Source organism: Oncorhynchus gorbuscha, linkage group LG03, assembly GCF_021184085.1.
Source record: "Oncorhynchus gorbuscha isolate QuinsamMale2020 ecotype Even-year linkage group LG03, OgorEven_v1.0, whole genome shotgun sequence".
NCBI classification, from domain to species: Eukaryota; Metazoa; Chordata; class Actinopteri; order Salmoniformes; family Salmonidae; genus Oncorhynchus; species Oncorhynchus gorbuscha.
In genome coordinates this window covers 25,238,120-25,382,298 of record NC_060175.1, presented here as the reverse complement: position 1 = coordinate 25,382,298, position 144,179 = coordinate 25,238,120, and the positions used below count along the sequence as shown (strand labels likewise).

General features: G+C 42.5%; 4 protein-coding genes across 9 annotated transcripts; 1 reads left to right on the top strand and 3 right to left on the bottom strand.

The window, feature by feature from the left end:
• Positions 1-31,411: 31,411 nt before the first annotated feature.
• Positions 31,412-37,452, bottom strand: LOC124019149 (probable G-protein coupled receptor). The gene is made up of 4 exons (XM_046334532.1): positions 37,100-37,452; positions 34,115-34,478; positions 33,551-33,711; positions 31,412-33,266 (listed from the first exon to the last, which is right to left on the bottom strand). The coding sequence occupies exons 2-4, from the start codon at positions 34,354-34,356 to the stop codon at positions 32,356-32,358; spliced, it is 1,314 nt and encodes a 437-aa protein (XP_046190488.1). The 5' UTR covers positions 34,357-34,478; positions 37,100-37,452; the 3' UTR covers positions 31,412-32,355.
• A 437-nt stretch (positions 37,453-37,889) lies between these two features.
• Positions 37,890-43,133, bottom strand: LOC124019129. 3 transcript variants are annotated; one of them, XM_046334522.1, is made up of 6 exons: positions 42,844-43,133; positions 42,324-42,454; positions 41,892-42,048; positions 40,897-41,096; positions 40,272-40,500; positions 37,890-38,390 (listed from the first exon to the last, which is right to left on the bottom strand). In XM_046334522.1, the coding sequence occupies exons 2-6, from the start codon at positions 42,432-42,434 to the stop codon at positions 38,281-38,283; spliced, it is 807 nt and encodes a 268-aa protein (XP_046190478.1). In that variant the 5' UTR covers positions 42,435-42,454; positions 42,844-43,133; the 3' UTR covers positions 37,890-38,280. The 3 variants fall into 3 exon arrangements, with proteins under 3 accessions (XP_046190478.1, XP_046190465.1, XP_046190472.1); XM_046334509.1 differs by having other exon boundaries at positions 42,273-42,454; positions 42,844-43,129; XM_046334516.1 differs by having other exon boundaries at positions 40,272-40,497; positions 42,273-42,454; positions 42,844-43,129.
• Positions 43,134-43,354: 221 nt separating this feature from the next.
• On the top strand, positions 43,355-48,058 carry rrp9 (ribosomal RNA processing 9, U3 small nucleolar RNA binding protein). Its single transcript, XM_046334498.1, has 14 exons — positions 43,355-43,574; positions 43,681-43,766; positions 43,878-43,990; positions 44,124-44,191; positions 44,489-44,530; positions 44,753-44,879; positions 45,042-45,259; positions 45,345-45,445; positions 45,531-45,665; positions 45,804-45,866; positions 46,009-46,154; positions 46,796-46,875; positions 47,076-47,149; positions 47,674-48,058. Exons 1-14 carry the CDS (start codon positions 43,494-43,496, stop codon positions 47,786-47,788), a joined length of 1,449 nt encoding a protein of 482 aa, XP_046190454.1. The 5' UTR covers positions 43,355-43,493; the 3' UTR covers positions 47,789-48,058.
• A 10,592-nt stretch (positions 48,059-58,650) lies between these two features.
• LOC124029194 (metabotropic glutamate receptor 2-like) lies at positions 58,651-128,217 on the bottom strand. 4 transcript variants are annotated; one of them, XM_046340997.1, is made up of 12 exons: positions 127,529-128,217; positions 115,688-116,332; positions 76,313-76,582; positions 75,960-76,139; positions 75,358-75,748; positions 72,686-72,804; positions 72,256-72,420; positions 69,600-69,713; positions 69,040-69,471; positions 68,539-68,778; positions 59,858-60,071; positions 58,651-59,408 (listed from the first exon to the last, which is right to left on the bottom strand). In XM_046340997.1, exons 2-12 carry the CDS (start codon positions 116,201-116,203, stop codon positions 59,323-59,325), a joined length of 2,727 nt encoding a protein of 908 aa, XP_046196953.1. In that variant the 5' UTR covers positions 116,204-116,332; positions 127,529-128,217; the 3' UTR covers positions 58,651-59,322. The 4 variants fall into 4 exon arrangements, with proteins under 4 accessions (XP_046196953.1, XP_046196961.1, XP_046196956.1 ...); XM_046341005.1 differs by having other exon boundaries at positions 59,876-60,071; positions 127,529-128,216; XM_046341000.1 differs by having other exon boundaries at positions 128,087-128,193.
• Positions 128,218-144,179: the final 15,962 nt, after the last annotated feature.

The window sequence follows — 144,179 nt, the reverse complement described above, 5'->3', positions numbered from 1 at the left end:
TTTTACATCGAATCTGGCTCTCTTCACCTTGAATTCAGCGAGCGTTGTGTTCTTGTATTTTCCATCTCCATGCAGCTTAAGGAAGTGTTCTTAGTTTTGCTGGTCCTAGACTAGAATTACTCAACTTGGCATTGCAAATCATGCAGTTAGGACGCTGACTCCCATCACGTTCCGTTATACATGTGAATCCATATTGTACATATTCATCCGACCACTTTCTTTTTTTGCTCGACATAGTAAGTATGAAGGGATTCAAATATTAAGAAAGAAATCACAAGACATACCATCACGACAGTCACAAGTAGACTACTGGGCACACCAAATTCCCTGCAGCACAGATAGGCCAAGCGTTGTAGCGTGATCACCTGCAGCCAATAATGGCCAAGCAGGGCGTGTCATCACAAATCATATGAGTCGGATGTGTGTCTTGACCTCCACCGAACCCCTGAGACTGACTCACCGAACCCCTGGGGTTCGATCGAACCCAGGTTAAGAACCACTGATCTAGTGGAATATTATTCGCAAAATGAAGCGATGCAGAGGAAGAAGAGCTGGATACCTCGTCCAGACCCGCAGAAGGCAATTAGGAAAGCTGCCGTTACCGTCAATATTACTCGCCAAGTGCAATCATTGGACAATAAACTAGACCAGGTACGATCACGAATATCCTACCGACGGGACATCAAAAACTGTAATATCCTATGTTTCACAGAATCGTGGCTGAATGACGACATGGATATTCAGCTAGCGGGATACACACTGCACCGGCAGGATAGAACAGCACACTCCGGTATGACCTAAGGGTCGGGCTGTGCATATTTGTAAACAACAGCTGGTGCACGAAATCTAAGGAAGTCTCTAGATTTTGCTCGCCTGAAGTAGAGTATATTATGATAAATTGCAGGCCACTCTACTTGCCTCGAGAGTTCTCAGCTAAACTTTTCGTGGCTGTTTATTTACCATGACAGACAGATGCCGCACTAAGACTGCACTCAGCCAGCTGTATAAGGAAATAAGCAAACAGGAAACCACTCACCAGGAGGCGGCGCTCCTAGTGGTCAGAGACATTAATGCAGGGAAACTTAAATCAGTTCTACCAAATCTTTATCAATATGTTAACTTCTTAGAGATAGGGGGCGCTCTTTTAATTTTTGGATAAAAAACGTTCCCGTTTTAAACAAGATATTTTGTAAGGAAAAGATGCTCAACCATGCATGTAATTGACAGCTTTGGAAAGAAAAAACTCTGATGTTTCCAAAACTGCAAAGATATTATCTGTGAGTGCCCCAGAACTAATGCTACAGGCGAAACCAAGATGAAATTTCATACAGGAAATGGTCCAGATTGTGAATGCCCTGTGTTCCAATGTCTCCTTATATGGCTGTGAATACGCCAGGAATGAGCCTGCACTTTCTGTCGTTTCCCCAAGGTGTCTGCAGCATTGTGACGTATTTGTAGGCATATCATTGGAAGATTGACCATAAGAGACTACATTTACCAGGTGTCCGCCCGGTGTCCTCCGTCGAAATTATTGCGTAATCTCCAGGTTCATGCGCGTTCCATTTCCTTCAGAAGAGAAACCAAACTGCCACGAATGATTTATCATCGATAGATATGTGAAAAACACCTTGAGGATTGATTATAAACAATGTTTGCCATGTTTCTGTCGATATTATGGAGTTAATTTGGAAAAAAGTTTGCGTTGTAATGACTTAATTTTCGTTTTTTTTCTTACCCAAACGTGATAAACAAAACGGAGCGATTTGTCCTACACAAATAATATTTTTGGAAAAACTGAACATTTGCTATCTAACTGAGAGTCTCCTCATTGAAAACATCTGAAGTTCTTCAAAGTTAAATGATTTTATTTGAATGCTTTTCTTGTTTTTGTGAAAATGTTGCATGCTGAATTCTAAGGTTAAATGCTATGCTAGGCTATCAATACTCTTACACAAATGCTTGTTTAGCTATGGTTGAAAAGCATATTTTGAAAATCTGAGATGTCAGTGTTGTTAACAAAAGGCTAAGCTTGAGAGCAAATATATTTATTTAATTTCATTTGCGATTTTCATGAATATTTAACATTGCGTTATGGTAATGAGCTTGAGGCTATAAATAGGATCCCGGATACGGGATTGCTCGTCGCAACAGGTTAAATGTGCAACTAGAGGGAAAAAAAATCTAGACTCCTGTACTCCACAGACAGAAATGCATACAGAGCTCTCCCTCGCCCTCCATTTGGTAAATCCAACCACAACTCTATCCTCCTGATTCCTGCTTACAAGCAAAAATGAAAGCAGGAAGTACCAGTGGCTCGGTCTATAAAAAATGGTCAGATGAAGCAGATGCTAAACTACAGGACTGTTTTGTTATCACAGACTGGAACATGTTCCGGGATTCTTCCGATGGCATTGAAGAATACACCACATCAGTCACTGGCTTCATCAATAAGTGCATTGAGGACGTCGTCCCCACAGTGACTGTACGTACATACCTCAACCAGAAGCCATGGATTACAGGCAACATTCGCACTGAGCTAAAGAGTAGAGCTGCCGCTTTCAAGGTGCGGGACTCTAACCCGGAAGCTTACAAGAAATCCCACTATGCCTTGCGACGAACAATCAAACAGGCAAAACATCAATACAGGGCTAAGATTGAATCATACTACACCGGCTCCGACGCTCGTCGGATGTGGCAGGGCTTGCAAACTATTACAGACTACAAAGGGAAGCACAGCAGCGAGCTGCCCAGTGACACGAGCCACCAGACGAGCTAAATCACTTCTATGCTTGCTTCGAGGCAAGCAACACTGAGGCATGCATGAGAGCATCAGCTGTTCCAGACGACTGTGTGATTACACTCTCTGTAGCCGACGTGAGTAAGACCTTTAAACAGGTCAACATTCACAAGGCTGCGGGGCCAGATGGATTACCAGGACATGTGCTCCGGGCATGTGCTGACCAACTGGCAGGTGTCTTCACTGACATTTTCAACATGTCCCTCAATGAGTCTGTAATACCAACATGCTTCAAGCAGACCACCATAGTCCCTGTGCCCAAGTACACTAAGGCAACCTGCCTAAATGACTACAGACTCGTGGCACTCACGTCCGTAGCTATGAGGTGCTTTGAAAGGCTGGTAATGGCTTACATCAACACCATTATCCCAGAAACCCTAGACTCCAATTTGCATACCACCCAAACAGATCCACAGATGATGCAATCTCTATTGCACTCCACACTGCCCTTTCCCAGCTGGACAAAAGGAACTGCTATGCATTGACTACAGCTCAGCGTTCTACAGCATAGTGCCCTCAAAGCTCATCACTACGCTAAGGAAACTGGGATTAAACAGCTCCCTCTGCAACTGGATCCTGGAATTCCTGACGGGCCGCCCCCAGGTGGTGAGGGTAGGTAGCAACGCATCTGCCATGCTGATCCTCAACACTGGAGCTCCCCAGGGGTGTGTGCTCAGTCCCCTCCTGTACTCCCTGTTCACCCACGACTGCATGGCCAGGCACGACCCCAAAACCAGTTTGCTGGTGATACAACAGTGGTAGGCCTGATCACTGACAACAACGAGACAGCCTATAGGGAGGAGGTCAGAGACCTGGCCAGGTGGTGTCAGAATAACAACCTATCCCTCAACGTAACCAAGACTAAGGAGATGATTGTGGACTACAGGAAAAGGAGCACCGAGCACATCCCCATTCTCATCGACGGGGCTGTAGTGGAGCAGGTTGAGAGCTTCAAATTCCTTGGTGTCCACATCAACAAAAAACTAGAATGGTCCAAACACACCAAGACAGTCGTGAAGAGGGCATGACAAAGCTTATTCCCCCTCAGGAAACTAAAAAGATTTGGCATGGGTCCTGAGACCCTCAAAACAGCTGCAGCTGCAACATCGAGAGCATCCTGGTTGCATCACTGCCTGGTACGGTAATTGCCTGGCAAGGTACTTCAGAGGGTAGTGTGTACGGCCCAGTACATCACTGGGGCAAAGCTGCCTGTCATCCAGGACCTCTACACCAAGCGGTGTCAGAGGAAGACCCGGAAAATTGTCAAAGACCCCAGCCACCCCAGTCATAGACTGTTCTCTCTACTACCGCATAGCAAGCGGTACCGGAGTGCCAAGTTTAGGACGAAAAGGCTTCTCAACAGTTTTTATCCCAAGCCATAAGACTCCTGAACAGGTAACCAAATGGACTATTTGCATTGTGTGATCCCCCCAACCCATCTTTTTACGCTGCTGCTACTCTCTGTTTATCTTATATGCATAGTCACTTTAACTACACATTCATGTACATACTACCTCAATTGGCCTGACCAACCAGTGCTCCTGCACATTGGCAAACTGGGCTATCTGCAACGTGTCCCATCACCCGCCATCCCTCTTTTTACGCTACTGTTACTCTCTGCTAATCATATATGCATAGTCACTTTAACCATACCTACATGTACATACTACCTCAATAAGCCTGACTAACTGTATATAGCCTTGCTACTCTATTTTCAAATGTCTATTTACTGTTGTTTTATTTCTTTACTTACCTACACACACACACACACACATACTTTTTTTCTCTGCACTATTGGTTAGAGCCTGTAAGTAAGCATTTCACTGTAAGGTTATATTTGGCGCATGTGACAAATACACTTTGATTTGATTTGGTTCACTCCAGACTTGACTGCCCTTGACCAGCACAAAAACATTCTGTGGCGTACTGCACTAGCATCGAAAAGTCCCCGTGATATGCAACTTTTCAAGGAAGTCAGGAAACAATACACACAGTCAGTTAGGAAAGCAAAGGCTAGCTTTTTCAAACAGCAATTTTCATCCTGCAGCACTAATTCCAAAACGTTTTGGGACACTGTAAAGTCTATGGAGAATAAGAGTATCTCCTCCCTGCTGCCCACTGCACTGAGACTAGGAAACTCTGTCACCACTGATAAATCCACGATAATTGAACATTTCAATAAGCATTTCTCTACGGCTGGCCATGCTTTCCACCTGGCTACTCCAACCTCAGCCAACAGCTCTGCACCCCCCGCAGCAACTGGCCCAAGCTCCCCCCCTTCCCCTTCAACCAAATCCAGACAGCTGATTTGCTGGTAGAGCTGCAAAATCTGGATCCCTACAAATGATCTGGACCCTCTCTTCCTAAAATTATCCGCCACCATTGTTGCAACCCCTATTACTAGTCTGTTCAACCTTTCCTTCGTATCGTCTGAGATTCCTAAAGATTGGAAAGCAGCCCCGGTCATCCCCCTCTTGAAAGGGGGAGACACTCTAGACCCAAACTGTTACAGACCTATATTCATCCTGCCCTGCCTTTCTAAAGTCTTTGGAAGCCAAGTTACAGTTTTTCTCAGTCGCTTTGGTGCATTTCTTAGATCAAAAGTGCAATTCTTGATACTACTTGTACAAATTCCAAATATATATATATTATATATGCCATTTAGCAGACGCTTTTATCCAAAGCGACTTACAGTCATGTGTGCATACATTCTACGTATGGGTGGTCCCGGGAATGACAAATAATTTAGTCACTTGTGCACATCATTAAAGCAATTTCGTATTCCTTTTGAGCAAATTGCAATTGATAATGTACAAGTGTCAGCTTTTTTCCACATTATCAATTGCTCATGTCATGTTGATCAAAATGTAGTAGATGGTTCTCTGTTGAATAGTCTTACCCCTCAAAACATCTAGGCATTAGTTCCTTGCATAAGCCATGACATGCAAAATTTTTGAACTATTTGTCATAAATTGTCAAGCATAGTTTTACACATTTCTATTAGACCTTTTGTACAAAAACGTGAATTGATGAATCGTGCAGGTGAAATTGACCCTCACTCATGAAGGAATGTAAAGTGTTAGTTCAACCAACAATCAACCAGTTGTCTAAATTTCTCAAAAGTGCATCTCATGAAGAATCAATTGGCAAGCATGCATAGACAGACCACAACACAGAGTTGCAATTTTCCAATATTGGATGGACCAGGAAATGAACAGGGTCAACAGCCAAGAGGAGGAGGAAAAAGAGGAGCAAGGATGCATGGTGGAAGGCAAAACAGAGGAAGAGGCAGGAGAGAACATAGGCTCCACCCGGCACAGCCAGAAGAGGACTGGCCATCCCTCATAGTCTGGTTCCTCTCTAGGTTTCTTCCTAGGTTTTGGCCTTTCTAGGGAGTTTTTCCTAGCCACCGTTCTTCTACAGCTGCATTGCTTGATGTTTGGGGTTTTAGGCTGGGTTTCTGTACAGCACTCTGAGATATCAGCTGATGTACGAAGGGCTATATTAATACATTTGATTTGATTTGATTTAGGTGCATATCTGATGACATAAGGGCCACTATTGTAGACGATGTTGTCAATCATGGCCTTACAATGGCTGAGGCGGGTCGAAGGGTGCTGTCGAATATTGGGAGATCAACCGTGTCCTCAATAGTTCAAACGTTTTGAAGAGAGAACAGGTATGTCCACCAATGTACAGTGCACTGTTACTGTATATAAGCAGTATACTGTATACGTCCTACAATGCTTCATATTACAGTAGTCCACTTGTATTTCACAGCATACAGAAATATACTCTATACAGATACATACTGCACCTTACATGCACCCACCTGTATGTTTTACAGTAAAATGTGTGTTCGCATAGTTTTTGTCTATTTTCCCCACATAGGACTGCAAGATTACCTCAAACCGGTGGCAGAGGACGCCTTTTCACATCTCAACAGGAGGAGGCTATTTGCACCATGGTCCGAGCAAACAATGCCATGAGACTCAGGGAAATACAAAGGACCATTATAGAAGACAACGATGTCTTTGAAAACATCCATACGGTTAGCATCTCAACCATCGACAGGGTGCTGCATAGAAACCAGATGAGTATGAAACAGCTGTACCGTGTACCATTCCAAAGGAATGAGGACAGAGTTAAGGAGCTACGGTACCAGTATGTACAGGTAAAACATATATCTATGTAACTACTTTACAGCAACATTTTATAGTGATACATAGTACAGTAAGCATAAACTGCACACATTTCCATTGCTGTGGAAGGAACATGCAATATATGTACATGTTATGTCATTCTTCCTTACCAAAACAAATTCAACTGTGTGTTCTGGGATATAGCGTATAATGGAGTTGGAATCAAGTTAACCCTCCCACATGCAGAAGACGGGGTCGGAATATCATCGGTCACAGAGCTACTGTGGATTTGCCAGGCCAACAGGGAGGAAATATCACCATGTGTGCTGCTATTTCGGAGCATGGTGTCCTAACCCATATCCCCCTTATAGGGCCAATACAACACCCAGCATCTACTCAACTTTTTAGAGACTCTCTACAGGGCTCTCATCCCTGATGATGAGAGGGGTCTGTTTAGAGAGGATTTGCCTAAGTATGTGGTCATTTGTGATAATGTGAGTTTCCATCGATCAAACATAAGGCAATGGTTTGTGACCCACCCGAGGATGCTCATAAAATTCCTCCCACCTTATTCACCATTCCTTAAGCAAATTGAGGAGTTATTTTCAGCATGGAGGTGGAAGGTGTACGATCGTCAGCCACACACATAGATGACCCTGCTGGCTGCAATGGATGCAGCATGTGAGGACAGACATCACAGTAGACGCCTGCAAAGGATGGATAAGGCATTCCAAAAGATTCTTTCCACGTTGCATTGGAAGGGAAAATATCCGGTGTGATGTGGATGAGAATATGTGGGCCGACAGACAGGAACGTCTGGATGTGTAGAGACAGCACAACAGTGTTGCGGGCAAAGTTGTGCCTTAGGGGTGGTTTCCGGTGTTTCTTTCTAATTTAGTTTTTTTTCCTTTGTGCCTCTTGGGTTGTCCAGTCTCTTTCAATCAATAACCCACATACAGTAATAAGTAAATAGCACTGTTAAAATTGATATATGCCATAGAAGTGCAGCCTTGTGCATTTTCAATACAGTAGCTGTCATCCAAACTGTAGCCTAAGTTTACATCAGGTAATACTGTCAAAGTACACAGTTACATTGACAACATGCCTAAACATTTTGACGACCTTGTTCGTGAACAATGACTCAATGACTTATCATTCTGATGACACTGACATGATCATTGGCATGAATATTTACTTTTGAGAGATGTACTAAGGATTTTTAGTGACTGACTAGCTTTAGAAACATATCTATTGTATATTGCAATTTGTACAAATTGTTCTGAGAAATGCACTTATTATTTTGCACATGTTAGGGATGATGTGAAAAATGCACCAAAGTGACTGAGAAAAACTGTAATAAACAGATCACTGACCATTTCGAATCCCACCATACCTTCTCCGCTATGCAATCTGGTTTCCGAGCAGATCACAGGTGCACCTCAGCCACGTGCAACGTCCTAAACGATATCGTAACTGCCATCGATAAAAGACAGTACTGTGCAGCCATCTTCATCAACCTGGCCAAGGCTTTCGACTCTGTCAATCACTGTATTCTTATCGGCAGACTCAACAGCCTTGGTTTCTCTGCCTTACTTTATTTGCACATACTGTAAACATATGTTTCTGTTGTGTTATTAACTGTACATTTTTTATCCCATGTGTAACTCTGTGTTGTTGTTTTTGTCGCACTGCTTTGCTGTATCTTGGCCAGGTCACAGTTGTAAATGAGATATTTTCTCAACTGGCCTACCTGGTTAAATAAAAAAATAAAAAATAATAATAACATGTCTGTTGGGTCGCGGAGGTTTGTGGAAACTGGCTGATTTCTGCACTGCTTCATCTCCACTCCTCCTTATCTCCTTCCCCCTTCAGTTTTCAGGCTGGAGAGGTGGAAGGGGGAGAGATGGGGGGACGGAAATGGTGCCAGAAAAAGGAGCCATTAATAATGTGTGAGTGGTTGCAGCACAGCCTCCACACAGCTCAGCCTCCAGACTTCACACAGCCCATTCCCCAGTCTCCACACATCCCGTTCCCCAGCCTCCACACAGCCCAGTCTCCCCAAAACCCAGCCTTGCCACATCCCAGCCTCTCCACAGCCCAGTCTCCCACCAACCCCTCCACAGCCCATTCGCCCCACAGCCCAGCTTCCCCACAGCTCAGCCTCCACACAGATCAGCCTCCACACAGCCCAAGCTCCCCACAGCCCAAGCTCCCCACAGCCCAGCCTCCCCACTGCCTAGCCTCCAGACAGCCCAGACTCCACACGCCCAGCCTCCACACGCCCAACCTCCACAGAGCCCAGACTCCACACGCCCAGCCTCCACACAGCCCAGACTCCACACGCCCAGCCTCCACACAGTCCAGCCCACGCTCCCCACAGCCCAGTCTCCCAGCCTCCTCACCGCCCAGCATCCACACAGTCCAGTCCATCCTCCCCACAGCCCATCCTCCCCACAGCCCAGCCTCCCCACAGCCCAGCCTCCCAGCACCCCCACAACCCAGCCTCCCAGACTCCCCACAGCCCAGCACATCCTCCCAACCTTCTCACAGCCCAGCCTACACAAAGCCCATCCAAGCCACCCAGCCTCCAGACAACCCACCCACCCTCCCAGACTAGACACAGACAGACAGACAGACAGACAGACAAACCAAACACACACACACAGACAGACAGACAGACAGACAGACAGACAGACAGACAGACAGACAGACAGACAGACAGACAGACAGACAGACAGACAGACAGACAGACAGACAGACAGACAGACAGACAGACAGACAGACAGACAGACAGACAGACAGACAGACAGACAGACAGACAGACAGACAGACAGACAGACAGACAGACAGACAGACAGAATGCTCAACATAAGACGATGCAGCAGGAAACCATCACAGCTGAGCGTCGCCCTCTCCTGGTCAAACAGAGAGTCAACAGCTTCCACCCAATGAGGAGCTCGACATGTGATGATTCGTGATTATGTAGTCTTTTCCTTTTTGAATACAAGGGAGGCTTATACAGCACTTTTTTCCTTTCAATGCATGTTTTTTTAATAAGCACTTAACATAACATTAATCGTAACATTATGATTTGCAATATTTATTTATTATGTATTGCTTATGGTGTGTTTACATGTTTTGAGGTTTGATCTCTGCCGTCTCTCTTCCCACCAAAAAGGCCCTAGATTTGGTTAAGGCCTGGATTAAAACTGTAGCTGGTTTTGTCTACACCTAGTGACCTGCTTTTTAAATTATATGAACAAAAAATATTCCATTTTACTTGGAATGGCAAGCCATACAAAATGAAAAGGCCTATATATATAACGAATATGAATTCGGAGGGCAGAAATTATTAAATATTAAAGCATTAGACCTCTCACTAAAGGCATCAATCATACAAAAGTTATACTGAAATCCAAACTGGTTCTCTAGTATACATGTAGGTAAACTCAAATATACTAATTGATTTTTTTTAAAGTATTTTTCGAGAATCAAAAAAAAAAGGTATAATTTCAGTGAATGATATCAGAAATAGGACTGGTGGACTTATGTCACACATGCAGCTAACACAGACATACGGAAATGTCTGCACTACCCAAAATTACAACCGACCAGCATTACCACAAACATGGAAGAGGCAAGTGGAAGGGGTAAAAGTAAGGAACTTGTATGTCGGCCCTGTATTAAAGAACAAATGGTTCAAGAAAAGCGCGATACATTAAAACATATAGCAATTTAATTTAAGGACCAAAAAACTGACGTCTGTGCCATATAAATTGCAGAGCTTTTCGATGTTCCCGTTCCATGGCACCTGGTTTAGGAATTCATACATAAAACAACGCCGGATTCAAAACTTGACATTTTTCAATTGAACTATACAAAATTCTTGCAACCAATAGAATGTCATATATATGGGGGATTCAATCTTCCCAGCTCTGCATATTCTGCTGTGAGGAGGCAGAGTCATTAGATAATTTATTTTGGTATTGTCCATATGTAGCTCGTTTTTGTTCACAGGTCCAGGAATGGTTGAAGAATTGCAATATTTGCCTATAACTAATGCTGCAGATATCAATACTGGGTGGTTTTAAAGCCATAGTCAATCAATCAATAATATAATTATTATTTTACCAAAAATATTTTTTAATTTACAATCTGTAGAAGCTAGGAGACTAGAAAGGTTCAGTACTTTTGTGAAGCATCACAGCACAGTTGAAAAATATATGGCAAATAGAAATCCAAAATGGATGGTGTTGAGAGATAAATGGGAGGGGTTGAATGGAGCTGAAGGGTGGGACCAATAACAAGATAACCAATGTAAAACATATGGGGTCTGTAAAATGTATACAGGTTCAGAAATGTTGTGAAATAGCACAGTTACAAATAGAACTGGATGGACATCAGATATAGATGAAGTAGTAAAAACAAACAAAATATAACTATTGTAAAATAGATTGTCTGTAAAATGGGTATAACATTTATAAACTGAAGGAAGAAGCCTAAGTGTTATTGTTTATTAGTTTACTCCAATTGGAGGAAGGATGGTGGGGTTTGCGGCGAATAAAAACGTATACTCTAAAAAAAAGTATGTATGTCTATATAGGTATGTGTATGTATATATGTGTATAAGTATGCATATGTGTATGTATATGGATATATATATTTACCCCCAAAATATATGGGGGATTGGAAATGATGCAGACAATTACATTGATGGAAGCAACAATCTTTCCGCAATATTAAGATAATCCACCCCTTAACTTAAAAAAAAACTAGGCAGAGCTAGGCAGAACTAGGCAGAGCTAGGCAGAGCTAGGCTGTCCCCAGCTGAACTTCTACACCAGTTTCACACGAAGAGTTGCCTGTATTACGGGTCTACTGGTCATTTCGTGTCCTCCTGTCCCCGGTAGGGGTGAGTACTCTGGTGTGCCACACAGAGAACTTTTCCTCTCCCTTTACTCGCACCCCTTTCCATGCCATCTTGCTGTAGGGGAACCAGTCAAAATCTCTCCGGGTACTCATCGACTGGGGCTGATGAGAGTTTTTTTGACACTACCCTGGCGTCCGAGGTGGGCATCCCCACTCAGCCACGCTCCATTCCTATGGACCCACAATCCCACTCCCATCAACCTACGAGTGTCAGGGAACCACAGCGAGGCAATCCAATGTATGCTAATAAGGCTCCTCAGGTTCCTGTGGTATTAGGATTCTCTTGGCTCCAGCGACACAATCCCCTCATAGACTGGACTGCTGGTGCCATCATGGGCTGGAGCCCGTTCTGCCACGCCCATTGTCTGAAGTCAGTGCAGCCTGCCCTGGGACATCTTCCTGTTGCCTTGGAAGTCGTCCCGGAACTCTCCGCCATTCCCCAGGAGTACCAGGACCTCCGGGAGGTTTTCAATAAGGTCTGGGCCACTTCACTTCCTCCGCACCGAACCTATGACTGCGGGATCGACCTTCTCCCAGGCACCACACCGCCCCGGGAATGACTCTACTCTCTGTCGGGTCCGGAGACCAAGGCTATGGAGACCTACATCGAGGACTCCCTAGCTGCAGGGTGTATCCGTCCTTCTTCCTCCACTGCCGGCGCAGGGTTCTTCTTTGTGCATCGTCAGAGCATCGACCAGCGGGGCCTCAATGAAATCACGGTGAAGAACCGCTACCCGCTACCACTCATCACGTTGGCCTTCGAACCGCTCCAGGGGGATACCGTTTTCTCCAAGTTGGACTTACTGATGGATCTCGACACCATCTGGTGTGGATACGGGAAGGGTATGATTTGAAAACTGCCTTCAACATGCCACTAAGAATAACTAGTCATGCCATTTGGCCTTACCAACGCCCCAGCTGTGTTCCAGGCCCTGATTAATGACTTTCTCCGTGACATGTTGAACCAGTTCATCTTCGTCTACCTCGACGACCTCCTCGTTTTCTCCCACTCAGCCCAAGACCACATGCTCCACGTCTGACAGTTCCTCCAGCGCCTTCTGCAGAACCAGCTTTTTGTGAAAGCGGAGAAATGCAAATTCCATTGGTCCACCATCCCCTTCCTTAGTTACATCATCACTGCAGGGAATGTACAGTTGGACCCTGGGAAAGTGAGAGCGGTGGTGGATTGGCCCAAGCCTACGTCCAGAATGCAGCTGCAACGTTTCCTGGGATTTTCCAACTTTTATCGCTGCCTTATCAGGTGTTTCAGCACCCTGGCTTCCCCCTTGTCTTCACTCACCTCTCCCAAGGTTCTGTTCATGTGGTCTCCAGTTGCTGACCTGGCGTTCCTGGGACCTCAAGCACCACGTCACCACTGCTCCCATATTGGTTCATCCTGGTCCGTCCCGTGGGTTCGTGGTGGAGGCTAATGCTTTGGATGTCACAGTGGGGACTGCCTGTCCCAGCATTCTGCCCTGGACCTCAAGTTACATCCCTGCACCGCCTTCTCCCATCGCCTCAACGCCACGGAGAGGAATTACGATGTGGGCAATCGGGAGCTTCTTGCGGTGAAGATGGCGTTGGAGGTGTGGAGACACTGGTAGGAGGGGGCGGAACATCCGTTCATTGTGTGGATGGATCACAAGAACCTGGAATATCTCTGCACCGCCAAGTGTCTCAATTGCAGGCAAGCTAGGTGGTCCCTGCTGTTCACCCAGTTTAACTTCTCACTCTCCGACAGACCGGGATCTCAGAATATCAAGCCGGATGTGCTTTCAAGCTGCTAATGCCCCGTGGCAACATCCTCAGACCCGGAGACCATCCTTCCCACCTCGTGCCTAGCTGCGGCACTCAGCTGGGGATTAGAGAAGCAGGTATGTGAGGCGCAGCCGAACCCCGGGGGAGCACAGATAAGCAGATGTTTGTTCCTGATGCTGTCCGCCCCTTGCACCTGGGGGCCCACTCCTCCATGCTTACCTGCCACCCGGGCTCCGATCGGACGCTGGCCTTTGTGCAGCAACTCTTTTGGTGGCCTATCATGGTTCTGGACGTCTCCGAGTTCATTGCCGCCTGCACGATCTGTGCGCAGAACAAGACTCCTCTGCAAGCTCCGGCTGGTCTCTTTCAACCACTGCCTGTCCCTCCCCGCCCCTGGTCTCACATATCACTGTACTTTGTCACGGGTCTCCCCCATCTGATGGCAACACTGACATCCTGACTGTAGTGGACCGGTTTTCCAAAGTCTCCCATTTCATTCGTCTCTTCAAGCTACCCTCTGCCAAAAAGACAGCCTAAGGTGGTCTGCTTGAAACATGTAGGTATTACAGACTCTGTCAGGGAGAGGTTGAAATTGTCAGTGCAGATACTTGCCAGTTGATCCACACATGCTCTGAGTACATGTCCTGGTAATCTGTCTAGCCCTGCAGCCTTGTGAATGTTGACCTGTTTAAAGGTTTTGCTCACATCGGCCATGGAGAGCGTGATCAAATGTTATGTTACACCCTCCATTTTCTGTATTGTTCAGTTGACGTTATGATTAAAAGAGTACAGTTAGCTCTGACACCTGTGGTCGTGTCTGTCCTTCAAACTTAACATCACTGTTTAGTCATTTGAACTATTATTTAATACGATACTAAAAAATATTACATGATACATCTTTCAAAACGGATCATTTTAAAGTTCTGAATAGAAGAAATGATAGATGTAACATTTTCCATACAGTGTTTAGGGGCATTGTGTGGCATGCATTGTGAAGCAGGAGCCTACTCTTACAGGCTTTGATTATTCTATTTTATATTACGAGGTTAGACATTAGCACATGGGGCGCACCGATTGGTGTTACCTAGTTAGTTCATCTGTATTACGCTGGTTGGTAATCTCATTAGACGGAAGATGTTTCACCTGTGCTGGCCCAGTACTCCAGTTGGTCTTGAGAAAAATTGAGGAACCAGGACCTTTTGTTGGTGGTCCCTATTTAAGTTCTGAAACAAAACCTTTTATCTGGTTTTTTCACTGTTTGGTTTTGCTCCATACTCTTTTTAGTCCGTATCCTAAAGCTGTTGGGGATTTTTCTTTTAGTTTGTCTTTTCAGAGTCAAACCTAGTGGGTGTCTTTAAGAACCCCTTACTAGTGGCTTGGACCAACTTTCAGTGGGCACCCACTTGGCTGTCTTGGTTGTCAGTGAATTTTTTTCTTAGTTCCCTTTGTTGTGAGCAACATTTTGAGAGTGTCTTGTGGAAACGTAACAACAGAGTAAAAAGGTATTGGTGTAGCCTGGTGTTCTGCCAGGGTTTTGGTCAATTCCAGTTTCATTTGAAATTCCAATAAAATACTTGAATTAACTCATTAATTTTTTTACATTTTATTCAAATGGGTACAATCTTTAAAATATGGAATTGCAATGGAATTGTAATTAGAATATTTGTACTGTATGAATTGGAATTTAATTGAAATTGTGTGTGCGTGTGTGTGTGTGTGTGTGTGTGTGTGTGTGTGTGTGTGTGTGTGTGTGTGTGTGTGTGTGTGTGTGTGTGTGTGTGTGTGTGTGTGTGTGTGTGTGTGTGTGTGTGTGTGTGTGTGTGTGTGTGTGTGTGTGTGTGTGTGTGTGTGTGTATATATATATATGTATATAGTACCACTCAAAAGTTTGGACACACCTACTCATTCAAGGGTGTTTCTTTATTTTTACAATGTTCTACATTGTACAATAATAGGGAAGACATCAAAACTATGAAATAACACATGGAATCATGTCGCAGCCCAAAAAGTATCAAACAAATTAAAATATATTTTATATTTTAGAATCTTCAAAGTCACCACCCTCTGCCTTGATGACAGCTTTGCACACTCTAGGCTTCATTAGGAATGCTTTTCCAACAGTCTTGAAGGAGTTCCCACATATGCTGAGCACTTATTGGCTGCTTTTCCTTCACTCTGCGGTCCAACTCATCCCAAACCATCTCAATTGGGTTGAGGTCGGATGATTGCGAAGGCCAGGTCATCTGATACAGCACTCCATCACTCTCATTGGTCAAATAGCCCTTACACAGCCTGGAGGTGTGTTTTGGGTCATTGTCCTGTTGAAAAACAAATGATACTCCCACTAAGCACAAACCAGATTGGATGGTGTATCGCTGCAGAATGCTGTGTAGCCATTCTGGCTAAGTGTGCCTTGAATTCTAAATAAATCACAGACAGTGTCACCAGCAAAGCACCCCCACATCATCATACCTCCTTCTCCGTGCTTTCCGGATTGACTGACCTTCATGTCTACCTCGACGAGGTAATGATGAATTGTTGTTTCTCGTTGCTTATTTGAGCTGTTCTTGCCATAATATGGACCTGGTATTTTATCAAATAGGGCGGTCTTCTGATTGGCTCAAACACATTAAGAAGGAAAGATATTCCACAAATTCCCCAGGCACACCTGATAATTGAACATGTGTTCCAGGTGACTACCTCATGAAGCTGGTTGACAGAATGCCAAGAGTATGCAAAGCTGTCATCAAGGCAAAGGGTGGCTACTTTGAAGAATCTCAAATCTAAAATATATTTAGATTTTTTAAAGACTTTTTGGTTACTACATGATTCTATATGTGTTATTTAATGGTTTTAATGTCTTCACTATTATTCTACAATGTGGAAAATAGTAAAAATCTTTAAATTAGTAGGTGTGTTCAAATTTTTGACTGGTACTATATGACGTGGAGAAAAAGTTAATTATAAATGATTTTGTATTAGTTAAGATCAAATTGTTATCCAGTAGGCTTTGATTACATTTCCAATATCCCCGTCCATGTGCACGTTTTTTAAGGTTAATTGGAGGCCAATTAGATGGTGGTCCGAATCGCATTCGGTCTCCTATCAATACTTTTTTTGCAAGAATGAATGAAAATGAGAATGAGACCAGGAAGTAGTCAAGACGGCTAGCTTGATTAAGCCTCCTCCATGTACGCTGTACAGTATATGCAAAAGTATGTGGACACACCTTCAAATTAGTGGATTTGGCTATTTCAGCCAATACCAGTTGCTGATAGGTGTATAAAATTGAGCACACCGCCATGCAATCTCCATAGACAAACATTGGCAGTAGAATGGCCCGCACTGAAGAGCTCAATGATTTTCAATGTGGCACTGTCATAGGATGCCACCTTTCCAACAAGTCAGTTCATCACATTTCTGCCCTGCTAGAGCTTCCCCGGTAAACTGTAAGTGCTGTTATTGTGATGTGAAACGTCTAGGAGCAGCAACGGTTCAGCTGCAAAGTCATATCCCACACAAACTCACAGAGTGGGAGTGCCGAGAGCTGAAGCACATAGTGAGTAAAAAATGGTCTGTCCTCGGTTGCAGCACTCACTACCAAGTTCCAAACTGCCTCTGGAAGCAACATCAGCACAAGAACTGTTCGTCGGGAATTTCATGAAATGGGTTTCCATGGCCGAGCAGCCACGCACAAGCCGAAGATCAACATGCGCAATGCCAAGCATCTGGCAGACTGGAGGACGGATCTGGGTTTGGCGGAGCCCAGAAGAACGCTACCATAGTGCTAACTGTAAAGTTTGGTGGATGAGGAATAATGGTCTGGGGCTGCTTTTCATGGTTCAGTCCCCTTTTTTCCAGTGATGGGAAATCTTAACGCTACAGCATACAATGACATTCTTGAAGATTCTGTGCGTCTAACTTTGTGGCAACAGTTTGGGAAAGGCCCTTTCCTGTTGCAGCATGACAATGCCCCCGTGCACAAAGAGAGATCCATACAGAAATGTTTCTCGAGATGAATGTGGAAGGACTTTACTGGCCTGCACAGAGCCCTGACCTCAATATCATCAAACACCTTTTGGATGAATTGGAATGCTGACTACAAGCCAGGACTAATCCCCCAACATCAGTGTCTGACCTCACTATTGTAAAGTGGCTATTCCACTTTGTAAGTCGCTCTGGATAAGAGCGTCTGCTAAATGACTTAAATGTAAATGTAATACTCTTGTGGCTGAATTGAAGCAAGTCCCTGCAGGAATGTTCCAACATCTAGCTGAAAGCCTTCCCAGAAGAGTAGAGGCTGTTATAGTAGCAATGGGGGGACCAACTCCATATTAATGCCCATCATTTCTGAATGAGATGTTTGAGGAGCAGGTGTCCACATACAAGCATGTACATGTGAAAATTGCACCAAAGTGATTGAAAAAAACTGCCTGTCCAGTTGATTTTCAGGCACTGGTATTCATTTGTTGTTTTAGTATGCCATCTTGTGACCAATTAGAAGCACTACAGGGCTTTGCTTTTTATTCTTGTTGAAGTTTGGAGTGGCCGGTATGACCCATTCCCCTAGCCTCGGTCAGCTTTTTGAAGTGTTCATTATTAACTAGAGGTGTTTTGTGTTTGTCTAGGTCCCATGCTCCTGTGCCTCTTGTGGGTGACAGACCTTCAGATTTTTTACCTTGTTCAGCGGCAGAGAGACAGATTTTTACCTTGTTCAGGGGCAGAACAACAGATTTTTAGAGCTTTGGGACGGTAACCAAAAGGATGCAGTTCGGTGATTCGATCTAGCAACCTTTCAGTTACTGTCCCAAAGGTCTAACCACTAGGCTACCTGCCGCCCCCCTGATTCAACTCTAATCAAAGCCTTAACCACAACCCCAACCCTAACCCTAGCTTCATGTCCACGTCCAGGTCACTGCACCAAATACCCTATATTTGATCTTTTAGTTATTCGTACACTTCTGACGACTCTTCCCACTGGGCACAAATGGGTTAAATCAACCCACTGGAATCTACGTGCAAAATAGATAGGATTTTTTTTTAAGTCATCAACTGTTGATTTGAGGCTGAAATGTGATTTGAAGACAAACTGGAACTAAAGCATGCATAGGTCATCACAGGTCAGTGGAGATCTTCACAAATGCTGTAATAATCTGTGCAGAATGTTGCACTTTTAATGTAATCTGAACTGCAATCCAGGTCATTTGGTTGTGCTGTTAGATTAAGCACAGTGATACCACATTATTCCGTTGCATAAATAAACAAAATATCAGACATTGTATTCCCATTTTAACTTTGCTGTGCTTTTAAATGGTTAAAAGCAAAGAGATATACATTTGGGTGACAACTAAACCAAAAATCTGACATTGTTTTTCCATTGGAATTTGGTTGTGCTTTTAGATGGTTGAAAACATAATGATAACACATTGGAAATTCAATAAACGGTTGGCTGTTTTTTTGAGTGGGTGAGTATATGCTCTAATCTCATTGATCAACGTCTCAACCAAATGTTGCCCAGTTATCCAAGTTGAAATGATGTGGTGTGCCCGGTGGGTTGTCACTTACTTGCCACTAGGACAATCTACGGTATTGTATCTGTGATGATTCAAAAGCAGGTTTATCTCTTGACTGTTTGATAATGGTAACACAGGTGTGAACACAACTCTAATGATCCTGACTCCCACTCTGTCCAGCCTGGTTCAACCCTATTCCTATTCTTAACCACAACCATAACCCTAACCGCGACCCCAACCCTAAACCTAAACCTATCCCTCATAACCTCGTGGAAAGATACATCTCTCAGGTGAAACAGGAAACCTCTACTGAGTACATCTGCCAGTTGAAGAGAGAATAATGTTCAGCCTAGAACAAAGTGTATGAGGAAGGAAGCTGTTCATCACTCCACTGTCACAGTGAGGATGAGGCAGCAGCAGGGTCTGGAGCAGAACACAGCCTTGGTCTGGTCATCAACAGTAGAAAACCGGCTGAAGGTTGAATGAATCGGAGAGGGGACTGTTGCCACATCGCTAGCACACCTTCACACCGGGTTCAAATACTATTTGAAATCTTTCAAATACTTTGTGTGTTTGTCTGTCCGTAGTGCCAGGAGGACGGGTTTTGCATTTGGACTATTAAATTGGTCCATTAAGCCAGGCAGGCCCAATCAAGCACAGTTTAAGTATTCAACATGATTTTAGATAGCATGTTAACCCTGTGCTCTTCTGGGGCAGCCATAATGTGGTTTATTACTCCATTTGTTCCCACTGGAGTGAGTAAGGTGGGTTTCGCAACATGCTTTTAGAGAAAATCCTTTCTGCTCCAAATCCAACCTTTGGACCCATTAACAAATCACTCACATGGCTATTAATAGGACAGTATCAACCTTTCACACCACCTAGCCAACCTGTTACTGTTATTCAAGACAAGGCAGCCGTAAAGTTTATTTTCAGCCTCTTTAGTTAAGACCAAGACCAGCACAGTAATATTCATCTGCACTAAAATGTGCCAAATTAATACAAAAATATTTAACCAAAATTATTTCTGCCTTGATTGACAATGCCATATATATAGGTACATGGTGGTAGGTCTATGTTGAGTTGCAGAGATCCACTGGGCACAGACATCAGTTCAACGTTTTGATTTGAATTTGGTTGAGTTGTCAACTAACGTGAATTCAACGCGAAATCGACACCAAATGTCACCATGTCATTGGATTTAAGTAAAAGAAATATTTTTAAAAAATTCCTTACGTTGATGACTTTTTGCAAATACAGTTTTCCACATTGATTCAACGTCATCACATTTAATTATGAAATTATGTGAAAACAACATTGACTCAACCTGTTTTTGTTCAATTTGGGGGGCGGGGGGGTGGGGGGGGGGTTCTGTATTGATGGCTGATAGGTAGTTTCCTGTGTGTCTACCTACCTGACCACGCTGGAGACGGTGGTATGCTAATGGTCTGAACACCTAGTCTGAGCACCCTGGCAGATGGCCTCGGCTTGTTTGAGTCCCTGGATGTGTGTGCGTTCACTACTCCAAATGGTATTGTCTGACAGAACCTTAGCTGCTCCATTTCTTCTCCCCTCGACCTCTGTCTCACCTGCCACACTCCTAATTGGGCTCATCCCTCTGATCCCTGGGTGGTGACTAGTCCTGACCTTGTCCTAGACCATCATCCCTCTGATCCCTGGGTGGTGAATAGTCCTGACCTTGTCCTAGACCATCATCCCTCTGATCCCTGGGTGGTGAATAGTCCTGACCTTGTCCTAGACCATCATCCCTCTGATCCCTGGGTGGTGAATAGTCCTGACCTTGTCCTAGACCATCATCCCTCTGATCCCTGGGTGGTGAATAGACCTGACCTTGTCCTAGACCATCATCCCTCTGATCCCTGGGTGGTGAATAGACCTGACCTTGTCCTAGACCATCATCCCTCTGATCCCTGGGTGGTGACTAGTCCTGACCTTGTCCTAGACCATCATCCCTCTGATCCCTGGGTGGTGAATAGTCCTGACCTGGGTCTGTTAAACTCATTGTTGAACTGTGAATGTATTGGTGGGAGCTCTATCTCTGATCGTCCTCACAACAGCTTAAAGTGGTATATGACCGAGTGACGTCATAGTGGTGACCCTCTCCTGTTAGTCCACCTGTCAGTCCAGCTGTTTCCATGGTTTCAGTACAGCAGGTCAGACACCCCACTCCAACGCTCAACTCTCTAATCCCATTTCATAATGTCATGATGTCCCACTGGATGACCAATGTTTGACACGGATGGCAAAGACCTGAGAATAAATGTATTAGTTGGGTCGGCTAAGTAGCAGGGATAGAACCAGTGTAATTAAATCATAAAGAATACTCCCTGGGACATGCTCATTAATCAAACCACGAGCTCCATCCCTCTTCCCTTGATTCTGCCCCTGCCCTGTTTTACTCATTATTTCACCCTAAGGCTCTGCTAAAGCCACAAAACTCAATATTATCATCACACCAAAGACAGACGGACAAAATATTGTTTGTTTGTTTGTTCTTGTTTGCTAAAGATATGGAGTAGCCTCACCCCGGCTTTAACAAGCACAACCAGAGAAATGGCCAAAAGCAAAGCTTCACTTCATTAACAACATCCTATGAATCTTCATATCTTAACGTAACATCTTAACATCTTCTTTGATTTACTCTGAATCTTCCCTTGAGAGAGGGATAGGGTCATTGATGTGATTGTGTGTCCTTGCTTTGAAAGGTAGTGTGGTTCAGAAGAGAAGAGAGGTTTCTGATTGTGTTATAGTAACTTGTATCACAGGTGACCTGGCTATGTGTTCATCAAGGCCAGAGAGTGTGTGTGTGTGTGTGTGTGTGTGTGTGTGTGTGTGTGTGTGTGTGTGTGTGTGTGTGTGTGTGTGTGTGTGTGTGTGTGTGTGTGTGTGTGTGTGTGTGTGTGTGTGTGTGTGTGTGTGTGTGTGTGTGTGTGTGTGTGTGTGTGTGTGTGTGTGTGTGTGTGTGTGTGTGTGTGTGTGTGTGTGTGTGTGTGTGTGTGTTCATCAAGGCCACAGTGGTGTGTGTGTGCACATCAAGGCCAGAGTGGTGTGTGTTCATCATGGCCAGAGTGGTGTGTGTGTGTTCATCAACGCCAGAGTGGTAAAAACCCTGGACAATATCTAATAGAACACATCGTTAGATCACCTACTTCACCGCCATTGAAACCATCTTCCATCATTTTTTATTGAATCAACTCTCCTCCAACGGCCAATTTGATCGGAGAGGATGGATGAGAAGACTATGATTCAGTTGACAGTGGTTGTTTTCGGAATATGATGAATCCATTGTGAGAGCTCCTTTTGGTAAAGTCAACCATTTCAAAATGACATATACTATACAGTATATACAAAGGTATGTGGACACATCTTGAAATTACTGGATTCGGCTATTTCAGCCACACCCTTTGATGACAGGTGTATAAAATTGAGCACACAGCCATGCAATCTCCATAAACAAACATTGGCAGTAGAATGGCTCATACTGAAGAGCTCAGTGACTTTCAATGTGACACAATCAGAGGATACCACCTTTCAAACAAGTCAGTTCATAAAATGTCTGCCCTGCTAGAGCTTCCCCGGTAAACTGTAAGTGCTGTTATTGTGAAGTGAAATGTCTAGGAGAAGCAATGGCTCAGCCTAGAAGTGGTAGGTCACACAAGCTCACAGAACAGGACTGACGAGTGCTGAAGTGTGTAGCGCTTAAAAATTGTCTGTCTTCGGTTGCAACACTCACTACCGAGTTCCAAATTACCTCTGGAAGCAATGTCAGGAAAGAACTGTTCTTCGGGAGCGTCATGAAATGGGTTTCCAAGGCTGAGTAGCCATGCACCAACCTAACATCACCATGCGCAATGCCAAGCGTCGACTAGAGTGGTGTAAAGCTCGCCGCCATTGGACTCTCGAGCAGGGGAAACACGTTCTCTGGAGTGATGAATTGCGCTTGACCATCTGGCAGTCAGACGGATGAATCTGGGTTTGGTGGATGCCAGGAGAACACTACCTGCCCCAATGCCTAGTGCTAACTGCAAAGTTTGGGGGAGGAGGAATAATGGTTTGGGGCGGTTTTGCATGGTTTGGGCTAGGCCCCTTAGTTCTTATGAAGGGAAATCTTAATGGTACAGCATACAATGACATTCTAGACGATTCAACGATCACCTTTGGGATGATTTGGAACTCTTCCTGCGAGCCAGGCCTAATTGCCCAACGTCAGTGCCCGACCTCACTAATGCCTTGTGGCTGAATTTAACAAGTCCCCACAGCAATGTTCCAAAATCTAGTGAAAAGCCTTTCTAGAAGAGTGGAGGCTGTTATAGCAAAAACTGGGCGACCAACTCCATATCAATGCCCATAATTTTGGAATGAGATGTTCGACGAGCAGGTGTCCACTTTTGGTAATTTAGTGTAGGTTCATATCATATTAACATGCTTTATTAAACCACAATGCTTAAAACCATATAGAAAGCATATAGAAATCTAGAATCAAATCTTCTTTCTCTACATAGCTAGATTTCCATTCAGTTATTATTAAAAAATGTGCATAAAAATATATAGATATGCGTTTCCATCCAACTTCTATGATTTAATTTGCCTATAAACTGTATGCTTTTCCATGACCCCATGGTAGTAGGCTACAATATAACATACTGTATCATTGCGTGACTCCAGGTTTACTTCAACATTATATTTATTATGCTAATGTTTACGCATAAATGCATTTTCACATCCAAACCTTGTAGAAAATATGTTGAATTGTACCTTTGAAACAACATCAGTTCTTCAACATTATATCCACTATATATATATATATATATATGTAAATATATACTTCAATAGGCTGGGCAGCACCTCCTACTGGAGATTTGATCTCCAGCTATTAATCTCTCATGAAGGGTTTTAACCAAGCCCTGCTTAGCTTTTATATTTGTCACTGACTGCTATTAATACTATAATAATAATAATAATAATATTGAGAGACCTCTTCATTTTTATATATTTTTCACTGTTGCTATCAAAGTCTTTCCAAAGGGTGACAGAGCAAATAAAATGTAACCATACTTTATAAGTCATATTGTATATCAGCAATTATACTATTTAAGGCTATATATAGTGCCTTCGGAAAGTATTTTTCCACATTTTGTTATGTTACAGCCTTATTCTAAAATGGATTAAATAAATACAAATCCTCATTGATCTACACACAATTGTCCATAATGACAAAGCGAAAACAGTTTTTTATTATTATAGCAATTGTAATACAAATGGAAATACCTTATTTACATAAGTATTCAGACCCTTTGCTATTGATCATCCTTGAGATGTTTCGACAACATGATTGGAGTCCACCTGTGGTAAATTCAATTGATTGGACATGCAGAATGGGAGAAACTCCCCAAATACAGGTGTGCCAAGCTTGTACCGTCATACCCAAGAACAGTTGATGCTGTAATCGCTGCCAAAGGTGCTTCAACAAAGTACTGAGTAAAGGGTCTGAATGTTTATGCAACTGTTATATTTCCGTTTTTATTTGTAATAAATTTGCTACAATTTCTAAAAAATATATTTTTGCTTTGTCATTATTGGGTATTGTGTGGAGATTGATGAGGGTGAAAAAAACTATTTAATCAATTTTCGAATAAGGCTGTAACATAACAAAATGTGGGAAAAGTCAAGGGGACCATGTGCTTTTAATGTAATCTCAATTGCAATACAGGTCATTTGGTTGTGGTATGAGATGAAGCACAGTGATAACATATTAAGTTGTTGTATAAAATATCTGACATTTTATCCCCATTTGAATTTTGTTGCGCTTTCAGATGGTTGAAAGTGCAATGATAACACATTTAGATGACTACTAAATCAAAAATCCGATATAGTTTTTCCATTGGAATTTGGTTGTGCTTTCAGATAATTTAAAGCATAGTGATTAAACATTCAATGTCTTTCCAGTGCATTTTCACAAATGGCATCTCACGCAAATACAGTCAGGTAGGCTAGTCTAGATGATGAGATTATTATGGAACAGCAGTCAAGCGTTGATCATCATGTCAACAGAATAAGACACTCAATATTTATTGGAAAGGAGCATTTAGCTCATCACTGTGCACTTTCATCACCATGTGAAGTTCATCATAACTTATTAGATCTGTAGCCTAATAAACTGCATGGTTTCCAGAGTTGTAGTGGGAGGACTAGGCCCCATATCATTACATAACTCCAAGATTACATCACAATGCTACAGATGTCTCAAGTTTTGAGGGAGCGTGCACTTGGTATGCTGACTGCAGGAATCTCCACCAGAGCTGTTGCCAGAGAATTGAATGTTCATTTTTCTACCATAAGCCACCTCCAACATTGTTTTAGAGAATTTGGCAGTACATCCAACTGGCCTCACAACTGCAGACCATGTTTAACCACGCCATTTAACTATGCTCTCCGGCTTCCTCATCTGCGGGGTCATCAGAGAGGGGTGAGGGGGGATTCTGAGGAGTATTTCTGTCTGTAACAAAGCCCTTTTGTGGGGAAAAACTCATTCTGATTGGCTGGGCCAATGGGACCAGCACTTTACATGTTGCATTTATATTTTGGTTCAGTGTAGTTGGCATGTTAGCTAACCCAAATCTTAACCCTAACTAACCTTAACTCTTTAATTTCTTAGCTAGCATGTAGCTAGGGTTACTAGGTGATCGTGTTATGCGCCCACCCATCCTCCCCGACCAACTTCCCTCCTGTCGTTTCTGTCTTAATTACTGTCTTTATCTGTAATTTAAATACTCTGTGTGTCTGTCATGAATTTCCAATAAGCAATTAGTGTCTATTTCTCAGAAATCTGTTATAGTGGGTTGACATGGTTATCAGGCCTATGTCAATATTTGCTCATAAAGGAATTTCCAACGCCATTTCTTGCATAATACATTTTATCGACACAAAAAGATACAATCATGGATCTTGGCATTTATAAAATTGTACCAAAACTTCCTGCTTCCATCAGCCCTGTCGTAAATTGTTTTATGCGTCAGTTAATTAATCCGCATGAAATGGTTGGTTAGAAACCTCCTTCGTAACAACATCAACTCATGAACTCACTGCATGGTCCATAGTGAGACCGGATAGACGTATTGCCAAATACTCTAAAATTATGTTGGATGCGGCTTATCAGTGGTGTAAAGTACTGTCATGACGTTGGCCTGGGGGTAGGTGTATGACCGTCATAAATACCTCTTCCCCCCTTTTTCCTCTCTCTACCCTACTGATGTAACACTTGGTTAACATAGAGATTCTGGGAACATCAGAAGGTGGGGGGAAATGAAATATATTCTGGTAATCTGACCAATTGACCATATGCGGTGGTACTTAATGAATATGATGTCAGTTCAATTGTCATCTGAGACATTGTCATCAATGATAAGATGACATAAACTCTACAGTGGAAAGTCTACACATCAGAGTTATCGGATTCACATGGAATTGTTGTTCAATTTAAATGTTTGAATATGAAATTATTTGTGATGGGATGAAATGTGATTTTAGCTTCTAAAATGTGAGATTTGGGTTTTCATAAGATAGGGCTCTGCTCAATCAGTGGCCCGCCCCTGTGAAGGGACATGGGCTATAAAACTTTTTAAACAAGCCTTCCTCTCCCTTCCCATATAAGGCCTTGACGATAATATAACCTCCTGTTCCGATGGTTCAGATAATAACTACAGAACGAAGCCAACATCAGCGTGAGCTTTGGTTGCGAATGGAAAGAACTTTGAACTCTTATTCACTACAGAAGTGAAACCTCCTAGCCGTTGAGTTAGAAACAGCCGCTGCAAACGAGGGTTACTACAACATATCCAATTGACAACCAGAGACATTCTTCAAAGGACCAAGGACTCCTTTGTAAGTCGCTCTGGATAAGAGCGTCTGCTAAATGACTTAAATGTAAATGTAAATGTAAACACGGCCTTCCATCTAGCACCAATCTACCGAAGCCCAGCTCAGAGTAAATATTTATTGCATTTTTCTTTTCCAAATGGGCGGTAATTTAGAATGCATGAGATACTGTATTTATGATAGCACAGCTTCGCCCTTTGTTCCTCAGTCTTCCCACTCTTTTATCCTCAAACCCCCTTTTCTTTTGTGTAAACAGCTGTCATATCTGTTCCGCCCGCTAGGGACGTTTTCCTTTATGACGTAATTTGTAATCAAGTTATGATTTAAATATGTGTATGTGTAATTCTGTGTGATTAGTTAGGTATTTAGTAAATAAATAATTAAACCCAATTTTGTATTGCTGATTCAAATTATTAGCCAGGGTTCGTGCAGATAACCAAGAATTTACAACTTTCAGATGAGATTGAATTAAGATGACGATTAATATTGACTGCTATTGATGTAAAATATTACTAGGTCTTTAAGAGTTTATTCAGAAGATAACAGCTCTACAAATATTATTTTGTGGTGCCCGACTCTCTAGTTAATTACATTTACATGATTAGCTCAATCAGGTAATATTAATTACGGAGAAATTATTTTATAGAATAGCATGTCATATCACTTAATCCCGCATAGCCAAAGACACGACAGTACTTAAGTAAAAATACTTTAAAGTACTATTTAAGTTGATTTTGGGGGTATCTGTACTTGACCTTACTATTCATATTTTTCCAAAATTTTACTTCACTATATTCCTAAAGAAAAGTATGTACTTTTTACTCCATTCATTTTCCCTGACACCCAAAAGTACTACATTTTGAATGCTTAGCAGGACTGAAAATGGTCAAATTTGCACACTTATCAAGAGAACATCCCTGGCCATCCCCACTGCCTCTGATCTGGCGGACTCACTAAACAAAAATGCTGTGTTTGTAATAGATGTCTGAGTATCCCCCCATAAAAATGTAAATACATTTTTCAAGACTTGTACTTTTACTTTTGATACTTTAGTATATTTATAATGAAATACTTTTAGAATTTTACTCAAGTAGTATTTTCCTGCATGACTTTCACTTTTACTTGAGACATTTTCTATTAAGGTATCTTTACTTTTACTCAAGTATGATAATTGACTACTTTTTACACCACCTGTGGCTTATGGTAGAGAAAGGAACATTAAATTCTCTGGCAACAGCTCTAGAGGACATTCCTGCTGTCAGCATACCAGTTTTACGCTCCCTAAAAACTTCCGACATCTGTGGTATTGTGTTGTGTGACAAAACTTCACATTTTAGAGTGGCCTTTTATTCTCCCCAGCACAATGTGCACCTGTGTAATGATCATGCTATTTATTCAGCTTATTGATATGCCATGCCTGTCAGGTGGATAAATTATCTTGTCAAATGTGAAATGCTCAGTAACAGGGATGTAAACAGATTTGTGTACAACATTTGAGAGAAATACGCTTTTTGTATGTATGGACATTTTCTGGGATCTTTTAATTCAGCTCATGAAACATGGGACCAACATATTTTTGTTCAGCAAACTTTCCCAATCTGGTTTTGGCATATGCTCTCTAGGTTTTAATAATTGGCAGCCAAGCACTGATCATCAGGTCACCAGCATTCAAATATAAGGCTACCCTTGATATTTATTTGAAATACGTGCCCTTAAACTCCATAAGTGATGAAGTTGTGAAATAAGTTATGAAGCTCATCATAACTTATTGACTCTAACTATGAACTATGCATACTTTTACACGTCGTGGTGGTTGTACAATGTAACATATCTTCACATAACTCCACGGCTATTTTATCTATATTTGCACATAAATGTGTTTCCATCACAGTTGTCACATCTATTTCACCAACCCCAAAATGATCCACCCTTTTCTAACAGACCTATTTTGTTTAGTCGACATTGGAACATTTTACAGACAAATTAGCTGTTTCCATCAGCTCTGTCAGGGCCTCAGCCTACTGTTGAGTAGTAGAACTGAGTTCAAATAGTAGATTACACAAGGTGCAATTTTGAAGTTTGGTTTTTCAACAGCAGTTTTTCTCTTGTTATGCCATTCATTGACAGTCACTCAATTTGTCATGTCAGCAAACAATTTTTAGATTGGTAAGTTAGTCTAGACAGCTATCTAAACGTATAGTAGTCATGGCTGAATACCGACTAGGCACGCAGGGCATGCACCCAGGGGCCCTGACCTCCAGGAAGCCCCCATTGATTATTTTTGTCACTCTCACTCAGAGATCATTAACATAGCATAAGTCTTGGAACAAATGGTAGAATTGCAGGAAATTCGCTTTAAACTGCAAAAATGTCTCTCCGCCCCATGGCAAAATGTGTAGAATTGCAGAAAGCTTGCTTTAAAACTGCAACATTTTATTTTCTCCCCATGGCAAAATTTGTAGAATTTACTTTCAAAACAAAAATTCTCTCCACTATGAAAATTGGGGCCACTAACATGTTTTTCCTGTGAGATGTGGGGGGACCCCCAACTAAATCTTGCATTGGGCCCCAAAAAGGGCTTTATGCATGTATGACTGAAAAAAGGTATCTGCTAAATGTCATATATTATATTATTTGTATTATAATATTGTATCACTATTTCAAAGCATGCTAATTGGTGTCAGTTGAACACCAAGGAAATGGTTCGTTTGAGAGTGTGTGGGTGTGTGTATAGATGTACACAGTGTACTCTCCGTGAGAGAGTTTGTGTGTATAAAGGGAACTCTAATCCTAGGCTTAATAAGAGTTGTGTCTCATTTTATGCAAGAACACTGTCATTCTAAAATGTAGCATTAATCTCTCTGTGTGTGTGAGTGCGTGTGTGTACGCATATGTGTTCAATAACCTGTTCCAGTATACCACTCCTCCTCCTCAGCATTGAATGTGTGTGTGTGTGTGTGTGTGTGTGTGTGTGTGTGTGTGTGTGTGTGTGTGTGTGTGTGTGTGTGTGTGTGTGTGTGTGTGTGTGTGTGTGTGTGTGTGTGTGTGTGTGTGTGTGTGTGTGTGTGTGTGTGTGTGTGTGTGTGTGTGTGTGTGTGTGTGTGTGTGTGTGTGTGTGTTCAATATTCTGTATACACCTTTACATTGAGGTGACAGTGTTTCCTGTAGACTTTATGTCATCACTAGGTTTTGTCCAGGTGTCAATATAATCGACCAAGGTTATCAACCTCCTTTAAAGAAAAACAGACCGAGACAGAGGCTGCTGGGGTCCAGTGTTGAGTTTCCATGCTGAATACCCTGCCTGTCATTGTTTATTCTGGATACTCCATCTCTGTAAATGTTCTACTGTAGAAGTGATAGCCATTTCAATATACAGTATTTGCACATCAAAAAGCAGAGCATCATAAACTGTCACTGTGTTATCATGCTTTTAGGATTTTACAATACTTGGCCCTGAATGTAGCCTTAATAAATACCCTGACCTTGTTTTTTCAACTGGTGTGTGTGTACATGCGTGCCTGCAATGTGTGTATAATAGGCTGTGTGTGTGTGTTTATTGGTGTGTGTGTGTGTGTGTGTGTGTGTGTGTGTGTGTGCGTGCGTGCGTGCGTGCGTGCGTGCGTGCGTGCGTGCGTGCGTGCGTGCGTGTGTGTGTGTGTGTGTGTGTGTGTGTGTGTGTGTGTGTGTGTGTGTGTGTGTGTGTGTGTGCTGTCACAAGCTCAAGCTACCCTGAATTCCCTCAAAAACACTGAAGATGCTCTCACTTTCTGTTTTTTCAGGGCATTCCCATGACGACCCAGTCAGCTGTCAGGAGTGTGCAGAGCTGGACCAGGATCTGGAGCTCATTCATATGCATTTGTAGGATCTTAATTTGAGCCAGTTTGCTACAGCAGGAACATAATCCTGTAGCAACAGGAAATGTGAATTATTATGTGGATTATAGTTAATGGACAATTTTGTAGGGGTTGATATATTTTTCAGAAATGGAAATGACAAACTTCAAAAGTTTTTTCAACCCTCAAATACACAAATTTCTCCTGCAACGGGGTGATCAAATATAGATGCTACAAAGGTATCTATTCAACTCATCTGTTTATTTATCTATTTGTTTATCTATTTGTTCGCAGATTCCCATTTTCGTTCGAATCTGGGCCGTGCATAAAGGGGACACGATAGGCTTTTGAAAATGTAGCTCAGAATGTTCTTTTGCGTTGATCACCCATGTCTATCTCTATCCCACATTATCCCTTAATCTCTCTCGGTGCTGTGTGGGAGTTATAGGGTGAAGTCTTCAGCTTTTCATAAATGTGCAGTGAAGAGGACATTATTTTTAGAACAGCATAAGCGTAATTTCTTGCAATCAGATCTTTCAGAAGTTTATTTGTACAGTTAAAGCTAAATCAACTTGCCCATATAGAAAGAAGTCCCCTTGGAGAGTGTAGTCTCTGCCATCACCTGTAAAAAGGTATCCTATTGAATGCAATGTGCTTTCATTTATGATAACGGATAATAACGCATTGCTTTGTAAGAAACATACTGTACATAGTTAAGAATATTGCAATTAAACCTCAATTGAGAACCAAATAGTAAAGGTATCAAGTTTGATTTTGTGTAAAAGAAATAACTCAACTGTTACACTTAAAATATTGAATGCTCCCTGCATTGAACATTGGAATTAATAATAAATAGACAGTGAATATTTGATACAGAGGAAATATAAGTTGTATTGTCTTTCAACTCAAAATGTGTACTGGTGGTTGTGTAGTAGAAGTGGTAGTAGAATATGTACAAATATAGGTGATTGGAATGGTTGGTGGTAGGTAGCTGAATTAGTCTCTCTATTAGTGGTAGTTTTAGCTAGAAATAACAATTCATAATTGAGAAACTAGTATTTTTCCAGCACATAATGCACTTCAGTTATATGCTGGATTCTGGACTCACCTCTGGATGCAGAATAAACTCAATCTAATTAACAAACTATAAATATCAAAAGAAAAACACTATATTTGTTGTCCTTTCCAAGTGCTGTCTATGTGTGTTTTAAACCAAGGGCAGTGTGTAGCTGGTAGTACTGTTGCCACACTGTTACAGCAGTCAACTACAGTAGATGCCAGTGGCATGACATGCGTACAGTATCTACGAGTATTGTTACTGAACTCATTAGGCATCTGCCATGGTATCTTCAACCCAGCAATCTGCCCAGTCTTGTCCAGGCTTAACAGTTTTATCTGAACTCTTCTGCCAATAACAGCAGACAGGTACCAGTGTCAGTACAGTGACAGTATATAAGTGGGGACCAGGTTAGTATATCAGGGGCATTTTAACTGAAATCCTCAGGTATCTGCCCAGGTATCCTGAAGCCAGCCGTCTGCTGCCCAGTTTGGTCCAGGGTGTTCCTGGGGCTGGATGTGCAGGTAAAGCTGGCTCTGGTCTCCACCGTACAGCTGGTTCTCTGGAGGAACTGCAGGAAGTTCTCATGTGCCGAGCCCTCGTGGCTGCTGGATATGGCCAGCTCGACGGGCCGGACAGAGTAGCAGCGCCGCAGTTTACACAGCTCCTCCCTGATCTGGCGGTTCAGCAGCCCGTAAAAGAAAGGGTTGGCGGTGAAGGAGGAGTACGCCAGCCAGGTGACGGCCTTCTCTAGGTCGGCGGGGATCTTGGGCTGGTTGTTGATAGTCAGGTGCAGGTGGAAGGAGAAGTAAGGCAGCCAGCAGAGCAGGAACTGGCCCACAATGACCACCAGGGTGAGGGCGGCCTTGCACCCACCGAAGGGCCTGTGGTGGTGCAGCCTCCTCGGGGCACTGCGGGTGGTGATGATTGTGGTCTGGCTGTTGATGGAGTCAGAGCGGTGTTTAGGATGACTGGCCGTCCAGGATGGTAACGGTCCATGCTGTCGAGCTGCCATGCGGGCCACTTTATAGACGTTACTGTACACAGCGAAGATGACCGCAGCAGGCAGGCAGAAACAGGCCACTGTGAAGAGGACAGAGAAGGCCAGGCGGTGGCTGCTGTGGCTCCAGTGCAGGGAGCAGTGGGCGGCACTGATGGAGCTCAGGCTGCTGTCGCTGGGCCAGCCGAACACAGTGGCCAGCCCCAGCAGGCCTGAGGCCACCCAGATCAGGACCATGACGACTGTGGCCAGCTTCAGGGTCATCTTCACCTCATAGCGCATGGGGTGGACAATGTAGTAGTAACGCTCCACGCTGATGGCCGTGATGGTGAAGATGGAGGCTGTAATTCATATCAAACTTTATTAATGGCTACACACAGTACAAAAATCAATGGAAAGTGATAAAAAGAAACAGAAGAGACTATGAAAAAGAGATGAATATAAGAACATAACAGTAAACCCATTGATTGATTAAAGGCCATGTGTCCAAAATGGCACCCTTTCCACTGTATAGGCCTAGAGCACTACTTTTGACTAAAGCTCTGGTCAAAAGTAGTGCACTATATACAGAATAGGGTTTCATTTTGGATGCATCCCTAAATTCTGTCTGTCCCTTGTACTGTACCTGCGATGAGGAACACGTTGAGGAAGACGTATACCTGGCACTCCAGTACTGTGAACACCACACTGGCGAAGTACGGCGAATTGGACACAATGCCCAGGGGCATGAGCAGTACGGCACATAGCAGGTCCACCGCACACAGGTGGCACACAAAGACAAACTTCCTGAATTGTATGGAATTAACTGTATTAATCCCCAGAGAGGAAACAATATACACATGATACCTTCACTACAACAAATTTAATTTACTGATGTCTGGTGAAACAAGTAGAATACATGAGATACAGTACCTAAAATATTTCATAAATTCAACTCTAATTCAAGAGTATAAGCAATAGAAACAAGGGAATTGTGCATATAAAATCAGTGCATTAGAAAATCATAGTTCTTATCATGGATCTGTTTGATTATAATCTGGTGTATGTTTAACCTGCCTGCTGGCCAAAATGAGGACCACAACAGAAATAAATTGTTCAACTTTTTGGATTATCCGTGTTGATTATGCATTGTGGTTGAATTGTGTTATTAACTGGTAAAAAATAAATGAAATAAAAAAGTACCAAGTACCTGAGGTGCGGGGCCTTGACCACCACCACCAGCACGGCTGTGTTAGCCAGAAGGGCCACCGCGTTCAAGGTCACCATGAACAATATCCCTGACAGGTCCTTGAAGCGGGTCTGGGCGTTGGGCAAGGTGCCCAGCTGTTTGCTAGGGGCCGAGGCGAAGGGCGACACCAGCCCCCACCGCAGGCTGTCATTGGCTGTAGTATCACTGAGGTTGGGGGTCAGAGGTGAACCAGAGTGTTCCATAGTTCACAATGAGAGTTTCAGAAGAGACATCATGAGCGTTCCATTAGGCCTAGACCCCATCTTTCACTGTGGTGGGCCAGGTGATTCATTCTGCTCAGGAGTCAAACAGATACTACTTTTCCCTGTTGGAAGAAAAAAGACGACTACATCAATGAATTGGGAGTGTTTTTGGGGATAGTTTTGTATTCACAGTAAATCATCATAGACCAAGTTTTGTAGGCCATTACATCTTCAAAGACACATTGGTGAAACCAACACAACCACTGATATCAAAGTTTACCACTGCAAAAGCCAGCCAACAGTAGCTCAAAGTTATTTCATGTTTGCATGCATAAGCTTAGTTAAACCCTGTTCTGTTTTAATGATTGCAATGTCCCACTTAATACTGTCAAGGGATAATAACAACAATTGCATGTCAAATCCACAATGGAAGTGACATTTTTCTGTTATTTAGGAATATGTTCTGTTTTCATTTTGTACACTGTACATTATTCCTTGTGTTCACAAGTATCCATAATAAACCCAACTATGTTGTTACTGACTATTAGTTTCAACACAGTTGATTGGCACAGGTGTCTGTCTACCATCTACCCAAAAGCTATGGAAAAGGACATCTATAACATTTAGAATATTATATCAGAATATTTATTTTTAAAACGGATGCTCTCTCTCCATCTCCCTCCCCTCCCCCTCTCTCTCTTTATGTACGAGGAGAGGAGGACAGGGACCTGATCAATAGGAATAATTCATGGAGGAGAGGACACCCTCTCACTCTCTCTCTTTTCTCCTCCATCCTTCCCTAACCTTTTGAAATGAGAGATAATGAGCTTGCTTGTTTTAGCAATGCAGCTGCAGGGGACTGACCCTGTTGATTAGTATGAACAGCTTACCGATCACTGCAGCTGCACACAGCCCATCTGTAAATAGCCCATCCAACTACCTACCTCATCCCCATATTGTTTTAATTTACTTTTTTTAAACTATTTTTTACACCAGTATTTCTACTTGCACATCATCATCTGCACATCTATCACTCCAGTGTTAATTGCTAAATGGTAATTACTTCGCTACTATGGCCTATTTATTGCCTTACCTCCTTACTCCATTTGAACACTGTCTATAGATTTTCTATTGTGTTATTGACTATGCATTTGTTTATGTGTAACTCTGTGTTGTTGTTTTTTGTTGCACTGCTTTGCTTTATCTTGGCCAGGTTGCAGTTGTAAATGAGAACTTGTTCTCAACTGGCCTACCTGGTTAAACAAAGGTGAAATATATCTATTTTTTAAGTATGTGCCCTGTGTCAACCTGCCTGTGTAGGGCCATGCAATCTCTTACCAGGACAGACTTGATTTCCTGATCCCAGCGACACACACAAAGCCACTGCTCTTCTACCCAGACTACATCAAAAACAATATAGTTCAATGAACACTGTCTTTTGGTAACATGAATGCACAACATAGGCCCAGTCACATTGATATTTCCCATGCTCCTGTTCAAAATGTTTCTCAGAGCCTGTGGATGTCTGTGTGTTCGTAACTTTGGAGGTAGTGGATTTCCTGTACCTCTAAACTTAAATGTCAGGCATAGAGTTACATCAGGTGTGTGACTTCAAAGAAACTTTATCTCCATCCACACAGCTCACATATTATGCCATGATCACACACACAGTCACCTGAATCACTGCTGTGCTAGGAGCATCATCCATTTCCCAGAACCTATGACTAATGCATGCTGTTCTGTCTTATTCCCATGTCTTCCAGACTACCATACTAGACCAGTGCTTCTCTACTGATGCTCTCTGCCCCTGAAATCTGCTCTGGTGTCCGGACAACAGATTGGCATGCCATGTTAACTAGGCAAGTCAGTTAAGAACAAATTCTTATTTTCAATGACAGCCTAGGAACATTGGGTTAACTGCCTTGTTCAGGAAGTTTTGTTCAGGAGCAGAACGACAGATTTGTACCTTGTCAGCTCGGGGATTCAGTCCAACGCTCTAACCGCTACCTACTGCCCCACAGCACAGGAAGGAATAGTCAGTGCATGTACAGTACAGTCTCGTGTGCGTTATGTAAGGTTGTCCCCGTTTTCATCCTGTCCTAGTATTACTCCTGCATACAGAATATGGCTTCTCCTTTAGGTTTCTGAACTGGCCGTTTTCAGCCATGCAATAGCATTTGGTTGAATATCACTACATTCTTAGGAAAATTACTTATTAAAAAAGATTTTATTTAGAAATCTACTTCACTAGTAAACATTATGATTTTCTTAAAATGTCTAAACTCGGACAATTGAAAATGACTGTCAGTTACAGAAGTGCGAGAGGGTATTCACAAGTCTTCACAAGTCTATGTACTTGAACAAGTGATCTAGTATCATTTGATTGAAATGAAAACATCTGCCACAAATAAATCACACCTCTATATATGAGACATTCTCTGTATGTACCACAGCAGGAAAATTGTAGTTCACATCAGCAACTCTTCTAGACCGTTTACTGTATTGATTAAACCCAACACACTGAGCTCCAGCTGAATAATAGACTACCTGAGCTTATTTCAACATGTAGGCTAAGAGTTTTCATATATATAATATCTAATTACACAGTAAGTAGCTATAGTATTTATTTCAGTGTATACCAGGCAAAACATTTAGGTAATAAATTACTTTAAACCACAATAAACCTTTTTGATTGAAATAATTTCAATCAAATCAAATTTGAAATCATTAAATCACTACTCACCTGACATGAATTGTGTGTATATAAAATCCTCCTGTCACACTTTCACTTCATTTGAGTTAAAAGGGTACAACTACCTCAGAAGGTGCTGGTGTTTTCTGTCCAAGTGGAACTCTATTACAGTATGTCCCCAGGCCAGCTGTGAGGCTCTGGTGTCTGGGTCGGCTCCAACAGACAGTAAAACAGGTGCACCTGTTCCTAACCCTACAGACTTTTCTTAGTACCCATCAACCTCTCGAGTTGACCCCAGGGACAACTCACTAAGGCTGGCTGCTCCTTCTAATACCCTGGTTCCTGGCAGTCTTGGTCCTTGGGTTGATAAGTATCCCTGATGGATGGATGTCCTGTGGGAAGGACTTCTGGGTAGGACCAGTGAAGGTGTCAGAGGAGAGTAGTGATAGACTGATAGATGTCGACTAGGGTCCTCAGATAGAACAACTGGCTGGGGAGGGGCTAGCCATAGGTCACCGTTAGAAGCACATCAACAGAGGATCATTGGTGAGGATGCTTTTGTGAAACCACACCCACCCTCATTGTCCCGCCCACACTCTGTTTCTCCCATCTCTCAGTCAGTTTATGGCTGTGATTCCTCAACATACACACACACACACACACACACACACACACACACACACACACACACACACACACACACACACACACACACACACACACACACACACACACACACACACACACACACACACACACACACACACACACACACACATTCTCTGTCCTCCTCCTGTCCCTCCAGGACTGCCCTGGGAGCTAAGAGTACAGACACACACAGTTAGGGGTTTAACATGTTTTTTATATATATAAAAAGTGTAATTTAATAGCATTAGTGAAACCAGATTGGATGTTGTGGGAATCAGAAAGACATTTATTTAACAGGCACAATCATTATAGAATAATGTGTTGTTAAGGCTACTATGTGAGTCAATCTATCACAGATGTAATCTATAATATGTGTAGTCTACAGTACTCTTAAATCATACAAACAAACAAAGTCAATATCCTTCTGATCAAAAGTAACGTCAACCAACTAAACTGTCTAAACACTGACATCTGTTGGTGGAATAAAACATTGCACTTACAGGACAGCATACAGTAATTGCAATGTAAACAATTGTGTGATTATAACCTGATATTTGGTTATTTTTATTTTTTTGAATGGAGATTTAACGGATCCCAAGTCTCTTCTTCAACAGTTTGTCTTCATTATTTAACTTTGTTCTGACGGCAGCTCGAATCGCACTGTAATCCACACCAAACTTTATCCTCACGTGATCTAGAAAAAATATAATTTAAACGTATTAAATGTATTATTGATATATTTTATCATTAGAAATAAAAAACATACAGCGCCTTCAGATTCAGATCTGTGTCACTGTCCCACATACAATACACCATAATATGAAAGTGTAATTGTGTTTTTAGACATTTTTACAAATTAATAAAAAATGAAAAGCTGAAATGTCATTAGTCAATAAGTATTCAACCCCTGTTAAGTTTTGGTTAACAAGTCACATAATACAGTTCCTTCACAAACTTTTTCCACATTTTGTTCTGTTACAGCTTGAATTTAAAATTGATGAAATGGAGATTTTGTCACTGGCTTACACACAATACCCCATAATGTCAAAACAAAATAAAAACTTATTTTTTTTAACTAATTGATAAAAAATAAAAAACGTAAATGTCTTGAGTAAATACATTCAGGAGTAAAACTGTACTTAACAAGCCACATAATAAGTTGCATGGACTCAATATTATTTTTGAATGACTACTTCATCTCTGTACCACACACATACAATTATCTGTAAGGTCCCTCAGTCAAGCAGTGAATTTCAAAAACAGAATCAACCACAAAGACCTGGGAGGTTTTCCAACGCCTCGCAAAGAAGGTTACCTATTGATAGATGGGTAAAAAAGAAAGAAAAGCAGACACTGAATATCCCTTTGTGCATGGTGAAGTTATTGATTACACTTTGGATGGTGTATCAATACACGCAGTCACTACAAAGATACAGGTGTCTTTCCTAACTCAGTTGCCGGAGAGGAAGGAAACTGCTCAGAGGTTTCACCATGAGGCCAATGGTGACTTTAAAACAGTCACAGTGTGTAATGGCTGTGATGGGGGAAACTGCGGATGGATCAACAACATTGTAGTTATTCCACAATAAAACCTAAATGACAGAGTGAACAGAAGGAAGTCTGTACATAATAAAAATATTATAAACATGTATCCTGTTTGCAATAAGGCATTAAAGTAAAACTGCAAAAAATGTGCCAAAGAAATTAACTTTATTTCATGTATACGAAGTGTTATGTTTCAGGCAAATCCAACACAACACTGAATATCACTCTTCATATTTTCAAGCATGGTAGTGGTTGAGTTTTTTTTAGTATAAACATAAATGGAATAGAGCAAAACACAATCCTAGAGGAAAACCTAGTTCAGTCTGCTTTCCAACAGGCACTGGGAGACAGATTAACGTTTCAGAAGGATAATAACCTAAAACACAAGGCCAAATATACACTGGAGTTGCTTACCTAAACCACATTGAATGTTCCTGAGTGGCCTAGTTAAAGTTTTGACTTAAATCAGCTTGAAAATCTATGGCAAGACTTTAACCTAACTAAAGCATTCTATGAATATCAGCACAACTGGACAGTTTTAGTGTTTTGGGAAACTCTCTCTCGTCATAGCCCCACAACCTAAAGAAACATTCTAGGAATCTTCAAAGAACAGACTAAATATGTTCTGGAAACATTGTTGTAACATCAGGGGAATGTTTTTTGCACCCTAAAAGAAACATTGTAGAATCATCCACACAACTGGATAGTTTATGTGTTTTGGGAACATATATTTTGTGACGTCCCCACAATGTTTTCACCATACTGTTTTCACAACCTAATGAAACATTCTTGTAACCTTTAAAGAACAGATTAAATATGTTCTAATCATCAACATGACAGGACATTTTTTTGTGTTTATGTGAAGATTTGCAGCGAACTAACAAATGTTCCGGGAACTTTCACAAAACCAATTTTAGTTTGCTGGAATGACTTTCCTCGGGAAAGAGGTCCTCCGACCTCAATGAGACAACCTGGTTCAATTAAGGTTGAATAAAATAGACAGCAATAAGAAATAGACAAAGTACAGTACCTAGAAGGCCTCTCATGATGTCAGGGGGAAGTTGAGGTTTCTGGGTTTCCTCTTTGGCGATGTTACACCTCCTGCCCTGCAGACTGTGTGTGCCCAGCGTCTCCCTGTCAAACAGCACCATCAGCATGGCTGAGATGTACTTCTTGAAGTCCATGATCTCTGAGATCCCCTTGTACAGATTCCTCTGCACTCTCAGACCCCCGGGGAGGTGGATATAGTTAGCGTCCTGCTAAAGTTAAAGACAGAACTGAAGTGTCCATTGTCAGAGAACATTGCAAAGTTGATTTGTCAAAGACATACCTAGTTTTATTTTAGAGAGATACTTTAATTGAATTGCTGTATTTTATAGCCAGCAATGTTTGGATATTGTGTATCTCCTTTCATCAGAAGTACTCCTAGCCTTGTTAAATTAGACTGCATGATGCACTTACCATTTTTCAGCTGTAGGTGGAGCATTTGGTCTGGTTTAACCTGGCTAAAGTAGTCCTAATGCCATATCTCAGGTCGTCTGTCTGAACCCAGGCAAACATGAGGCTATATACATAGTTTTCTTGAGAGGACAAGTTGAATGTGACAGTAGCAGCAACTACATTGTAGAATGGCCTGATGGGGGTGGTGACCTCACCTCTACCTCCTGTGACACCACCTGTGACATCTGAACTGGCACGTCCGCATAAGAGATGCTCTGCCCCTCACAGCTCTCTGGGGTGACAGCATCGTTCACAACATCATTCACATCATTCCCCTGCTGCCCCCGGGCATGGTCCAGAACAGTCCTCAGGTCATGGGCAGTGTGTCTCATCTGGGTCATCAGGTCATTCATCTCTGACAAAGTATTACAAGAGAGTATTATACACTCAGTGTACAAAACATTAGGAAAACCTTCCTAATATTGAGTTTCACCCCCTTTTGTCTCAGAACAGCCTCAATTTTTATGGGCATGGACTCCACAAGGTGTTGAAAGCATTCCACAGGGATGCTGGCCCATGTTGATTCCAATGCTTCCCACAGTTGTGTCAAGTTGGCTGGATGTCCTTTGGGAGGTGGACCATTCTTGATACACAAGGGAAACTGTTGAGTGTGAAAAACCCAGCAGCGTTGCAGTTCTTGACACACTTAAAATCGATGCATCTGGTCCCTACTACCATACCCCGTTCAAAGGTCAGTCTGCATCATGAAAAGAGAAGGTGTTCCTAATGTTTTATACACTGTGTATAAATGAGCAATCCCCCTAAATGATCAACCTTTTCCAATTTATATTTACAAGAAAACTGAGAACATTGGCAGGTCGTTCATCTCTGACAAAGTATCAGAAAATAATCAGCAACGCCCATTTGACCAATGAAAATCGATTATTCAGTCAAGCCATGTTATAAAGATAGATAGTCAGCAATCACCCTAACTGATTAGCTTACCCTTTTTCAGTACATCATTGCAAGATAACGGAGTACATTGACAGTGGTGTTTAAAATAATTAGAGTATCTTTCATGATAAGAAGTCTTTTTAAAAGTTAACACTAAAAAAGTTTAAGGTTGACGCCAAAAAATTGTCTATTTGGGTAACTTTGAATACCCATTAAATACGATTCAATGAACAATTAGTGTAGTTTTACAACATACCTTTCATCTGTTTCAGTTCCCTCTCAGCCATCTGCCTGCATCTGCGCTCATATTTCAGTTCTGCTTGGAGCTGATCGATTTTCATCAGGAGAGTTATGGTGTCGGTTCTCGTTTCAGCACTTTGATCGTCTTCTTCCTCGAAGGTGATTGGTTCACCCTGAGAGAGAAACAAAGTACGACACGGTGTAAAATACAGTACAGTTACTACAGCACATCAACCATACAGGATATTGTACATGGGCCATAATCCTTACTGATACGGCAGGGTGAAAAAGTAAGGGGTAAAGTATTCCTTGAAACAAATTTAATTAGATTGTAACCAGTGGTGGTAATCTGCAGTAATTGTTAGTAACTGATCATCAATTAAATAACCTCTCTCACCTCTATGGGTGAATATCCATCATCTGGTATTCTGTACTTCTCCTCTATTACCTCACCAAAGTCCTCCAGAGAATGATCCATGCCAATCTTCATCATTTTGACAGAAGAGCCTGTGTGGACACTGACAGAGTGTGTTGTTGTTGCTGCCCGCTTTGGTGCCATTACACAGGTGGGCAAACGCCCTGATGAAATATATAACACAGGCACAGAAAATAAGTACATTTGACTAAATACACAAAAAATATTTTCTTCAGGTCTGGAGCACTATAATTGTGTATTTGAATAAATAAAATATAAATATTGAAACTGTACATTACTTTTTTCCATCAACTTTTAAGACCATTATCTTCACATTGGGATTATATTTAAATAGGTTATTACTACATTGATGATGCTGTATGCGCTGCAATAACGTTAGCCACAAAGAGACTCATCTCTGTGGACGCCATATCAGGTCCTTTATAGGACGTGAGCTGTTTTTTGGCATTTCCCAATATTGGACAAATTAGCCAATTTCAAGCAACACATTACAGATTTTAACACATCATATTACAGCTAACGTTATACCCACCTGTGTATTCAATTTCGTTGCTGAGATCGCAGTGAGACTGGATGCAAATCTTTGTCAGTACATGGAAAAGTACTAGCTGGTACTAGCTAGTAGCTAGAGGAAGTAGTACTGCAGTACTGCGGTGTATTTGGTCGCATTAAGTATTTCAGTGTGTGCTTGATGGCAGTGAAAATATATTCGATTTTTTAAATAAAACGAGATAATTCCATTTTTTTAGGTTTGTGATTAACATGTTACCTTAATGTAAAAATCATTATTTCATCCTTTTAATTATTTACTTGGTTTAACTGCGTTCTGGAAGGAACCATTTGTCAGGATCACATCTTTTGGGGAATGATTTTCCCCTGCACAAGTTTCTTTCTGAACATGGCAGGTCTTCTCAGCCAATCAAATTTAGACTTTAGTTCCTACTTGCTCAGGGATCCAGTGAGAGCTCTGTATTTGTGGGCGGGACAAACAGATGCCGCAATATTATCCAATCAACACCTCCATTTCAAAAGTTGGGTCTGTGAGGTCTATAGTTTGGTTGAATCAGAAGAGAGAGAACCCATGTGGGTCTAATGTTGATTTGCGTGGTCAAAATGTGTGCTAACTAGTGTAAAGATTGACTAACTCTGAAGCACTGTTAAAACAATCTAAAGAATATAATCATGTCGTCTTTCTTTATAAAGAAAAAAGGACCTCCAAAGGTTTTCAAAAAGAGCGAGAATTCAGCGGGTTCCAAACGAAAGGTAAGGAGGTAGTTAGCTAACGTTAGCTAGCTATGTACGTAACTATTACAATGATGGCTAAATTAACTTTCTTCTGATCTGTGATGCTTGTGTGTTGGTGGTTTAGAATGATGGTGACACGGGAAACAAACTTAAGAAGAAGCTCAATTCAAAGCACAATGAAGAAATCTCCAGCGACTCTGAAACTGAAGGGTAGGCTTACTTACCCAGTGTAGTTGGCTGGCTTCACAGATAGCTATCTAAGTTGGCGAACAAACTGATTTGATTTAGAGCTGTATGAGTTGAAACAATATATTTATGTAGCCCTGCAGTGCACAGAAAAAGGAGGGCCAATGTCGAAGAAGAGTTTGATGAGACTCCACAGGAGAAGAAACTACGATTGGCCAAGCTCTACCTTGACCAATTGAGGGATGAGGGTAAGGGAGTAACGTTAGCTAGCTTCTGTAACTATTAATTGAGCTGTGCTAAACAGTTTTCTTTAAACTTGATATGTAAGTGCTTATTTGGAATCTGAAGCTTCACTGTTCTGTCTTCATGTCTTATCAATAGAAGAAAAGAAAGCAGAGGAAGAGTCTTTTGAGACTGACCTGATAGCTGGAAGACTTCAAGAAGAAGTGGTAAGTGTACTAGCTACAATTTGCAATGCTGATTATAAACTGGGTGGTTAGAGCCCTGAATGCTGATGGGTTAACAGCCGTGGTATATCAGACCATATGACAACATTTATTTGTACTGCTCTAATTATGTTGGTAACCAGTTTATAATAGCAATAAGGCACCTTGTGGGTTTGTGGTTTATTGGCCATATACCACACCCCCTCATGCCTTAATATTTAATTATATCCCTAATATATGTCACAAGTCCTTTTATGAATATGGTATTGCCCTATAGTGAACACATTCTCTTTTCCTCAGCTTGAACAGAAAGGAAAGCTTCAACGGATGGTTGCAAAAGATGTGAGTATCTTTGTTGGATGTCTCCCCTATAAGCACTCTGCATGTCCATCCAGTATCCACACAGTATGAGTTTTTTATGGCCCATAGTGTGCTGTGTAACCCGAAGGCTGTGGTCATTTTGTAGGGCACGTTGAAAAAGTGTTTTTGATTGGACCTACCCATTTCTGTCCACTTCTGTTTTGTGCCCACTAAACACAACCGCTATGTTGTCATGGTTTTCAGCTCCTGCCACCAGACACGTCAGAGATTCGTCTGTTGAGAGGCCACAAGCTGCCAGTCACCTGTCTGGTCATCTCTCCTGATGACAAGCACATCTTCTCTGCTGCCAAAGACTGCTCCATCATCAAATGTGAGTCAACATTTATATTTGTTTGTTTACTTCTCCAAAATAATCAAAGATAAGTTTGATGTTTTACTGAAATAGACTGCAAAATCATTCCCATGCTGCCTGAAATGCAACAGTCAAAGTAAGCTTACTTATGTATTCTCCCATTTTCTTCTGTAACTGCAGGGGATGTAGAGAATGGTAAGAGACTGCACACAATAGCTGGTGGGAGGAAAGGAACAGAGGATCGCCATGTTGGACATACAGCCCATGTCCTGTGTATCTCCATATCGTCGGACGGCAAGTACCTGGCAACGGGAGACATGAATAAGTTGATCATGATTTGGGAGGCGGCAACATGTAAACACCTGTACAAGTTCACAGGACATAGAGGCCCTGTGTCGGTAAGCTCTTCTTGCTTAAAATGTGCTTTCTTTAAAAAAAAAATTGTTGCACCTTTTCTCAAACTGGGCCATCTATTCTCCACAGGGCCTGTCCTTCAGGAGGGGCACCCATGACCTGTACAGTGCCTCTCACGACCGCTCCATCAAGGTGTGGAACGTGGACGAAAACGCCTATGTGGAAACTCTGTGAGTAGCTGACTAGTAATATCCGTGTGTTTCTTCAGGTTGGCATGAGAATTGTTTGTGTTTTATTGACTGTGTATCTCCCTAGATTTGGTCACCAGGATGTGATCACGGGGCTGGACAGTGGGAGTCGGGAGCGCTGTGTGACTGCAGGGGGGAGGGACCGCACTGTGAGGGTGTGGAAGATTGCTGAGGAGTCCCAGCTAGTGTTCCATGGCCATGAGTGAGTCTTCCTGGACTCCTTTCACTCTCTTTCTCTGTATTAGTCAGTCTCACAACACTGTATTGTCTCTGTTGGTCCGAGAGTGTATATTCTCCTTGTGTGTTAACCTATTGGGATGCTCCTCCCACTCTCGCTCAGGGGCTCCATCGACTGTATCCAGCTCATTAACGAAGAACACATGATAACAGGTGCTGATGATGGGTAAGTGTGTGGCTTTATACTCCACTAGGTGTCATCGCACTCCACATCTGTAGAGGTTCTGTAACCACTTCTCTCCAAACTGCACGGATGGTCTATTACAAATGTTTTCATTAGTCAAAATATTTTATCTTCCTCACCTCAGTTCCGTCTCCCTCTGGAGTGTGAACAAGAAGAAGCCCCTCAGCACGGTGAAGGCAGCCCACGGTCGGCATGGTGACTCGGGGCTGGAGCAGCCCTACTGGGTGGCAGCCGTGGCGGCTCTGCAGAACTCTGACACCGTAGCCTCAGGTGCCAACTGCTGTGCGAGTCACCAGCTTTATAACACGCATCTATACACGCACACACAGCACTGCAGAACTATTGACACTCGCTTCGACTGTGTCCTCTTCACCAGCTTTGCTATACACCATCTCATCTATACACATCTGTATACACCCTGTGTGGGTTATTAGTAATGATCAACCCCAAACTTCCACCTCTCCTTGCTATAATGTGTACTGTAAACCTATAGTGTGATGCTCTACATTAGTGCTCAATCCTTGGTCCTATACACCCCCCTCCATATTTATTTGGACGGTGAAGCTAAATATTGTACATTTGGCTCTACTCTAACAACCAAGTTTGTAGAGTCAAAAGCTTGATGTAGTCATTGCGTGCTAGGAATATGGGAGCAAATACTGAACTTTTAGCTACTTTGTCCAAATTCTTATAGAAAAACAACTTCTTCAAATGGGGGGGGTGAGATGCATAAAGTGCTGTGATTTCTAAACATATACATGTCACTTCAAATAAAACATTTGATCTCAAATCCAAAATGCACTGTACACATAAATGTGGGGGTGGGGGGGGGGGTGTATTAGGCGTTGACTGCTAATATTGACCTGCCCAATTGATGATGCTGGAATTGAGTAACTGTTGTCACTTGACAGGTTCACACAACTCTAAGGTGCAGCTGTGGAAGTGTGGCCAGGGGTTCCGTCACCTGGAGCCTCTCTTCAGCATCCCTGTGGTAAGCAAGTCCCAGCTACACTGCTCCATACCTAATACACCCATAACTTGCGTTGCATTCAATCATTGTGTAGCAATATGTGATAAACACCATGTCATTTAGACATTACGCATTCTGCCTATTTGTATAGGCCTATGTGTATGATCAACTGACTAATACAAGTGTTCGGCACTAAAACATCTGTCTCCTCTCTCTTGTAGCCTGGTTTTGTCAACAGTCTGAAGTTCTCCAGCTCTGGGAAGTTCCTAGTGGCAGGAGTAGGACAGGAGCACCGGTATGTACCCAGCTACTTACCTGTCATACAGAGATACAGCCCAGAGTGCACTTACTATCATTATACACTCATTGCTGACTGATCAAAATCCTTACTATATTGATCATGTACTCTGGGCCTACCCTTAAGCCTGTTTTCAGTGTTCTGTATGAAAGTAGTTGCAATGAGGACAGGTGCCCACAAGGTGGCACTTATTTCACTCCCAAATCCTAAGACTCCCTCGACTGCTTGGGGCAGTGATGACAATACCTCCCATGTTTTCTTATTACAAGATTAAATGGCTTCTTCGACTGCATTCACGTGCTAGTTGAAAATTTGTAAATGTCAGACTTGCTAAGTTGTTGTAGACAGGATCCCGCGGGAAGTATCATAATCAACCAATGGGTAGATCTACGCAAATAACTTGCAATCATTTGAACTTGGACACATACTTATATACTGCATCATTTTACGCATCACTTTATTCATGAAATATCTGTTTTGTCAATGATCTTTGTTTTTGTTAACAAAGTCTTTGTTGTCAGGCTTGGTCGGTGGTGGAGACTGAAGGAAGCAAAGAACGGACTCTACATTATTCCGCTGAAAAGACAACAGCCAGAGCAGGAAGGGGTCCAGAATGGAGAAGAGAATGGGGTTTAGTTGATCTATGTATGCCTTAGATTTTGTAAATTAAATTCTTTACACAAATGCTATTTGTGTTAAATCTATCAATTAACTGCAGGAAACGGATTCTGTTGGGGGGGGGGGGGGGGGGGGCTTTTACAAATTTCACTTGAGGACTAGAACCGTTTTTGTGCTCTTCTCACATCTACTATGTGTTTGCAGATGGGCTCCGATTCAGAGTTAAGTGTTCTTAAATGCTATTTGTTTTGGGTGGAGAGTGAATAAATGAAGGTGTTTCTACAGATATGCCATACTCTGACGGTGACTTCATTCCGGGGGGGGGGGGTTGAGTAAAAGTATAGATACCTTAATAGAAAGTTACTCAAGTGAAAGTCAGCCAGTAAATTACTACTTCAGTAAAAGTCTAAAAGTATTTGGGTTTTAAATCTACTTAAGTATCAATAGTAAAAGGTGATTTTCTTTAACTAAACAGGCCAGTTGAGAACAAGTTCTCATTTACAACTGCGACCTGGCCAAGATAAGGCACAAACGACAACAGTTACACATGGAATAAATACACGTACAGTCGTTAAACGCAATAGAAAAGTCTATATACAGTGTGCAAATGAGGTAAGATTATAGGCCGTAGTGGCGACGTAATTACAATTTAGCAATTAAACACAAGTAATAATGTTCAAGTAGAGACACGGGTGCAAAACGCATAATATGGGGTTGAGGCAGTTAGCTGGGCTATTTACAGGTGGGCTATGTACAGGTGCAAGGATCTGTAAGCTGCTCTGACAGCTGATGCTTAAAGTTAGTGAAGAAGATATGAGTCTCCAGCTTCAGTGATTTTTTTTGCAATTCGTTCCAGTCCTTGGCAGCAGAGAACTGGAAGGAAAGGCGGCCAAAGCAGGATTTGGCTTTGGAGGTGACCAGTGAAATATACCTGCTGGAGCGCATGCTACAGGTGGGTGCTGCTATGGTGACCTAGCAAAGACTTGTAGATGGCCTGGAGCCAGTGGGCCTGGTGAAGAATATGAAGGGAGGGCCAGCCAATGAGAGTACAGGTCGCAGTGGTGGGTAGTATATGGGGCTTTGATAGACTGCATCCAATTTGCTGAGTAGAGTGTTGGAGGCTATTTTGTAAATGACATCACCGAAGTCAAGGATCAGTAGGATACCCTCATAAAACTGACTGTTTAGCAGCATGGGTGAAGGAGGCTTTGTTGCCAAAATAGGTAGCCAATTCTAGTTTTAATTTTGGATTGTAGATGCTTAATGTGAGTCTGCAAGGAGAGTTTACGGTCTAACCAGACACCTAGGTATTTGTAGTTGTCTACATACAGTGGGGCAAAAAAGTATTTAGTCAGCCACCAATTGTGCATGTTCTCCCACTTAAAAAGATGAGAGGCTTGTACATTTTCATCATAGGTACACTTCAACTATGACAGACCAAAAAAAATACAAATCCAGAAAATCACATTGTAGCATTTTTAATGAATTTATTTGCAAATTATGGTGGAAAATAAGTACTTGCACAATTGGTGGCTGACTAAATACTTTTTTTGCCCCACTGTATACAAAGTCAGAACTGTCCAGAGCTATGATGCTGGGTGGGCGAGTGCGGGCAGCGATCGGTTGAAGAGCCTGCATTTAGTTATACTTGCGTTTAAAAGCAGTTGGGGGCCATGTCAGGAGAGTTGTATGGCATTGAAGCTTGTCTGGAGGTTAGTTTACAGTGTCCAAAGAAGGGCCAGATATATACCGAATGGTGCCTGCGTAAATGTGGATCAGAGAATCACCAGCAGCAAGAGCGACATCATTGATATATACAGAGAAAAGAGTCGGCCTGAGAATTGAACCCTGTGGCACCTCCGTAGAGACTGCCGAGGGTCCGGACAACAGGCGCTCCGATTTGACACAATGAACTCTGTCTGAGGAGTAGTTGGTGAACCAGGCGAGGCAGTCATTTGAGAAAACAAGGCTGTTGAATCAGCAGATAAGAATGTGGTAATTGACAGAGTTGAATGCCTCGGCCAGGTTGATGAATACGGTTGCACAGTATTGTCCTTTATCGATGGCGGTTATGATATCGTTTAGGACCTTGAGCGTGACCCATGACCAGCTCGGAAACCAGATTGCATAGCGTAGAGGGTACGGTGGGATTCAAAATGGTTGGTGATCTGTTTGGCTTTCGAAGAACTTAGAAAGGCAGGGTAGGATAGATATAGGTCTGTAACAGTTTGGGTCTCGAATGTCTCCCCCTTTGAAGAGGGGGATGACCGTAGCAGCTTTCTAATCTTTGGGAATCTCAAACAATACAAAGAGAGGTTGAACAGGCTAGTAATAGGGGTTGCAACAATTGCGACGGATAATTTTAGAAAGAGAGGGTCAAGATTGTCTAGCCCAGCTGATTTGTTGGGGTCCAGATTTTGCAGCTCTTTCAGAACATCAGGTATCTGGATTTGGGTGAAGGAGAAATGGGGAGGCTTGGGCAAGTCATTTAATTCTTATTTAGCATTCAGACGGCACCGTTTTCTTGTTTTAATGGATAGTCAGGGGCACACTCCAGAGTTTATTTACAAAAGATGCATTTGTGATTAGTGAGTCCGCCATGCCAGAGGCAGTAGGGATGACCACATGTTCTTTTGATAAGTGTGTGAATTTGACTATTTTCCTGTCCCGCTAAGCATTCAAAATGTAACGAGTACCTTTGGTTGTCGGGGAAAATGTATGGAGTAAAAAGTATGTTTTTTTTTAGGAATGTAGTGAAGTAAAAGTTGTCAAATATAAATAGTAGAGTACAGATATCCCTAAAAACTACTTAATAAGTACTTTAAAGTATTTGTCCTTAAGTACTTTACACCACTGCTGGAGACAAATGTAAAACCAGTCATATGGGAGAAAACTGAAGCATATCAACTTAACCACAGTAAAGTTTAGGAAATGTTGTGCCATTGTGTAGCATTTACATTGTATGGCCTTAACTTGCAGGAATGGGCACTGTCAAATATCTTAATTATAGGCTACCATGACTTTCTCTGTCCTATTTCTATCATGTTTAATATTAGTCACTATCAATATCGACCATAACCACATATTCAACTGCCAATTTACTGTTATTTCCGTTCAGTTTAGCCTACATTATTATTACATTGTTTAGTTTACCTTCATTTGCTATTTCTGTAAACACAGTCACATCTGTGTGATTGTTGCTGAGGATTGTTAGTAACAGTTGATAATATAAAGAAATGTAGGCTAATTAAATCGTTGTGGAGAGCAGACCAAACCATAACAGTTTGAAACTGACACATAGCTCAGTACTTGGTTGTCATCATACAGTTCCATGGTGAGTGCAGGCAATAGACTAAGGTATAGCGAGTGTAGAGAGTATAGAGATATTGTTATCCACGTCGGCACCAACGATGTTAGGATGAAACAGTCAGAGATCACCAAGCGCAACATAGCTTCTGCGTGCATATCAGCTAGAAAGATGTGTCGGCATCGAGTAATTGTCTCTGGCCCCCTCCCAGTTAGGGGGAGTGATGAGCTCTACAGCAGAGTCTCACAACTCAATCGCTGGTTGAAAACTGTTTTCTGCCCCTCCCAAAAGATAGAATTTGTAGATAATTGGCCCTCTTTCTGGGACTCACCCACAAACAGGACCAAGCCTGACCTGCTGAGGAGTGACGGACTCCATCCTAGCTGGAGGTGTGCTCTCATCTTATCTACCAACATAGACAGGGCTCTAACTCCTCTAGCTCCACAATGAAATAGGGTGCAGGCCAGGCAGCATGCTATTAGCCAGCCTGCCAGCATAGTGGAGTCTGCCACTAGCATAGTCAGTGTAGTCAGCTCAGCTATCACCATTGAGACCGTGTCTGTGCCTCGACCTAGGTTGGGCAAAACTAAACATGGCGGTGTTCACCTTAGCAATCTCACTAGGATAAAGACCACCTCCATTCCTGTCATTACTGAAAGAGATTGTGATACCTCACATCTCAAAATAGGGCTACTTAATATTAGATCCCTTACTTCAAAGGCAATTATAGTCAATGAACTAATCACTGATCATAATCTTGATGTGATTGGCCTGACTGAAACATGGCTTAAGCCTGATGAATTTACTGTGTTAAATGAGGCCTCACCTCCTGGCTACACTAGTGACCATATCCCCCGTGCATCCCGCAAAGGCGGAGGTGTTGCTAACATTTACGATAGCAAATTTCAATTTACAAAAAACAAAATGACGTTTTCGTCTTTTGAGCTTCTAGTCATGAAATCTATGCAGCCTACTCAATCACTTTTTATAGCTACTGTTTACAGGCCTCCTGGGCCATATACAGCGTTTCTCACTGAGTTCCCTGAATTCTTATCAGACCTTGTAGTCATTGCAGATAATATTCTAATCTTTGGTGACTTTAATATTCACATGGAAAAGTCCACAGACCCACTCCAAAAGGCTTTCGGAGCCATCATCGGCTCAGTGGGTTTTGTCCAACATGTCTCTGGACCCACTCACTGTCACAGTCATACGCTGGACCTAGTTTTGTCCCATAGAATAAATGTTGTGGATCTTAATGTTTTTCCTCATAATCCTGGACTATCGGACCACCATTTTATTACGTTTGCAATTGCAACAAATAATCTGCTCAGACCCCAACCAAGGAACATCAAAAGTCGTGCTATAAATTCACAGACAACACAAAGATTCCTTGATGCCCTTCCAGACTCCCTCTGCCTACCCAAGGACGCCAGAGGACAAAAATCCGTTAACCACCTAACTGAGGATCTCAATTTAACCTTGCGCAATACCCTAGATGCAGTTGCACCCCTAAAAACTAAAAAAATGTCTCAAAAGGAACTAGCTCCCTGGTACACAGAAAAAACCCGAGCTCCGAAGCAAGCTTCCAGAAAATTGGAACGGAAATGGCGCCGCACCAAACTTTAAGTCTTCCGACTAGCTTGGAAGGACGGTACCGTGCAGTACCGAAGAGCCCTTACTGCTGCTCGATCATCCTATTTTTCTAACTTAATTGAGGAAGTGGGGTTCTGTAGCTCAGTTGGTAGAGCATGGCGCTTGTAACGCCAGGGTAGTGGGTTCGATCCCCGGGACCACCCATACATAGAATGTATGCACACATGACTGTAAGTCGCTTTGGATAAAAGCGTCTGCTAAATGGCATATATTATATTATTATTATTATAGGAAAATAAGAACAATCCGAAATTCCTTTTTGATACTGTGGCAAAGCTAACTAAAAAGCAGCATTCCCCAAGAGAGGATGACTTTCACTTTAGCAGTGATAAATTCATGAACTTCTTTGAGGAAAAGATTATGATTATTAGAAAGCAAATTACGGACTCCTCTTTAAACCTGCGTATTCCTCCAAACCTCAGTTGTCCTGAGTCTGCACAACTCTGCCAGGACCTAGGATCAAGAGAGACGCTCAAGTGTTTTAGTACTATATCTCTTGACACAATGATGAAAATAATCATGGCCTCTAAACCTTCAAGCTGTATACTGGACCCTATTCCAACTAAACTACTGAAAGAGCTGCTTCCTGTGCTTGGCCCTCCTATGTTGAAAATAATAAACGGCTCTCTATCCACTGGATGTGTGCCAAACTCACTAAAAGTGGCAGTAATAAAGCCTCTCTTGAAAAAGCCAAACCTTCACCCAGAAAATATAAAAAACTATCGGCCTATATCGAATCTTCCATTCCTCCCAAAAATTTTAGAGAAGGCTGTTGCGCAGCAACTCACTGCCTTCCTAAAGACAAAACAATGTATACGAAATGCTTCAGTCTGGTTTTAGACCCCATCATAGCACTGAGACGGCACTTGTGAAGGTGGTAAATGACATTTTAATGGCATCAGACCGAGGCTCTGCATCTGTCCTCGTGCTCCTAGACCTTAGTGCTGCTTTTGATACCATCGATCACCACATTCTTTTGGAGAGATTGGAAACCCAAATTGGTCTACACGGACATGTTCTGGCCTGGTTTAGATCTTATCTGTCGGAAAGATATCAGTTTGTCTCTGTGAATGGTTTGTCCTCTGACAAATCAACTGTAAATTTCTGTGTTCCTCAAGGTTCTGTTTTAGGACCATTATTGTTTTCACTATATATTTTACCTCTTGGGGATGTTATTCGAAAACATAATGTAAACTTTCACTGCTATGCGGATGACACACAGCTGTACATTTCAATGAAACATGGTGAAGCCCCAAAATTGCCCTCGCTAGAAGCATGTGTTTCAGACATAAGGAAGTGGATGGCTGCAAACTTTCTACTTTTAAACTCGGACAAAACAGAGATGCTTGTTCTAGGTCCCAAGAAACAAAGAGATCTTCTGTTGAATCTGACAATTAATCTTAATGGTTGTACAGTCGTCTCAAATAAAACTGTGAAGGACCTCGGCGTTACTCTGGACCCTGATCTCTCTTTTGAAGAACATATCAAGACCATTTCGAGGACAGCTTTTTTCCATCTACGTAACATTGCAAAAATCAGAAACTTTCTGTCCAAAAATGATGCAGAAAAATTAATCAATGCTTTTGTCACTTCTAGGTTAGACTACTGCAATGCTCTATTTTCCGGCTACCCGGATAAAGCACTAAATAAACTTCAGTTAGTGCTAAATACGGCTGCTAGAATCCTGACTAGAACCAAAAAATTTGATCATATTACTCCAGTGCTAGCCTCTCTACGCTGGCTTCCTGTCAAAGCAAGGGCTGATTTCAAGGTTTTACTGCTAACCTACAACGCATTACATGGGCTTGCTCCTACCTACCTCTCTGATTTGGTCCTGCCGTACATACCTACACGTACGCTACGGTCACAAGACGCAGGCCTCCTAATTGTCCCTAGAATTTCTAAGCAAACAGCTGGAGGCAGGGCTTTCTCCTATAGAGCTCCATTTTTATGGAACGGTCTGCCTACCCATGTCAGAGACGCAAACTCGGTCTCAACCTTTAAGTCTTTACTGAAGACTCATCTCTTCAGTGGGTCATATGATTGAGTGTAGTCTGGCCCAGGAGTGGGAAGGTGAACGGAAAGGCTCTGGAGCAACGAACCGCCCTTGCTGTCTCTGCCTGGCCGGTTCCCCTCTTTCCACTGGGATTCTCTGCCTCTAACCCTGTTACGGGGGCTGAGTCACTGGCTTGCTGGGGCTCTCTCATGCCATCCCTGGGGGGGGTGCGTCACCTGGGTGAGTTGATTCACTGTTGTGGTCAGCCTGTCTGGGTTGGCGCCCCCCCTTGGGTTGTGCCGTGGCGGAGATCTTTGTGGGCTATACTCGGCCTTGTCTCAGGATGGTAAGTTGGTGGTTGAAGATATCCCTCTAGTGGTGTGGGGGCTGTGCTTTGGCAAAGTGGGTGGGGTTATATCCTTCCTGTTTGGCCCTGTCCGGGGGTGACCTCGGATGGGGCCACAGTGTCTCCTGACCCCTCCTGTCTCAGCCTCCAGTATTTATGCTGCAGTAGTTTATGTGTCGGGGGGCTAGGGTCAGTTTGTTATATCTGGAGTACTTCTCCTGTCCTATTCGGTGTCCTGTGTGAATCTAAGTGTGCGTTCTCTAATTCTCTCCTTCTCTCTTTCTTTCTCTCTCTCGGAGGACCTGAGCCCTAGGACCATGCCCCAGGACTACCTGACATGATGACTCCTTGCTGTCCCCAGTCCACCTGGCCATGCTGCTGCTCCAGTTTCAACTGGCCTGGGCCCTAGGACCATGTCCCAGGACTACCTGACATGATGACTCCTTGCTGTTCCCAGTCCATCTGGCCATGCTGCTGCTCCAGTTTCAACTGTTCTGCCTTACTATTATTCAACCATGCTGGTCATTTATGAACATTTGAACATCTTGGCCACATTCTGTTATAATCTCCACCCGGCACAGCCAGAAGAGGACTGGCCACCCCACATATGCTCTCTCTAATTCTCTCTTTCTTTCTCTCTCTCGGAGGACCTGAGCCCTAGGACCATGCCCCAGGACTACCTGACATGATGGCTCCTTGCTGTCCCCAGTCCACCTGACTGTGCTGCTGCTCCAGTTTCAACTGTTCTGCCTTATTATTATTCGACCATGCTGGTCATTTATGAACATTTGAACATCTTGGTCATGTTCTGTTATAATCTCTACCCGGCACAGCCAGAAGAGGACTGGCCACCCCACATAGCCTGGTTCCTCTCTGGGTTTCTTCCTAGGTTTTGGCCTTTCTAGGGAGTTTTTCCTAGCCACCGTGCTTTTACACCTGCATTGTTTGCTGTTTGGGGTTTTAGGCTGAGTTTCTGTACAGCACTTTGAGATATCAACTGATGTACGAAGGGCTATATAAATACATTTGATTTGATTTGATTTAGCCTACTACATTTAACATTACATTTAAGTCATTTAGCAGACGCTCTTATCCAGAGCGACTTACAAATTGGTGCATTCATACTATTGTACACTGTTCTCCCTAATATAATTATACCGTACCAGTCAAGTTTTTCTTTATTTTTCCTACATTGTAGAATAATAGTGAAGACATCAAAATGATGAAATAACACATGTGTAATCATGTGGTAACCAAAAAAGTATTAAACAAATCAATATATATTTCATATATTTTAGATTATTCTAAGTAGCCACCCTTTGCCTTGATGACAGCTTGCACATTCGTTTAACCCTTTTTTGGTTACTACATGATTCCATATGTGTTTTTTCATAGTTTTGATGTCTTCACTATTATACAATGTAGAAAATAAGGAAAAAACCCTTGAATGAGTAGGTGTGTCCAAATGTTTGATTGGTACTGTATGTACACGAATATTCTGAATGTGGCAATTTTCAGAATGAATCAAACCACCTTTTTCTTTCATGTGTAAATGCTCTCTAAACCTGTTTTTCATGATTCATAAATACTTTCCTAAATCTAAATATTTATTTTTAAATCTACCAGTTGGTGCTGAAATGGAGACCAATAAGCATATATATTTAAAAGGCTTTCTTCCATTGATCGCTAATATTCTGAACCGTTCTCTCGATATTCTAGTCTGTCAAACTAAAACTAAAAAGTGCACTGTATTTAAAGGGATGTCTTAAGATAAATGTACCAAAAATGAATGAAAACTTCCCAAGTGGGAGGATTTCCAGCAGTTGAAAGAAATGTATTTAGAGCGCGCAACGTAGCCACTCCTGCAGAGCGCGTTAGGTGACTGAATGTTTGTAGGAAAGGCATAAATTCCTAAATCGTGATCGGCCCTTGGCGCATGCATAGCTGTCAGCTACACAGCTTGTGGGATGTTGATCGAGGAATCCCCTGAGATTTGGCTATTTGAAAATGAAATGCTTCTAACATCTTTTGCATCAGTAAACTTCTGAAACTCCTAAAATGACACCTAGGTTTACTTTGATAGATTGGCCTGATGCCATGTAGCCAGTAGTCACCACTCCGACCATAGGGCTTTAAAACAGATTTGTAATAGGCAATGCTAATAGAACGCTGAAACTGGAATAGAACTTTTCCGTGCAACAGTGTCTCTTCGCCCAACCTGGGACAGGAGCTCCTCAACAGGAAGCTGACGATGGTAGGAACAGTACGAAAAAACAAGCCAGAGCTCCCACCTTAGCAGTTGAATAAACAGAACAGGCCTATCAATCCCTCTAAATTTGTGTTCACAGCTGACACATCCCTAGTGTCCTACATGCCAAAGAAAGTCAAAAATGTGGCACTCATGAGTACACTGCATAAGAATGGGAGATTCTGTGGGCAGGAACATAAAAAAAGAAATAATGGATTACAATACCACAACAGGAGGGATGGACAGTTTAGACAAGCTGGTGACTGGCTACAGCTGCAAAACAAGAACCCTAAGCTGCCCACTTGTGATATTCTTCAACATTTTGGACATTTCGGCGTACAATGTGTTTGTCAGCTGGATGGCGTTGAACACAGATTTGAATAGAGGGAAGGTCCAGAGTAGATGGCTCTTTCTCGAGGAGCTGGGCAAGGCATTGGTAAGACCTCAAATTCAGAGGAGGCAACATATCCCAAGAACCCCAGCAGCCATCGTGAGGAAGGTTCAGGAGGATGCTGGTGCCCCATCCATCCGACCCACAGAACCAACAACTCCATTACCTGAAGTAAGTATGAGTGTTGTTTTGGCATGTGTTGTGTGTCTGACTCTCCTACCTTAGCCTGCTGTAACTATATATATATATATATATATATATATATATATATATATATGAGTGAGTGAGATAGTAAAATTCCTGAACTAAGTGTTTTCATAATTCTAGATTGCAACCGGTAGCAACAAGAAGCACTGCCATGTGTGTGGACCCAAGAAGGACAAAAAGACACAGTACACATAATTGATATAATTGATATGTCAACTAAGTATTTTTTACATATATCCATCAGACCCGCGATCATTGGGTGAATAACAAGAACACGATCACCACATGGGTTAAGGAAAGGAGAAGAAATGTGAGGTGATTAAGACAAGCTAGCTGCTCTTCTACAGTTCATTGGTGCTGTCTCAGAAACCACTGTGAGAGAGAATATGTAGGCATGTAGATGTTACATCCAATAGTCATTTCAAACAGATTGGGTGCAATGTTTCTCTAAGTCCCTGGGCAGGGATGATGTTTACTGGTGTCTGAGACGGTTAGTTAGTAACACTGATTTAGTCCATTGCTAGTTTTAATTTAAGCAGTCCCCAAATGAGGAAGGACCCGAGCTTGCCAGTCCCTGGCAAAACATGAGGTTGAGAAACACTAGTGTAGACTGCTTCTTCCCGGAACGCTTGATGTATGTACAAATACCCATCGGCAATGATTGCTTTAATCCATCCTGTCGAGCTACCACCAAAACTGCCTAGAGACTTCTCTGAACAAAATACACAATAGCATTTTATGTTTTAATAATTAAAAAAGAACACCATTTATTTACATAAATTACAAGAAAGCACAAACTGGTTCACCGAAGTCTACATTAAAACATTGTCCTTTATACTGATAGTAGGCTAATTTTGAATCATCACTTTCACTATGGTTCATCTCATATCATTCAAATGTAGTTTAAAAACAAGGGGTCAAATTAATTCAATAAGTGTTATGTATTAATAATATTCTAGTCAAAAAGAAAAATAATATGTTGATATCGCATTCACAGCACTGTAAGGACAAGATAAGATCAACCTTTTGTTATGACACCATGATCGCTTCACATGAACCACCTCATTCATAAGACTGATTCTCTGTACTGACAGCAAGGCATACAGCAGTCCATTCAACCACGAGTCTATCTTGAAACCAAGTCAAATCAATCACATACTGTTAAATCTATACAAAAATGCTTTACAGTCCTACATTACGGCACACTCCTAAGTATAGTCACATTATTTAGCTTTCACAGTTAAGTGCATCCTGGCCTCCCTCTGTCCGAATAGACAGACTACTGGTCTCTACTGTAAATGGGACTTAGATATGACAGCAGCCTTGTTGTACGAGAGGGGATGGAATTGTGATTTGTGTTGTTCTCAGGACAGAGGAATGATACAAGCAGCTCAACCTTCTTCACAAAGAGGACGTAGTGGAGTCCACTACCTCACGACCATTACAGACTGTTGTTACCACTGTTGGCACACTGGTAGAGGCTGATGCTGCAAAAGAACGAGAATAGAGGGTAACATATTTTCAATAAAATACCAAATTAACAGACTAGTTATAAAGTGTAGGTATGACTTCGTTTTTCACATTGATTAAAGCAAAGAAAAATATCAAACCAATGGATCTGTTTTTGAGAGAATTTTGTGGTGTTCTACTTTTCCATAGGCCTATAGTATGGCAAACGCAACAGACTCGTCACACAGGGTTTAAAACAGGTATCAACGATGAAGCAAAATGCTTATTTGCAAGTTCCCTCAACAGTGCAGTACAAATATCAATATAATCTGAATATAATGAAATCATAAATAGCAGTAGATGTGCAGTATGTTTCAGTTGATGGCTCACTAAAAATGACTGAAATATTTAGCTGATTGTACAATTTATATGTGTTGACAAAAATAAATGTTGATTGTTGTTTACAAAAAGCTAAAAACCCATTTACCAGTGATAGAGACGTTACCTTTCCAGCAACTAGAGCTGGGGTCAGACGCCGATGCTGATTTGACCGTGGCCCCAAAACGGTTGGCAGACACTCTCAGCGTTGTCACGTTCTTCTGGGGCTGGAATAGGATGATGTGGACCTTAGGAGCAAAGAGACAGCCCAGCACCACTGATCCACTCAGACTGACAGAGATGCACATGGTGGTTGTCTGAACCTGTATGGGGTAGAGGGAGAGAGAGGAGGTTGGGTTAGAGTGAACGGGACTCACTGGACATTTTGAGGCAGCCCAGCCAGCACCACAGAGCCACTCGGACTGACAGGACTGGTACTAGATGAAATCAATAGCCTTGAGTTTGAGAGAAGCGAGAGAACGGGAAGGAGAAAGCAGGAGAGAGCGAGGAAAACTAGAAAATGCATGTTATTTCCTACTAACTTTGCTTAGAAATATTTTGTTGAGAGAATGTACTTGATACGATTGTGATGTGTTGTTGTCTCACCTAGTTATCTTAAGATGAATTCTGAATTCACTCATTTCAAGTTACTCTGGATAAGAGCTTCTGCTAAATGACTAAAATGTAATGTAAATATTGCTGGAAGCACTGGCTGAAATAATGAATGTCCATCTGGGAGTCTCCAAATTCATCACAATTGAATGAACAAGGCAGCTTGTTTTTCATGTGAGAATGTCTCTGCAATGTTTTATCTAAACCATATTTAAAATGCAGGAAGCCCAGCCCAACTGCTGGTATTTTTAATAGCACACAAACAGAGATCAAAGCATCAAGGTTTCTGTTGCAGAGCCAAAAATGTGTCTACCACAGCTCCGACATGAACACTAGTCATCTATATTCAATATGTACACATTATTATACTGTTCATTCGTTCAGTCTGTCACTCCGTTCACAACCCTTTCTCAAATGTTTCTCTTTCAACTCAGGTATTGCTAGTGTTCACATTTATTTTTCTAAAAGTTTTTTGCTAGTAGATGGATAAAGCACCGTTGAGATGATAAGGAGATGTCCTGGGGAAGCTCATAATGCCTGGCCAATGTGATTCTACCCCTTACCCTCTCCCAGTGGCACACCAACAGAATCCAGACAGGCATTACACTAGACTAGATTCAGCCTCGGGTCACAGTTATAATACACCCTGGACTAAACTGTTTTGTCCGTTTTATACACATTGTCTCTCTTTATCTTGCTTACATGGCAACAAAGGCTTCATAGACCTGACGCAAGGTCTTTAAAGCCCTATGTGGGCCTTGAAGCTATTCTTCATGCCCAAACGTATGTGGACACCCCTTCAAATGAGTGGATTCGGCTATTTCATCCACATCCGTTTCTGACAGGTGCATAAAATCGAGCACACAGCCATGCAATCTCCTTAACCAAACAATGGCTGTAGAATGGTCCGCACGGAAGATCTCAGTGACTTTCAAAGTGGCACCGTCATAGGACGTCAGTTCATTAAATTTCTGCCCTGCTAGAGCTGCCCCAGTCAACTTTAAGTGCTGTTATTGTGAAGTGGAAATGTCTAGGAGCAACAACGGCTCAGCCGTGAAGTGGAAGGCCACACAAGCTCAAAGAACAGGACTGCCGAGTACTGAAGCGCGTAACACGTAAAAATGGTCTGTTCTCGGTGGCAACAGTCATTGCCGAGTTCCAAACTGCCTTTGGAAGCAAAGTCAGCACAAGAACTGTTTGTTGGGAGCTTTGTGAAAAGGGTTTCATTGGCCGAGCAGCTGCACACAAGCCTAAGATCACCATACACAATTCCAAGAATCAGCTGGAGTGGTGTAAAGCTCGCCACCATTGGACTCTTTATGATAGAGTGAATCACACTTCCCCATCTGGCAGTCCGACAAACTAATCTGAGTTTGGCGGATGCCAGAAGAATGCTATCTTGCCCGAATGCCTAGTGCCAACTGTAAAGTTTGGGGGAGGAGGAATAATGGTTTGGTGCTGTTTTGCATGGTTTGGTCTAGGCCACTTAGTTCCAGTGAAGGGAAATCTTAATGGTACAGCATACAATGACATTCTAGACAATCTGTGCTTCTATCTTTGTGGCAACAGTTTGGGGAAGGCCCTTTCCTGTTTCAGCATGACAATGCCCCCATGCACAAAGCGAGGTCCATACAGAAATAGTTTGTCGTGATCGGTGTGGGAGCACTTGACTGGCCTGCACAGAGCCCTGACCTAAACCCCATCGAACACCTTTGGGATGAATTGGAATGCTGACTGCGAGCCAGGCCTAATCATCCAACATCAGTGCCCGGCATCACTAATTCTGTTGTGGCTGAATGGAAGCAAGTCCCCGCAGCAATGTTCCAACATCTAGTGGAAAGCCTTCCCAGAAGAGTGGAGGCTGTTATAGCAGCAAATGGGGGACCAACTACACATCAATGCCCATGATTTTGGAATGAGATGTTCGACAAGCAGGTGTGCAAATACTTTTGTAGTGTATATTTGTATACAGATATATACAGTACAGTAAATAATCTATCCTGTTAGGCTATGATGTGGTGTCATATAGCAATCTAAGCATTAGGCCCTGAAAAGCCCAGCTCCCATCCGTCCATCCCTCTATTCCCTCCTTCGAACTGATCTAAGCTGAGAACAGAAAACTAAGCTGCATCAGTATTAGATTAGTCTTCCTATCTGAATGCCATTTTAGTAGAGAGATGCTAAGAACAAGAGTCTTCCAATCAAAAACAGTGCAGTTTGAAGATAAAACTGCTTCTCCAATAGAAACCTCAGATCACACTTGTTGGCGATGATGAGATGGCGACGTTGGCAAGCTAAGCTCATGCGTAGAAACAAGTCATCAGTCTAACAGACATCTCACACCGAACTGTGCATGTGCAGGCCTTCAAATCAAAGGTCATTCGATTTATAAAGATGTTTTGGACAAAAATGAAAATGTGTCAGTTTGTCTCTTTCACATGGTTGGAGTAATATGTTCAACTACTTAAGACATTGGCTCGAATCTAGGTTGTGCCTTTAGATTTCCAGAACATGAACAACTAAGGAATCATTTTCACTTCTCTCTGACTTCTCAAACTGGTCTGTTTGGTCTTTTTCGCAAGCTTTCCCAGAAGTCTCGCGATCTTGCGCCTCTGGTTTAACTTCTTCGATATAGGGGGCGCTCTTTTAATTTTTGGATAAAAAAAACGTTTCCGTTTTAAACAAGATATTTTGTCACGAAAAGATGCTCGACTATGAATGTAATTGACAGCTTTGGAAAGAAAAAAATCTGACGTTTCCAAAACTACAAAGATATTATCTGTGAGTGCCCCAGAACTAATGCTACAGGCGAAACCAAGATGAAGTTTCATACAGGAAATGCCCCAGATTCTGAAGGCACTGTGTTCCAATGTCTCCTTATATGGCTGTGAATGCGCCAGGAATGAGCCTGCCCTTTCTGTCGTTTCTCCAAGGTGTCTGCAGCATTGTGACATATTTGTAGGCATATCATTGGAAGATTGACCATAAGAGACAACATTTACCAGGTGTCCGCCCGGTGTCCTGTGTCGAAATTATTGCGTAATCTCTAGGTCCATGCGCGTTCCATTTCTTCAGAAGAGAAAGTCAACTGCCACGAAGGATTAATCATCGATAGATATGTGAAAAACACCTTGAGGATTGATTCTAAACATTGTTTGCCATGTTTCTGTCGATATTATGGAGTTAATTCGGAAAAAAGTTAACGTTTAATTACTTAATTTTCTTTTTTTTTCTTACCCAAACGTGATGAAGAAAACGGAGCGATTTGTCAACACAAATAATCTTTTTGTTTAAACTGACCATTTGCTATCTAACTGAGAATCTCCTCATTGAAAACATCTAAAGTTCTTCAAAGGTAAATGATTTTATATGAATGCTTTTCTGGTTTTTGTGAAAATGTTGCATGCTGAATGCCAGGCATAATCTTATGCTAGGCTATCAATACTGTTACACAAATGCTTGTTTAGCTATGGTTCAAAAGCATATTTTGAAAATCTGAGATGACAGTGTTGTTAATAAAAAAGGCTAAGCTTGAGAGCAAATAGATTTATTTCATTTAATTTGCGATTTCATGAATAGTTAACGTTGCGTTATGCTAATGAGCTTGCGGATAGATTTACACAATCCTGGATACAGGTTTTTTTTCGTAGCTAAACGTGACGCAGAAAACGGAGCGATTTGTCCTAAACAAATAATCTTTCAGGAAAAACTGAACATTTGCTATCTAACTGAGAGTCTCCTCATTGAAAACATCTGAAGTTCTTCAAAGGTAAATTATTTTATATGAATGCTTTTCTGGTTTTTGTGAAAATGTTGCATGCTGAATGCTATCGCTAAATGCTACGCTAGCTATCAATAGCTATCAATACTGTTACACAAATGCTTGTTTTGCTATGGTTGAGAAGCATATTTTTGAAAATCTGAGATGACAGTGTTGTTAACAAAAGGCTAAGCTTGAGAGCTAGCATATTGATTTCATTTCATTTGCGATTTTCATGAATAGTTAACGTTGTGTTATGTTAATGAGCTTGCGGATAGATTTACACAATCCTGGATACAGGTTTTTTTCGTAGCTAAACGTGATGCAGAAAACGGAGCGATTTGTCATAAACAAATAATCTTTCAGGAAAAACTGAACATTTGCTATCTAACTGAGAGTCTCCTTATTGAAAACATCCGAAGTTCTTCAAAGGTAAATGATTTTATTTGAATGCTTTTCTGTTTTTTGTGAAAATGTTGCCTGCTGAATGCTAATGCTAAATGCTACACTAAATGCTACGCTAGCTATCAATACTGTTACACAAATGCTTGTTTTGCTATGGTTGAGAAGCATATTTTGAAAATCTGAGATGACAGTGGTTGTTAATAAAAAGCTAAGCTTGAGAGCTAGCATATTGATTTCATTTCATTTGCGATTTTCATGAATGTTAACATTGCGTTATGGTAATGGGCTTGAGGCTGTAGTCACAATCCCGGATCCGGGATGGCTCGACGCAAGAAGTTAAGAAAGTCTGTGTTCCAACTAAATGCCCAAATACAGTGCCTTGCAAAGGTATTCATCCCCCTCGGCGTATTTCCTATTTTGATGCATTACAACCTGTAATTTAAATGGATTTTTATTTGGATATCATGTAATGGACATACACAAAATAGTCAAAATTGGGAAAGTGAAATGTAAAAAATAACTTGTTTCATAAAATGTAATAAATAAATACATAAATAAAAAGTGGTGGCATATGTATTCACCCCCTTTGCTATGAAGCCCCAAAATAAGATCTGGTGCAACCAATTACCTTCAGAAGTCAAATAATTGGTTAAATAAAGTCCACCTGTGTATAATCTAAGTGTCACATGATCTATCACATGATCTCAGTATATATACAACTGTTCTGAAAGGCCCCAGAGTCTGCAACACCACTAAACAAGGGGCACAACCAAGCAAGCGGCACCATGAAGACCAATGAGCATTCCAAACAGGTCAGGGACAAAGTTGTGGAGAAGTACAGATCAGAGTTGAATTATAAAACAAATATCAGAAACTTTGAAAATCCCACGGAGCACGATAAAATCCATCATTTAAGATTGGAAAGAATATGGCACCACAACAAACCTGCCAAGAGAGGGCCACCCACCAAAACTCATGGACCAAGCAAGGAAGGCATTAATCAGAGAGACAACAAAGAGACCAAAGATAAGCATGAAGGAGTTGCAAAGCTCCACAACGGAGATTGGAGCATCTGTCCATAGGACCACTTTAAGCCATACACTCCATAGAGCTGGGCTTTACGGAAGAGTGGCCAGAAACAAAGCTATTGCTTAAAGAAAAATTAAGCAAACATGTGGGAGACTCCGCAAAGCTTGTGGGGGACTCCACAAACATATGGAAGAAGGTACTCCGGTCAGATAAGACTAAAATTGAGCTTTTTGGCCATCAAGGAAAACTCTATGTCTTGCGCAAACCCAACATCTCTCATCACCCTGAGAACACCAAGCATGGTGGTGGCAGCATCATGCTGTGGGGATGTTTTTCATATGCATGGCCTGGGAAACTGGTCATTTTTATTTATTTATTTTTTAAATATTTTACAATTACAATGTGTGCAAAAGGCATGAGGAGGTAGGCGAATAATTACAATATTGCAGATTAACACTGGAGTGATAAATGATCAGATGATCATGTACAGGTAGAGATATTGGTGTGCAAAAGAGCAGAAAAGTAAATAAATAAAAACTGTGGGGATGAGGTAGGTGAAAATGGGTGGGCTATTTACCAAAAGATTATGTACAGCTGCAGCGATCGGTTAGCTGCTCAGATAGCTGATGTTTGAAGTTGGTGAGGGAGATAAATGTCTCCAACTTCAGCGATCTTTGCAATTCGTTCCAGTCACAGGCAGCAGAATACTGGAACGAAAGGCGGCCGAATGCGGTGTTGGCTTTATTAGGGATGATCAGTGAGATACACCTGCTGGAGCGCGTGCTACGGATGGGTGTTGCCATCGTGACCAGTGAACTGAGATAAGGCGGAGCTTTACCTAGCATGGCCTTGTAGATGACCTGGAGCCAGTGGGTCTGGCGACGAATATGTAGCGAGGGCCAGCCGACTAGAGCATACAAGTCGCAGTGGTGGGTAGTATAAGGTGCTTTAGTGACAAAACGGATGGCACTGTGATAAACTGCATCCAGTTTGCTGAGTAGAGTGTTGGAAGCGATTTTGTAGATGACATCGCCGAAGTCGAGGATCGGTAGGATAGTCAGTTTTACTAGGGTAAGCTTGGCAGCGTGAGTGATGTAGGCTTTGTTGCGGAATAGAAAGCCGACTCTTGATTTGATTTTCGATTGGAGATGTTTTATATGGGTCTGGAAGGAGAGTTTGCAGTCTAGCCAGACACCTAAGTACTTATAGGTGTCCACATATTCAAGGTCGGAACCATCCAGTGTGGTGATGCTAGTCGGGCATGCGGGTGCAGGCAGCGATCGGTTGAAAAGCATGCATTTGGTTTTACTAGCGTTTAAGAGCAGTTGGAGGCCACGGAAGGAGTGTTGTATGGCATTGAAGCTCGTTTGGAGGTTAGATAGCACAGTGTCCAATGACGGGCCGGAAGTATATAGAATGGTGTCGTCTGCGTAGAGGTGGATCAGGGAATCGCCCGCAGCAAGACCAACATCATTGATATATACAGAGAAAAGAGACGGCCCGAGAATTGAACCCTGTGGCACCCTCATAGAGACTGCCAGAGGACCGGACAGCATGCCCTCCGATTTGACACACTGAACTCTGTCTGCAAAGTAATTGGAGGAATGATGGATGGCGCTAAATACAGGGAACTTCTTGAGGGAAACCTGTTTCAATCTTCCAGAAATGTGTGACTGGGACGGAGGTTCACCTTCCAGCAGGACAATGACCCTAAGCATACTGCTAAAGCAACATTCAAGTGGTTTAAGGGTAAACATTTAAATGTATTGGAATGGCCTAGTCAAAGCCCAGACCTCAATCCAATTGAGAATCTGTGGTATGACTTAAAGATTGCTGTACACCAGCGGAACCCATCCAACTTGAAGGAGCTGGGGCAGTTTTGCCTTGAAGAATGGGCAAAAATCCCAGTGGCTTGATGTGTCAAGCTTATAGAGACATACCCCAAGAGACTTGCAGCTGTAATTGCTGCAAAAGGTGGCTCTACAAAGTATTGACTTTTGGAGAGGTGGTGCATAGTTATGTATGTTCAGGTTTTCTGCTTTTTGTCTTATTTGACTCACAATAAAAAAATATTTTGCATCTTCAAAGTGGTAGGCGTGTTGTGTAAATCAAATGATACAAAACCCCCCAAAAATCAATTTTAATTCCAAGTTGTAAGGCAACAAAATAGGAAAAATGCTAGGGTGGTTGATTACTTTCACAAGTCACTGCAGAAGAGGGACACTGGGAACAAGTCTTCCTTTCTAAATGCCTTATTAGAAAAGGGACATTGGGGACAAGAGTCTTCCTATCAAAATGCCCTGGTTGAATCTCCTGCACATTTCACTGTCTACATTAGAAGAGAGAAAAACATAATTACTTTTCAAATCGTAATAAAAGGTATTACAATGGCAATACTGCAGTTTTAGATTAGATACAGAAAATAATTTGGAGAATGTCTTTGTCTTCTCAGTAACAGTCGATGCGACTAAGCAGACTGGGGTTTAACGCCCACATAATCAAGACTGGGTATCTCTATCTCCAGTGTCTTTGTTCTTGTCTTTAAAGCATCTCTACGACACATGAAAAGAAATACAGTCCTTTGATGAAACTCAGAGGAAGGTGATGATCAAAAGGAATGTATATATGTCACCTAGATCCTTTGGTAAGCTATGACACATTCAAGGACTTATAGATTTTAAAAATAATGATCTGGGAGAAAAGACATCCACTGTCATTCATATCGTACTGACCCTTGTGTTGATAAGCACAATTAACTCATTCTAGTCCCTCATTTCATTACAATATATTGGAGTTGGGGTTGCATAAATTACGGTAACTTTCCTAAAATTCCCAAGTTGTCCAAAATCATGGTTAGAAGATTCTGGAGGGAATAAGCAGGAAATCCGAAAACCTCCAACCAGGATTTCTGGAAAACCTGGACGTTTTGGAAAAGTTACCAGCATTTTTACAAACCTAATTGGAGTCTAATTATTCCAACTCACCCTGTAGTCGCTGGCTGTTACATAGAAGATGGGCTGGAAGGCCAGCCAGATGATACAGGTGGTGTACATGGTGAACCCAATGAACTTGGCCTCGTTGAAGTTCTCGGGGCACTTCCTGGTCTTGAAGGCGTAGACTGTGCAGAGGACGATGAGGATGCAGTTGTAGGCCAGAGCAGCCAGCATGCTGGAGTCCTTGCTGTTGCACTTCAGGGTGACTATATCCCTCCTCTCGGGGCTCACCTCCATATAATTAAATAGAATAGTATTAGATGAGTAGTGAACAGTATATTAATATAGAGTAGTATTATATCTATATGTTCTCGTGACAGGCGTCACTGTCATTGTGCATGCTTAACAGTATAACTTCCGTCCCCGCCTTGCAAACACACATGACCGCCTACTTGACAACACTTTATTACTCTATAGAAAAGCAAATGATTTGACAGCATGAGTGGAAACATTTCAGGCTGGGGGTTAGGAATCCAACTCTGTTACACCCACCTCCTTCCTGACGCCAGGCATCTCCACCAGGAGCCAGACCAAGGCCACCAGGAGCTGACAGGAGATCAGCCCACCACAGATAGCCACCTGGGAGGCTGGGCTGATGAACCTTGGCCGCGTGGCCCCGTCCTTCACCCCGCTGAAAATCCGCGCAATGCGGTTGGTCTTGGTGAGGAGCGCCGAGTAGCACACGGCAAAGGAGGTACCCAGGCCGAGTCGACGTAGGGTACACACAGCCGTGGAGGGCTTGGCGATGTAGATGAAGGTCATGCTGTAGCACATCAGGACCCCCAGCAGGAGGATGTAGGACAGCTCTCGCCCACTGGCTTTGACCACTGGGGTGTCGTTGTGTTTGAAGAATAGGCCCACCACGGAGAGGGTACACAACATTCCCAGGCAGGAGATGGTGACCGGCCCAATAGCCCAGGCATCCTAAATCAAATCAAGGTTTATTTAAAGTGTTATTTCACATGTATAAGTTGGAAAACACTTTACATATTGTTTTTAAAAAGGGAAGAAAATAGCAGCAAAAGAAGGGAGAGAGAAAACAGTGACAGTACCTCCCAGCGGATGTACTCCTCTGGCAGGTCGAAACAGCCTGTCAGGTTGGCCTGGGGCCACTGTCCAAAGCTACAGTCTGCACAGGTGAACTCATCCAGCAGGTACTGGTAGGGCTGGCAGGGGGAAAAGAAGTGTATAGTCCCAAATAGATGGTTTGTAGATGTTCAGTTGTTGTTAAACTACAGTGAGGGAAAAAAGTATTTGATCCCCTGCTGATTTTGTACATTTGCCCACTGACAAAGAAATGATCAGTCTATAATTTTAATGGTAGGTTTATTTGAACAATGAGAGACAGAATAACAACAAAAAATCCAGAGAAACACATGTCAAAAATGTTATAAATTGATTTGCATTTTAATGAGGGAAATAAGTATTTGAACCCTCTGCAAGACATGACTTAGTACTTGGTGGCAAAACCCTTTGTTGGCAATCACAGAGGTCAGATGTTTCTTGTAGTTGGCCACCAGGTTTGCACACATCTCAGGAGGGATTTTGTACCACTCCTCTTTGCAGATCTTCTCCAAGTCATTAAGGTTTTGAGGCTGATGTTTGGCAACTCGAAAATTCAGCTCCCTCCACAGATTTTCTATGGGACTAAGGTCTGGAGACTGGCCTTGGCCGTGTTTTTTGGATTATTGTTCATTTTCATTCATTTAAGTCCACTCCAGGACCAAATTGGTAATGACATGCTTCTTATTGAGCCACTCCTTTGTTGCCTTGGCCGTGTTTTTTGGATTATTGTCATGCTGGAATACCCATCCACGACCCATTTTCAATGCCCTGGCTGAGGGAAGGAGGTTCTCACCCAAGATTTGACGGTACATGGCCCTGTCCATCGTCCCTTTGATGCAGTGAAGTTGTCCTGTCCCCTTAGCAGAAAAACACTCCCAAAGCATAATGTTTCCACCTCCATGTTTGAAAGTGGGGATGACCACTTGTCTCATCTGACCACAACACTTTCACCCAGTTGTCCTCTGAATCATTCAGATGTTCATTGGCAAACTTCAGACGGGCATGTATATGTGCTTTCTTGAGCAGTGGGACCTTGCCGGCGCTGCACGATTTCAGTCCTTCATGACGTAGTGTGTTATCAATTGTTTTCTTGGTGACTATGGTCCCAGCTGCCTTTAGATCATTGACAAGATCCTCCCGTGTAGTTCTGGGCTGATTCCTCACGATCATTGCAAATCCACGAGATGAGATGTTGCATGGAGCGCCAGGCCGAGGGAGATTGACAGTTCTTTTGTGTTTCTTCCATTTGCGAATAATCGCACCAACTGTTGTCACCTTCTCACCAAGCTGCTTGGCGATGGTCTTGTAGCCCATTCCAGCCTTGTGTAGTTCTACAATCTTGTCCCTTGTCAACTAAACCTACCATTAAAATTATAGACTGATCATTTCTTTGTCAGTGGGCAAACGTACAAAATCAGCAGGGGATCAAATACTTTTTTCCCTCACTGTAACTATCGACAATATTTGATGAGCGCCTTTGGAGCATCTACATTTAAAAAAGTCTAATAAATCAATTTAATATACACCATCACAATAAATATATGATTTATTAGTCAATATGATATGAAGAACATGTATTTCAGAAGAACAGACAGAATATGAGTTAGCTACTGTATGTTCCTTCTGGCTCAGTTTCAGCATGGCTGCTTGCGTGTTCATTTAGCAGACAAGATATGGGTTCGATCCCCTGATTTTATAGTAGAATGTATTGAACTCATGACTGAAAGGAGCTTTGGATAAAAGCGTCTGCAAAATGGCATATATTATATTATGTTAACTGGCTATGTTTCATGCCACACTCTGTTTGCGTGTTCATTTAGCAGACAAGATATGCTTAGAAGTCCGGTGCTGATTTTATAGTAAAAAGAATATCATTGAACTCAGCTGAATTAAATAGAAAGGAGCGAGTGAGCATATGAAGTGGCTAAATTGAGCATAAAAGTGATCATTTGAAACAGGTCCTATATGCTACATTTAGAGTCATTTGTCAACTTTAGTTGTGAATGATGCAATTTAGAATGTCATATATGGGCTGCATGGTGCGACTATAGGTTTTGATGATTTAGAATGTCATATATGGGCTGCATGGTGCGACTATAGGTTTTTGATGATTTAGAATGTCATATATGGGCTGCATGGTGTGACTATAGGTTTTTGATGATTTAGAATGTCATTTAGAATGAGCCCTGATTTAGAATGAGTCCTGAGTACCAGGCCATTAGGACCTGATGGAGGGACAATAGAGCCCTGAGTACCGGGCCATTAGGACCTGATGGAGGGACAATAGAACCCTGAGTACCAGGCCATTAGGGCCTGATGGTAGTTAGCAAGTTGGGTACTACCAAAGCATGCCCAAAGTGCATAAAAGGATATTACCGTGCCTCAATGGTCACACTTAATTTTACTGCAGTCATGACTCATCACTGCCAGTGTGGCGGTAACATGGTCACTGCAACAGCCCTATCCTAACCATAAACTCAAACTTGAAAAAAATAAGGTAGTGTATATTCAACTGGCAGAAATGAATGGTGCCGGCTGGAACACACCCTCAAAGTGAGCTACTGACTAACAAAAGATAAACTACACAATGACAGAATAGTGTAATCTCTTACACTCTTCTCTCCTTGCTTGTGGATGTATTACCTGGCAGGGGATGCAGATCCAGCAGCACACGTCTCCAGGCTGCATGCTCTTCACCTCGTTCTTCCTACAGGGGTCGCTGCACTGGGAGGTGGGGGGCCCCTCGCCTGGGCCCCTCCATGGCACCTGGCTGGTGTTTAGGATGAGGCCTTGGGCCCAGTAGCCCACCTTTAGAGAACAGGAGTGGAGAGGAGAGATACTTGGTTAAAACAGAAATGTGTCTTCTGCCTTTTTCCCAAATGCAGACACACACACACACACACACACACACACACACACACACACACACACACACACACACACACACACACACACACACACACACACACACACACACACACACACACACACACACACACACACACACACACACACACACACACACACAAACGGTCAGCCGCAGTACAGCGCCCCTGGATGGATAGCTACATACCTTCCTGTACACATATTTATCCTCCTCTTTGTGGTAGTGGAAGATGTTGTAGCGGCCCAGACTGTCTCCGTATGCGTCGAAACGCACCATGTTCTCCGTGTCCGCAGGTCTGAAGGGAGCTGAGGGAAACAGAAGTGCGGATAATATTCAGCCAATCTTGTCTTGGACTGTCACAACTTCCGCCGAAGTCAGTTCCTCTCTTTGTTCGGGCAGCGGTCGACATAACCGGTATTTTAGCCATCGCCACTCCATCGCCACTCCACTTTTCATTGTTCCATTTGTTTTGTCTTGTTTCCCCGCACACCTGGTTTACATTCGCTAATCACACTACATATGTATTCCCTCTGTTACCCCCCATGGCTTTGAATTGTTTTGTTAAGTGTTTTGTGTGACTCGTCAGGCTGGTTTTTCCCCGGGTACCGTGTTTAACCAGAGGTATGTTTAATTGTTAAACATTTGTATTATTTTGACTGTTGTCACGCTTTTCACTTTTTCCATTGGCTGGAGGTTTTTGAACCAGTTGCGTCCGTCTGTTGTTGTTTCTGCCAAATAAAGTGTGAGCCTGATCACAACTCTCTGCTCTCCTGCTCCTGACTTCTATACCAGTAGATCACAACTCTCTGCTCTCCTGCACCTGACTTCTATACCAGTAGATCACAACTCTCTGCTCTCCTGCACCTGACTTCTATACCAGTAGATCACAACTCTCTGCTCTCCTGCTCCTGACTTCTATACCAGTAGATCACAACTCTCTGCTCTCCTGCACCTGACTTCTATACCAGTAGATCACAACTCTCTGCTCTCCTGCACCTGACTTCTATACCAGTAGATCACAACTCTCTGCTCTCCTGCACTTCTACCAGTAGATCACAACTCTCTGCTCTCCTGCACCTGACTTCTATACCAGTCACAACTCTCTGCTCTCCTGCACCTGACACCAGTAGATCACAACTCTCTGCTCTCCTGCACCTGACTTCTATACCAGTAGATCACAACTCTCTGCTCTCCTGCACCTGACTTCTATACCAGTAGATCACAACTCTCTGCTCTCCTGCACCTACTTCTATACCAGTAGATCATACCAGTACTCTCTGCTCTCCTGCACCTGCACCTCTCTGCTCTCCTGCACCTGACTTCTATACCAGTAGATCACAACTCTCTGCTCTCCTGCACCTGACTTCTATACACAACTCTCTGCTAGAGATCACAACTCTCTGCTCTCCTGCACCTGACTTCTATACCAGTAGATCACAACTCTCTGCTCTCCTGCACCTGACTTCTATACCAGTAGATCACAACTCTCTGCTCTCCTGCACCTGACTTCTACCTACCAGTAGATCACAACTCTCTGCTCTCCCTGACACCAGTGACTTCTCTCCTGCACCTATACCAGTAGATCACAACTCTCTGCTCTCCTGCACCTGACTTCTATACCAGTAGATCACAACTCTCTGCTCTCCTGCACCTGACTTCTATACCAGTAGATCACAACTCTCTGCTCTCCTGCACCTGACTTCTATACCAGTAGATCACAACTCTCTGCTCTCCTGCTCCTGACTTCTATACCAGTAGATCACAACTCTCTGCTCTCCTGCACCTGACTTCTATACCAGTAGATCACAACTCTCTGCTCTCCTGCACCTGACTTCTATACCAGTAGATCACAACTCTCTGCTCTCCTGCACCTGACTTCTATACCAGTAGCGTACAACCTGACATGGACAATGGAAATATATTTCAGAAATGCTTCTATATTGTTATTATTATTATTATTGTTATAGGGTGTGATGCCTTCTTCAGGGTTTCAGATGAGTGGAAACAGAAATATATAAATTATGACATTTAAGAGGAACGAAAACTCCTCCTCTTTAGTTAGATATTGAGTTTTAATATATAGTAAAACATTTTTCTTACATACTTATGTAAAAGTTTCCTTCATCGAAGATATTATGTAAAAGTTTCCTTCATCGAATCAGTTTTCTTTTTAATGAATTCCTTTAATGCAAACATCCATTCCTGAGGCATGTTCTCAAAATACTGTAGGTGGCTTGCTAAGCATCTTACTCAGTCTCTATTTGTTACTGATGATCCCATAGATGTTAATTCATTCATTTTATCACTGCAAATTGAATCTTCACCAAACCTTTCTCAACTCCACAGGGGCACAGCATCAACTGAAAAAAACTCATGCTCAATCCAGATTAGCATTTGTTTCAAATTGCCCCAATTTTCCAATATTCATGATTAAATAAAAACATGTAATACTCAATTATATTTAGACATCAGTCTAGGAGAGACTCAGGGTAATAATAGGATTACTCTGTGATTCTGAGTTGCTTGCAGAGCGCTTACCTTATTACATTGAAAATACGAAAAGTAAGAATAAAACATTTCATAAACATTATGAGTGGCAAAGATAGTTTCATTCTATAGTATATCTAAAGTATATCTAAACTTGTGTGGTGAATGAAGTATAGGCTAACATTGTTATATAGACAGTAATCAAGTCACCTGACCTTATATGGCTGTTAAGGCCATAAAAATTGAATTACATTACCCACAGAATGGGGTGCACTCAATATGGCCACCGGTCCACCCATTATGGAATATTTAGAAGAATGGTGATGGCCCCTTCTATTTACGCTATTTCTATTGTTGACCGCTTCACTCACCATCAAACTTGGCCTTGAGGATGAAGTCTCTATAGAACCTCTTCCCGGTGCCTGGTTTCATGGCATCACATATCTTGGTGGCATTGGGTAGGCACACCGCCTGCCTCATATTATGCAGGGCATGAGCCATAGCATACACCGCGTTGACTACAAACATGATCTTGGACTCCTGCTCAAACTTGCCATCCCGCAGACTGTGTTCGCTACAACCAGGCACTGTGAGACTACAGTCGAAGCGGTGCTCCCAGAATTCTCTGAACCAGGGGTTCCGTGTGTTAGTGTAGGGGTTCAGCTTGGTGAAGTAGTCTGCAAACTCCCGGATGGGGTAGGAGGCCAGCTCGATGGTGAAGGCCCCCTCTGCTGCTGTCTCGCTTCCCCTCACCACGCTCTCCTGAAAATCATTCACATTTTATAATTAATTGGAATGAAAACATTTCTTACTTAAACTTACATCTGCAGTTACCAACATCACAGTCACAAAACATGACATTTTATCGGAAACAGCAGTAAAATAACGGGAATCGATTATTATACAGGAATTGGTTCTATAATTGTTTGGGAATCGGGAATCAACCATTTTTGAATGGACTACCAGACCCTACCTGCGCCCCCCAGCCATCGCTGGCCACCCAAGTGAAGGTGCTGTTCATGCGAGCGGCAGCCACCAGCAGCTCCCTGGCATCCTCACTGCGTGTGAACAGGATGACCACCTTGGCGTTGGACTTCTGCTGCAGCGAGCGGATCACCTGGTCGTAGCTGAACCGGTTCATCGAGCGGCTCACCTGTTTGACCAACAAATTAATTATGTACTAACTTATAATTATTGCATGTTACAATAAGACACAGTAGTCTTCAAAACTATTGAATCATTTACTCTGTATTAATTATTTAGCTGTGACAGGGGCAACAACAACAACAACAACAGCAACGAACAAACAAATAACAATCGTCTGACCTTAGCCGAGGTGGCGATGCAGATTTGGCGGGCGCGGGCCTCCTGCTGGAAGGCATCGATGCCCGTCTCGCCGTAGTCGCCCTCAGATGCCACAGTGGACACGTAGGTCCAGTTGAAGTAGCGCAGGATCTCGGCGATGGCCTTGGCCTGATAGAAATCAGGCGGCACGGTGCGGGCGAAGTAGTCATAGCGAGACTTGTCACTGAGCTTGGCGCTGGTGGAGGCATAGCTGATCTGAGGGATCTGGAAGAGGCGGAGGAGGTTGGCAACCTGGTGAGGGAAGGAGGTAGGGAGGAAGTGGTGGAGGGAGGGAGAGAGGAAGTGAGAGAGGGAAGGAGGGAGAGAGGAAGTGAGAGAGGGAGAGAGGAAGTAAGAGAGGGAGGGAGGGAGGGAGAGGAAGTGAGAGAGGGAGAGAGGAAGTAAGAGAGGGAGGGAGGGAGAGAGGAAGTGAGAGAGGGAGAGAGGTAGGGAGGGATAGGGAGCGAGGGAGAGAGAGAAAAATGTATAAACTATGTTAGCTAGTCCCAGACATTCAACACCTACACTTGTGTTAAACACCGTAAGCGAGCTCCTTCCTCATGTCAAATTCACACTGACTATAATCATCATAGTTCTCATTTAAATGACTCACACAGTGACAATGGCTACAGCCTCTGTATGATTGTAGGAGATATATATGATAGACGTGCCCGCCTTCGGTTAGGTGATCTCAACCGGCACACATATTTTACAAGTAAACTAACAAAACAACTACAGCACACCATTCTCTCAGAGCTAATTTATCAGGGAGTGATATCAGATCCTCAGCCCCAGTCCAAAGGTGTCTATGACTGCTTCTTAAGTGGCACCTTATTCCCTATATATTGGCTCTGGCCAAAGTAGTGCACTATATAGGGCATAGGGTGCCATTTGGGTTAGCCGACTAGCATAAATCTTTAATATCACTACACCTCAGAGGACCCTCTTAAGAAAATCTTCTGCTGTCCAAAATTGTCTATCTCTTTATCTCTGCATCTTCAGTCCAAAAATGCCCATCTCTACTGTATCTCTGTACCTCGGAGAATTCTCATTTGAAAAGCTTCTGCTGTCTACAGGGCCGGTTCCAGGTAAAAGCAACATAAGTGACCACTTAGGGCCCCGCAGCCGCTAGGGCCCATGGCAAAATGCATAGAATTGCAGGAAATTAACTCTAAAACCTCAATTTTTGTCTACCTGAGGGTTTGACATTGTAGATAGAGAGAGGTCACCAGCCAATGCCCCTTTCACATGTCACACAATCACCAACCCTGTCTACAATGTCAGTTATCCACATTACCTGGAGCAAGAGCCACCCATCCCAATACAGATGGAAGTAATGGATGACAACCATATCTGTTTAATTATGTGATAACAACCAGAACTTTGAGACAAGAACTTTACCCGACTGAGGTGTGTGCGTATGTTGTGGAATCTACCATTGATATGTAAACACCATGAGCTTATTATGCCCCAAATAACTCCGACATCATCTATTGATCTACCACGTGGAAGCTATTGAAAGCGGATGTTGCTGAGAGAGACATAGGCCTAATCACATAATTGAATAGAACAATATTTTATTGTACCTCTGTGGAAAGCAGAACACGTTGAATAAATAGTCAACATCGATTAGTGTGCGAGTGTGTGTCTTTTTAGTTTTACTATTCTATTAAAGGCTTAGGGGTTAGTGTTAAAATTAGGATTAGGGGTTAGGGTTAGGAGTTAGGGTTAGGTTTAGGGTTAGGGGTTTGGTCTTAAGGTTAAGGAAAGGGGTTAGGGAAAATAGGACTTTGAATGGAAATCAATTGTTTGGTCCCCACAAAGAGAGTAAAGCAAATGTGTGTGTGCGTGCTCGAGCATTCGTGTGTGTATGCCCATGTTTGTTCTTGTAAGACCACTGTAACTACCACCTTTTCCCTCTAGCACATCAGGATGCCTAGGGTTAGGGGTTAGGGTTAGGGTTAGGGGTTAGGGTTAGGGTTAGGGGTTAGGGTTAGGGTTAGGGTTAGGGGTTAGGGTTAGGGGTTAGGGGTTAGGGTTAGGGTTAGGGTTAGGGTTAGGGTTAGGGGTTAGGGTTAGGGTTAGGGGTTAGGGTTAGGGTTAGGGTTAGGGTTAGGGTTAGGGTTAGGGTTAGGGTTAGGTTAAGGTTCCACAGCCCTACCATTCCCATGGACCTCATTGAACTCCTCACTCTTTCACACTTCAGATCTTCATTATTTCACCTGCCTTCCCTTCCCAACACATGACAATAGAATAGTGACTTCTAACTTTTTAGTTGACTAATTAGTGGCCATCATCCCTTTAGTTTTTCGGCCAGTACATAAAAATATTATGAGACAGATATCCATCTTCATTTGAGGAGATTAATCCAGTATTTGATAGTTCTGGCACATCATTAATACACCCACAAAGTTCTGTGTTCTGTGCAGAATAGCCTATAGTATACTGTATAACACTCTGCGTAGCATGTGTTGTGAGACGCCTCATGCCGTGCTGCAGCTGTATGTTCCCATTACAAATGGAAAGTAGAAATCTCGAGTCATAAGTATTCAACCCCTTTGTTATGGCAAGCCTAAATAAGTTCAGGAGTAAAAATGTGCTTAACAAGTCACATAATAAGTTGCATGGACTCACTCTGTGTACAATAATAGTGTTTGATGTGTTTTTTGCATGACTATATCATCTCTGTACCCCACACAAACAATTATCTGTAAGGTCCCTCAGTCGAGCAGTGAATTTCAAACACAGATTCAACCACAAAGACCACAGAGGTTTTCCAGACATGAAATATCCCTTTGAGCATGGTGAAGTTATTAATTACACTTTGGGTGGTGTATCAATACACCTCGTCACTACAAAGATACAGACGCCCTTCCTAACTCAGTTCACGAAGAGCAGTGCATCTGCTCAGGGATTTCACCAATGAGGCTAATGGTGACAGTAAAACAGTTAGAGTTAGAGACAACTCAGGATGGATCAACATCATTGTAGTTACTCCACAATACTAACCTAAATGACCAAGTGAAAATAAGGAAGCCTGTACATAATAAATTTTTCCAAAATATGCATCTTGTTTGCAACAAGGCACTAAAGTAATACTGCAAAAAATGTGGCAAAGCAATTATATTTTTTGTCCTGAATACGAAGTGTTATGTTTTGGGGAAAATCCAATACAACACATTACTGAGTACCCCTCTCCATATTTCCAAACATAGCGGTGGCTGCATCATGTTATGGGTATGCTTGTTATCTTAAGTATGTTAAGGATCTAAGGATGGGGGAGTTTTTCAGGATAAAAAATAAACTGAATGGAGCTAAGCAAGGACAAAATCATAGAGGAAACTTGGTTCAGTCTGCTTTCCACCATACACTGGGAGAATAATACATTTTTCAGCAGGACAATAACCTAAAACGCAAGGCTAAATCTACACTGGAGTTGCTTACAAGACGACAGTGAATGTTTCTGGGGAGGGAACGAGTTAAAGAGTTAACTTGAATCTACTTGAAAATCTAAGGCAAGACCTAAAATGGTTGTCTGGCAATGAGCAACAACCAATTTGATAGAGCTTGAAGAATTTTGAAAAGAATAATGGGCAAATGTAGCACAATCCAGGTGTGGAAAGCTCTTAGAGACACGCCCAGAAAGACTCACAGCTGTAATCGCTGCCAAAGTATTGACTCAGGGGTGTGAATACTTATGTAAATTAAATATTTATGTATTTCATTTTCAATGAATTTACAAAAAATGTCTAAAAACATGTTTTCACTTTGTCATTATGGGGTATTGTATGTAGATTGGTGAGGAAAAAGATATATTTAATACATTTTGAATTCAGGCTGTAACATAACAAAATGTGGAATAAGTCAAGGGGTATTAATACTTTCTGAAGGCACTGTATGTGGCTTTTTTTGCTCTATGACATTACATTACATTTAAGTCATACAACACTGCTAGTGGACTGATTATTTCTTCTGAGCACATATGGCCCATGTGCGTCTTGGTTATGTGATGTGATATGGTGTTCATTGTACTCTCTTAAATCAGATAGGACTAGATTATATCCTCATGTGATACCCAGCAATTCATTTATTTCCACTTTAATGGACATTGGGTTTTGGTCCGTATCTTTGAGGCCCATACAGTACATGCCACTATGTACTGTTGTTACTTTGAGAGGACATTATGGGCTTGTCAATGATATAACGTGTGGGGTTGTGACCTGGATAACTTTCTCTTCCTGGTTTTTCAAAATGTCTGCCAAACACAATTAGCACCTTTTATGTTAGTAGAAGACAAATGTGTGTAATTGTGTAATTATAATCTTTGTAAGTTTGATATTCAAATTGCTAAGTAAATATCTCAGGAATAGTGTGGTGAATTTTCAGGGCAATGTTTTTAACAGCTTCTTAATGTCCTTTGTAGTGGACATCAGGATGTGCTAACTGTTTTTTCTGTAAAGTTAAATTGTTCATATTTACTATGAACCAATTCCTCATGTCCACTACAGTGCACATACAATTACAAATGATTTAAAGAAGAGGAGAAGAGGAAGAAACAGGGGTCATATGGGGAGAAATGGGGGATACAGTAAAAAGAGAGAGAGAGATAGAAAAGAGAGAGAGAGAAAGAGAGATAGAGAGATAGAGAGATAGAGAGAGAGAGATCAATACATGTCATTTTGGAGTGAACATCAGGATGTGCTAAATGCTTTTCTTTACCTACTCTAAAGTTGACTGTACAGTCATATTTACAATAAACCAATTCCTTATTTTCAATACAGTGCACGCACATACAACAAAGCATAATGAAAAATATTTATCACTTAATAAATACAGTTGAAGTCAGACGTTTACATGCACCTTAGCCAAATACATTTAAACTCAGTTTTCAAAATTCCTGACATTTAATTCTAGTCAAAAATCCCTGTCTTAGGTCAGTTAGGAGCACCACTTTATTTTAAGAATGTGAAATGTCAGAATCATAGTAGAGAAAATGATTTACTTCAGCTTTTACTTCTTTCATCACATTCCCAGTGGGTCAGAAGTTAACATACACTCAATTAGTATTTGGTAGCATTGCCTTTACACTGTTTAACCTGGGTCAAATGTTTCCGGTAGCCTTCCACAAGCTTCCCACAATAAGATGGGTGAATTTTGGCCCATTCCTCCTGACAGAGCTGGTGTAACTGAATCAGGTTTGTAGGCCTCCTTGCACGCACACACTTTTTCAGTTCTGCCCACATATTTCTATAGGATTGAGGTCAGGGCTGTGTGACGGCTCCTCCAATACCTTGACTTTGTCTTTAAGCCATTTTTCCACAACTTTGTAAGTATGCTTGGGGTCGATGTCCATTTGGAAGACCCATTTGCGACTAAGCTTTAACTTCCTGACTGATGTCTTGAGATGTTGCTTCAATATATCCACATCATTTAACTGCGTCATGATGCCATTTTGTGAAGTGCACTATTCCCTCCTGCAGCAAAGCACCCCCACAACATGATGCTGCCGACCCCGTGCTTCACAGTTGGGATGGTGTTCTTTGACTTGCAAGCCTCCCCCCTTTTTCCTCCAAACATAATGATGGTCATTATGGCCAAACAGTTCAGACCAGAGGACATTTCTCCAAAACGTACGATCCTTGTCCCCATGTGCAGTTGCAAACCGTAGTCTGGCTTTTTTATGGTAGTTTTGGAGCAGTGGCTTCTTCCTTGCTGAGCGGCCTTTCAGGTTATGTCGATATAGTACTCGTTTTACTGTGGATTATAGATACTTTTGTACCTGTTTTCTCTAGCATCTTCACAAGATCCTTTGCTGTTGTTCTGGGATTGATTTGCACCTTTTGCATCAAAGTATATTAATTTCTAGGAGACAGAAAGCATCTCCTTCCTGAGCGGTATGACAGGCTGCGTGGTCCCATGATGTTTATACTTGCATACTATTGTTTGTACAGATGAACATGGTACCTTCAGGTGTTTGGAAATTGCTCCCAAGGATGAACCAGACTTGTGGAGGTCTACAATTTTTGTGGAGGTCTTGGCTGATTTCTTTTGATTTTCCCATGATGTAAAGCAAAGAGGCACCGAGTTTGAAGGTTGGCCTTGAAATACATCCACAGATACACCTCCAATTGACTCAAATGATGTCAATTAGCCCATCAGAAGCTTCTTAAAGCCATGACATTATTTTCTGGAATTTTCCAAGCTGTTTAAAGGCACAGTCAACTTAGTGTATGTAAACTTCTGACCCACTGGAATTGTGATACAGTGAATTATAAGTGAAATAATCAGTCTGTAAACAATTGTTGGAAAATTACTTGCCAAAACTATAGTTTGTTAACAAGAAATTTGTGGAGTGATTGAAAAACTAGTTTAATTGACTCCAACCTACGTGTATGTAAACTTCTGACTTCAACTGTATGTTCAAAAACGTTTTTTTCAGAGTCTCAGAAAGATAATATGCTAATGAGCAGAGTATACTCCTAAAATAAAGTATTCCCATTTGTGTCAGAAATAGAAAAAAAGACAAACAAAACAACAAAATAAAAACAAAAGCTTCATAATAAATGTACTGATTACTGCCTACCTACACTGAAGTCAAAGTGTCTACAGTCCTACAGATGGCATCTTACAGCTGATTGAGAGATGTTGTCCTCCAAATATCTGGGGTATTTCATCTCAAGGACACTGTTCCATAAATAAACATCAGTGCACCAAAGTGGATGGACATAAGGCAAGCTGGAGAGCAGAGAGATCAGCTAGTATGGTGAGTGCAACACTAACATACTCTGTGGAGTGTGCCTCCCTAGAGGGTTTCTCTATAAACTGACCATAGAGTTGGAAAGGGGGCACACTTCACATAAAAACCTCATGGGGCTGTCCATGCTGTCACAGAAGTGATAATGGCAAAGATAAGTGATGGTCTCTCTTCCGACCTCGATGGAGTTGACTGACATTAACACTGATCTCAGAACAGTCTTGCACTTAACCCACTCTGACAGTTCCATTTAAAATGCCCTGTATACCACAGGCCTGGGGGAACAGCAGGCACACTACTGGTTCAAGAGGACAAATTGAGTAAATATGACGTATTTAGACAGGCAAAGTGCAATGCTCCCCCTGGATAACAGCAATCCATTCCATGTCCCCTTTCTGTGTAGATGCAGGGGCATCTACACTACTGTACGTACAGTACCAGTCAAAAGTTTGGACACACCTACTTATTCAAGGGTTTTTCTTTATTTTTACTATTCTCAATATTGTAGAATAATAGTGAAGACTTCAAAACGATGAAATAACACATATTGAATTATGTAGCAACCAAAAAAGTGTTAAACAAATCAAAATATATATTTTATATTCGAGATTATTCAAAGTAGCCACCCCTTGCCTCTATGACAGCTTTGCAAACTCTTGGCATTCTCTCACCAGCTTCACCTGGAATGCTTTTCCAATAGTCTTGAAGGAGTTCCCACATATGCTGAGCACTTGTTGGCTGCTTTTCCTTCACTCTGCGGTCCAACTCATCCCAAACCATCTCAATTGGGTTGAGGTCAGGTAATTGTGGAGGCCAGGTCATCTGATGCAGCACTCCATCCCTCTCCTTCTTGGTCAAATGTCCCTTACACAGCCTGGAGATGTGTTGGGTTATTGTCCTGTTGAAAAATAATTGATAGTCCCACTAAGCGCAAACCAGATGGGATGGCGTATTGCTGCAGAATGCTGTGGTAGCCATGCTGGTTAAGTGTGCCTTGAATTCTAAATAAATCACTGACAGTGTCACCAGCAAAGCACCCCCACACCATCATACCTCCTCCTCCATGCTTCACGGTGGGAACCACACATGTGGACATCATCCATTCACCTACTCTGTTCACCTACTCTGCATCTGCGAATCAAAAATCTCAAATTTGGACACATCAGACCAAAGGACTGATTTCCACTGGTGTAATGTTCATTTCTCATGTTTCTTGGCCCAAGCAAGTCTCTTCTTCTTATTGGTGTCCTTTAGTAGTGGTTTGCAGCAATTTGACCGTGAAGGCCTGATTCATGCAGTCTCCTCTGAACAGTTGATGTTGAGATATGTCTGTTACTTGAAGTCTGTGAAGCATTTATTTGGGCTATAATCTATATATATATATATATATTATATATATATGCCATTTAGCAGACGCTTTTATCCAAAGCGACTTACAGTCATGTGTGCATACATTCTACGTATGGGTGGTCCCGGGGATCGAACCCACTACCCTGGCGTTACAAGCGCCATGCTCTACCAACTGAGCTACAGAAGGACCATAATCTCTGAGGCTGGTAACTTATCCTCTGCAGCAGAGGTAACTCTGGGTCTTCCTTTCCCGTGGAGGTCCTCATGAGAGCCAGTTTCATCATAGTGCTTTGAAATTTCTTGACATTTTCCACATTGACTGACCTTCATGTCTTAAAGTAATGATGCACTATTGTTTCTCTTTGCTTATTTGTTCTGTACTTTCCATAATATGGACTTGGTCTTTTACCAAATAGGGCTATCTTCTCTATACCACCCCTACATTGTCACAACTCAACTGATTGGCTGAAATGTAATAAGAGGGAAAGAAATTCAACAAATGAACTTTTAACAAGGCACACCTGTTAATTGAAATGCATTCCAGGTGTCTACTTCATGAAGCTGGTTGAGAGAATGCCAATAGTGTGCAAAGCTGTCATCAATGCAAAGCGTGGCTCCTTTAATGAATCTCAAATATAAAACATATTTTGATTTGTTTAACAGTTGTTTTGGTTACTACATGATTCCATATATTATTTCATAGTTTTGATGTCTTCACTATTATTCTACAACGTAGAAAATAGTAAAATAAAGAAAAACACTTGAATGAGAAGTTGTATCGGTCACGATCGCTATAATGAATGTCGGACCAAGGCGCAGCGTACATAGAATTCTACATGTTTATTCAGATGAAACTCACAAAAAAACAATAAACAGCAAATGAAACGTGCAGCAAATGGATTGCTCACAAGCAACTAACCAAAAACAAGATCCCACAAAAACCCAGTGGGAAAGGCTGCCTAAATATGATCCCCAATCAGAGACAACGATAGACAACTGCCTCTGATTGAGAACCATACCAGGCCAACATAGAAATACAAAAACTAGAGTACCCACCCTAGGCACACCCCGACCTAACCAAATTAGAGAATAAAAGGCTCTCTAAATTCAGGGCGTGACAGTATCCAAACTTTTGACTGGTGCTTTATGTAGTGCGGAGCCGAAGATGGACTGAAATATGAATCCACTAAGAGCATTAAACTGTAACATATCATTAATAAAGCACTAAATACAACTGAAAGTCTTGTTAACTGAAGGTCATGTTAACTTGAATAAATATATTTTAGTATAAATTGGCAACTTCTATCAATACATAAGATGCAGTAGCCACCATTGATTATAGTTGCTTAGATTGGTTACCTGTCTTTGCAACTGTTTTAAGCACAAGAGTGTACTAGGTAGCATGGACTAGCAATGACATCGACAGCTCTCATTATCTGACATTTTTATACTTTATTCCACTGCATGTATCCGACTACACTGAGGCAGGTAGTCACACATGCATGGGTCCCACATCCTCCACCACTCTCAGACAGGCAGTGAAGTGTCAGTTAGCTGTCACCAGCAGAAACTGAAAAAGGATCAGGATACCACTGGAGTGTGTGACAGTGACTGTCTGTGTATGCCTTTCTGTACTCACTCTACTCTCCATTTCTCCTTTACTCTTTATGTCACTATTTTTATCTCTCTCATTATCTCTCTCTCTCCCTCTTTCTGTCTCCTTCCGAGGGACAACTAGGAACATCTCAGCTGCCTTAGACCCTTATTAATTGATCAATTAAATCTTAGTTTCCAAAAATATAATTTTCAGCATCTTAACCTTTAATTGACCTAATTTCTTTATTCAATTTGTACTTAAACTCTGCTAATATGATTAGGATAGACTGTATTATTACATAGACATAATGCTCCAGAGACTGTTTGAGAGCTAGCAAGAGCGTTCTCACTTAGTAGGTAAATGTTGATATGAAAATATGAAAAGGAATGTGCAATAAAGTCTCACAGCAAATATGTTGCAAAAACCAACTTGGTCAGCTTTTAAGCATAAGTGATAAATCCATCACTGACATTGCAGTTAAGTTCTGTTGCTGGGCAACACGGACATTCAACTTCCTCCAAAGATTTTCTATGGGGTTAGATCTGGAGACTGGCTAGGCCACTCCAGGACCTTGAAATGCATATTACGAAGCCACTCCTTCCGTTGCCCGGGCGGTGTGTTTGGGATCATTGTCATGCTGAAAGACCCAGCCACGTTTCATCTTCAATGCCCTTGCTGATCGAAGGAGGTTTTCATTCAAAATCTCACGATACATGGCCCCATTTATTCTTTCCTTTACACGGATCAGTCGTCCTGGTCCCTTTGCAGAAAAACAGCCCCAAAGCATGATGTTTCCACCCCCATGCTTCACAGTAGGTATGGTGTTCTTTGGTTGCAACTCAGCATTCTTTGTCCTCCAAGCACGACGAGTTGTGTTTTTACCAAAAAGTTATATTTTGGTTTCATCTGACCATATGACATTCTCCCAATCTTCTTCTGGATCATCCAAATGCTCTCTAGCAAACTTCAGATAGGCCTAGACATGTACTGGCTTAAGCAGGGGGACACGTCTGGCACTGCAGGATTTGAGTCCCTGGCGGCGTAGTGTGTTACTGATGGTAGGCTTTGTTACTTTGGTCCCAGCTCTCTGCAGGTCATTCACTAGGTCCCTCCGTGTGGTTCTGGGATTTTTGCTCACTGTTCTTGTGATCATTTTGACCCCACGGGATGAGATCTTGCGTTGAGTCCCAGATCGAGGGAGATTATCAGTTGTCTTGTATGTCTTCCATTTCCTAATAATTGCTCTCACAGTTGATTTCTTCAAACCAAGCTGCTTACCTATTGGGGATTCAGTCTTCCCAGTCTGGCGCAGGTCTACAATTTTGTTTCTGGTGTCCTTTGACAGCTCTTTGTTCTTGGCCATAGTGGAGTTTGGAGTGTGACTGTTTGAGGTTGTGGACAGGTGTATTTTATACTGATAACAACTTCAAACAGGTGCCATTAATACAGGTAACGAGTGGAGGACAGGAGCCTCTTAAAGAAGAAGTTACAGGTCTGTGAGAGCCAGAAATCTTGCTTGTTTGTAGGTGACCAAATACTTATTTTCCACCATAATTTGCAAATAATTTCATAAAAAATCATACAATGTGATTTTCTGGATTTTTTTCTCATTTTGTCTGTCATAGTTGAAGTGTACCCATGATGAAAATTACAGGCCTCTCTCATCTTTTTAAGTGGGAAAACTTGCACAATTGGTGGCTGACTAAATACTTTTTTGCCCCACTTTATGTTTACGTGGCTCTGTCCATGAGAGATTATAGGTACAGGTATGATTCCATATACAAAGAAGACTACAGTTCCAGATAAGGGTTCTGTATCCCAAATGGACAGGATGCATCTATACATCCATCAATACATCCATATATACACCCATCTATACACCCATCTATACATCCATCTATACACCCATCTATACACCCATCTATACATCCATCTATACATCCATCTATACATCCATCTATACATCCATCAATACATCCATCAATACATCCATATATACACCCATCTATACATCCATCTATACATCCATCTATACATCCATCTATACATCCATCTATACATCCATCAATACATCCATCTATATATCCATCAATGCATCCATATATACACCCATCTATATATCCATCTAAAAATCAAACTATACATCCATCAATACATCCATATATACATCCATATATACATCCATCCATTCATCAAACTATACATTCATCAATACATCCATCAATACATCCCACTATACATCCATCCATCTATCAATCCATCCATACATCAACCTATACATCCATCCATACATCCACGAGAGACGGTTTGATGAGAAGTCACCTCTTCAGAGGAGATAGTAGCAGAGAAGGGGCTGAGATAGAGGACGTATGTACACGAGACAGCCTGGGTGCGGGCGAATGGCAGCTCTTACTCATCTACACGTATGTCATGATTTCTTCAACATAGAAAGCCCATCTGTACATCCCAGAGGACCATGCCAATCATGAAGATGGGATGATGAGGAAGGAGGGAAGGAGGCTAAGCTACAGATCCACTATAGATGAAATGTAGAAGAGAGCAACCCCAGCCTGTCTTTTGGCCTCTCCTCTCCATCCAACCTTCTACCATTGGAACGTACGCACACATGCACACACGCACACATACACACACTCTCCATCCATCCATCCATCCATCCATCCATCCATCCATCCATCCATCCATCCATCCATCCATCCATCCATACATACATACATCCAGACTTCTATCATGGGACCATACAAGCATGTGCATGATCGTATCAAATGCAGAGAGTCATTGTAACTGAATGTAATTATACTGTTAATGGACTGTCAGTCAATGTCAGATATGACAATCATTTGATTGACAATGAGATGATGTAAATTGTTACTTTTTTTATCTCAATCTCGTTCTCTTTGGCAGTCTCTATGGCCATTAATATTTGTGTATCCACTGTCCAGGGCAATGGTGCTTAGCTTTGCCTGGTTCATCATAATCAAAACCATGCCAGTATATATCATACACACTACAGGAGTGAAAAATTACAGTCAGTCAGTATTGACCGAGAGAGGTTGCATGATGTATGGCTGTCTATTGATGAAACCTTATCGATCTGTGTGTCAATGAAAAGTAGACGTGTGCTGAAGAAATCCGTAGAGTGCTCAACATTGAAATAACAACACCTCACAACCTCAGCATTGGATCAAGACTGGGGAAAATATACTGAACAAAAATAAAAACTCAACATGTAACATTTTCAAAGACTTTGCTGAGTTATAGTTCATATAAGGAAATCAGTCAATTTAAATTAATTATTTAGGCCCTAATCTATGGCCCTAATCTGGGGAGCCAGGCCCAGCCAATCAGAATGAGTTTTTCTACACAAAAGGGCTTTATTACAGACGGAAATACAACCTTCGAACTTCCCTGCTCCTTCCTCTGACAATCCCGCAGGTGAATAAGCCGGATGTGGAGGTCCTGGGACGGAGTGGTCTGCTGTTGGATGTACTGGCAAATTCGCTAAAACGACATTGGAGGTGGTTTATGGTGGAGAAATTAACATTCTGTCAACAGCTCTGGTGGACATTCCTGCAGTCAGCATGCCAATTGCATGCTCCCTCTAAACCTGAGCCATCTGTGACATTGTGTTGTGTGACAAAACTGCACATTTTAATGTTGTCTTTTATTGTCCCCAGCACAAGATGCACCTGATAAAGAATTTTTTTTTGTCTCATGAATCTACACAAAATACCTCATAATGACAAAGGGAATACAGGTTTTTATGAATGTTGCTGCCACCACCACGCTTCACTGTAGGGATGGTGCCAGGTTTACTCCAGACGTAATGCATTCACACCAAAGAGTTCAAATCTTGGTTTCATCAGTCCAGACAATCTTGTTTCTCATGGTCTGAGAGTCTTTAGGTGCCCTTTGGCAAACTGCAAGCGGGCTGTAATGTGCCTTTTACTGAGGAGTGGCTTCCGTCTGGCCACCATAAAGGCCCGATTGGTGGAGTGCTGCAGAGATGGTTGTCCTTATGGAAGGTTTTCCCATCTCCACAGAGGAAATCTAGAGCTCTGTCAGAGTGGACATCAATTTCTTGGTCACTTCACTGACGAAGGCCCTTCTCCCCCGATTGCTAAGTTTGGCCGGGTGGCCAGCTCTAGGAAGATTGTTTGTGGTTCCAAACATCTTCCATTTAAGAATGATGGAAGCCACTGAGTTCTTAGTGATCTTCAATGCTGCAGAAATGTACGGACAATTCCTTCGACCTCATGGCTTGATTTTTGCTCTGACATGCACAGTCAACTGTGGGACCTTATATGGACAGGTGTGTGCTTTTCCAAATCATGTCCAACAATTTACCACAGGTGGACTTCAATCAAGTTGTAGAAACATCTCAAGGGTGATCAATAGAAACAGGATGCACCTGAGCTCAATTTCGAGTCTCATTGCAAGGGTCTGAAAACTTATGTAAATAAGGTATTTCTGTTTTTCTTTTATATATTTATATATTTATTTTATTTCACCTTTATTTAACCAGGTAGGCTAGTTGAGAACAAGTTCTCATTTACAACTGTGACCTGGCCAAGAATAAAGCAAAGCAGTTCAACACATACAACAACAGAGTTACACATGGAATAAACAAACACAGTCAATAATACAGTAGAAAAAAAGTCTATATACAGTGAGTGCAAATGAGGTAAGATAAGGGAGGAAAGGCAATAAAATAGGCCATAGTGTAGAGGTAATTACGATATAGCAATTAAACACTGGAGTGATAGATGTGCAGAAGATGAATGTATAAGTAGAGATACTGGGGTGCAAAGGAGCAAAATAAAGAAATAATTATGGGAAGGAGGTAGTTGGAGGTCGTTGGATGGGCTATATTACAGATGGGATATATATCAGATGGGCTATATTATAGATGGGCTATCTATAGCCCATTATAGATGGGCTATATTATAGATGGGCTATATTATAGATGGGCTATATTACAGATGGGCTATATTACAGATGGGCTATATTATAGATGGGCTATATTACAGATGGGCTATATTACAGATGGACTATATTACAGATGGGATATATATCAGATGGGCTATATTATAGATGGGCTATCTATAGATGGGCTATATTACAGATGGGCTATATTATAGATGGGCTATATTACAGATGGGCTATATTACAGATGGACTATATTACATATGGGACATATATCAGATGGGCTATATTATAGATGGGCCATATTACAGATGGGCTATATTACAGATGGGCTATATTACAGATGGGCTATATTACAGATGGGCTATATTACAGATGGGCTATGTACAGGTGCAGTGATCTGTGAGCTGATCTGACAGCTGGTGCTTAAAGCTAGTGAGGGAGATTTGAGTCTCCAGCTTCAGTGATCTTTGCAGTTCATTCCAGTCATTGGCAGCAGAGAACTGGAAGAAAAGGCGGCCAAAGTAGGAATTGGTTTTGGGGGTGACTAGTGAGATATACCTGCTGGAGCGTGTGCTACGGGTGGGTGCTGCTATGGTGACCAGTGAGCTGAGATAAGGCGGGGCTTTACCTAGCAAAGACTTGTAGATGACCTGGAGCCAGTGGGTTTGGCAACGAGTATGAAGTGAGGGCCAGCCAATGAGAGAGTACAGGTCGCAATGGTGGGTAGTATATGGGGCTTTGGTGACAAAAAGGATGGCACTGTGACAGACTGCATCCAATTTGTTGAATAGAGTGTAGGAGGCTATGTTTTGAATGACATCGCCAAAGTCGAGGATTGGTAGGATGGTCAGTTTTACGAGGGTATGTTTGGCAGCATGAGTGAAGGATGTTTTGAGAAGTAGTTGGTGAACCAGGCGAGGCAAATCATTTGAGAAACCAAGGCTGTTGCGTCTGCTGATAACAATGTGGTGATTGAAAGAGTCGAAAGCCTTGGCCAGGTTGATGAATACGGCTGCACAGTAATGTCTGTTATGGATGACGGTTATGATATTGTTTAGGACCTTGAGCGTGGCTGAGGTGCACCTATGACCAGCTGTGAAACCAGATTGCATAGAGAGAAGGTACGGTGGGATTCGAAATGGTCGGTGATCTGTTTGTTAACTTGGCTTTCGAAGACCTTAGAAAGGCAGGGTAGGATAGATATAGGTCTGTAACAGTTTGGGTCTAGAGTGTCTCCGCCTTTGGAGAGGAGGATGATCGCGGCAGCTTTCCAATCTTTGGGAATCTCAGACAATACGAAAGAGAGTAGTAATAGGGGTTGCAACAATTTCAGCAGATCATTTTAGAAAGAGAGGTTCCAGATTGTCTGGCTGATTTGTAGGGGTCCAGATTTTGCAGCTCTTTCAGAACATCAACTATCTGAATTTGGGTGAAGGAGAAATGGGGGAGGCTTGCGCGAGTTGCAGTGGGGGTGCAGTGCTGTTGACCGGGGTAGGGGTATCCAGATGGAAAGCATGGCCAGCCGTAGAAAAATACTTGTTAAAATTCTCAATTACAGTGGATTTATTGGTGGTGACAATGTTTCCTAGCCTCAGTGCAGTGGGCAGCTGGGAGGAGGTGCTCTTATTTTCCATGGACTTTACAGTGGTCCCGGAACTTTTTTGAGTTTGTGCTACAAGATGCAAATTTCTGTTTGAAAAAGCTAGCCTTTGCTTCCTAACTGCCTGTGTATATTGGTTCCTAACTTCCCTGAAAAGTTGCATATCACGGGGACTATTCGATCCTAATGCAGAACGCCACAGGATGTTTTTGTGCTGGTCAAGGGCAGTCAGGTCTGGAGTGAACCAAGGGCTATATCTGTTCCTGGTTCTAAATTTGTTGAATGGAGCATGCTTATTTAAGATGGTGAGGAAGGCACTTAAAAAAATAACCAGGCATCCTCTACTGACAGGATGAAGTCAATATCATTCCAGGATACCCCAACCAGGTCGATTAGAAACGCCTGCTCGCTGAAGTGTTTTAGGGAGCGTTTGACAGTGATGAGGGGTGGTCATTTGACCGCAGACCCATTACGGATGCAGGCAATGAGACAGTGATCGCTCAGATCTTGGTTGAAAACAGCAGAGGTCTATTTGGAGGGCAGGTTGGTTAGGATGATATCAATGAGGCTGCCTGTGTTTTCAGATTTGGGGTTGTGCCTGGTAGGTTCATTGATAAGGGTGTTAAGCATGTCCCAGTTTAGGTCACCTAGCAGCACGAGCTCTGAAGATAGATAGGGGGCAATCAATTCACATATGGTGTCCAGGGCACAGCTGGGGGCAGAGGGTGGTCTATAGCAAGCAGCAACGGTGAGAGACTTGTTTCTGGAAAGGTGGATTTTTAAAAGTAGAAGCTCTAAATGTTTGGGTACAGACCTGGATAGTAAGACAGAAAGCTGCAGGCTATCTCTGCAGTAGATTGCAACTCTGCCCCTTTGGCAGTTCTTTCTTGGTGGAAAATGATATAGTTAGGGATGGAAATTTCAGGGTTTTAGGTGGTCTTCCTAAGCAAGGATTCAGACACGGCTAAGACATCCGGGTTGGCAGAGTGTGCTAAAGCAGTGAAACTTAGGGAGGAGGCTTCTTATGTTAACATGTATGAAACCAAGGCTTTTACGGTTACAGAAGTCAACAAATGAGAGCACCTGGGGAATAGGAGTGGAGCTAGGCACTGCAGGTCCTGGATTAACCTCTACATCACCAGGGGAACAGAGGAGGAGTAGGATAAGGGTACGGCTAAAGGCTATAAGAACTGGTCGTCTAGTACGTTCGGAACAGAGAGTAAAAGGAGCAGGTTTATGCCTAGATTCAAGGCATAATGTACAGACAAAGGTATGGTAGGATGTGAGTACATTGGAGGTAAACCTAGGCATTGAGTGATGACGAGAGAGATATTGTCTCTAGAAACATTTAAACCAGGTGATGTCATCGCATATGTGGGAGGTGGAACTAAATGGTTGGCTAAGGCATATTGAGCAGGGCTAGAGGCTCTACAGTGAAATAAAACAATAATCACTAACCAGAACAGTAATGGACAAGGCATATTGACATTAGGGAGAGGTTGGCCTGGCATGCTTGGGAACGGTTGGGCTGGCTGGAGACACGGCGATTCAGACAGCTAGCAGACCGAGGGACGTCGCGACGGAGGAAAGTCTGTTTTAGCCTCCTCCTGCGATTCCGTCGATAGACCAGTCGTGATGGACTAATAGGATTCCGTGTAGCAGAGGGATCCAGTCCAATTGGCAAATGGATCTATTCAGCTAACAGTCCAGTATGCTCTAGACAGCTAGCGGGCCGCTGATAGCAGGCTAGCAGATGGGCATTCAGGGGGATGTCGCAACGAAGGGGCCTGTTGGAAAAAAGACCCTAGGGCAAATTACGTCGGTAGTCCAGTCGTGATGGATAAGCAGGGCTTCGTGTGGTAAAAGGGGCCCAGGCTGATTGGCAGAATAGGAATAGTGTCACTAGAAATAAAGCTGTAATGTAACATGTGGAAAAAGTTAGGGGTCTGAACACTTCCCGAAGGCACAACAGTCAGCATGCCAATTGCATGCATCTGTGGTATTGTGTTATGTGACAAAACTGCCCATTTTAATTTGGCCTTTTATTGTAGCCAGCACAAGGTGCACCTGTGTAATGCTGTTTAATTAGCTTCTTGATATGCCACACCTGTCAGGTGGATGGATTATACTTTTGACCAGAGCCCCATGGGCAATATATAGTGAATAGGAAAAGTAGTGCATTATATAGCGAATAGGGTGCCATTTCAGATGCAGACTGTGAGATGTTACCTGATCTGCGGACATTGCTCTTTACCAGGAAGACACCCACAGACAAAACCACCACATGTTAATTACCTCTAACACTTCCTCCATCCTCCACACCAACAACAATGCAAGGCTCTGAGTGAGTGACCTCAAAAACCACCTTGATAAACACACCTACTCACACAAACACACACACACACACAGCTACGCCTCACATGCCTGTGTAATTCTGGTTCTCTCCCCTAGTCTCCTGCAAAGCGGGACCAATTAAAAAACGTCAGAAATGACTCTTTTTCATATCATCATAGCTGATACCAGAAGATATTACATGTCATGCATATTTATGAATACACAGTGCCTTTAGAAAGTATTCACTACCCTTGACTTTTTTCACATTTTGTTGAGTTACAGCATGACTACAAATTTGATTAAATTGAGACGTTTTGTCACTGGCATACACACAATATCCCATAGTGTCAATGTGGAATTCTATTTTTTCAAAATGTATACAAATTAATTAAAAATGAAAAGCTGAAATGTCTTCCGTCCATAAGTATTCAACCCCCTTTGTTATGGCAAGCCTAAATAAGCTCAGGAATCAAAATGTGCTTACCAAGTCACACAATAAATTGAATGGACTCACTCTGTGTGCAATAATAGTGTTTATCATGATTTTTTTAATGACTACCTCATCTCTGTACCCTACACACACAATTATATGTAAGGTCCCTCAGTCGAGCAGTGAATTTCAAACACAGATTCAACCACAAATACCAGGGAGGTTTTCCAATGTCTCTCAAAGAAGGGCACCTATTGGTAGATCAGTAAAAAAAATAAAAGAGGCAGAGCATGGTGAAGTTATTCATTACACTTTGGATGGTGTATCATAACACCCAGCCACTACAAAGATACAGGTGTCCTTCCTATCGCAGTTGCCAGGGAGGAAGGAAACCACTCAGGGATTTCACAGTGGTGACTTTAAAACAGTTACAGAGTGTAATAGGTGTGATAGGAGAAAACTGAGGATGGATCAACAACATTGTAGTTACTCCACAATACTAACCTAATTGACAGAGTGAAAAGAAGAAAGCCTGTACAACATAAACACATTCAAAAACATGCATCCTGTTTGCAACAAGGCACTAAAGTAATACTGCAAAAAATGTGGCAAAGCAATTCACTTTTTGTCCTGGATACAAGTGTTATGTTTGGGGCAAATCCAATACAATCCTGAGTACCACTCTTCATATCTTCAAGCATAGTGGTGGCTTCATAATGCTATGGGTAGCTTGAAGGATTTTGAAAGGAATAATGCGCAAATATTGTACAATCTAGGTGTGCAAAGCTCGTAGAGATTTACCCAGAAAGACACAGCTGTAATCTCTACCAAAGGTGATTCTGACATGTACTGACTCAGGGGTGCGAATACTTATTTAAATTAGATATTTATGTATTTCATTATCAATAAATTAGCAAAAATGTCAAAGAGAATGTGTGTAGATGGGTGAAAAAATATATATTGAATCAATTTTGAATTCAGGTAGTAACCCAACAAAATGTGGAATAACTCAAGGGGTATGAATACTTTCTGAAGGCACTGTAATTACATGTACAATGCAGTGTGGAACACCCACAGGTTCTGAACAAATATATGACAATTCATTCCATGTCGCCTTGTGAGAAAGGGAAAGAAAATAAAACAACTTCTCTGGGAGACTGGAGAGATAAAAGTGTGTGTGAGTGTGTGTGTTTGTGTGTGCGTTTGTGTGTGTTTGTGTGTGTGAGTGTGTGTGTTTATGTGTGTGAGTGTGTGTGTGTTTGTGTGTGTGTTTGTGTGTGTGAGTGTGTGTGAGTGTGTGTGTGAGTGTGTGTGTTTGTGTGTGTGAGTGTGTGTGTTTGTGTGTGTGAGTGTGTGTGTTTGTGTGTGTGAGTGTGTGTGTTTGTGTTTGTGTGTGTGAGTGTGTGTGTTTGTGTGTGTGAGTGTGTGTGTGTTTGTGTGTGTGCACATGGATATCGATTGGCTGGCATTATTACAGGGTGGCAGGAAGCCTAGTGGTTAGAGCACTGAGCCTGTAACCGAAAGGTTGCTAGATTGAATCCCTGAGCTGACTAGGTAAAAATCAGTTGTTCTACCCCTGAACAAGGCAGTTTCCCTGGTAGGCCATCATTGTAAATAAGAATTTGTTCTTAACTGACTTGCCTAGTTAAGGATCTGCCCCTTTTTTCAATTTTTGCCTAGAAATTACTAATCTAACTGCCTGTAACTCATGCCCTGAAGCAAGGATATGCATATTCATGGTACCATTTGAAAGGAAACACTTTGAAGTTTTTGGAAATGTGAAAGGAATGTAGGAGAATATAACACCGAAGAACTGTAAAATGTTATATTTCACAGAGTCGTGGCTGAACATGGACATGGACAACATACATCAAGCTGTCTTTTCTATTTTACCTCCACAAACCGATGCTGGCACTAAGACCGCACTCAACTGTATATGGCCATAAGCAAACAAGAAAAGGCTCATCCAGAGGCAGCTCTCCTAGTGGCTGGTGATTGTAATGCAGGAAAACTGAAATCTGTTTCTACTTTATGTCTACCAGCATATCACGTGTGGAACTAGAGGTGAAAACAACTCTACATCACTTTTACTCCACACACAGAAAATCACATACAGACCTCTCCCTCCATTTGTCAAATCTGACCATAACTCTGTCCTCCTGATTCCTGCTTAGAAGCAAAAACTCAAACAGGAAGTACCAGTGGTGTGCTCAAAATGGACATGGTCTGATGAAGCGGATGGTAAACTACAGGACTGTTTCTCTAGCGCAGACTAGAATATGTTCTGGGATTCATTAATAAGTGCATTGATGACATCTTCCCCACAGTGACCGTATGTACATATTCCAACCAGAAGCCATGGATTACAGGCAACATCCTCACTGAGCTACAGGCTAGAGCTGCCACTTTCAAGGAGCAGGACGCCCTGTGAAGAACCATCAAACAGGCAAAGTGTCAATACAGGACTAACATTGAATTTTACTACACCGGCTCTGACACTCGTCGGATGTGGCAGGGCTTGCAAACTATCATGGATTACAAAGGGAAACCCAGCCACGAGCTGCCCAGTGACGAGAGGCTACATTGACCTTTTTTGCACACACTTTTTTCTCTAATCACATACTCTGCTGCTACTGTTTATTGTCTGTCACTTCATTCCTAGTTATCTGTACATATCTAACTCAAATACCTCATACCCATGCACATCAACTCAGTACTGGTATCGCGTGTATAGAGCCAAATTAGTGTTACTCATTGTGTATTTATTATTACTTGTCTTATTACGTGTTTTACTTTTCTATTTTCTTTATCTCTGCATTGTTGGGAAGGTTCCCAATAAGTAAGCATTTCACTGTTAGTCTACAGCTGTTGTTTATGAAGCATCAGACAAACAAAGTTTCATTTTATTTTGATTTGATTTGAATCTGATGTCATCCGACCTTCCCATCCTCTCACATTCTCTTCACTTCTAAACACCATTCTGCTGCACTAATTAATGTGTCGCACCGTGGCTGGCAAAGACATCCTGTTTAACAGTAACACATTCAGGGAGGAGAAGGCGTGAGGAGGGAGGGAGGCACAAGACGAACAATACCTTTTTTGAAGTTCAAACTAAAGGAGAAATACGTTTTACCCTGTCTATCTCTGTGTGAAGCTCAGTTGAGCTCAAAACACAAACCGTGATCTGTCCACCTTCCTATCCACTTAGTATGACACTAAACCTACACTCCTATATCTTCCTCATAATCTGTATTATCCACTCTGAAATAACAACACCCCACCACCTCAAAATCACTGGGGACCTTCTCCCTCAAACACCACATATTATTGCCTCCAGTGATGAGTTATAAAACAGAAGATGTGTGTCCTGTTTAATGGCTGTACATACTGCCATTTGTTTTGTGTTCCTCTAATTAAAAGCCACCATCAGGAACAAGGCTTAAAGGTCCAATGCAGTTTTTTTTATCTCAATATCAAATAATTTCTGGATAACAATTAAAGGAAAGATTCACGGATTTTGAATGCTATATTATTTGTGTGCGTCTCTGAGCGATGTTCTAGCGAACCAAATAAAATCGAACTTTATTTGTCACATGCACCGAATACAACAAGTGTAGACCTTACCATGAAATGCTTACTTACAAGCCCTTAACCAATTTACCGCCTGGTGATGTCACCAGACAGGCCAAAACTCCATCACACCACAACAGGAAGAAATGACAGCATGACTTTCAAGGACAAAAGAGACAAAGTTAAGATTAAAACTTAGATTTGTTGTGACACATATATACAGTAAGAGCGCACCAATCAAGTGATATGATATTATGAAGAAATCACCATAGAGAAACCATATGAAATTATTATCTGTTCTATGTTCAAATAATTCCAGTCTGTATGGACGATAGATGTGTGCTTGCTATACCTGGGAGACAAGGCGGCAGTTTTAATGTTCTAGAAGAAAACTGTAGCCTGCTAAGCACAGTCTGTGCCTTCCGTTGCTTTGAAATTACTACTTTGCACTTGGATCGTGTTCCTTATCTGTCAGATTATCCCTATATGTGGATTACAAAACAGTTCGCAAAGAAAGTTTCATGAGTGTGGATGCGCCTTCAAAAAAGTGTCTGTGTTGGGTTTATTGAAATACATATTACTGAAGTCACCGACTACGTTCCCATAGTTTGTTCTTGCTATAAATCCTGTTTAATTTTGGGAGATATGTGATTATGTGATAGAGTGTGGAGAGTTTCTCAATATCATTTGCAGCATTTATTTATTAATATCCAGCACCTGCTTTAAGACATTTACATAAATATGTAAAGGTTTATTTAAGTTGACAAATACAAATATTTTCAAGACTATTCACATGGAGTATGGTGTTTACTTGTGAGGAGTTCACACAAAACCTTCTGTCTGAATACAAATACATGACCACAGAATGCTCAAACTAGTATACTGTCACGTTCTGACCTTAGTTCTTTTGTTATGTTTTGTTTTGTTATGTTTTAGTATGGTCAGGGCGTGAGTTGTCAATGTTCCTTTTTCTATGTTTTGGGATTTCTGTGTTGGGCCTGGTATGGTTCTCAATCAGAGGCAGCTGTCAATCGTTGTCCCTGATTGAGAACCATACTTAGGTAGCCTGGTTTCACTTTTGAGTTGTGGGTGATTATTTTCCGTGTCAGTGTTTTGTTCCACTCGGAACTGTTTCGGTTTTGTTTTTTCACGATGTCGTTTATTGTTTTGTTCAGTGTTCATTATTCTTATTAAAAACCAAGATGAACACTTACCACTCTGCATATTGGTCCAATCCTTGCTACTCCTCCTCAGAAGAGGAAGAGGAAAGCCGTTACATATACAAACAGACCACCTCAGTAGACGTCTGTCAGGTACTGTGGAAAGACAGGTATGGGCAGTAAGAGTGTGCTGTAGAAATAGCCCCAACTCTGACCACTAAGAGCACCACTGTAATGACCGTTGGTGGAAGAAGGTGAGGACCAAGATGCAGCGTGGTAAGTGTTCATCATTATTTTAATAAACTGAACACTAAATACAACAAGGAACAAAAGAAACAACCGAAACAGCTCCGTCAGGTGCAAAACACACTAAACAGAAATAAAACCCGAAACCCATAGTGGGAAAACAGGCTGCCTAAGTATGGTTCTCAATCAGAGACAAAGATTGAAAGCTGCCTCTGATTGGGAACCATACCCGGCCAAAACCAGAAATACAAAACAGAACAAAAACATAGAAAAAAGAACAGAACGCCCATCCTAGGCACACCCTGGCCTAAACAAAATAGAGAATAAAAAGCCTCTCTATGGCCAAGACGTGACAACCACACATACAGATTCAATTTCTAGTTGTGGTGGGTTTACAGTAGCAACATAATTCATAATTCATATAAAGCGCATCATGTTAATAATGTTATAAAATGTATAGGCTATGCCATTATCATTTGCACCCATGAATAAGTCAATTCCGAACAGATTAAATGTTTCTACTTGTGGTGGTTGGTTAGTAACAGCACAATTCATAAAACCTAAAGAGGATCATGGAATTAAACTTTTCAGATGCTTTTATCATAATTTGGCATCTGAACTAAGTGTCATTTAGGCCATAGTTATACCTTGCATTAATATGTGGTTGTTGTCATCCAATCAAGATGATCCGGACACTACCTGATCGAGATTTGTTGCTTGTAGCTGGCGTAGGTGTCACGCCCTGCCCATAGTAAGCTGTTTTTCCTCTGTGTTGGTTGGGGCGTGATAATACTTGGGTGGGTCATCTAGGCGTTTTTTGTATTTCTATGGTGGCCTGATATGGTTCCCAATCAGAGGCAGCTGTTTAAAGTTGTCTCTGATTGGGGATCATATTTAGGTAGCCATTTCCTCATTTGTGTTTGTGGGATCTTGACTATGTGTAGTTGCCTGTCAGCATTATTTTGTATAGCGTCATGTTTCGTTTGTTCATTTTGTTGGTGTTCGGTGTTCATTCATTAAAAGAGAATGTAAGCATACCATGCTGCGCCTTGGTCTCATTCCAATGACGGATGCGACAGAAGATCCCACCAACAAAGGACCAAGCAGCGTGCCCAAGGGGAGGAAGTATCCTGGACTTGGGAACAGATCCTGGATGGGAAGGGATCCTGGACTTGGGAGGAAATCCTGGCAGGACAGGATCGCCTTCCTTGGCGGGAGTTGCCTAGGAGCATGAGAGGACAGCAACAACGGCGAGGAGGAAGGCCACAGAAACCCCAATATTGTTTGGGGAGGAGGCACATGGAGCAGTCGGCGGAGCCGAGGAATGAACCAGAGCCAGTCAGAGAGTCGAGTGAGGAGCTCGACGCAAGATTCCGGAGAGAGATGCTGGCGTTGAGACCTCTGTAGAGCGGGCGTGCTGAGGTGCGTGTCATCAGCCCGGTGCCACCTGTACCGGTCCCACGCATCAGGTCTCCAGTGCGCCTTCACAGCCCAGTGCGTCCTGTGCTAGCTTCCTGCACTTGCCGGGCTGGAGTGAGCATCCAGTCAGGAAGGGTTGTGCCAGCTCTGCGCTCTAGACCTCCAGTGCGCCTCCACAGTCCAGTACGTCCTGTGCCTCCTCTCCGCACTCGCCCTGATGTGCATGTCATCAGCCCGGTGCCACCTGTACCGGTCCCACGCATCAGGTCTCCAGTGGGCCTCCCCAGTCCAGTACGTCCTGTGCCTCTTCCCCACACTCGCCCTGAGGTGCGTGTCATCAGCCCGGTGCCACCTGTACCGGTCCCACGCATCAGGCCTCCAGTGAGCCTCCACAGTCCAGAGCTTCCGGCGACAGTTCCCAGTCCAGAGTTTCCGGCGACATTTCCCAGTCCAGAGCTTCCGGTGACATTTCCCAGTCTGGAACCTCCAACGACGTTTCCCAGTCTGGACCCTCCAACGACGTTTCCCAGTCCAGAACCTCCAACGACGTTTCACAGTCCGGAACTTCCAACAACGTTTCACAGTCCGAAACGTCCTGAGACGGTCAACAGTCCGGAACCTCCTGAGACGGTCTACAGTCCGGAATCTCCTGAGACGGTCTACAGTCCGGAACCTCCTGAGATGGTCTACAGTCTGGAGCAGCCAGCGAAGGTCCCCAGTCCGGACCCCCCAGTGACGGTCCGCAGTCCGGAGACAAGTTCTGGCCTGGTTTAGATCTTATCTGTCGGAAAGATATCAGTTTGTCTCTGTGAATGGTTTGTCCTCTGACAAATCAACTGTAAATTTCGGTGTTCCTCAAGGTTCCGTTTTAGGACCACTATTGTTCTCACTATATATTTTACCTCTTGGGGATGTTATTCGAAAACATAATGTTAACTTTCACTGCTATGCGGATGACACACAGCTGTACATTTCAATGAAACATGGTGAAGCCCCAAAATTGCCCTTGCTAGAAGCATGTGTTTCAGACATAAGGAAGTGGATGGCTGCAAACTTTCTACATTTAAACTCGGACAAAACAGAGATGCTTGTTCTAGGTCCCAAGAAACAAAGAGATCTTCTGTTGAATCTGACAATTAATCTTAATGGTTGTACAGTCGTCTCAAATAAAACTGTGAAGGACCTCGGCGTTACTCTGGACCCTGATCTCTCTTTTGAAGAACATATCAAGACCATTTCAAGGACAGCTTTTTTCCATCTACGTAACATTGAAAAAATCAGAAACTTTCTGTCCAAAAATGATGCAGAAAAATTAATCCATGCTTGTGTCACTTCCAGGTTAGACTACTGCAATGCTCTACTTTCCGGCTACCCGGATAAAGCACTAAATAAACTTCAGTTAGTGCTAAATACGGCTGCTAGAATCCTGACTAGAACCAAAAAATCATATTACTCCAGTGCTAGCCTCTCTAAACTGGCTTCCTGTCAAAGCAAGGGCTGATTTCAAGGTTTTACTGCTAACCTACAAAGCATTACATGGGCTTGCTCCTACCTATCTCTCTGATTTGGTCCTGCCGTACATACCTACACGTACGCTATGGTCACAAGACGCAGGCCTCCTAATTGTCCCTAGAATTTCTAAGCAAACAGCTGGAGGCAGGGCTTTCTCCTATAGAGCTCCATTTTTATGGAACGGTCTGCCTACCCATGTCAGAGACGCAAACTCGATCTCAACCTTTTAAGTCATTACTGAAGACTCATCTCTTCAGTGGGTCATATGATTGAGTGTAGTCTGGCCCAGGAGCGGGAAGGTGAACGGAAAGGCTCTGGAGCAACGAACCGCCCTTGCTGTCTCTGCCTGGCCGGTTCCCCTCTTTCCACTGGGATTCTCTGCCTCTAACCCTATTACAGGGGCTGAGTCACTGGCTTACTGGGGCTCTCTCATGCCGTCCCTGGAAGGGGTGCGTCACCTGAGTGGGTTGATTCACTGATGTGGTCATCCTGTCTGGGTTGGCGTCCCCACCTTGGGTTGTGGGCTATACTCAGCCTTGTCTCAGGATGGTAAGTTGGTGGTTGAAGATATCCCTCTAGTGGTGTGGGGGCTGTGCTTTGGCAAAGTGGGTGGGGTTATATCCTTCCTGTTTGGCCCTGTCCAGGGGTGTCCTCGGATGGGGCCGTGGTGTCTACTGTCCCCTCCTGTCTCAGCCTCCAGTATTTATGCTGCAGTAGTTTATGTGTCGGGGGGCTAGGGTCAGTTTGTTATATCTGTAGTACTTCTCCTGTCCTATTCGGTGTCCTGTGTGAATCTAAGTGTGCGTTCTCTAATTCTCTCCTTCTCTCTTTCTTTCTCTCTCTCTCTCGGAGGACCTGAGCCCTAGGACCATGCCCCAGGACTACCAGACATGATGACTCCTTGCTGTCCCCAGTCCACCTGGCCGTGCTGCTGCTCCAGTTTCAACTGTTCTGCCTTATTATTATTGGACCATGCTGGTCATTTATGAACATTTGAACATCTTGGCCATGTTCTGTTATAATCTCCACCCGGCACAGCAAGAAGAGGACTGGCCACCCCACATAGCCTGGTTCTTCTCTAGGTTTCTTCCTAGGTTTTGGCCTTTCTAGGGAGTTTTTCCTAGCCACCGTGCTTCTACACCTGCATTGTTTGCTGTTTGGGGTTTTAGGCTGGGTTTCTGTACAACACTTTGAGATATCAGCTGATGTACAAAGGCCTATATAAATACATTTTATTTTATTTGAGTAGTGGTTTCTTTGCAGTAATTCGACCATGAAGTTCTGATTCAAACAGTCTTCTCTGAACTGTTGATGAGCTGCAATTTCTGAGATTGGTAACTCTATTGAACTTGTCCTCTGCAACAGAGATAACTCTGGATTTTCCATTCCCATTGGCGGACCTCATGAGAGCCAGTTTCACCATAGTGGTTTATGGTTTTTGTGACTGCGCTTGAAGAATCCAGAAAGTTCTTGAAACTTTCCAGATTGACTGACCTTCATGCCTTCAAGTAATGATGGACTGTCGTTTCTCTTTGCTTATTTGAGCTGTTCTTGCCATAATATGGACTTGGTCTTCTGTATATCCCCCCACTTTGTCACAACACAACTGATTGACACAAACGCATTACGAAGTAAAGAAATTCCACAAATTAACTTTTAACAAGGCACACATAATAATTTAAATGCATTTCAGGTGACTACCTCATGAAGCTGATGAAGAGAATGCCAAGAGTGTGCAATGCTGTTTTCAAGGCAAAGAGTGGCTATTTGAAGAATCTCAAATATAAAATATATTTTGAATTGTGTAACACTTTTTTGGTTACAACATGATTCCATATGTGTTATTTCATAGTTTGATGTCTTCACAGTAAAGAAGAATCCATGAATGAGTAAGTGTTCTAAAACTTTTGACCGGTATTGTACCTCCAGAGGTGGTCAGGAAGATCTAATCACAATGAGTTCACAATGAATATTCTGCTTCTCTACACCTGTCGACAAATGTGGGCACAATCAGAATGTGGACAAGATCTGGACAACTGACGCATGTTAGAACCAGGTATAAACGGGGCTCCTGTCATCAGTGATGCTTCACCCCAAGTCTCATCCAGATGGCCATACAACCTTTTCACATCAGTGTGAGAAAAACCAGCTAATCTATACGGAATGATGCTATGCCATGTCCTCTCTGTCTGAGTGTCCTGTTATAGCCTATGGATACATCCCAAATGGAACCCCTTTCCCTTTATAGTGCACTACTTTTAATAGGGCTATGGTCAAAATTAGCGCACTATAAAGGGAATAGGGAGTTCCATTTGGGATGCAAAATGCTTTTAATCTGGGCAGTGAATGACTGGGTAATAGCACAAACAGAAGGCCAGCACATCACACAACCCCCTCTCAGGCAGCAGTTGGCACCAGTGACAGGCATCCAGGCTGAGGCAGCATCGCTGCATCGTCCCCCCATCCCTAGTCAGGTGGACAGGTCTGTGCCAAGATTCTGTGTTTCTATGTGGCCCTGTTGCACCCCACAGATGGGAAAAGCAAAGCTATTCCTCTGAAGGATGCAGGCAGAATCACAGAATTGAATAACATTCTAAATGAGTGTTATATTGTAACTCTATGGGCAGAGCTCTCCAGGGGTGTCATTTCAAATCAAATCAAATAAAAAACAAATCAAATTTTATCTGTCACATACGCCGAATACAACAGGTGTAGACCTTACAGTGAAATGCTTACTTACTTAACCAACAATGCAGTTTTAAGAAAATACCTACAAAAAAGTAAGAGATAAGAATAACAAATGATTAAAGAGCAGCAGCAAATAACAATACCAGGGCTACATACAGGGAGTACCGGTACAGAGTCAATGTGTGGGGGCACCGGTGTCGAGGTAATTGAGGTAATATAGTTATTAAAGTGACTATGCATAGATAATAACAGAGTTGCAGCGTTCCGGGGGGGGGGGGGGTAGCCATTTAATTAGCTCTTCAGGAGTCTTATGGCTTGAGGGTCGAAGCTATTTAGGAGCCTCTTGGACCTAGACTTGGCACTTTGGTACCGCGGTAGCAGAGAGAACAGTCTATCACTAGGGTGGCTGGAGTCTTTGGCAATTATTTGGGCCTTCCTCTGACACCGCCTGTTATAGAGGTCATGGATGGCAGGAAGCTTGGCCCCAGTGATGTACTGGGTACATTTGTAGTGCCTTGCAGTCGGAGGCTGAGCAGTTGCTATACCACGCAGGGATGCAACCAGGGATGCTCTCGATGGTGCAGTTTTAAAACCTTTTGAGGATCTGAGGACCCAGGCCAAATCTTTTAGGTTTTGTCGTGCCCACTTCACAACTGTCTTGGTGGGCTTGGACCATGTTAGTTTGTTGGTGATGTGGACGCCAAGGAACTTGAAGCTCTCAACCTGCTTCACTATAGCCCCGTCGATGAGAATGGGGGCGTGCTCGGTTCTCCTTTTCCTGTAGTCCACAATCATCTCTTTTGTCTTGATCAGGTTGAGGGAGAGGTTGTTCTCCTTGCACCACACGGTCTCATCGCTGTCAGTGATCAGTCCTACCACTGTTGTTTCATCAGCAAACTTAATGATGGTGTTGGAGTCGTGCCTGGCCGTGCAGTCATGAGTGAACAGGGAGTACAGGAGGGGACTGAGCACGCACCCCTGAGGGGCCCCTGTGTTGAGGATTAGCGTGGCCGGATGTTTGTTACCTACCCTTACCACCTAGGGGCGGCCCTTCAGGATGTCCAGGATCCAGTTGCAGAGGGAGGTGTTTAGTCCCAGGGTCCTTAGCTTAGTGATGAACTTTGAGGGCACTATGGTGTTGAACACTAAGCTGTAGTCAATTAATAGCATTCTCACATAGGTGTTACTTTTGTCCAAGTGTGAAAGGGTAGTGTGGAGTGCAATAGAGACTGCATCATCTGTGGATCTGTTGGTGCAGTATGCAAATTGGAGTGGGTCTATGGTTTCTGGGATAATGGTGTTGATGTGAGTCAGGACCAGCCTTTCAAAGCATTTCATGGCTACAGAAATGAGTGCTACGGGTTGGTTGTCATTTTGGCAGGTTACCTTAGTGTTCTTGGGCATAGGGACTATGTGTCATGTTTTGTCTTATATTGTCTTGTCATTATGCTTTCCCTTCTGTTCGTTTCCCCCTGCTGGTCTTATTAGGTTCGTTCCCTTTTTCTATCCCTCTCTCTCCCCCTCCCTCTCTCTCCTCTCTCTATCGTTCCGTTCCTGCTCCCAGCTGTTCCTCATTCTCCTACTCAATCATCTAGTCTTTTCACACCTGTTCCCTATCTTGCCCTCTGATTTGAGTCCCTATTTCTCCCCTTGTTTTCCGTTTCTGTCCTGTCGGATCCTTGTATTATGTTCGCCGTGCTGTGTCTTTGTCTCGCCCTGTCGTGTCTTGTTTCCCTCAGATGCTGCGTGTGAGCAGGTGTCTGAGTCTGCTACGGTCGGTGCCTTCCCGAGGCAACCTACAGTTAATGGTCGAGTCTCCAGTCTGTCCTCGTCACTACGAGTGGAATTAAGTTTTTTATGTTTTGTTTTCTGCTCTGATTGTCCAGGAGTATTGCCTATTTCCTTTACTGGAATAAAGACTCTGTTTTCGCCAAGTCGCTTTTGGGTCCTCATTCACCCGCATAACAGAAGGATCCGACCAAGAATGGACCCAGCGACTATGGATTCTCTCTACTCTACTCTCGAGTTCCAGGGAGCGATGCTCGGCAGACACGAGCAGGAATTGTCTGCTGCTCGGCATGCCGTTGAGACCCTGGCCGCTCAGGTCTCCGACCTCTCAGGACAGTATCAGAGTCTTCGTCTCGTGCCACCAGCTACTTCCTGGTCTTCCGAGTCTCCGGAACCTAGGGTTAATAACCCACCATGTTACTCTGGGCAGCCCACGGAGTGCCGCTCCTTTCTCACCCAGTGTGATATAGTGTTCTCTCTCCAACCCAACACATACTCAAGAGAGAGCTCGGATTGCCTACGTCATATCACTCCTTACTGGTCGGGCTCGGCAGTGGGGCACAGCTATCTGGGAGGCAAGCGCTGAGTGTACTAACGATTATCTGAACTTTAAAGAGGAGATGATAAGGGTTTTTGATCGTTCAGTTTTTGGGAAAGAAGCTTCCTGGTCCCTGTCTTCCCTATGTCAAGGTAATCGATCCATAACGGATTACTCTATAGAGTTTCGCACTCTTGCTGCCTCCAGTAACTGGAACGAGCAGGCGTTGCTCGCTCGTTTTCTGGAGGGACTCCACGCTAAGGTTAAGGATGAGATTCTCTCTCGGGAGGTTCCATCCAGCGTGGATTCTTTGATTGAACTCGCTATTCGCATTGAACGACGGGTAGATCTTCGTCACCAAGCTCATAGAAGAGAGCTCGCGTTAACTGTGTCTCCCCTCTCTTCGACACTACCATCTTTCCCCACTGACTCAGGTGTTGAGCCCATGCAGCTGGGGGGTATTCGCATTTCGACTAAGGAGAGGGAACGGAGAATCACCAACCGCCTCTGTCTCTATTGCGGTTCCGCTGGTCATTTTGTCATTTCATGTCCAGTTAAAGGCCAGAGCTCATCAGTAAGCGGAGGGCGACTGATAAGCGCTACTAGACGGTCCTCTCCGTCAAGTACCTGTACTACCTTACCGGTCCATCTACGCTGGACCGGATCGGTAGCTTCCTGCAGTGCATTAATAGACTCTGGGGCGGAGGGCTGTTTTATGGACGAAGCCTGGGCTCGGGAACATGACATTCCTCTCAGACAGTTAGGGGAGCCCACGGTCATGTTTGCCTTGGATGGTAGTCCTCTCCCCAGTATATTATGTGAAACACTACCTTTAACCCTCACTGTATCTGGTAACCATAGTGAGACCATTTCTTTTTTGATTTTTTGTTCACCTTTTACACCTGTTGTTTTGGGTCATCCCTGGCTAGTGTGTCATAATCCTTCTTTTGATTGGTCTAGTAATTCTATCCTTTCCTGGAACGTTTCTTGTCATGTGAAGTGTTTAATGTCTGCTATTCCTCCTGTTTGTTCTGCTCCCTCTTCACAGGAGGAACCTGGTGATTTGACAGGAGTGCCGGAGGAATATCATGGTCTGCGCACGGTCTTCAGTCGGTCCAGAACCAACTCCCTTCCTCCTCACCGGTCGTATGATTGTTGTTCTGATCTCCTCAAGAAGCGTTTTGCATCCGCTCCTATCCTTGTTGCACCTGACGTCACTAAACAGTTTATTGTCGAGGTTGACGCGTCGGGGTGGGCGTGGGAGCCATTCTGTCCCAGCGCTCCGATACTGACGATGGGGTCCACCCTTGCGCGTATTTTTCTCATCGCCTGTCACCGTCGGAACGTAACTATGATGTGGCTAACCGTGAACTGCTCGCCATCCGTTTAGCCCTAGGCAAATGGCGACAGTGGTTGGAGGGCGACCGTTCCTTTTGTCGTTTGGACTGACCAAAGGAACCTTGAGTACATCCGTTCTGCCAAACGACTGAATGCGCGTCATGCTCGTTGGGCGTTGTTTTTCGCTCGTTTCGAGTTCGTTATTTCTTATTGCCCGGGTACTAAGAACACCAAGCCTCATGCTTTATCTCGTCTCTTTAGTTCTTCTGTGGCTTCTACCGATCCCGAGGGGATCCTTCCTGTTGGGCGTGTTGTCGGGTTGACTGTCTGGGGAATTGAGAGACAGGTTAATCAAGCACTCACTCACACGCTTGTCCTAGTAACCTTCTTTTCGTTCCTGTCTCTACTCGTCTGGCTGTTCTTCAGTGGGCGCACTCTGCCAAGTTAGCTGGCCACCCCGGCGTTCGGGGTACGCTTGCTTCTATTCACCAGCGGTTTTGGTGGCCTACTCAGGAGCGTGGCACGCGCCGTTTCGTGGCTGCGTGTTCGGACTGCGCGCAGAATAAGTCTGGTAATTTTTTTTCTGCTTCTGCTCCTGGTCTTGCTGGGTCTCAGTCTGTTCCCTGCCACCGCATCTCTCCTGTTCTTGTTCCTGCCCTTGCTGTGTCTCAGTCTGTCCCTAGTTGTTACTCTCCTGGCCTGTTTGGTCCTGTTTGCTCTAAAGCTTTCAGTTCTCTACCCGTGTCTCATTTTTTTTTTTAGAGTAGTACCCTAGTTTCCCTTTTTATCGTTTTCCGTTACGGTCCTGAGGAGAGGAGTTGGGTTCTTTCTCGGGACGTGCTGGACCGTTTGTGATCTATGATTTCCTCCGTTGCCGCCAGTGTTCCTCCTCGAGTGCGCCAGGAGGCGCTCGGTGAGTGGGGGGGTACTGTCATGTTTTGTCTTATATTGTCTTGTCATTATGCTTTCCCTTCTGTTCATTTCCCCCTGCTGGTCTTATTAGGTTCGTTCCCTTTTTCTATCCCTCTCTCTCCCCCTCCCTCTCTCTCCTCTCTCTATCGTTCCGTTCCTGCTCCCAGCTGTTCCTCATTCTCCTACTCAATCATCTAGTCTTTTCACACCTGTTCCCTATCTTGCCCTCTGATTTGAGTCCCTATTTCTCCCCTTGTTTTCCGTTTCTGTCCTGTCGGATCCTTGTATTATGTTCGCCGTGCTGTGTCTTTGTCTCGCCCTGTCGTGTCTTGTTTCCCTCAGATGCTGCGTGTGAGCAGGTGTCTGAGTCTGCTACGGTCGGTGCCTTCCCGAGGCAACCTACAGTTAATGGTCGAGTCTCCAGTCTGTCCTCGTCACTACGAGTGGAATTAAGTTTTTTATGTTTTGTTTTCTGCTCTGATTGTCCAGGAGTATTGCCTATTTCCTTTACTGGAATAAAGTCTCTGTTTTCGCCAAGTCGCTTTTGGGTCCTCATTCACCCGCATAACACTATGGTGGTCTGCTTAAAACATGTTGGTATTACAAACAGGGAGAAGATGAAAATGTCAGTGAAGACATTTGCCAGTTGGTCAGCGCAAGCTCGGAGTACAAGTCCTGGTAATCCGTCTAGCCCTGTGGCCTTGTGAATGTTCACCTGTTTAAGGGTCTTACTCACATTGGCTGCGGAGAGCATGATCACACAGTCGTCCGTAACAGCTAATGCTCTCATGCATGTTTCAGTGTTACTTGCCCCGAAGTGATTATAGAAGTTATTTAGCTCATCTGGTAGGCTCGTGTCACTGGGCAGCATGCGGCTGTGCTTCCCTTTGTAGTCTGTAATAGTTTGCAGGCCCTGCCACATCCGACAAGCATCAGAACCGGTATAGTACGATTCAATCTTAATCCTGTATTGCCGCTTTGCCTGTTTGATGGTTCGTCTGAGGACATAGTTGCATTTCTTACAAGCTTCCGGGTTAGAGTCCCACTCATAGAAAGCAGCAGCTCTACCCTTTAGCTCAGAGCGAATGTTGCCTGTAATCCATGGCTTCCGGGTGGGGTATGTACGCACAGTCACTGTGGGGACTACATCCTCGATGCACTTATTGATAAAGCCAGTGACTGATGTGGTGTACTCCACAATGCCATCTGAAAAATCCCGGAATATATTCCAGCTTGTGGTAGCAACTGCTTCATCTGACCAGTTTTTTATAGACCAAGTCACTGGTGCTTCCTGCTTGAATTTTTGCTTGAATCAGGAGGATAGAATCAGGAGGATAGAATTATGGTCAGATTTGCCAAATAGAGGGCGAGGCAGAGCTTTGAACATGTCTCTGTGTGTGGAGTAAAGGTGGTCTAGAATATTTTTCCCTCTGGTTGCACATTTAACATGCTGATAGAAATTAGGTAAAACTGATTTAAGTTTCCCTGCATTAAAGTCCCTGGCCAGTAGGGGCGCCACCTCTGAATGAGCGTTTTCCTGTTTGCTTATGGCGGTATACAGCTCAATGAGTGCGGTTTTGGTGCCAGCATTGGTAGACAGCTATGAAAAATACAGATGAAAACTCTCTAGGTAGATAGTGTGGTCTGCAGCTTATCATGAGATACTCTACCTCAGTCAAGCAAAACCTCGAGACTTCCTTAGATATCGCGCACCAGCTGTTGTTTACATAAATGCATAGGCCCCCACCCCGTGTCTTATCAGAGGCTACTATTCTGTCCTGCCAATAGAGTGTATGTTCTTAATGTCGTCGTTCCGCCACGACTCGGTGAAACATAAGATATTACAGTTTTTAATGTCCCATTGGTAGGATAAATGTGCTTTCAGTTCGTTCCATTTATTTTCCAGCAATTGAACATTAGCTAGCAGGACTGAAGGCAAGGGCAGATGAGCCACTCGTCGCCTGATCCTCACAAGGCACCCTGATCTCTTTCCGCAAAATCTCGTTTCCTTCTCCAGAGAATGACGGGGACCTGGGCCTGGTCGGGTGTCTTTATTATATCCCCCCCCCATCCGACTCAATGAAGAAGAACTCTTCGTTCAGTTTGAGGTAAGCAATCGTAGTTCTAATGTCCAGAAGCTCTTTACGGTTATAAGAGAAAGTAGCAGTAACATTATGTACAAAACAAGATACGAACAACGTGAAAAAACAAACAAAATAGCATGGTTGGTTAAGAGCCGATAAGACTGCAGCCTTCCCCTCCGGTGCCATCACTAACCCCCACTGGCCCTGGTGGTGTCCATCTCACACACTATACTTTGCCTCTGATTCTGTGGCACAGTGGGACAGACTGGGTAAGCATAAACATATATACAAACATCCCTGCCTCTGATTCTGTGGCACACAGTGGGACTTACTGAGTAACATAAACACGTATACAAACATCTCTGCCTCTGAGACACAGTGGGACTGAGTATATAAGCAGCCGCCTTCCTTCTGACAAAACCCACCACAGGTTCCTCAGTCATCACTACTCAAAAAGGAGTGAGGCAATAAAAGGAACCTGGAAGTATAGGGCCACTGCCAACAGAACATTGAACCCCAATTACATTATGACAGTACTGTAAGCATCTATTCTAATTCAAATCCATACGGAAACACTCAAAAGCTCAGTTTTTTTCAAAACCTTTATGTGTGACTGTCTAGTAAAGTGTCCCTCTCGTCACCCTTTCTCACACACGGGGAAGTATCCACTTCCTTTCAGCTCTCCTGTCACTGACTGTCACTGACCACAAAAGGGGCCGGGGAACCTTAAATCTCTACTCGCTCAGTAGGGAGGCGTTGTGTTCACTGCTGCCTCAATTGACTAGACTGGAGTGTATAATGCAGTCCCTGCTGTGTAGTCTGGTGTTTCTGTTCTGTTTAAAGTACCACACTGAGAGGTATAGACCGGACTGCACTTTATGTGGACACTGAACACAAGCACTAATTTGATCTTAAAAGTTAGAAATAGAATACAGAATAAAATAAAAGAATGCAGTCGCTGGAGGATGTCATAGTGAATGATCCTTTTCCGGATAACTTAATGACGTCACGAGCAGAAGCTTTATCATTCATTCAGCAAATAGAACCTACTGCTCTGCCTCATCACATCTGACAGAGAGTCATCTATCAAGGGATTTGTTATAACGTCCAGTGAAGACTCGTCATTTAGCGCTTGCTAGGAAGCATGGCAGAAGTGAATACTTTACTTGATAAATCACTCCAGAAGTAACTTGTCGTGGACTACGTCTGCCTCCCAAATGGCACCCTTTCCCCTATGTAGTGCACTACTTCTGACTAGAGCCCTATAGGCCCTGGACAAAAGTAGTGCACTACATCAGGAAAAGGGTGACATTTGGGAAGCAAACTATGTTTCACCAAGCCTTGGCACTTTACAAAAGCCTCCCCATGAAGTCACAGCTCATAAGTGTGATCATATTGTGATCTGATCCGTACATGTTTTGACTGGCATGGTGCTGATGGATTCTGTAGCAGACATGCTGCAACACTCCATGATGACACTTCTGTCTGTGGGATCACTTCATCATAAGCAATACACACACGCCCACATGCACACACATTCACACAAACACATACACACACGCATGCACACTGTAAACACACACACACACACACACATCTCTCTATCAGCCCCATCGTTGACATAATCAATAACTAACAACGTCCCTCCCAGTGTAACGCCCGTCTCTGAATTATACAATTATTCACGCTGGCCTCCTCTCCTTTACGCCTAGTGCATCATGGGTAATTACAGTAGCCTAAACCCTGGGAGTGGAGAACAGGCATTAATTAAGTAGCTACGTCTCTGACTCCATGTCGCCGCAGGCTCCTCTTCATAGGTGTGGAGAAAGGTCAACGTTCCCTGCGTTGCGGATGGAAGTTATCGCGCTGACAATGTGATGGAGGTCCCTGTGAATGAATGCCGTGGCGGAGGAGAGCTTTAAACACCTACTGCAGGCAGCTACTGCAAGCCTCCCAGACTGATAATTATTCCAGCCCGACCAGAGCCAAACAAAACGGTTAAAGCTGGAGCCAGAGGAAAGGTCCTACGGCTCAGCGGAGGTAGGCAGCTAGCTGGGGATAGGATGCCATCCACTTCTGGTAACTGTTTTCTTCTTTTATTTTCTTCTTTTTTGAATATATTTTTAATATTAAAACTTCCTATTCAACGCGACAGCATCTCAAAGACATAGTGTACAACACTTATAGACACAGCAACCCACTCAAACATAAACACACACAGGCACTCACACACACACACAAAAGCAGTATGTGGAGTACTGACTAATGGAGAGGAACATGACAACATCTCAGCTGGAACCAATTAGTTAGAGAGCTTTGATTTGTCAGCAAGAGCTCAGAGCTCCATTCAATCTTTCTGTTTCAGCTCCATTTCTCTCTGCCGCTGGTGAAACCTGAATACTGATCAATGTCAGCATCAACATCCTGTAAGCCACACGTCTCTACCGGCACGTCTGACATATATCTACCAGCAGATATACAGATGTAGGATCTTTATTTTGGCCAGTTAATTGATGTGGATTATAATTCATGGCCATTTTTTGTAGGGGTTGATACATTTTGTGTTAGGGCAAATCAAGTCTGACATTTTAAAGTCGAAATGACAAACTTTAGAAGCCTTTCTAAACCTCAAATGAAGATCCATCTGTATGCAGGCATAGGCACAGAACAAAAAAGAATTCAACACCTAATGTGCAAAGGAATAATTCTGGGTGGCTAACATGTAAAAAGACTGCATATCTGCATTGTCCAAGGCTCGTTTTGGAATCTGTGATGACTGAAAGAACCTGAAGGAAACTTAGTCGTCCTATCTGCTGGTGGGTACGGGTAGCCTACCTCACGGTCAACTGTTTGTAATGTGTCATTTAGGCATAATCAAAAATCACATTGTATGTGGATTCATTCATTCATAGTATGAATCACACAAAAATGACACAATGGGGACACCTTAGACTGCTATGGGTGAGATGTGAGTCGACAAGGTGTAAAAGTGTGTAAAAGTACCTGTGTGGACCATAGACCATAGACTGTATAGAAATAACTGGACACAGTCATAACCAGTTAATGAATAGATTCCTATGAGAAACGTACCTGGATAGACACGTCGCTGTAGGAGCCCCCGATGACTCCAGATATGGCCAGAGGGACGTCATCCTGGATGGGGTTGGAGCCGTCTGGGCAGATGAACCCCGGCTCATGCACCTTGGTGAGGGAGGCTCGTACGAACTCCAGGCTTTGCTCCAGAGCGTAGGTGTCCTTAGAGCAGGTGTCTAGGATGTGGGCTCCCAGCCTGAGTCCCGGCAGCAGCCGCTCGTCGGCGTTGATCTCATCCAGCGCTAACAGCATCGCCTCTAGTCTCTGGATCCCTCTCTGCTCGTTGATCTTCCCACAGTCCTCCGCCACCTCGCCCTTCTCATGCACCGGGAACAGACCGCCGATCACCAGGTCCCCATCGATGGTGATCTCCCTCTTGGTGGAAGGAGGGAATCTGTTGTTAGGGCTGGGCAGGACCTCTGGAACGAGCAAGTCAAAGAGGAGCAGGTGGAGGGACCACCATGGGGCAGCCTTGGCCCAGAGCCCAGGACAGAGGAGGCCGGAGGTGGGCATGGTCAGGTCGGGTAGCTGAGATCAGTGTAGTGGGTGGTGGGTAGAGGAGTTGGACACAGGAGGTTCTTACAGGGGCTGGGGCTGGGTGACCTGGTTCGCTCTAGAGCCCTCTCTCGACACTCGTGGCATCTTGGTTATTCGTTGCAAGTGGAGGAGAGAAGATGGAACAATATATCATTATTCACGTTACAGTGCATCAATATTGTGGTATTTCAGTCATAAAAGTAACATTATTTCAGTCATAAAAGTAACATTTGTAATTCAAATAGTATTTTTTCCCCCTTTAAAATAAAATAATATAATTTATTCCCAACTATCACAGATGCTATTTGCTCCTACTTCTCATGGGAGGAGGGTGTGAACATCCAGACTTTCCTCTCTACCTCCAGTCCAGTTTAAGGTGTAAAGGGAATAGATGGCTTCATTTCCCCATCAATCTTTCAACAACCTTTAAAGGTTGCTTTACAGCCCTTCTATTAGAGCTCTCTATCTTAAAAACTGGCTACTGGCTGTCGTGGCTCTCGGGGCATTCTTCAAGCAGCACTTCATCCATGCAACTTGTCTTGGGCCACACAACCAGACTGTCAGCCATCTCAACAGATGAGTGAGTATGTCACCCTTCCTCGGCAAGCGTGTGTGTGTGTGTGTGTGTGTGTGTGTGTGTGTGTGTGTGTGTGTGTGTGTGTGTGTGTGTGTGTGTGTGTGTGTGTGTGTGTGTGTGTGTGTGTGTGTGTGTGTGTGTGTGTGTGTGTGTGTGTGTGTGTGATTACATACATGTTGGAGACAAGAAGCACTGGATTATTGTACTACTCTGCATGTATTTCACAGCACCCCATTCTACTGCCCTCTAGCTCTAAGACATTTAAATACCTTCATTCTCCCATTTTGACTAATTCCTCATATATTTTTATATCTATCTCTCTCACACACACACACTGTCTGTCTGTCTGTCTGTCTGTCTGTCTGTCTGTCTGTCTGTCTGTCTGTCTGTCTGTCTGTCTGTCTGTCTGTCTGTCTGTCTGTCTGTCTGTCTGTCTGTCTGTCTGTCTGTCTGTCTGTCTGTCTGTCTGTCTGTCTGTCTGTCTGTCTGTCTGTCTGTCTGTCTGGACCGCTGGTTAATGAGGACCGCTGGTTAATGAGGACCGCTGGTTAATGAGGACCGCTGGTTAATGAGGACCGCTGGTTAATGAGGACCGCTGGTTAATGAGGTCCCTGTTAGCCTTATAGTCTTGTCTGCGTCTTAAATGGCACCATATTCTCTATATAGTGTGCTACTTTTGAACAGGGCCCATAGGGCACTGGTCAGAAATAGTGGACTATGTAGGAAATAAGGTGCTATTTGGGATGCACATTTGTAATCTGTCCTTTATAATGCTCACTGAGCATGTTAACCTTTCCATGTGTTTGTGCCCTTCATTAAAATATGTTAGAAAGTCCAATTCTGGGCAGTCCAATTGATCATCTATGTGTGTAATGTCTTGATAGATATCACACCCTTAAAGTCTTTCCTGACTACCCAGACTCCTTGCTCTGACCAAACTCTATGCCACGTCCACGGACGTTAGTTTCTTCTAAGCAATGAGTCTAGATCTGAGTACCTCCCCAACGCTTCACAGAATGTGGACACATTGGGACCATCTGATTGGTCCAGAAACCAATGGGTTGGGCCAGAGCTACAACACACGTGGGTAAAGAGGCGGTTTGAAAACGTGTCATTGACTTTGACACTCTGATTGGTTATAGACGATCCAATCGCTGATGACTTTGTTTTGTACAACGCCCCTCGTCACCACAAATGACTTCAATGATGGCAATCTCAGACTGAAGAATGTAGCGAGCATAGAGCACTGGAATAATTTAGTTTGAGTCGTCAGGCTATGCATTTTCCACAGGTTTATTGATAGTATTTCTTAGCAATAGCAGTTGGAAAGCCTCTGCTCTTAAAAAAAAGGTCAGAATATTTACAGTGGTCATAGCCTACTTCAAAGTGAAGCTAATCGAAGACGAATCGGTAATGAAAAAGCTGGATCAAACATTTACAGTATAGCATCATGGAGTATGAACCATATTACCCAAGAACTATCATCAGCTTGCCGTGCCTTACAAAGAGATATTCTCACACTTGGAAGGGCTCTCTTCTTCGCTAACTGAAGTTGCCATGGAAACATTGTGGGTAAAAAAAGAGGATGGTGGTATTGGTGGTGGGGGGAGGGGTAGTGGGCAGTATGACAAGAGTGTTGCTGAAATAAATTCTCACCATATTGAGGTTATATATCTGGTATGTTAGGGGTTGAAAGTATATTTTGATTGGAGGTACAGGGAGAAGGAGAGAGAGAGATAAGGAGAGGGATAAAGAGGGAGAGAGAGAGTGATACGTGGGTTTGTCAAACAAAGCCGTGAAGCATTTGTAATGAATAGGAAAATATATTGAGAGAATATTATCTTGATATTCACAAATAGACATTCAGGATATAAATTAATGACCATTAAATATAGACTCAACTGTGAGCAAAAGAAAGATGATAGCAGGCTCCCTGTATAGGATATAGACTGTGCGTCCTAAATGGCATCCTATTCCTTATAGTGCACTACTTTTGACCAGGGCCTATAGGGAATAGTGTGCCGTTTGGGACGCAAGCACAGTAGTGCTCAACACGATATCAACAAAAAACAATCAATTTACACGAAGGAAGCATATAAGGAAGTAGTCTGACACATACACCACTTTCTCTTGTGATTTCTATTTCACAATCAACATTCAATTTCAAACTATGATTGATCATCGGAGAACATTCTGAAGGAAAGCTGAGGTAATCAGTCACATTAGTTGCTGGACACCACCTCTTCACCGATGGGAGATAGTAGCTGTTAGTTGAAGGTGTGGCTGGGCTTTCAATCAACCATCTCACTCATAGGGGAGAGTGGGGTGAAGTTGAGCAAAAGGGGTAAATTCAATTGAGCCACCCTTGTTTCTAGAAAACCATACACAAATTGAATAATTTGACCAAATATTTACGAAGTAGTCATCATTTCATGGTGTCTGTGAAGGATGAAACCACATGGGAAAAGTGGTAAGCAACTTAAATTCATTTATTGTGTTAGAGGTTTCATGATGCTTGTATCTAAACCAAAGTACATACTTTTAAGATTGTTCTATACATCAGTTGTAGGCTTCAATAAGAGGTTCTTAACCTAGCATGAATGTGCATCCTTGTAGCTGGGTGGGCTAATATAGTAAAAATGTTTGCGGTGGGGTAAGTTGAGCCAATGGCTATGGGGTAAGTTGAGCTAATGGTTGAGCCAATGGCAAGTTGAGCATATTAAAGTGTTTTCTTTCACGGCGTAATTCACGGCGTAATGCAAAGCATTATCTCTGGGATATGAGGTACAGTAATAACAGGGCCTGGCCTATGTAAAAAAAAAGTTACGTTTGTTAAGCCTGTATTAAAAGATGCTTAAAAACATAAAAAGACAAAACATGATTGGGATTGTGTTGAATTGTGTTCTGGAAATAAAGATAGACATGTTTTTTTTTTAAGACCGTAGTGCTAATATTTAATTCTGTACAGAAATGTGTATGCGACTTAACTTACTCTGTCCTGCAGATGAACTTAACCCATACCTGGGTTAAGAGACCACTTTTTTTGACAAGCTAACCTTTTGCCATCAGAACAGCCTCTATTCCTCAAGGCATGGACTCAACAAGGTGTCAAAAGTGTTCCACAGGGATGCTGGCCCATGTTGACTCCAATCCTTCCCACAGTTGTTGCAAGTTGGCTGGATGACCTTTGGGTGGTGGACAATTCTTGATACATACGGGAAACTGTTGAGAGTGAAAAACCCAGCAGCGATGCAGTTCTTGACACTAACCGGTGGACCTGGCACCTACTACCATACCCCGTTCAAAGGCATTTAAATATTTTGCCTTGCCTATTCACCCTCTGAATGGCACACATACTATACACAATCTATGTCTCAATTGTCTCAAGGCTTAAAAATCATTATTTAACCTGTTTCCTCTCCTTCAGCTACACTGTTTGAAGTGGATGTAACAAGTGACACCAATAAGGGATCATAGCTTTCACCTGGATTCACCTGGTCAGTGTATGTCATGTTTTGTATATCAGTGTATATGTAAATATATATGTTAGAAAGAATACTATATTTCCCTTAAAGGAGTGATGCTGAATGTAAAAAAGGGCTCAACTTACCCCACTCTCCCTACATGCTGTTGCCGAACCTTACCCGGTTATACATAATCTCAACCAGTTTTGCAGTTGAATTGATGTCCTGTCGACACGTTTTGTTCACTGGTATAGGCTATAAGGGTACTGATGTTGATCAACTCTGCCTAGCTCTGATCCATTGTAGTAGACATTATAGAGAACTTCATGTAACACTGTTTGTCATGACAAACCTATTAATCTTAAACATGTTCTAAATAACGTAGTGCAGTACACTGTGTAATGTTAAACTTCCCTATCAAAGTACTTTGCATTTCTAGTACAGAGGGAATGTGCTCCTCCAGCTAGACTAAAGTTAGTAATAACTTATGGTCACAGTGTGAATATGTAACATATATAATTTCCTGTCACTCTTCCTGTGTGTGGGCCCCTGGTGCATCTCTTGTGTGTGTGCGTGCGTGTGTGTGTGTGTGATAGTATTCAGCCACACCCCAGCAGCAGACACAGCAACAGGCAATGAAGCAAATTAGCCGGAACATGTACAATGATTGCTGCTGAATATGCCATCTCTACAGAAACTCGCCACGACGTAAGGGGCTATGCGTTCTATGGAAAATAATGAACGACGTTAAAGGTGTTCCACAACGCCCAAGTGGAGAATGCATAGAGCCCCGAGTTGATTATCCCTATATATCATGGCTATAATTTAACTCATTTGCTCTAGAAATGTGTTCATTTGCCGGTAGAAAGTTGTTCGAAACCCACTGAAGTAGCTACCAAGTTTACAAGATAGCTACAGTAGTTGCCTTGGTATCCAAACAAACAGACGTTAGCTAACCAAACCATCAGTCCTAGGTTGCTATTATAAAAATTGAATTCAACAATGCCAATACTGTTTCCAATTCAACTTTTGAATTGGAAAAAAATCATTAAAGTACTTGTCAATATCAGTGGGTTTTGTGATGAATGAGCCATCTGATTCAATGAATGATGGAGTTTGCCTTATTGCCCAAAATGTAATTTGAGGTGATTCAAATCTTTTTACTATAATTCTTTATATAATTTATATTTGTTTCATTGCATATTATCTTCTTCTTTGTGATTGGCAAGGTGAGATCATGAAGCCTATATATATGCCAGCCAGATCCTTCTTCCTGCCTCATATTCTGCATTCCAATAATATCTCCTTTCTCTTGAAGTGTGTACTTCTTCACTTACCTTCATAAATTTGAAGGATATGGCTGGTATATGACAACTCCCTCTAGCCAATGCCTAACACCAATCCAATGCTTAAAACTGTGTGGGGAGTAGTAAACAAGATTATTGGGACTGAGCCACAGTCTTCTAGCATGAGCTATGGGGTCCAGGTGAGCCAAAACAGATTTATTGATGTTAGAAATCGAATCATCACGCTCGACTGTCTCTTGGACCAGATGGGTTCGGTGGGGGCTCTCAATTCGCCGAGCCCATCTGAGAATGGGAGTTTAATGGACAAATCAGTGCCAAGCAGGAAGACCAAGAAGGGACAGGAACTAGGCCAAGGTAAGGTCTAAGGACTGACTGGCATAGATGCTAAAAGTCCTAAAGTCTCCTGCAGATGTAGCATGCTGACACATGATACCTTCATTTGGCTCAGTTATCCAACATTTTGATCCAAGAGTGGATTTCTGAAGAGATTTGGGGACACATAAGCTTGAAGATTGGAGGTAGGTAGAAATATCCAATTATATTAGTGACAAATATATTTATATATATTTTAAAGTTTTAAACCCCCTTTTTCTCCCCAATTACGTGGTATCCAATTGTTAGTAGCTACTATCTTGTCTCATCGCTACAAGGGAGAGACAAAGGTCGAAAGTCATGCTTTGGATGTTTCGGCCTGCCACAGGAGTCGCTGGTGGGCGATGAGACAAGGGTATCCCTACCGGCCAAGCCCTCCCTAACCCGGACGGCGCTAGGCCAATTGTGCGTCGCCCCACGGACCTCCCGGCCGTATTAGTGACAATATTAAGGAAACATTTGCCACTTAGCAGAGGCCGTACTTATCATTTTCCTGAAACAGGAGATAGAAAACAGACAGAGGAGATAGATAACAGACAGAGAAAACCAAGAGTAATTTGACGTGATTTGGAGCTGCTGCTACGACCGTCGACGCTCGCTCAGCCTCCTCTTAGTTCTTAGGTATCTTCTATCAGGCCTTGATCACATTAAATCTGGCTCGTGGCAGAATCGGCCGTCACGATTGCACTCGGAAGCCAAGAGAGCCGCTTCCTCCCTACCCAGCTGTCTCTGCACAATTATTCCATGTGAAACAGGAGTTCAAAAAGAGAAAACAGTGTGCCTTGCTCCGCTTTGAACCCTCAGGTAGCCAGATAGCACACACATACAGTACCCACCCCATACCAGCCTCACATCACGTGCATGGAAAAGCTGTTTGTCTCTCCAACTCAGATCACTCTAGCAACATAGGCTACATTAGTCAACCGCCTCCAATACAATGTACCTCTATCTTGGATCCAAATAACAACCAACTATTGAGTGACTAAGTACAGTTGTTGCTTTGAGCATGTGTTTCAACCAAACACAGGTCTTGAAGATCATACAGATGATAGTTGGTACAGTATAGTTCACTGGCTTCAACTGTACAAAGAGTCCCAATTAAGCTTCGGTGCGCATCAACTGTGGGCAGCAGAAGCTTGTGAATAAATTGATGTAGAACAGTCTAGAATAGATTCTACTGTGCTGGACATTCAGGTCAAATAGATTGCAGCTTGTCATCTTGGTAAATGGAGCATGATGGCACCTTCATATGGACGGTGATGTATAATCTTTATGTTTTTATTTATTGAACCTTTATTTATCCAGGCGAGTCGTTTAAGAACAAATGATTATGTCCTCTTGGAAGACAATGGTGTGTGGCACCTTTACATGGGTGTTGATGTCCTTTTGGTAAAAAGAGCATGGCATCTTCATATGAACCTTAATGTTATCTTGGAGCATGACACCTTCATTAGTTGGTAGATGTCCCCATGCTCTGTCAAGTGGCACCCTGATCAAGGGATGAGATGTCAGACAGCAGCCAGTGTTGAACGGTCTGACCCCACCTCCCTAACGGACCTGAACACCATCATACAACACATGGTGGAGCCAGAAGGAGCCTAAGCCTGGTTAGCCCTCAGACAGAGAGCCCAGCTGCTCAAGGCACTGCTCAAATACAGCCTTCATAGATTAAATATGCCTAATTTTGTATATCATAACATTGGTAATATAATGGGTATTACCATTGGTATGAGTATGATTGGCCGGTGTGAGTGTACTAAGTATTATATAGTCATTGGTTTAAGTATGATTGATGCGCAGTCTGTAATGTTAAAAATAATGGCATAGGTTCTTAATTTGTTTTAACATTTCAATGAAGAAACAATTAAACAATTCATGCTAAGATGTATATAAATATTGAATACATAATACATACAGCGCCTTCAGAAATAATTCATACCCCTTGACTTATTCCACACTTTGTTTGGTTACAGACAGAATTCAAAATGGATTAAATGGATGTTATTTCTCACCCATCTACACACAATACCCCATAATAACAAAGTGAAAACATGTTTTTAGAAATGTTTGATAATTTATTGAAAATGAAGTACAGAAATATCAAATTTACCTCAGTATCAACACCCCTCAAACTCAACACTTTGTAGAAGCACCTTTGGCAGTGATTACAGCTGTCAGTTTTTCTGGGTACGTCTCTTCGCACACGTGGATTGTACAATATTTAAAAAATGTCTTTATAAATAATTCTCAAGCTCCCTCAAGTTGGTTTTTGATCATTGCTAGACAGCCATTTTCAAGTCTTGACATATATTTTCAAAACTGTAACTAGGCCACTCAGAAATATTCAATGTCGTCTTGGTAAGCTGCTCTAGTGTATATTTGGCCTTGTGTTTTAGGTTTTTGTCCCACTGAAAGGTGAATTTGTCTCCTAGTGTCTGTTGGAAAGCAGACTGAACCAGGTTTTCTTCTAGGATTTTGACTGTGCTTAGCTCTATTCCATTTATTTTTGCAAAAAGGATGTATATTTTGTACAGGCTTCTTCATTTTCACTCTGTAATTACGTTAAGTTTTGTGGAGTAACTACAATGTTGTTGATCCATCCTCAGTTTTCTCCTATCACAGCCATTAAACTCTGTAACTGTTTTAAAGTTACCATCAGCTTCATGGTGAAATCCCTGGGCGGTTTCCTTCTTTCCGGTAACTGTTAGGAAGGACGCCCGTATCTTTGTAGTGACTGGGTGTATTGAAACACCATCCAAAGTGTAATTAATAACTTCACCATGCTCAAAGGGATATTCAATGTCTACTTTTGTTTTACCCATCTCCCAATAGCTGACCTTCTTTGCGAGGCGTTGAAAAACATCCATGGTCTTTGTGGTTGGATCTGTGTTTGAAATTCACTGCTCAACTGAGGGACCTTATAGATAATTGTATGTGTGGGGTACAGAGTCTATTTAGTCATTCACAAATTATGTTAAACATTATTATTACACATAGAGTGAGTCCATGCAATTTATCATGTGACTTGTTAAGCAAATCTTTACTTCTGAACTTATTTAGGCTTGCCATAACAAAGGGTTTGAATACTTATTGATTCAAACATTTCAGGTTTTCATTTTTTATTCATTTGTCAAAATTACAAATACAAAATCGAATAACGTAAGACACAGAATCGACAACAACATGTGGAAAAGGGCAAGGGGTGTGAGTAGTTCTGAAGGTAACAATTACTCACACCCTAAAGCATCAATAGACACCTTGTGTTGATGAATGGAAATAACACCTGCAATCATAAGGGGATAACACTTCTCATTCTAGACAGATAACCTTAAAGGTGGAATCTATTTGTGACGGAAATAATCATGCTTTGGATTTACCTATGTGATACAGCACCTTTCCAGCTTTCTTATCTCTCCATGTGACTAGTTATGTTTCAGTGCTCCATTTAATCTCTCAATCAGAACACACACGCGCATGCACACACACACACACGCGCGCGCATGCACACAAACACAAACACGCATGCACACAAACACACACACGCATGCACACAAACATGCACACAAACACACACACGCATGCAGACAAAAACACACACACCCACACACATGCACACAAACACATACACAAAAATAAATGCGGGTCAATTCCATTTTTCCTCAAAATGAGCCAAAATGTTAACTTCAAGTCCTTCCCCCGACACTCATCTCTGCGTTGCTAGGTAATTTTCACCAGCACAGTGTGAGAATGCCCATGACTCAATAGGCTTCAAAATGAACTCAAAAAGTTCAGTGGCTGAATCCAACTCTGATAGGTACTTCAGATTTCAAGTAGCTCTCACACAGGGACATTCAGAAGGCCAACTGGTGTTTTTTTGTGAATGTATCAAAAATCTGCACTCCATAAATAAAAGCCTATTCAAATCAAATTGTGTGATTGAATAGCCATTGTAGGCTACAATATAGTGCATTAGTGACTGCGTGTCAAATTCACACAGGAGGGTTTTGGGCTCAATCCAAAAAGAAGTCCTCCAACTAGGACCTAATTTCAGTGGGGTGATAAGAGGCTTTTGACTCTTTCTACATGAAATGAATGGGGCTATTGGCGCTGTATAGTGACAAGAGACACAACACACAATGGGTGTCACTTCAAAAAAGGAAGGAAGGTATTTTGAAGGTGGTTCATGAAGAGGAATGGAGCTCAATAAAATGAATCCCATTTACATATGCCTATAGCGGATCTATGTCAGTTTCTGAGGAGAGTAAACGTTGCTCATATGGCAATCATTTCTGTGGCATACATGCACATTTGAATTCAGTGGTGATGTTCAAGAGGAAATCATACATTTGGACAAATTACAAGACCTGGGCAAGTGTACTCAAATCATCACGCTCAAAAGCTTGCCCTGTGAAATCAGCAGAAATTCATGTGGCTTAAACCTCCAACATGCCGGTTGGTCATTTCCACCGACGAACGGTTCGTTTTATACATGGAAATAACACCCACGGTAAAGCTTTCTATGCATTCTCTCGAGACCAGAGGAAATAATTCCCTTCAATTTAGATGACAGAAATAACAGAGAGGACAGAGTTAGTGGCCTACAGCTAGAAGAGAAACAAGACTAAATCCAATTAGCCTCAGCAACATATTAAAGTCAAATCCTACCTGTTTACCACATAATGTTATCTAACAATGTATTAATATAGCGCCTGCTGCTACCCTATGGTGACCTATAGGCCTACCTTATCTGCTGCTATGGTGAGCATTACATTTTAGACCAGATATCTGACGTCTCATGCAGTGTGGCTATTATTGTTTCACTGGCAGTTTTTCGTGTGTGATTGGTACATTTCTCTGTTTGTAGGCTACCGCCTGCATCTCCAGCTTGGCACTCAATACAATTCAAATAAAATCCCTTGCTCTAAAGACTAAGTTATCATCATAACTCTTAAATCTTTGCGTCGTAAACCTGTGTTTAATTTCTATATAGCCTACCTGTGTGCAATAACTTGGCTATAATTAAGTAATAAACAATGGACCGTCTAAGAATATTTAATTCAAAAATTATACTGATTTAAGTAATTATTCTGACCTGTCACACTTTGTATTAGATAATGTGACTCCAGTGGAAGTGGCAACTACATGTGCCTGTGTTTATTAACAATTGATTCAAAATTATATTCAAACAGCTTGTAAATTCATAATCTTTCTTAGAATAGAAAATAGTCTGTGTAGGCTATTTCCATAAATTGCACAATGTTGCCATATAGCATAGGGCTAGAATGCGTAAACCTACATTGATATGGTGGTAAAATAAACAGCTATTTGTGCCAAGACAGTCAGCTACAGACCGTAGCTATCCTGTTCTTTATTCCATGTATTCTTAACAATCCACATGTTGTAATAGCGCTGTTATCATGGGACTATCATGTATTGTAGGCTATAGAGATGTAGAAAGAGCAATTAAATAATGTGCGTGTAAGCAATGCGTCAGCTCATGCTATATAGATGCAAAAGTATTTGTGATCAAACTGGCGCGCTGTGAGTAGCCTAGCCTAAAACAGGAGAGTTCATTTCTTACCTGGTAGCATTTATTAAAATCTTGTCGTAGCCTTATCAAGACTTCGAGGTTCAGTCATCCGATCCCACCAAAATGATGACCCTTCAAGTCCCTTCTTTCCAAAGTTGTGTGGACCTATGACTTTTTAAATAGTATAAGAACTTTTAAGACAAATTGAGTCCGGAAGTCGGGAAACCTCGCGCGTCGGTCTCCCAGGTGGAGCAGGTGGGAACTGTCCTTGGTTCTGAAATCGAGTTCAGATTGACACGGGTAGCAAATTCCTCTACGTTGTTGACCACATAGTTGTGATCAAAGTTACACGTGCCGAGTGTATATAGTAGACTATTATGACTGTATGACTTTAAACGGACAGACCGACCAGAGTAGATAGTCAAGTAGGCCTATACAGTTACATAATTCAAAATGTTCCCAAATGTCTCGGCAAGCGCTATTCAAAACCACGAAGCTGTGTAAAATATTCCAAAGCCTAGAATTCTCATTAGCAAATGTACACATCACGCGCCATTTAATAATACGATTATAACATTCTTGCCTATTGTGTCACTTCGAATGAAATACCTTCATAGCAGAAAGCGGGAGAGAGAGATCCTTCTATGCGCTGGAGTTCATCAGGATCAACTTAGAAACAGGCACACACCCTGACTATTGAGGAGGACAGTGGACACGCGATGTTGATAATCTTCAGCTCAGACCAACCTCTCTGCTTTGTAGTCTCGGGCGTAAGTTGCTTAGTGTATAGCAGTTGTGCTTGGAATGCAGGTGGCAGTCTGTTATTACTATTCATAAAATACTAGTTGTACATTTATTTACAGTACCAGTCAAAAGTTTGGTACTGTTTTCTACTATTTTATTAATTTCTACATTATAAAATAATCGTGGAGACATTAAAAATATGAAATAATGCATACGGTATCATGTACTAACCAAAACAAGTGTTAAACAAATCTACATATATTTTATATTCTTCAAAGTAGCCACCCTTTGCCTTGATGACAGCTTTGCACACTCTTGGCATTCTCTCAACCAGCTTCATGAGGAATGCTTTTCCAATAGCCTTGAAGGAGTTCCCACATATGCTGAGCACTTGTTGACTTCTTTTCCTTCACTCTGCGGTCCAACTCATCCCAAACCATATCAATTGGGTTGAGGTCTGTGATTGTGGAGGCCAGGTCATCTGACACAGCGCCATCACTCTCCTTCTTGGTCAAGTAGCCCTTACACAAACCTGGAGGTGTGTTTTGGGTCATTGTCCTGTTGAAAAACAAATGCCAGTCCCACTAAGCGCAAACCAGATGGGATGGCGTAATGCCGCAGAATGCTGTGGTAGCCATGCTGGTTAAGTGTGCATTGAATTGTAAAAATCTCAAATTTGGACTCATCAGACTAAAGGTCAGATTTCCACCAGTCTAATGCCCATTGCTCGTGTTTCTTGGCCCAAGCAAGTCTCTTCTTATTATTGGTGTCCTTAAGTAGTGCTTTCTCTGCAACAATTCGACCATGAAGGACTGATTCATGCAGTCTATGTTGAGATATGTCTATTACTTGAACTCTGTGAAGCATTTATTTGGGCTAGGATCAGAGGTACAGATAACTCTACTGAATTTATTCTCTGCAGCAGAGGTAACTCTGGGTCTTCCTTTCCTGTGGCGGTCCTCACGAGAGCCAGTTTCATCATAGAGCTTGATTGTTTTTGTGACTGCACTTGAAGACATTTTCAAAGTTCTTTGAAATCTTCCGGATTAACTGACCTTCAGGTCTTAAAGTAATGATGGACTGTCGTTTCTCTTTGCTTATTTTATCTGTTCCATAATATGGACTTGGTCTTTTACCAAATAGGGCTATATTCTGTATACCACCCCTACCTTGTCACAACACAACTGATTGGTTCAAATGCATTAAGAAGGAAAGGAAATTTCACAAATGAACTTTTAACAAGGCACACCTGTTTATTGAAATGCATTCCAGATGACTACCTCACGAAGCCGGTTGAGAGAATGCCAAGAGTGTGCAAAGCTGTCATAAAGGCAAAGGGTGGCTACTTTGAAGAATCCCAAATATAAAATATGTTTTGATTTATTTAACACTTTTTTGGTTACAACATTTATTCCATATGTGTTATTTCATAGTTTTGATTTATTCACTATTCCTCTACAATGTAGAAAATAGTAAAAATGAAGAAAAAACGTGGAATGAGTAGGTGTGTCCAAACTTTTGACTGGTACTGTACATAAATCGTTGCCGCTGTAAATATTAATTTTGGTCCTTCATGGAATGCCTTTCCAAAAAAGATAATGCAATCCCCCTCTCATTAAATCTGATATCCACCAAATGCCTTTGATGGTCTTTATCGATGTGCTACTAGGCTACTCTTATAACATTAGGCTGTTAATAACCGCAATACATTCATGGCAAGAACTTTATACCAATTGCTCAATCTCATGTCTCTTCTTAAGCGTCAAAGACTTCCCAAACTTCAGTATTTAAATTCACATTTTTTTCCAAGACTCTTTGCCTGGCTTGGATACTATGGAGATTGGACTGGTGTCCTTCCATTTCCATTCGATTACAGGACTGTCGCCTATAAGACTGCTGCCCTCTGTTAGTTAGTGTGAAGAGGTTCCATTGGCTGTGTTTAATGAGTGCCTGTCCAGTGCACTGTCATGGATAGGCTATGAACTACCATCAGGGCAACTACCCCCCAAATGAGTGTGAGTTGAAGTGCTTAAACTCCCTTTACAGATGAGTTATATTTGATTAACACCAATAATGTATAAATCACACACCATTCTGTGGTTTTGAGTTGTAGTGTTCTCATCCATTGTTCACACAGACGCACGCACACACATACAGATGTTATTAATATACAACAAGTGTATTAGTTTGTCTGTGAGTGAGTGTACTTGTCACTGGACATTGTTGGCAGAAAGCTAAGAGGGGAGTGGCTTATTGCTCATCTTAGTAAGCTGTGGTTAGAAAACTGGAAACGCCAGACAACTGTAAGGGTTTTCTTCTGGTGAAAGAGAGGCGGACCAAAATGCAACGTCGTGGTTATTCATGTTTTTAATAAAGACGACTATACATGAACAGACTATACAAAACAAGAAAAGTGAAAACCTAAACAGTCCTATCTGGTGCAAACACAGAGACAGGAACAATCACCCACAAAACCCAACACAAAACAGGCTACCTAAATATGGTTCCCAATCAGAGACAATGACTAACACCTGCCTCTGATTGAGAACCATATCAGGCCAAACATAGAAATAGACAAACCAGACACACAACATAGAATGCCCACCCAGCTCACGTCCTGAGCAACACTAAAACAAGGAAAACACATACGAACGATGGACAGAACGTGACAACAACTCCCTCGTCAACAATACACTATCTATTTGACTATACTACTGAGGGGAGTTTAAAAAATATATATATTTTTTTTTATTCTGTATTATTGACTGTATGTTTATTTATTCCATGTGTAACTCTGTGTTGTATGTGTCAAACTTCTTTGCTTTATATTGGCCAGGTCGCAGTTGTAAATGAGAACTTGTTCTCAACTAGCTTACCTGGTTAAATAAAGGTGAAATAAATAAAAAAATAGGTTAGTTATTTTTACCTCTCTACTTCCGTAATGACACAAATTCATGGGGATAGGGGAGCAATGGAGATAGAGAGGTAGACAGAGATAAACAGAGAGGTAGAGAGGTAGGGAGACAGAGGTAGAGAGGGAGACTAAGAGATAGAGAGGGGGACAGAGAGAGAGAGATAGAGAGGTAGAGAGGGAGAGTGAGAGAGGTAGAGCTTGTAGGTGGCAGGTGGACAGAGGACTGTCTGTTTGAGCCACTCAATGGTGCAGCTGTTGTGAACAGCTGTTTGGATAGGCTGGGACTGGATGAGGTGTGGCGGATTCCCACCAGAATGTCCTGAACACAGTCAGGAGAAGTAAGAGCAAGAGAAAGGGAGAGATATAGAGAGTTTATCACTACCTATTATAATTCTTTATAGACTACAGACTTTGACCTTAAAAACTTGATGATATTGTCTCAGCCAGTCCAGAGCTGGTAGGCTATTTCGTAACACTTTTGTTGAATTTCTTCAATGGTGTTATAACACCTACTGGTATAACATCAACCAAATGACTGTTGCATAATCTGTCACAGAGGAAGTGCTCATGAAGTCCTCATCCCCCCTCTCTTTCATTCTGTCTTTCCTCCCCTTCTCCGGTCGTCTTTTGTTGTCAGCTCGTCTGAATGGGGACACAACCAATTAAGAGAAAATCTGGAAACAAGAACAGGAAGCAACATAAGAATACCAAATCATTCAATCTCAAACAAACTTATTTCAATACCTATCTCTCTCTTTCCTGTCCCTCTTTCTCTCTCGCTCTATTTTCTCACCTCGGGACAAACAGAAAAGTTTGTTTTCAGTGGGAAAGAGAGAGAGAGAGAGAGAGACAGAGAGAGAGAGAGAGAGAGAGAGGTAATTCAAATGACAAGGGGTTGGTATTTGTTTGTTGCACAATCCCCCTTCTGCCAACACAAAGGGACCAATTTCCTCCTGAAATAGACTTTTAGTTTAACGTTACAATGTCAGGGAGCTCTGGGGAGGAGGAGGGAGAGAAAGAAGGATGGTAGATATAAGCATGTTGATTAATGTCCTGGGGGATTATAGAACACGGTCTATCATCAAAGACTTCCTGTCCAGTGGTCACTCACTGTCTGATGAAACATCTAGATGTTGAATTAGGCTAAGAACCAAAACGTAGGAATAACAAAACAAACTCTGTGTCTGTGTGTGTGTCTCTCTCGCTCGCTTTGTTGTTTCATCATTTGGAGAAGGATGAATGCATGTTGTGGTAGGTGGGTCATGAAAAATTCACGTACATTTTTATCCAAAACATATCTCTGCTTGCACTTATTAATTTACTTACCAAACCATCTTCTTTCATATCAATGGTTACAGTAAAATGGAGCTGGTAATGCAGTATCAAGCTCAGCCACAGTGGGGTGCTTGCAACTCTGGACTTTGCACTGTTCCAGGGTGAGTTACTACAGATATGTCCTAAATGGTACCCTATTCCGATTTAGTGTACTACCTTTGACCATGAACCATAGGGATGGATATAGGGTGCCTTTTGGGAAGCAACCATCCTTTCCCTCCTCACTATTTCTCACCTTATTTCACCAGATACTGTAGGGCATAGCAGGCTGGTGGGGGGAGCTGTAGGAGGACGGGCTCATTGTAATGAGTGGAACGCTATCAAATTCATCAAACATATGAAAACCACGTTTGACTCTGTTCCATTAATTCCATTCCAGTCATTACAATGAGCCTGTCCTCCTATAGCTCCTCCCACCAGCCTCCTCTGCTGTAGAGTTCATCAATTTAATCACACAATTCAGAGAATGCTCTATAAATTACTATGAATTCATCTGAGTTACCAAAGTTTTACCAAACTTTTAGCTATACTTGTTTGTTTGTTCAGACCAAGCCAAAACCTATTGCTGGCAATATATTGGAGGCCTGTTACACGACCAAAACAAGGAGGAAATATTTACTACATCCATTATACTGTATGCACCCACTCTTTAAGAACATACATTTGGCGAGGGAGAAAACTGTACACACACACACACGCACACGCACACGCACACGCACACACACACACACACACACACACACACACACACACACACACACACACACACACACACACACACACACACACACACACACACACACACACACACACACACACACACACACACACAGCTCCCAAAGCAGTATTTAGCATATTGACAAAACACAACATTGCATGTCTTCTCTGACATATAACCTAATTTGTCTCATGTTCCTACAGTAGAACAGTATACCACATGGGCTGCAATGTTCCTAATCTAGATAATAATTATTAGCAATTAGACCAGAAATGCAAATACACACTACAGGTCTTTACCAAATGGTACCCTAGTGCCTATGGTCAAAAGTAGTGCACTAGAGGGACTAGGGTGCCATTTGTTTAATCAGTTCTCTCTCAGGCCCTGTAAACACATAGGTTGTACAACTAGGGTTGCATAATTCCAGGAACTTTCAATGTATTCCCTGGTTTTCCAGAAATCCTCATTCCGGATTTCCTGCTTATTCCCTCCTGAATCTAGGAATCTTCCAACTGGGATTTTAAAGAAAACAGGGGATTTATTGACATTTTCCAGAATTTTGTAACCCAATGTGCAAGTGATGTACAAGGCATTTGACACCATAGTTGCGATACACAACTGATATTCTTAAGATGCAACAGAGTTTGTCTGCACAAACATATTTACACAACCATTGTGTGGTGTCTCCAAAACTTTCCGATGTATTAAAACAGTTGTGTCCAATGCTTTGGACAGCAGTTGTACAACTAGAGTGTGTATAGGGCCTCTCAGTCTGTCTTACTGGGTCCAACATTTGAGTCTTGCTCTCTGAGGCAACTAATATATAACTGAATATTTAGAAATTGAGTGAACATAGAAATGACTTATGTTGTGACCCTTAAAGAAATAGCAGAACTGTGTTTGTTGATACACATGTTTTATGTGCTCATCATTTTCATTAATTCTGCTTAGTAACACAGCGCCAACAAAACTCTTGGGAGAAAAGTGTTGTTTACCAGAGCTGCAAAAATGGGCAAAGCAGTTTGATATCAGCACTAAGACCCTCAAAATGTCATCTCCCTCTGGGTCGGTATCAACCTTGTCATTATGGTCTAAGTCCCAAATTGTTGACTACATTTGACCAGAGCCTTAGGGTGCCATTTGGATGCACACTGTTCATCACATCACATGCCAAATAGACAACCTCAGTACACCTACCCTGAGGGGGAATGTCCACACCTGCACCTAGTGAATCTATGGGAAAAAAGCACGTTTAACTAAGTGCACCTGCACACAACCTGAGTGTACAAAACATTAGGAACACCCTCCTAATATTGAGTTGCACCCCTTTTGCCCTCAGAACAGCCTCAATTCGTTGGGGCATGGACTCTACAAGGTGTCGAAAGCGTTCCATGGGGGTGCTGGCCCATGTTGACTCCAATGCTGGTGGACCGTTTCTGAACCTTTCTATTCTCGTAGTTTCTACAGATTGTAAATTAAATAATTGTTTTTGCTAAGAGTAAGTTTATATTATTCATCAATTGACTATGAATTTTAGAATCACACTGCAGTGTTATTTGCAGAGTTAGCTACAAGTAGACGTTACAATTGTTTTGCTATCCCCAAACCTGCGACCAAAAACAGGCTACATAGTGTATGGCGGCACCAAAACAAGTGACCTAATGATTCTGACTCTTCGCAGCAAAATATGCAGAGTTGGGATGGTTGTATATAGCATTATATTGGTTGCAAGAATTTTGTATAATAATTTACATATTAAAAACGTTGAGTTTTAATCCAGCGTCATTTTGTATCAGTTCATAAACCATGTTAATGTTTACTAATTTTAAAAATGACTCTCTCCAGAAATAAATCTCTCACTGTTGCCGCCTGCTACCAACCCCCCTCAGCTCCCAGCTGTGCCCTGGACACCATTTGTGAATTGATCGCCCCCCATCTAGCTTCGAAGTTTGTTCTGTTAGGTGACCTAAACTGGGATATGCTTAACACCAGCAGTCCTACAATCTAAGCTAGATGCCCTCAATCTCACACAAATCATCAAGGAACCCACCAGGTACAACCCTAAACCTGTAAACAAGGGCACCCTCTTAGATGTTATCCTGACCAACTGGCCCTCCAAATACACCTCCGCTGTCTTTAATCAGGATCTCAGCGATCACTGCCTCATTGCCTGTATCCGCTATGGGTCTGCAGTCAAACGACCACCCCTCATCACTGTAAACGCTCCCTAAAACACTTCTGCGACCAGGCCTTTCTAATCGACCTGGCCCGGGTATCTTGGAAGGATATTGACCTCATCCCGTCAGTTGAGGATGCCTGGTCATTCTTTAAAAGTAACTTCCTCACCATCTTAGATAAGCATGCTCCGTTCAAAAAATGCAGAACTAAGAACAGATATAGCCTTTGGTTCACTCCAGACCTGACTGCCCTCGACCAGCACAAAAATATCCTGTGGCGGACTGCAATTTGCATCGAATAGTCCCCGCGATATGCAACTGTTCAGGGAAGTCAGGAACCAATACACGCAGTCAGTCAGGAAAGCAAAGGCCAGCTTTTTCAAGCAGAAATTTGCATCCTGTAGCTCTCACTCCAAAAAGTTCTGGGACACTGTAAAGTCCATGGAGAACAAGAGCACCTCCTCCCAGCTGCCCACAGCACTGAGGCTAGGTAACACGGTCCCCACTGATAAATACATGATAATTGGAAACAAGCATTTCTCAACGGCTGGCCATGCCTTCCTCCTAGCTACTCCAACCTCGGCCAACAGCTCCCCCCCCGCAGCTACTCGCCCAAACCTCCCCAGCTTCTCCTTTACCCAAATCCAGATAGCAGATGTTCTGAAAGAGCTGCAAAACCTGGACCCATACAAATCAGCTGGTCTTGACAATCTGGACCCTCTATTTCTGAAACTATCCGCCGCCATTGTCGCAACCCCTATTACTAGCCTGTTCAACCTCTCTTTCATATCGTCTGAGATCCCCAAGGATTGGAAAGCTGCCGCAGTCATCCCCCTCTTCAACGGGGGAGACACCCTGGACCCAAACTGTTACAGACCTATATCCATTTTTATTTATTTTATTTTTTATTTCACCTTTATTTAACCAGGTAGGCTAGTTGAGAACAAGTTCTCATTTGCAACTGCGACCTGGCCAAGATAAAGCATAGCAGTGTGAACAGACAACACAGAGTTGCACATGGAGTAAACAATTAACAAGTCAATAACACAGTAGAAAAAAAGGGGAGTCTATATACAATGTGTGCAAAAGGCATGAGGAGGTAGGCGAATAATTACAATATTGCAGATTAACACTGGAGTGATAAATGATCAGATGATCATGTACAGGTAGAGATATTGGTGTGCAAAAGAGCAGAAAAGTAATAAATAAAAACTGTGGGGATGAGGTAGGTGAAAATGGGTGGGCTATTTACCAATAGATTATGTACAGCTGCAGCGATCGGTTATCTACTCAGATAGCTGATGTTTGAAGTTGGTGAGGGAGATAAAAGTCTCCAACTTCAGCGATTTTTGCAATTCGTTCCAGTCACAGGCAGCAGAGTACTGGAATGAAAGGCAGCCGAATGAGGTGTTGATACTGCCCTGCCTATCTAAGGTCTTCGAAACCCTAGCCAACAAACAGATCACTGACCATCTCGAATCCCACCGTACCTTCTCCGCTGTGCAATCTGGTTTCCGAGCCGGTCACGGGTGCATCTCAGACTAGCTCAAGGTACTAAACAATATCATAACCGCCATCGATAAAAGACAGTACTGTGCAGCCGTCTTCATCGACCTGGCCAAGGCTTTCGACTCTGTCAATCACCATATTCTTATTGGCAGACTCAGTAGCCTCAGTTTTTCTAATGACTGCCTTGCCTGGTTCACCAACTACTTTGCAGACAGAGTTCAGTGTGTCAAATCGGAGGGCATGTTGTCCGGTCCGCTGGCAGTCTCTATGGGGGTGCCACAGGGTTCAATTCTCGGGCCGACTCTTTTCTCTGTATATATCAATGATGTTGCTCTTGCTGCGGGCGATTTCCTGATCCACCTCTACGCAGACGACACCATTCTGTATACTTCTAGCCCTTCCTTGGACACTGTGCTATCTAACCTCCAAACGAGCTTCAATGCCATACAACACTCCTTCCGTGGCCTCCAACTGCTCTTAAACGCTAGTAAAACCAAATGCATGCTTTTCAACCGTTCGCTGCATGCACCCGCACGCCCGACTAGCATCACCACCCTGGATGGTTCCGACCTAGAATATGTGGACATCTATAAGTACTTAGGTGTCTGGCTAGACTGTAAACTCTCCTTCCAGACTCATTTCAAACATCTCCAATCCAAAATCAAATCTAGAGTCGGCTTTCTATTCCGCAACAAAGCCTCCTTCACTCACGCCGCCAAACTTACCCTAGTAAAACTGACTATCCTACCGATCCTCGACTTCGGCGATGTCATCTACAAAATAACTTCCAATGCTCTCCTCAGCAAACTGGATGCAGTTTATCACAGTGCCATCAGTTTTGTTACTAAAGCACCTTATACCACCCACCACTGCGACTTGTATGCTCTAGTCGGCTGGTCCTCGCTACATATTCGTCGCCAGACCCACTGGCTCCAGGTCATCTACAAGTCCATGCTAGGTAAAGCTCCACCTTATCTCAGTTCACTGGTCACGATGGCAACACCCATCCGTAGCACGCGCTCCAGCAGGTGTATCTCACCTATCATCCCTGAAGCCAACACCTAATTTTGCCGCCTTTCCTTCCAATTCTCTGCTGCCTGTGACTGGAACGAATTGCAAAAATCGCTGAAGTTGGAGACTTTTATCTCCCTCACCAACTTTAAACATCTGCTATCTGAGCAGCTAACCGATCGCTGCAGCTGTACATAGTCTATCTGTAAATAGCCCACCCAATTTACCTACCTCATCCCCATACTGTTTTTATTTATTTACTTTTCTGCTCTTTTGCACACCAGTCTATCTTCCTGCACATGACCATCTGATCATTTATCACTCCAGTGTTAATCTGCTAAATTGTAATTATTCGCCTACCTCCTCATGCATTTTGCACACAATGTATATAGACTCTTTTTTTCTTCTTTTCTCTACTGTGTTATTGACTTGTTTATTGTTTACTCCATGTGTAACTCTGTGTTGTCTGTTCACACTGCTATGCTTTATGCAGGTCGCAGTTGTAAATGAGAACTTGTTCTCAACTAGCCTACCTGGTTAAATAAAGGTGAAATAAAAATAAAAATAAAATATGCCATGGAATCGGTACATGGAAAATCTCATCCCAACTATTTTGCAACCGGTATGGTGGAGCTGTACATTTTTTGGTCCTTAAATGAAACTGACACACTTTTTTTATTTATCACAATTTTGGTCTTCAATGCAGGGCCAACAGTCAAGTTCCTTACCTTTTCCCTGTTCCACTTGCCTCCTCCATTGTTGCAGTAATGCTGCAATCGGTTGTAATTTTGGAGAGAGCAGACATTTCCATATATTTTGTTAACTGCATGTGAGACTTAACTCCACCAGTCCTATTTATGATATAATTCATAAAGATTACATCGTTTAATATGTTTTTTAATTAAAAAAATATATATATTAGTATATTTGAGTTTAACCATACTGTGATATTTGTTATAATATTTGTTCAGTTTTTTCTCTGGTGGATTAAACTGAAATTGCAGCCAGATATATGGCTCGTTTTAAAACAGGCAATATTTTGGAGATGATTTCCTTTTCAAATAACCGAAAGTGAAAGGTGTGAATGAAGGTAAAAATGCCATTCTTATTAATCTGCTAGAGAACCAGTTTGGATTTAAGTATATCTTTTGTTTTACTGAAGTATTTAGTGAGAGGTGCAATGATTTAATATTGAATCATTTCTGCCCTTCCGAATTTCATATTCATTAAATATATAGGCACGTTTAATTTTGTCTGGTTTGCCATTCCAAATAAAGAGGAGTATTTTTTGGTCATATAATTTTTTTAAATCAAGTTGTTAGGTGTAGGCAGGGCCATGTAAAAGCTTAGTTTTATTGCAAAACAATAGGTAATATTGTCACACCCTGACCATAGTTTGCTTTGTATGTTTCTATGTTTTGTTTGGTCAGGGTGTGATCTGAGTGGGCATTCTATGTTGTGTGTCTAGTTTGTCTGTTTCTGTGTTTGGCCTGATATGGTTCTCAATCAGAGGCAGGTGTTAGTCATTGTCTCTGATTGGGAACCATATTTAGGTAGCCTGTTTGGTGTTGCGGTTTGTGGTTGATTGTTTCTGTCTCTGTGTTTGCACCAGATAGGACTGTTTGGTTTTGTTGGTCTATTCATGTATAGTTTCTTTATTAAAGAACCATGAATAATAACCACGCTGCGTTTTGGTCCGCCTCTCCTTCGACACGAGAAAACCCTTACAAATATGGTGCAGGAATCATAATTCTGATTTAATGCAGAGGTCAGAAAAATGATCTAGATCCTGTATGAGGCTGTGCAGGGATACAAATTGCAGATTTTTCGTCAGCGTTTTTGTTTTTAAGCCCTGGATTTCTAAGCCATTGATAGTGTTGGATCTGATTTGAATAACTAACATTTTGATGGCCATAACACATAGATATACCGATAGTGATAGTTAATACTTTCTGAAAAGTAGCCATTATTTACTATTTTACACAGGTGGTAGATCATTCTTGATACACACAGGAAACTGTTGAGTGTGAAAAACCACCATGTTTGCAATTCTTGACACATTCGAATCGGTGCGCCTGGCACCTACTACCATACCCTGTTCAAAGGCACTTAAATATTTTGTCTTGCCCATTCACCCTCTAAGGGATAAGGGTTAATAGTTTTCACCTGGTCAGTCTATGTCTTGGAAAGAGCAGGTGTTCCTAACGTTTTGTACACATTGGAAATAATTGACAGCAACATAAAAAAATGTGGGTATACATTGCAAACAGGGCTTGTATCAGTATCAGAGTGGGTGTTTGCAGCACTTTGAAGTTTGCTTGAGAACAAGTATACACTCACCAACTAGCCTTGATTTCACAGAGGAGTGAAAAAGCAACTGAATTGAACAACCTAGAGGAAAGTTGTGTGATGGATAAAACAATGGATGGATCGGATCAAGCTTTGTGTCACGCCCTGGTCTTAGTATTTTGTTTTCTTTATTATTTGGTCAGGCCAGGGTGTGACATGGGTTTTTATGTGGTGTGTTTTGTCTTGGGGTTTTTCGTAGGTATTGGGATTGTGGCTTAGTGGGGTTTTCTAGCATAGTCTATGGCTGTCTGGAGTGGTTCTCAATCAGAGGCTGGTGTTTATCGTTGTCTCTGATTGGGAACCATATTTAGGCAGCCATATTCTTTGAGTGTTTCGTGGGTGATTGTTCCTGTCTCTGTGTTTGTTTGCACCAGATAGGCTGTATAGGTTTTCATGTTACGTTTGTTGTTTTTGTATTGTTAGTTTTTTCATCGTCATTAAACATGTATCAAGAATACCACGCTGCATTTTGGTCCGACTCTCCTTCACCGCGAGAAAACCGTAACACTTTGTTTGATTGATCTTTTGAAGAAAGTGGTATGTATGTGTCTGTTCTTTTCTAACATTCTCTTTTATAGAATGACAAACGACAGAAAAATGATATAACATTTCATACATGTCTGTTGCAGGGGAGGCTCCTCCGAGAAAGGGTAGGACCATCCTCAGTGAACTTCATTAAAATAAAAATGGTAAAACATTGAAAAAGTTATCCTTTTTAGATAAAACTATACTAAATATATTCATGTCACCAAATAATTGATTAAAACACTGTTTTGCAATGAAGGTTTACAGTAGCCCAAACAGCACTCAGTAGGGTAGCACCATTGTGTAGCCGGAGGACAGCTAGCTTCCGTCCTTCTCTTGGTACATTGACTTCAATACAAAACCTAGGAGGCTCTTGGTTTTCACCCCCTTCCATAGACTTATACAGTAATTATGACAGCTTCCGGTGGATGTCCTCCAACTTTTCAGAGCTCTTACAGCATGAACTGACATGTTGTCTACCCAATCAAAGGATCAGAGAATGAATCTATTACTGAAAGCATAAGCTACAGCTAGCTAGCACTGCTGTGTGCATAACATGTGGTGAGTAGTTGACTCAGAGAGAGAAAGACAATAGAAAATACCAACAACAAAAGTAAGAGAAGAAAAACAAATGTTTAAGATCACCAGTAAATAACAAGAGGGGCTATATACAGGAGGTACAGAACAGAGTCAATGTGCGCAGGCACCGGTGTTGAGGTAATTATGTTTAGTGGGGCAAAAATGTATTTAGTCAGCCACCAATTGTGAAAGTTCTCCCACTTAAAGATGAGAGAGGCCTGTAATTTTCATCATAGGTACACTTCAACTATGACAGAAAAATGAGAAAAATAAATCTAGAAAATCACATTGTAGGATTTTTTTATGAATTTATTTGCAAAATGTACATGTTGGTTGATTATATATACTGGGTATCGTAAGTTTTCACCTCCCTTGGATTTTAATATTTTTTTTTGCACTACAAAGTGGGATTCTTATAGACATCTTTTTTGTAATTGATCTACACAAAATACTCCACAATGTCAAAGTGAAAATAGAATTCTACAAATGAATAAAAACAAAACTAAAATATAGTCGTTGCATACATATTCAACCCCTTTGTTTAGGCAAGCCTAAATTAGTTCAGGAGTCAAATTTGGCTTAACAAATCACATAATAAATTACATGGACTCACTCTGTGTGAAATAACAGGGGTTGACTACCACTTTCATAGACACTAACTGCTTAAGCTAACACAAACTCCTTTTTGGACAAACTCTTTTGGCTCATCACATATACTGCTGTTACTGTTATTATTTATCCCATTGCCTAGTCACTTTATTCCTACCTATATATACATATCTACCTCAATTACATTGTACCGCTGCACATTGACTCGGTGCTGGTACCCCGTGTAAATAGCCAAGTTACCATTACTCATTGTGTATTTATTTATTTGTCTATTTATTCCTATTTATTTTCTTACTATTTATATTTTCTTTCTCTCTGTATTGTTGGGAAGGGCTCATCAGTAAGCATTTCACTGTTAGTGTACACCTGTTTACAAAGCATGTGACAAATACAATTTTATTTGATTATTCACAATAGTATCTGGGGGAGTTTTGTTAAGAGTCTGAATGCTTTCTCTAAACATTGCCACACATCACTTCCAGTATGGTTTTGGACACATAAGGAACATATCTTTCATATCAGCGAGAAATTATAATTTTAATAAAAGTTTAAATTACTACACATCTTTACAGGGTTAGGGTTCCCACACGGCCATATTTCCATGTCACAGAGCTTGTTTCCAGAAAACAGATGGAAGACAGAGTGTACTACCTGTGCTAATTAGCTATCTTTGTGTCCGAACACCTGTGTGTAAATGAAAGACAGATGCCAAAAATACTGTTTGCTGCAACTGTGTTACAACCGGTTAAGACAATAAGTAGCAATGCCCATGCCCCGCCCCCCTGAGGATCTGTCTTTTTCAGCCATCTATTTCCTGTGTCTGAGTGGTGCAAAATCCACCTGTCACATCTCACTGGATTGCTTTCATTTTACTCCTGCGACTCTCTCATACTCTCGCTTGTGTGATATTACGTCTGATATCACAAATCAAGTAAAGCATGTATAGATAGTTGATTTTTAATCTGAGGATATCCTGGTAATGACATTTACATTTACATTTAAGTCATTTAGCAGACGCTCTTATCCAGAGCGACTTACAAATTGGTGCATTCACCTTATGACATCCAGTGGAACAGTCACTTTACAATAGTGCATCTAAATCTTAAAGGGGGGGTGAGAGGGATTACTTATCCTATCCTAGGTATTCCTTAAAGAGGTGGGGTTTCAGGTGTCTCCGGAAGGTGGTGATTGACTCCGCTGTCCTGGCGTCGTAAGGGAGTTTGTTCCACCATTGGGGGGCCAGAGCAGCGAACAGTTTTGACTGGGCTGAGCGGGAGCTGTACTTCCTCAGTGGTAGGGAGGCGAGCAGGCCAGAGGTGGATGAACGCAGTGCCCTTGTTTGGGTGTAGGGCCTGATCAGAGCCTGGAGGTACTGAGGTGCCGTTCCCCTCACAGCTCCGTAGGCAAGCACCATGGTATTGTAGCGGATGCGAGCTTCAACTGGAAGCCAGTGGAGAGAACGGAGGAGCGGGGTGACGTGAGAGAACTTGGGAAGGTTGAACACCAGACGGGCTGCGGCGTTCTGGATGAGTTGAAGGGGTTTAATGGCACAGGCAGGGAGCCCAGCCAACAGCGAGTTGCAGTAATCCAGACGGGAGATGACAAGTGCCTGGATTAGGACCTGCGCCGCTTCCTGTGTGAGGCAGGGTTGTACTCTGCGGATGTTGTAGAGCATGAACCTACAGGAACGGGCCACCGCCTTGATGTTGGTTGAGAACGACAGGGTGTTGTCCAGGATCACGCCAAGGTTCTTAGCGCTCTGGGAGGAGGACACAATGGAGTTGTCAACCGTGATGGCGAGATTATGGAACGGGCAGTCCTTCCCCGGGAGGAAGAGCAGCTCCGTCTTGCCGAGGTTCAGCTTGAGGTGGTGATCCGTCATCCACACTGATATGTCTGCCAGACATGCAGAGATGCGATTCGCCACCTGGTCATCAGAAGGGGGAAAGGAGAAGATTAATTGTGTGTCGTCTGCATAGCAATGATAGGAGAGACCATGTGAGGTTATGACAGAGCCAAGTGACTTGGTGTATAGCGAGAATAGGAGAGGGCCTAGAACAGAGCCCTGGGGGACACCAGTGGTGAGAGCGCGTGGTGAGGAGACAGATTCTCGCCACGCCACCTGGTAGGAGCGACCTGTCAGGTAGGACGCAATCCAAGCGTGGGCCGCGCCGGAGATGCCCAACTCGGAGAGGGTGGAGAGGAGGATCTGATGGTTCACAGTATCGAAGG

Excerpts from the sequence above, each read along its gene's own strand:
- LOC124019149 (XM_046334532.1), bottom strand. The coding sequence starts at position 34,356 with ATGGAACACTCTGGTTCACCTCTGACCCCCAACCTCAGTGATACTACA. Across the intron at positions 33,712-34,114 it reads GTCAAGGCCCCGCACCTCAG|GAAGTTTGTCTTTGTGTGCC; the intron begins GTACTTGGTACT and ends CATACAATTCAG. Across the intron at positions 33,267-33,550 it reads CAACGTGTTCCTCATCGCAG|CCTCCATCTTCACCATCACG; the intron begins GTACAGTACAAG and ends TATGAATTACAG.
- LOC124019129 (XM_046334509.1), bottom strand. The coding sequence starts at position 42,434 with ATGGCACCAAAGCGGGCAGCAACAACAACACACTCTGTCAGTGTCCAC. Across the intron at positions 42,049-42,272 it reads ATGGATATTCACCCATAGAG|GGTGAACCAATCACCTTCGA; the intron begins GTGAGAGAGGTT and ends TTTCTCTCTCAG. Across the intron at positions 40,501-40,896 it reads TGGTGTCACAGGAGGTAGAG|CAGGACGCTAACTATATCCA; the intron begins GTGAGGTCACCA and ends CTTTAACTTTAG.
- rrp9 (XM_046334498.1), top strand. The coding sequence starts at position 43,494 with ATGTCGTCTTTCTTTATAAAGAAAAAAGGACCTCCAAAGGTTTTCAAA. Across the intron at positions 44,531-44,752 it reads AACGGATGGTTGCAAAAGAT|CTCCTGCCACCAGACACGTC; the intron begins GTGAGTATCTTT and ends CATGGTTTTCAG. Across the intron at positions 46,155-46,795 it reads CTCTGACACCGTAGCCTCAG|GTTCACACAACTCTAAGGTG; the intron begins GTGCCAACTGCT and ends GTCACTTGACAG.
- LOC124029194 (XM_046340997.1), bottom strand. The coding sequence starts at position 116,203 with ATGCCCACCTCCGGCCTCCTCTGTCCTGGGCTCTGGGCCAAGGCTGCC. Across the intron at positions 72,421-72,685 it reads ATAAATATGTGTACAGGAAG|GTGGGCTACTGGGCCCAAGG; the intron begins GTATGTAGCTAT and ends TGTTCTCTAAAG. Across the intron at positions 60,072-68,538 it reads TAACAGCCAGCGACTACAGG|GTTCAGACAACCACCATGTG; the intron begins GTGAGTTGGAAT and ends TACCCCATACAG.